The sequence below is a fragment of the Rhinatrema bivittatum genome, chromosome 19 (assembly GCF_901001135.1).
Source record: "Rhinatrema bivittatum chromosome 19, aRhiBiv1.1, whole genome shotgun sequence".
Classification (NCBI taxonomy): domain Eukaryota; kingdom Metazoa; phylum Chordata; class Amphibia; order Gymnophiona; family Rhinatrematidae; genus Rhinatrema; species Rhinatrema bivittatum.
The window spans coordinates 9,322,106-9,466,284 of record NC_042633.1 but is presented as its reverse complement, the minus strand read 5'-3'; the positions used below and the strand labels follow the sequence as shown (position 1 = coordinate 9,466,284).

Sequence of the window (144,179 nt, the reverse complement as noted above, 5' to 3'; positions counted from 1 at the left end):
TGTCCTAAAAAACCTAAACCACTACTATACACCCAAGACTTCCACACAGTGATCCAAGCCACTATCTCCTCTAAATTGGACTACTGTAACGCACTCTTCCTAGGGCTTCCCATTACTCCACAATAAAACCCCTACAAATGTTACAAAATGTGACTACTAGAATCATCTCAAATACCCGTAAATCTGAACACATCACCCCTATCTTTAAAGACTTACACTGGCTCCCTATCCCCTCCCAAATTCACTACAAAAGCCTGACCATTGTACATAAATCCATTCACGCTCACAATTCCAACTGGCTAGACATTCCTTTTAACACTCATCAGTCTACCCAGCCCACCAGAACTGCCAACAAAGGCACTCTACTAGTACCCTCCCTTAAAACAGCCCACCTCTCCTCCACACACGACCGTGTCTTCTCAATTGCTGGCCCTTCACTCTGGAACTCCCTCCCTCCAAACTTACGCCTTAAGAACATAAGAACATGCCATACTGGGTCAGACCAAGGGTCCATCAAGCCCAGCATTCTGTTTCCAACAGTGGCCAATCCAGGCCTTAAGAACCTGGCAAGTATCCAAAAACTAAATCTATTCCATGTTACCGTTGCTAGCAATAGCAGTGGCTATTTTCTAAGTCAACTTAATTAATAGTAGGTAATGGAATTCTCCGCCAAGAACTTATACAATTCTTTTTTAAACACAGCTACACTAACTGCCTTAACCACATCCTCTACCTTGAACCATGCACCATCAAATTTAAAAAGAAGTTAAAAACATGGTTATTTAAACAAGCCTATCCGGATTAGCCCTCACTCTCCCTCCTACAATGATATACTGTCTCCCATATAGACAATCCTATATTCCTTATATTAAGGAGCTCTATGTTTGTCTGTTCTTAAGCTTTTCTGTTCGCCTGTTGTTAAGCTACATTTCTACGCTGCTCTTGTGTTATCCCCCTCCCAGTTCTGTTAATATTAACTATCTGTTAATATGTACTTTCAAACCTGCTGTTCAAATGTGAACCGGTATGATGTCCCTACTAATACCGGTATATACAAGTCTCTAAATAAATAAATAAATACCTGGTTCCAGGGAACGCTCTAAGAGAGAGATGGTAACTCACTGGTGTAGTAGGCAGCGATGACTTCCAGGCAGAAGTAGTATTCAGTAGCAAGTCCGAGTACGTGGGCCCTCAAGGAGCGAGTACTGGTTCCAGACTGCGATCTGAAAGGCAAAGAGAAAGCGAGGCCCCCGAAGAACAGGTACCCCTGGTAAGTCCGTGGAGGCAGAGTAGCTTAGGAAACCCTTTCTATCCAATCCTGTGCTAACTTGATTAGTTAGCGATATCAGAGACCTTAAATATCCGGTGGAGATGATGTCACCTCAGGGGGACACCCCTGAGGTTCGCGCCACTACTGGTACTTGAGTCGGGGCCACGCCGTGCGCGCGCCCTTAGGCTGCTGGGAAATATGGTGGAGTGAGGCGTCTAGCCGGTCCGGGGACGCCGGAGGAGAACGGCACGATGACGCCACGGCAGCCAAACCTCCAACAGGCAAAGACGGAGTCGCCAAAGCGGTAAGGTGGGCGTAGTGGAGACTTCGGGCAGTGACGGTCGCAACAGGGAGCAGGAGGCTACATGTGAGAGCCTGTAAGTTTGTATGGAAATATGAAGCTGTGTCTGAGACAGCATGTAAGCATAAGAGCCTGTGTGTGTGTTTGTGAAGGGGGAATTTGAGATAGCATGTGAGAGCCAGTGTTATGGAGTCTCAATTAGTGGTCCCTTGGGCCGGCCTGCAAGAGATTGGGAACGATATTCAATGTCTCTGGTACACCACAGGCCGGGAGGCAGATGCTCAGGCAGGACGTAGAGGGGCTCTTCACCCTGGAAGCTGGTGCTCCCCTGGGAGGAGCCCGTAGGAGCCCGGCCGCTGGGACATAGGCGGGTTGATGATCTTGAGACTGGGGCTGATGAGCAGGACTGAGAACTGGAACCAGACTAGAACAGTAGACAGGAACTGTAGCAAGACTCGGATACTGGAACCAGGCTGGAACTGTAGCAAGACTTGGGAACTGGAACCAGGCAGGAACTGTAGCAAGACTCGGGTACTGGAACCAGGCAGGAACTGTAGCAAGGCTCGGGAACTGGAACCAGGCAAGTATTTATTTATTTATTTATTTATTTATTTAAGGTTTTTCTATACCGAATTTCTTGATGCAGATCAAATCAACTCGGTTTACATCGAACAAAAGATTTTAACAATAACGTAGCCAATAAACATATTACAAGAGGCAGATATTGGCAGAGTCAAAAGTTACATTATAACAAGGGCGAGCAACTGGGGATTAGGAAAAGAGAGGGGGGAAAAACAAGAGTATACAACAATCGGAAACTTTAGCTGGCAAGCAGGAACCAAACAGGTACTGTAGCTGGCAAGCAGGAACCAGGCAGGTACTGTAGCAGGCAAGCAGGTACCAAGCAAGTACTGTAGCAGGCAAGCAGGAATGGAGCGAGTTCCAAAGGCAGCTCACTCCGGGGCACAGAGCAACAGGGAACTGGTAGGTAAGTCTGTTGCAAGACAAAGACTGAATGTCCGTGGCCGGCTTATCAAGGCCGCTGCGTCTGACGTCAGGAACTGGGCGGAGTCACCACTGGCAGTAAACGGCCTAGAAAAGCGCCCAAGTGGCGCACGCACGCACCTAGAGGCAGGGCGTCCGTAGGAGGCTTCCCGGCGGCGCGGCCCTCACGGCGACGCTGCCAAACAGGCCGCGAACTAGGCCAACGGGAGCGGGAACAGGTCCAGGAACACGGAGGTAAGGGTCTGGTCGCAGCGCTCGCGGCCAGAACCGTAACAGCCAGTGTCTGTGAGCATGTGAGAATGAGAGCCTGTGTGGGGGAGGGAGTGGAACCTGTGTGTGTGTGAAAACGGTAACCTATGTGTATGTGAGCGAGAACATGGAAGATTGGGATCCTGATTGGGAGAAAGTGTGTATGTGTGTGAGTGAATACATGTTAGAATACATTTCTGGCATGGTCTAAGTTAATTGCTTTCTGGGATATTATACTGCTTTCTTTGGGCAAATGTGTAAGGGATACGATACCTAAGTAGGGAGATGTGGCATAGATCTTGATCTCTGGAAAGGAAAGCATCTATTTGTTTATTTGGCATTGCAGCTGACATACAAATGGATTTTACATACACGGATTGATGCATCACCCCCAGCTATCTCTTTGTGGCAGTCAAAAATGATTGGATTGATGTTGATAGAAAGAATTGATATTATATATCATAAATGGAAAGCTTCTGAAGATTAAATTCAAGTGTAGAAACATTTTCATAAGCTGTTATCTTTAGATGAAAACTTGTTAGAATTCATATTTATGTCTTCTTCTTTGTTTCCACAGCTCTCGCCCTGGAACCCACTGGACCATCCGTGAAGTCCCAGGGGCCAGCAGCACAGCCCCAGCTGTTAGCTTGCAACTTGATGCTCAGACCATATGGAGAGAGGAGGAGGAGCAACAGCAGCAGCGGCCACCAGAACAGCACCAGCTATGGCTTAACCATGGCTCATCCCCCAACTCAACAGCAGCCTAAACTTCTCCAGCTTGATGCCATGGGACAAAGGTGACCAGTCCCCACCTACCTCCAGCACCTCACATCACCAGTGGGATGCACCAGACACCCAGCCTGCTCAGCCCACCATTCATGTCATGCCAGCATTAGAGCCACAGACAGTGCATCAGCCACTACCAACCAGAGTACCTGTAGCACACACACCACCAGCAACAACAGATCGAGCAATCCAGTACACACTTGAATGCACTGAGAGGAGGCATGGGCTCCACCTGCACCATATGTGGGTAGAGGTGGTGCAGTTGAGGAGGGATCAGATCAGCCACACCCAGGCCATGCAGGCTCAGACAGCAGCCCTTACACAGGGCCTAAGCACAATCTCCATCTCCATCAACAATTTAACTGCAATAACCCAACTTATTTAACGCTTGCCAGGGCCTGCACCCATACCATTCCCATCAACGTATATAAAACGGAAAATGTCATAATGGCTCTGTATCGCTCCATGGTGAGACCACACCTTGAATACTGTGTACAATTCTGGTCGCCGCATCTCAAAAAAGATATAATTGTGATGGAGAAGGTACAGAGAAGGGCTACCAAAATGATAAGGGGAATGGAACAGCTCCCCTATGAGGAAAGACTAAAGAGGTTAGGACTTTTCAGCTTGGAGAAGAGACGGCTGAGGGGGGATATGATAGAGATGTTTAAAATTATGAGAGGTCTAGAACGGGTAGATGTGAATCGGTTATTTACTCTTTCGGATAGTAGAAAGACTAGGGGGCACTCCATGAAGTTAGCATGGGGCACATTTAAAACTATTCGGAGAAAGTTCTTTTTTACTCAACGCACAATTAAACTCTGGAATTTGTTGCCAGAGGATGTGGTTAGTGCAGTTAGTACAGCGGTGTTTAAAAAAGGATTGGATACGTTCTTGGAGGAGAACTATTAAGTTCACTTAGGGGCGGATTTTCAGAGCCCTGCTCGCGTAAATCCGCCCAAAACCAGGCGGATTTACGCGAGCAGGGCCCTGCGCGCCGGGAAGCCTATTTTACATAGGCCTCCCGGCGCGCGCAGAGCCCCGGGACTCGCGTAAGTCCCGGGGTTCTCCGAGGGGGGCGTGTCGGGGGCGTGTCGGGGGGCGGGCCCGGTCGTCGCGGCATTTCAGGGGCGTGTCGGCAGCGTTTTGGGGGCGGGTACGGGGGCGTGGCTACGGCCCGGGGCGGTCCGGGGGCGTGGCCGCGCCCTCCGTACCCGCCCCCAGATCGCGGCCTGGCGCGCAGGAGGCCCGCTGGCGCGCGGGGATTTACGTCTCCCTCCGGGAGGCGTAAATCCCCCGACAAAGGTAAGGGGGGGGTGTAGACAGGGCCGGGTGGGTGGGTTAGGTAGGGGAAGGGAGGGTAAGGTGAGGGGAGGGCAAAGGAAAGTTCCCTCCGAGGCCGCTCCGATTTCGGAGCGGCCTTGGAGGGAACGGGGGGAGGCAGCGCGGCTCGGCGCGCGCAGGCTATACAAAATCGATAGCCTTGCGCGCGCCGATCCAGGATTTTAGTGGATACGCGCGGCTCCGCGCGTATCTACTAAAATCCAGCGTACTTTTGCTTGAGTCTGATGCGCAAGCAAAAGTAGGCTGATCGCGCTTCTTTTAAAATCTACCCCTTAGAGAATAGCCACTGCCATTAGCAATGGTAACATGGAATAGACTTAGTTTTTTGCGTACTTGCCAGGTTCTTATGGCCTGGATTGGCCACTGTTGGAAATAGGATGCTGGGCTTGATGGACCCTTGGTCTGACCCAGTATGGCATTTTCTTATGTTCTTAAGTTCTTATCATCCTAGAAGTCCACTCCATGCAGCAGTCCCCAGCTCTTAGGATGGCCCAGGGGTAGAGCCCCAAATATATTCCACCCCCAACCAACCAAAAGCCCTTAAGAGGAAAAGGTCCATGAGTCCCCAAGTTGTAAAGGTTTCAAAATTTCACTCAAAGATGACTTGTCCAAACAAACAAGGCCAATCCTGTGCCAGTTAGATGGAAGTTGGTTGATTGGCCCATCCTGACTATAGATTTACTATGCAAGCAAGATAGAAGATGCCTACTGTGCCCATCATGACTACAGATTTCCTGTGCTGGCTAGATGGAAGATGCTTGCAGGGCCCATCCTGACTACAGAATTCCTGTGCCAGCTATCTGGAAGAAGCTTGCTGGGCCCATCATGACTACAGATTTCCTGTGCTGGTTAGATGGAACACATCTGCTGGGCCCATCCTGATTACAGAGTTCCTGTGCTGGCTTGCTGGATTGTCTACTATCTGCCTGTGTTGTCCTGCTGCTTACTTGTTATGTCCTCTATGAGCTGCTCATAGTCTTGACTCCTTGATGCGGTCTTCAGTCACGGTCCTACTGGTGTCTCTTCTCATTTCATCCTGCTGCTGGCTCCATGCTAGTGTCTAGGGATGTGCATTCATTTTGAACGAATGCGCAATCCACAACGTATAGGTCCCTATTTGTTGCATTCGTGGGGGTCCCGAAATGTAGGGCGGACCCCCACGAATGCAACATATAATGAAAGAATAAAACCCCCATCCTCCTGACCCCTCGAAGACTTGCCAAAAGTCCCTGGTGGTCCAGCGGGGGTCCTGGAGTGATCTCCTGCACTCGGGCCGTCGGCTGCCAGTATTCAAAATGGCGCGGATAGCCCTTGCCCTTACTATGTCACAGGGGCTACCGGTGCCATTGGTTGGCCCCTGTCACATGGTAGGAGCACAAGATGGTGCCGGCTGGCCATTGCTCCTACCATGTGACAGGGGCTGACCAATGGCACCGGTAGCCCCTGTGACATAGTAAGGGCAAAGGCTATTGGTGCCATTTTGAATACTGGCAGCCGACAGCCCGAGTGCAGGAGATTGCTCCAGGACCCCCGCTGGACCACCAGGGACTTTTGGCAAGTCTTAGGGGGGTCAGGAGGGTGGGGGGTTGTAGTTAATTAAATTTAAATGGTTGGGATGGGTTTTTTTTCAACTTTAACGGGAAACAAATGCCATATGTAACTAATGGACGAATCGGGGTCCCCCGAAAATGGATGCAACAGATTTGGGTCCCGACAAATACGAATCCCGACTCGTTCGAATCCGTCCCTGCTGCACATCCCTACTAGTGTCCCGTCTCATCTCATCCTGCTGCTGTCTCCATGCTGGTGTCACATATCCAGGGGCTGCTGCTTCCATGCTACTGTTTCTTCTCATCTCATCCTGAAGCTGGATCCATGCTAGTGTCTCTTCTCATTTCATCATGCTGCTGTCTCATCTTCTGGGGCTCCTGCCTCCATGCTGTTTTTTCCAGTTCTGGTCCTGCTTCCTCCATTCAGTCTTCTCCAGTCCTGATCCTGCTGCCTTCATGCTGTGCTGTCCGGTCCTCATCCTGATGCCTGCAACTTGAACTTTGCTGCTGTAGCCCTTAGGCTGTCCATTTTGAGTGCACTCTTTTAACACGCACTGTCTGGGCCTTCGCTTGCCATCACATAATTGTGCTGGCATCAGCTCAAACATTAGAGCTGTACTATAGCTATTGGGTTGCCACTTACATTTTCTAGGTTCTTTGCAATAATCATGATTTTGTGGCCAGTGGTTGGTGTTCCACCTTCACGGAGGGCTGCCATCTCCAAAAAAAAAAAAAAAACAACCCAAAAACAAGAAACAAACAAACAAAGCAGGGGTGGGTAAGAGTATGGGGCAGGGGTGTGGCCTGCTTGTTGCAGCAGTTGCTACCCCTGATTGAGCTGGATGTTCGCTGGGATGCGGATACGGCGCTGCTCTCTGCATGGTGGAGGGGTGGAAGGGAGTTGGGGCCGGAGAGTGCTGGAAGCCAAAAGTGATGGGTGGGAGGGAGAAAAAGGGTGGGAAAAAAATAAAATAAATGGATGAACTGCGTGGCTTGCTGGGCAGACTGGATGGGCCGTTTGGTCTTCTTCTGCCGTCATTTCTATGTTTCTATGTTTCTATGTATATATCATGTTGCCTATTTGTAGCAATGCATGAACATCTATCGACTAAATGTGCAGCTTATTTCATTTACAATATCAGTTGCTAATCGATACCTTATCTTTGCAGAATGAGATTACCAAAGATTTTGACTTGCTTTGATTCTGGTGACTACTAATATTCAGGCTGATACAATACAGATGCACTAAAAAAAGTGCATCTGCTTCAGTGCCTGCTTTTTGATTGCCCGCTCAGGCCCCTCTCCTGTGCGTGTGATACATAATGCAAAGAGGGGTCATGCTAAAAGGAGGCGCTAGGGGCATTTATGTGCTCCTAGTGCCTCCTTGGCCCAGGAGAGGTGGCTGTCAGCGGGTTTCAAAAATGGACGCTCAATTTTATGAGCTGACAGCCATGGGTTAGGAATATGGACGCTCGTAAAATTGTATGGGGGTAGTCAATGCACGTCAAAATCATGTAAAATGGCGAGCTAGCACAGGCGCACTTTACTGTATCGGCCTGATTGTTTAATAAAGTGTTCACGTAGTTTGAAACTTCACTTTCTGGTTGTGTCTTTTCATTGTGTGTTTTTTTGTCTGAAAGGTTCACTAGGTAAAAGATTTGGGACCCACATGACCTTGCATGCTAAACTGTCATTGGCTACTCCAACTAGGTGCATTTCTCACATGCAAGACGACATGGCCTAAGCCATAAAACAGAAAGCTCATTGTATGCTCCCAAGGAATGCAGCCACAGCAAAATAGGAACAATAGGAAATAATAGATTGGAAATCATGAGCGGTATACTAAGTGATAATAACCAAAAATAAAAGTGGTATAGCGCTAAACATTCATGGATCCTTATAATTAATATATCAATACAGCAGAAAGAAATGTGTGGCAAACAATATACACTGATCAATATATCTTAACAGCATAAAAATGTTTTAATTGTAAATACGGTCACCTAAGCGGTACATGTTTGTAAATACAGAATCAAATATGGTATGAAAACAAGGGACCCGACCCAGCCGTGTTTCACATCAGGGCTTTGTCAGGGGACCAAGACTTCTGTAAATCTATAATGCAAATTGTAAACAAAATATTGAGCAGGCAGGTGAACACATTAATACAAGAAAAGTTAAACCATTTTACAAGGGAGAGGCCAAGGAGAGAATACATGTATAGATGAAACATCAAAGCAGGTAAGTCTAGGGGGGTGGGGGAAAGCACATACCATAGAAGTAAATAAATATCAAAATTAACCTTATAAACTAGGACGTCATAATGCAGGACACCATGGGTTGATTGCATGTAGTCTAGGCAAAACAGACAAAAAGAAAAGATAAAACTAAAAGCTTAACAATAGTCTAAACCAAAAAGAACAGATTAAAACTTACTGAAGGGATCAACTGAAACTCTTAATGTCAGAGTCAGAATGTCCTGAAAGGTGAGAAAGAAAATACATGAGGCTGTAATAAGACCAGATCACAAAAGGCCGAAGAAGACATCTAATGATGAGTGGTTTCAAAAGAAATTTATTTATTTATTTATTTCGGATTTTTATATACCGGCATTCTCAATACAAGTATCGAATCAGGTCGGTTTACATAGAACAAAACTGTCGCAATAAAGGCGTTACATTAAACAGCGTTTCTTAACATATGAGTAACATATAACATATCATATAAAAATATAAATAAATAATACAAATTAAATATTACATAGACTATAATAATAATAATAACTCGTCAACAGGACGTGGATAAATACAAAGGATGTTTAAGGCATGAGTATATATCTTGAATAATTAGAGGGGTAGTCTAAATTGTGATATGTGGGTACATAGACCTTGTTGCTGTGCAAAGTCCGAGTTGTGCATGAGTAAAAGGAGACTGATGAATAAGAGAAGGAGTCTTAAACAGGTGTGTTGTTCAGATCTGACGTGGTTAGATCTGGAGGGGAGTATGGCTGATCGAGGATCTGATGTTGGACTATTTTTCTCTTTGACCGGTGTCGGAGTGATCTTGTGATTCTGTGTAGGCTTGCCTGAAAAGCCACGTTTTTAGGTTTTTCTTAAAAGTTGGATGAGAAGTCTCTTGGCGAAGATCCGGCGGTAATGAGTTCCAGAGGGTGGGCCCGGCTGTGGAGAGTGCTCGTTTTGTTCGTTTGGTTTTGATCAGGGGAGCATATAAGGAACCTTTGTAGTTGTGCCTGATGGGTCTTTGTGAAGTGTGAGGGCGGAGTTGTGAGTTTAGATTTATGTGGGCAATGCCCATGATATCCTTGTGGATCATTGATAAAGTCTTGTAGGTGATTCTATCTTTTATAGGAAGCCAATGAAGGCTGTGAAGAATAGGTGTTATGTGGGCTCTTTTATTTGTGTTAGTGAGTAGTCTTGCTGCGGCATTCTGCACCATCTGTAAAGGTCTTGTGGATAAGGCTGGAAGGCCTAGCAGTAGAGAGTTGCAGTAGTCCAGCTTAGACAGAATTATGGACTGGACTACTAGCCGGAAGTCACTGAAGTGAAGAAGAGGTTTAAGATTTTTTAGCACTTGGAGTTTGAAATAGCATTCTTTAGTTGTGTTGGTAATGAAGGATTTAAGGTTGAATTTGTTGTCGAGACGCACCCCCAGGTCTCTGACGGAGGTGGAGTGGTTAATAGTTAGTTTTGAGAATTGTGTAGCGCTTTGGGAGTTGGTAAGGGTATGGTTTCCGTCAGGTGAGATGATGAGGATTTCTGTTTTGTTTGGATTGAGTATGAGGTTCAAGCTGGATAGCAGGGTGTCGATAGCTTGTAAGCAGTTGTTCCAATGTGCCCAAGTTTTTTGCAGTGATTCTGTGATGGGCATGAGGATCTGGATGTCATCTGCGAAAATATAATGTTTTAGCTTGAGGTTAGAGAGTAAGTGGCAGAGTGGAAGCAGGTAAATATTAAAAAGCGTAGGGGAGAGAGATGATCCTTGAGGTACTCCTCGAGTTGATTTGATAGGATGCGATTCTTCATTATTGATTTTTACTTTGTAGAATCTGTTCTCCAGGAACGATTGGAACCAGTTATGCGCTTCTCCTTGAATTCCTATATCGGATAGCCGTTCGAGTAGGATGGAATGGTTGACTGTATCGAATGCGGCAGATAGGTCAAGAAGAGCAAGGAGGTATGGTTGTTTTTTTTCGAGATTAAGAAGGATGGTGTCGGATAACGATGTTAGAAGTGCTTCAGTGTTTTGTGATTTCCTGAAGCCGAACTGGAAAGGGGAGAGAATATTGTTATCCTCCAGGTATTCCGACAAGTGCTTGTTGACGAATCTTTCCATCACTCTTGAGATCAGGGGAAGGTTAGCGATAGGGCGGAAATTTGCATGGTCGTCCGTTGAAAGGTTTGGTTTTTTTAGTAAAGGTTTTAGAATGGCTATTTTGAGTTGATCTGGGACCTTTCCTTGGGTTAAGGAGCAGTTGATGATGTCTGCTATTGATTTAGAGATGGTGTTAGGAGTCGATAGGAGAAGATTGGAGGGTATGGTATCCAGAGGATGAGAAGATGGTTTGAGCTTCTTGAGAATAAGTTCGATTTCCAATGATGAAGGAGTTTCGAACGATGATAAGCTGTATTCTTTGTAATGTGCTGAGGTTGTCAGCTTTGGTACTGTTGTTTGTTGGTTGGAGATTGGCTTAAGGAGGTTGGTGATCTTTTTATCAAAGTAGATTGCTAGTTCCTCAGCTTTGTTGGCTGCTTGTTCATCTGGAATGATAGGTGGAGTGGGTTTTGTTAAGGAAGATACAAATGAGAATAGAGCTTTTGAGTCCAGTGCAAAGTTGTGGATTTTTTTTGCAAAGAAGTCTTTTTTGGCCTTTAGGATGGCTAATCTGTATGTGTTGAGATGGGATTTATAGTTTAGCATTGTGGTGGTGGAAGGAGACTTGCGTCAACTGTTTTCTTTTTTCCTTTTTCCGAAGTTCTTGTTTGAGGGTTTTGAGTGTTGGAGTGTACCACGGTTGTCTTTTTGCTTGGGGTGGTTTTAAGGATTTGGTGATAGAAGGACATGTGAGATCTGCGATCTCATTTGTAATGTTGAGCCAGGAGATGATAGCTGTGGAAGCGTCTGTTAAATCCAGTCGGTCGAGTTCTTTGGAAAGAATATTACTAAGATTGTCTATGGGGCAGGGTTTCCTGTAATGTATAGTGGTTGCTGGAAATATGGGACGAGGCTAGTCTTTAATTTGAAGTTCTGCAGAGATGACGTGATGGTCCGACCATGGGACTGGGACGCAAATAGGGTTCTTGGTTGGTGTTATGCCATAGTTGAGAAAGATCAGGTCGAGAAAGATCAGGTCGAGAAATGTTTGAAAAGATTACCAAAACTCCAATTCATATTGCAGGAAGCGTCTATAAGGGGTGGACATGCAGCAGTTAAGGATCCAAAGCCGCGGGTCAGCAATGCCATCCATGGTTTTTTACAGGAAAGAGAATTCTGAAACATAAAACCAAAAAAGGTCAAATAAATAAAAGAAAAGAAAATTTATCTGGAATGAACACCGGATCTTGGCCGCAAAAGCGTATTAAACAAAGTATATCAACTGTGATCCATCATTTTAAGCACAGTCCCGGGAGCGGTGTCAACAAAATGAGAACCCACTGTATATGATATCGTGAATGAATAAATCAATACATGAAGAGAAGAGAAGAATAATTTAACCGTTTCCACCTTTTATTTCCAAATCGTTGGAAGAAGGTTTCGGTCTCCCGACATGGATCACGTTTCACCACATGGGCTACGTGAGGAGGGACAGAGGCCCAGAAATTCAACTGTCAACGAAACAAGGCAAAGGTCAGAAAGGTGAACCAGGATTCACAAAAAACAAAAAAGTAACAAAAATAGGAAGAAACCAAGCAGCAGACAATGTTGCTTAGAACTGATGATGGTAGATCAGAATGCTTTCAATGAATGGAAGTGCAGTCAAATCCGTATACTCACAGGAGAAATGTGGTATCGAGCAAAGGAGCCTTGCTTATCCAAAAAGGAATTAGAAGAAGGGTAAACAGGCACAGTAAACAGCAGTCTGCAACCATTGATGAGATCACCATAGGCGGCTGACCAAAGCAGATCTTTTTATCAAGATATTAAAAAAAAGGGGGGTACAACGCGAACAATAACCAATGAGCGAATTCTGAAATACTAAGTAAACTCCGTCTCCACAAGGCATTCTGATATACCATGATCAGGTCTAAGCAGCATTGTGTGCTGGTGCGCCAACAAAAGTACGCGCTCGCGCTGTTTTATAAAATCTACCCCATAGTGTAGTTATAACAAACCATTGCCATGATTGATTATGAAGATTTATCACCTCTGATCAAACAATAGGCCCTCTCACTGGGGCCGATGCAATATTTTCCACGGAAAGCAGGCACTGACTTCTCAGTGCCAACTTTCTTAACACATACTCAAAGAAGGTTTCTTCAAGCTTCACATCCTGAAGAAACTCAGACCCCTCCTCCACTATCATGACTTCCGCACCGTCGTCCAAGCCACCCTTTCCTCAAAGCTGGACTACTGTAATGCCCTCTTCCTTGGCCTACCCTCCTCCACCACCAAGCCCTTACAAATGCTCCAGAATGCCATCGCCAGGGTCATCACCAACTCAAGGAAAGCTGATCACATTACCCCAATACTCAAAGAACTCCACTGGCTCCCCATCGCATCCCGAATTCTCTTCAAAATTCTAACCATAGTGCACAAGTCCATCCACTCGCACAATTCCAATTGGTTGGATGAACCCTTTCGTCCTATACGCACTGAACGACCCACTCGCACTGTCAACAAAGGCACCCTCTCCATTCCCCCTTTGAAAAAAGCCCACCTCTCCTCTACTAGGGACCGTGCACTATCCATTGCAGGCCCTAAACAATGGAACACCCTCCCTACCACTCTCAGGCTAGAGCCATGTTACGCCAAGTTCAGAAAAAAACTTAAAACATGGCTCTTCCGACAAGCCTACCCTGATTAAGTACACCGACTTCTGCAAGTATCTTGCCTACGCCTTGTATATTCCTGTAAATAGTCCGTTGCAGTTTTTATTTATTGCTTTAATTCCTCCACCTCCTGCTCTTTGTATACTCCTCCTTGTTCGCCCTCCCTGTTCATTGTAATTTCTACCTTTAAAGTTACATTGTAAACCGGTATGATGTATGCATACTAATACCGGTATATAAAAGTTTTTAAATAAATAAATAAATAAACATACATGGCGCTTGCAAGGGGGGCACCATGCAATACGCAAATTAGGGGGTCTTGCTAGCAAGAAGGCGCTAGGATTGCTTGCGTGACCTTAGCACCTCCTTGCTAATGTGACCCCGCTGCAGCTGCCGGTTATGAAGACCAACGCTGCCGATAAACTCGTCAGTCTTCATAACTCGACGGTCTGCCGAGTTTTTTTTTACTTAAAAAATGAAGTACAGAAAAGCTGTTTTTTCTGCTTTTCTGTACTTCTTTTACCTGCGCTCAGTTATTAATGACTGCTCCAGGCAGGTGTTAATAGCTAGGCCATAAATGTGCATCTGAGATGCACATTTATTTTTTTGCATGCGGAGTGAATGAGTAATAGGCTCATTCACATGCATTCACATGCATTTGCATCCTGTTCATTGTATTTTCCTCAGTTTTTATGTAAACCACTATGATGTTCATTCGAATAACGGTATAGAAAATCTATAAATAATAATAATAATAATAATGTGATGAGTGCTATTACATTCACTCCATGTCTGACACACGTTAAATAAACGCTAATTCCCCTATTGCATTAGGGGGTGGATTAGCGCCTATTTAACCCGCGTCTGAGTGCGGGATATACAGTGCACTCGGCTGAGCGCACTGTATTGCATCGGCCCCACTGGGTCTAGCACTGAATGCTATCATCACATAAGTCTTTAGTCAGAAACCTACTTGAAAAGTACTTAAAGCACTAGATCTTGTTTATCTCTAGGGAACAGAAATGTGTACCTGCAGGTTCTAGTTCCAGAGAGAACCAAGTGTATATGTAATTCTTGTGAGGTGTTAGGTAAAGTGTCACTAATCACATGTGCAAGAGATTACTTAGGGGTCCTTACTTGTATCCTCACTCCACTTAAAAGGCATTCAATTAAAAAGCTTCTTTAAGTATGACAGATTTTAAGAATGTCATCTACTTGCAGCCTGCTAGAACACCATGTCAGCTGCTGTGTGACAACTGAGGATGAGTCACAGAGGTGCAAAAGATAGAGATTCCCCAATGCCCAGGAGCAGAGAGTGATGAGGTCTGCTGTTGTTTGAGACCAGGCAAACTTCAATAGACTGTCTTCCAGCACTGCACTGCCTTGGGTTGTTAATCTATACATACCTAATACCTAAGGATAGTCTCATACAGAGATCACCTTAATAAGAGGTATGTACAGATCTTAGGCAGTGGGGAACCTCTATCCTCCACACCTCCATGTTGTCACACGGTTTTCTAGCATGCTGCAAGTAGACTGAGGTGCATAATCATTAGAACTGGTAGTGTACATGTGATGCAGCTGCAGTTAGCAGCATAACCTGTCCTGTATAATCATCAGGATTAAAGTGCCACTTAATCTATGCAATCAAAATGTATGCAGCTACATAAGGCTAATTATCTTTATGCCTAACCTGCCAGCATGTACCTATGGCAGAATAAGCTTGAAGTGATGTGATAGGGGTGTGCATCCATTTTCCACGTATTTGTAATCCGCAACTTATTTTGTCCTATCTGTTACATACGCGGGGAGGCGAAACACATCACGACTCCCCACGTATTTAACAGATTTCTGTTTTATTCGGCGCGCCCAGCGGCGCGCGCTTTTCTTCGCCCCCATTAGCTGCTTGCTACCTAGGATTACCACAAAATGGTTGCGCCCCTGTGGTAACCATGCCAACCTGTCTGACCCTTTCCTGTGAGTCGCAGTGACTCACAGGAAAGGGTCGGACAGGTCGGCATGGATACCGTAACACAGCCTATCCGTGCTGACATTTTCTGAGCAGCACTGAATGCAGCCAATAGCGCTGTCATTCAGTGCTCTCTGTGGATTTTACTGACGAGCCAGCAGTATATAAACATCAGCACGAGGAGCCATGCAGTTATTTCCAGCGATGCTGTGGGGAGGTGGGCTGCTGGGTGGAAGAGGGAGCAGGCAGAGCTGATAGAGAATAGATAGGCTAGCTAAGGAAAAAAAAATATTCTTTGTTTTGCTGTAGTGCCAGGGTCAGCTACCGCCACTACTATTCCTGTTTCTTTCAAGCTGTTTATTTTGGTCATCTCTGTCTGAGAAGAGAAGCTGTGCTAGGTCAGCTAGCACTGACCAGTGACCATCATTTACCATTTAGGGTGTTGGGCTGGCTTGGAGAGATATATTATTTTCAATTTCATCCATTTTTCTGGAGTGACAAAAATTCCTGCTTTTTTAAATTCCAATTACTTAGTCTGTCAGTGCACTGGGCTTCACTGGGAAGTTTAACAGGCTGGGTCTGTGCAGTCAAGTGCCCAGGGAGTCTGCCTCTTTTGTGCTTACAAGCCAGCAGCTTCTGTGTACATGCCACACACATTGGTGCACAGCCAGGCAGCGTGACAGTTGGCATTTTAAACAGACTGAACCTTATTATTGTGGGACAGTGGGCAGTGTTACTACTCAGTGACATAAAATCCATAATGTCAGGGAAATAGAGATGCATTTGAGTGATTGGGACTGGCAGAGGAGGCACCCCAAAAGACACTAGTAAAACACCACCAGTACAGCTAAAAAGGCAACTGTCACAATCTAAACTCTTTGTAGGGGATGGCAGTTCCATGCCAAAAAAAACCGAAATCTGACCATGATACATCGCCATCGCCAGCACTTGTTTCTGACCCTGTAGTTTTGGAGGAGAGGGAAGGGGAGGCAGAGTCATGCCCGACAAAATGTAGACACCCAAAAGCAGCAGGGGGACAGAAATCTCGACTAACACTTAGCATTCACAAGGTAGCGCAGTCACTGTTAGCTTCTGATTCAGATAAAGAATCTTCTTGTGTGGGATTTTCATCAGAAACGGAAGAAGTAATGGCTGACGAATCTTCAGTAGAATCATAGTCCTGTCTTAGCCTCCAGAAATGTGTAGCAGGGGAGAGATGACAGTGATATCGAGGAGGAGGAAGAGTAGTCATTACAGGCACAGAGGGTGACTGATGCCCCCTCTGGCATTGCTTCTCAGGGTGCACCCACTACCTCAACTCCAGTGCCAGCATCCACCCCCAGGAGAGGGGAGGATCACGAAAGACATCTCTGATCTGGAAACACTTTAAAGTGATGGAAGACCCGCATTATGCTCGGTGTAATTACTGTGCCAGGGATATTAGCAGAGGCAAGCAAATGGGACATCTATCTAATTTTGGCATGAACCATCATATGAAGAGGCAACACCCAACAAGATTACTGCCATCTGGGGATGGTGGCAGTTCCAGTCGGGGGACCCCTTCCAACCAGTGTGCAGTGGTAGGAAAGCAGCAGAGTCAGCCCACGCCCTCATACTCTTCTAGCAGTCAGGCGGCAGGCCAGCAACCCCCTGACATGTGGCAGAAGCAACAATCCACCATGGAGGAAATGGGGTGGAGTGCGATAACGCTATCCCGGGGTAGGAGGCAGGCAGCCTCAAAAGTTTGTAACCAGGAGCATTGGGGAAATGATTGCCCTTGATGACCAGCCCTTGTAGCTAGTGCAGAATGTGGGTTTCAAGCGTTTTTTGAAGGTTGTACTTCCAAATTACAAAATCCCGTGCAGAACCATATTTAGTAGAAAGGTCATCCCCTGCCTGTACAAGCAGTGTCGCAGTCGCATTCAAGCACTGCTAGCTAAGGCAGACGGAAGAGTGCATTTCACCAGCGATATCTGGATCACCATGAATGCTGCACACTCTTACCTCTCTCTGACAGCACACTGGTGGGACATGGCTGAGGCAGGGGCAGCCAGCAGCTCTATTACTGAAGAAGTATCAGGGTGGAGGTGGGCTTTACTGCACACCCACCTGACGGACCAGGCCCATACCACAGCCAATATTCTAGCATGCATCAGAAAGATGCTGGAGGGCTGGCAACTACACCAGCGAGACAGGAAAACGCAGGCAGGGTTCTTTGTCACAGACAATGGTGCAAACATGGTTAAGGCAATAACCGATGGGCTCTTTAAGAACATCCAATGTTTTGCACACACTCTGCACCTGGTAGTGAAGTCAGCTCTGGGCTTGGAGTCCAATGACAAGGAGAATGAATACCTGCATAGGTTAATACAGAAGTGCAGGAACATAGCAGCGCACTTCCACAGAAGTGTCAAGGCGGGGCAGGTTCTCCGACAAAAGCAGACTGATTTGGATATGCCTCACAAGCGTCTCATTCAAGACATTGCCACCCGGTGGAATTCCACCTTTATGATGCTGGAGAGGTTACTGGAGCTGCAGACGCCCCTTCATGAACTTTCTGGTAGAATGGACATAGGTGTGCAGAATCCCCTAGGGCATCATGATTGGTTAGTCATGAGTCAGCTGGTAAAAATCCTGCAGCCCTTCAAGGATATCACGGAAGAGCTGAGTTCCAAAAGTGCCACCTTGGCTGACATGATCCCTATAGTTAATTTCCTGGATGGACATTTGGAGGCCTTTAAACGGGAAGATGGAATGACTGCTGAGGTTCTGCAGTGTCTGGATGTTTTGCAGCAGCAGGTGAAAGACAGATTAAGGCCTTTAACAGACGACCGCACATACATGCTCGCCTCTGTCTGTGATCCCCGTGTGAAAGGTAAACTCGCCCTACAGACCAATTGTCTGTCATTTGTGAAGGAGCTGCTGTTAGCAAAGGTCCATGAACATGAGCGCCATAGGCGGAGACAGATTAGGCTTGAAGCAGAGGTAGAAACAGCAGGCACGTCAGAGAGTTGTGCTGCTAGCCCAAGCAAGGCATGCTGGCCATAAAGATTCATCAGTTGTGCAACGGGCGAGAGAGAAAGCAGCTGGATTGAGTGACTCTGAGCCCGCCCAAGCACAGGAGGAGACAGCAGCACAGCTGTCTGTGACACGGTATCTCTCAGAGCCGATAGAGAAAATGCAGACAGATCCGCTGGCATATTGGGCACACAAGTCCAATGTCTGGCCACACCTAGCCAAAGTGGCTCAGCGATATCTGTCATGTCCACCAACCAGTGTGCCCAGTGATCGTGTCTTTTCAATGACAGGGGATATTATGAGCCCTCACCGCTCAAGGCTGGCACCAGAGTTGATGGAAATGCTAGTGTTTTTGAAAGTAAACCTGCCTTTGCTTGGGTTTCCAAATTTTCACTGTGAATGGCAAGATGAATAAAAGCAACTCAAAGCCTTGCAGCAGCTCCAATTGCCTCCTATGCTCCAGATAATATAAGCACTGCAGCACATGTACCTGACATGAATTGCTGTGCCTGACCGTCAACTGTCCAGGCCTTGGGTTCCTACAAGTCTTTGACCTCAATTGCTGTGCCTGTTGATCCAGGCCTTTTGTTCCTACAAGTCTTTGACCTCGATTGCTGTGCCTGTTCATCCAGGCCTTGTGTTCCTTTTTAACCTCCATTGCTGTGCCTGTTCATCCAGGCCTTGGGTTCCTACAAGTCTTTGACCTCGATTGATGTGCCTGTTCATCCAGGCCTGGGAATGTAGAATAGTGAATTGCATATATCCTGCACATGTATCTTTAGCACTATGAAGCACTATGATAACCAAGCTTACCGGAGAATCATCCAGCACAGATGACATCATTCCTGAGATAACGGAACTAACTTGGTCTTATTCCCCTGTCCATAATGAGAGCACACGTACACATGCTAACATTTTATTGATTGGCTATTAAAGGTAATGGGTGTGGATTATGCAGATGTCTGGTATCAGCAAACCCAAAACCCTTATAAGGCTGAGCACACATGCTAGAGCACTGGGCAGATTCTGAATTATACACCATTTGTTTGTATTGTTTCTGCCCCATAGAGGAACCCCGCTTTCCTCTATTAATTTCCTCTATTAATAAATCTCTCACTCTATAACTGTCTGAAGCTGGTATTCAATAAGTTATTAGTCAGAGGTTGTCGCTTTTAACATCTGGAGGCACCGCTGGGATCCGCGGGAGAGATTTTGCGCCTCTCTTCCTGCGGGTCACCGGTTTCAGCAGCTGTGCGGAGGCTGCCTAAAGCTGTCGACCATCAACCAGTATACACTACGGGTGACCTGGGGTCGATTTGCCAGTACTTAAGTTCATGCAGGGTCGTGACAAGAGTCCGATGGCTGCTGAGCTACTGGATTCGTGATTAATAGTCCGGAGGCCAGTCTTGCTTTCACCGGTGAAGTTTTGCAACATGGCAGCCGGCGGAACAAACTCTAGCATACACCTTCGCCACCAGCTGGCAGTTTACACAGGTAGCTGGGGAGGAGCACGGTAGGGGACCGTTCTTATTTTCCGGCGCGCGTTTTTCACGGGGACAGGGGGGGCACTCATTCTCCACATCTCCCGAGAGGGGGGCTGTAGCGTGGGTTGCTCTATTTCGCCGGGTTGGGGGGGAGGGGGTCAGGAAGGTGTGCTTGCATATTTAAACTATTCTTTGCTGGTGCTGTTCATTTGGGGTAAAAAAAAACCACATACAAACTGTAACCTTTACTGCTCTGTTCTGTTTTTTCAACTTTACCAGGCTCTGCCACAGCTGAACCGATTTCTTTCAAATTTGGACACAAGCTTCACCTCACATACGGCAAGGTTCTTCTACACTTACGTTACATATATGTCACACCGAGGGCTGGTAAAAAAGTTTTAATATTTGGTTCCACAAAACAGCGACATCTGCTGGACGTAAGCGCAAGCTCTTACACCTTGCACAAATGCTCACACCCCACACACACGTGACCAATGTTTTAGATTCACACACCCTCCGACCAGACACAAATCCACCCTCCTCACACCCCCCCCCCCCGCACACATGCCAATTGTACTTACTTCACACACCCTCCCAAAACACACAAAAACCCACAAAATTCCAGCATGCTACACCGGGAGGCCACTCACATGCCACATGTTTGCAATTCCCACACCCTACGAACTCACACAAAAACACCCTCCTCACACCCCCCACGCACATGACTTTTCTACTTACTGCCCACACCCTCCGAACGCACGCAAAACGGCAGAATAGTTCGGGCTGCTCCAGCGGGGGGGGGGGGGGGCAATAGCGCTCCGTGACCCATCGCATACACTACGGCCGTCGGCTGCCAGCAATCAAAATGGTGCCGACGGCTCTGTCCCTTACTAGGACACTCAGGAACACCAATGGCGGCAGTATCCCATGTGACATAGTAAGGGCGACGCCATTTTCTGGACTGGCAACCGGCGCACCTTCGCCCTTACTATCTGAGCGAGACGACCGCTTCCATTGCTCCACCCTACTGACAGAGTAAGTTCTAACAGCCGTCGGAAACAGTTTCAGTGCTGGCTGCCGAGGGCCCGGCGCTAATACTTCCATGCCAGAACGAACGCACACTCCACCGACTACCATTTTTGACAGGTATCGGCGGGCCTGCGGGGGGGGGGGGGGGGGGCATGGGGATGTTCTTGCATCCATGTTTGGGGAGGGCAGGGGGCGGTTATCCCCATTCTCTTTTCTTTCTTTTCCACTTAACCTGGCTCTGCCACTGCAACGCGTGGCCAGGTACAGCTAGTTTGATATAATTCCATGATAGCCTGATAGCTTAGGCCGTACCTCATAACCACATTTTCCTCTGGCATCCCCAGCAATGCATTTCATGGATGAAAGATGCACTCCCTCTGCCACCTGTATGCCCTTCAGTGTGACAAGCCCTGTCGTGGACCAGGGTGCTCCACCGGAGGGGCTGACAGCTCTGGCTCTGGTGCCGGTATGTCCCTTGGAGGTTTTGGACCTCCTTTGCCTGATGATGTTGCTGTCACTATTGTTGCTGTTGTTGAGCAGCCTGAAGCATCCAAAATCCCACTACTAGTTCTCTTCCACCTAACATTGTAGCTTTAGGAAGATAGGGCAGATAAGAAAAGCTGCTTTTATTGGTGGCCATGGCAATTAAGTTCTTTTAAATATTCCAAATAGCAAATATTATAGCAAGATGGATACAGGGGATATCTGGGAAGGGGTGTTCTATACCCCTAAATTGGCCTCAGTTGGAGTTTTTGGAGTCTTTTAGTGCTAAAATTGGTGATGTTTTTGTACACCTAGATAAAGGCTTTAAAAATCATTACAAAAGGTGATGACAGAGCAGTGATCTTATTGAGGATGTCAGTATTAGTAATGGAGCTCTATTTATCTAATAGCTTAGTCTATCGGATAAAAAAATAAGTGAATCACTTCTGGGAGTTCCCCAGCTGCAAGACATACAAGATGCACATTGTTTGGACAGTATAAATGTTGAGAAGGGGGTGTTTAGTGTGCCCTTGGGCCTCAGCCCAACCCCAGATGGATCCAGGACTGAACCAAGGGGTTGGCAACATGTCCCAGGATGGCAGAGACACAGTCTTACCCTCTGCCGGGTCTGCAAGCTCCCAGTGCCAACAACAAGATGATGTTGGTAGGTGAACGATCCTCCAACCGTTCCGAGCCCTTTCGGACCTGCCGCTAGCATCGGCATGGAGCAGCAGGCCGGCCTGAGGATGAGGGCAGACGGAGGCCGTGACACGAAGACATGACACCAAGGTTGATGCGACGGCATCACAGATGAAGGTTGAAGCGAAGACATGACACCAGGGCTGTTGAAGACATGACACCAAGGCTGTTGAAGACATGACACCAAGGCTGATGCAATGGCATCAGAGGCAAGACGAGGAACTCGACGAAGTCCAGATGAGACGAGAAGCTGGGCAGGTAGACATTGGCACTGTCTCTCAGGGTACCCTACTAAGCCCACCTTCACGGGCGGACCCAATAGGCTGGTCGCGGACCACCCGGTCCCACTACACGCCCTACACAGCCCAAGGAGGCTAGTCACGGACCACGAGGAGAGTGGGACAAGCACAGGGAAGAATCCAACTGAGGCAGAACTTCGACAACGGAGCCAGATGTCATCTGAAGCACCACAAAGGCTGGGAGGACAAGAAGGCTCTGGAGCACAGGACACCAGTCCACTGCCGGCATCTCCCATGACGAAGCTGCGTCACCCGGAGATCCACAGCCGGCAGAACAGAAGGCTCCGGAGCAAGAACGAACACCAAGGAGGGGTAGAACACCAGAAGCGAGACATCAGGAGATGAGACACCAGGACACCTGGACGTGGACCTCAGGCAATGAAGACATGGCATGACACAGATGTGACGAGACGAGGAGCTCCACGAAGAAGACAGAAGACCTGACAGAGGTCTGGCAGGCAGGAGCCTCCAGACTGAAGTCACTCTGATGCAAGGCCACGAGGAAATGCAGGAACAGCCCTTTTATAGGGCTGAAGCAGGAAACAGTCACTAAGTGGGGCCCAGGGCATATCCGGCCATGGGCCCTTTAAATTCAGAAGAGAGGTGTGGCCGCACACCTAGGAAGAAGGAAGCAGGGCTGTGCAGGACCGTGGACAGCAGTCCTGCACCAATGTTGATGACGCAGACGTAGGGCTGGGCCAGGAGGCAAGCCCCAAAGATGTCTGCGGCTCCAGTCGCTGCAGGAGGCCCCAAGGGCGGCTCCAGCCACCAATTGAGCTCGGGGATGCGGCCTCCTGCCGCGAAGACGATGACGGCGGCTACCTCCAGCCATGAAGAAAGGCAGAGAAGTCCGCGGCTCCAGCCACGGCTAAGAAGGCAAAGCAAGCGGCCTCCGGGCCGCGCGATGAAGGCAAGTCCGCGGCTCCAGCCGCACGGGAAGGCCTGACCTAGGCGGCATCCGGCCGTGTCGGGAGCAGCATGGTGGGAAGGTTAGTGCCTGCTCACGGGGATTAGCTCCGCAGCAATGTTCATAACAATAAAGTAGAAGTGAAAGCACAACAAGGAACTTCCACCTAATTCTGTGAACTGATGAAATAATTTTCACCCAAGCAGAAGAGGGGGGAGGAAAGAGAGGGGGGGGGGGGGTATTGTTAGTTTCCTTAACTGTTACCTTGTCTACCAAATACTTCTGTACCTTTCTGGAATGTACATAGTGTTAGAAGATGTCTCAAAAGTGATCCAAGATCGCGATTTGGTGAGAAGGCTGTGAGCGTCTTTCATACCTGTCTGCTTTATTCCTCAAAATGCCACACTCAGCCTGCAAAAGGAGGGCTAGGGATCATTTTGCTTCGGAGCCTCACTGGGCCCTTCCTGTAGTGGGTCCTATGGACGCTCACGTCCGCCAGGATACAGGAACTCCAGCAGTGATTTTGCTGGCCGAGTCTCAGTGGGAAGAGGAGTCTGAGCAAGGATTTGAACTTTTAAGATCTTTGTCCCTGGAGGAGAGGTCTCCTCCTGTAAACCCAGCTGAGAGATGAGCTTGCCAGCCACGAGGAGAAACGGAGGTGCTGGAGACTAGCGCCTCGGAGGAATCTCAGCCGGAGCCGATGTTAGGGATGTGAATCGTGTGCCCGATCGTTTTAACGATCGGGTTCGGCTGGGGGGGGGGGGGGGGAATCTGCTCGTTACAAGATGTGAATGGGAATCGGGTCCGATTCCCATTCACACCACTAATGAGGCCCGCGCCGATAAAAAAAAAACACCACCCGACCCTTAAAATTACCCCCTTAGCCTCCCCCACTCTCCCAACCCCCCCCCCCCCCAAAAAACTTTTTACACATACCTGGTGGTCCAGTGGTCCAGGGGGGCCGTGGAGAGTGATCTCCCATTCCCACGCTATCAGCTGCGCTAAAAAAATGGCGCCGATGGCCCTTTGCCCTTACCATGTGACATGGCAAAGGTAGCGCCGGTGCCATTTTGAATATTGGCAATATGGCCGGAGGGAAGAAGATCGCTCCTGGACCCCCGCTGGACCCCCAGGGACTTTTGGCCAGCTTGGGGAGCCTCCTGACCCCCACAAGACTTGTGAAAAGTCCAGCGGGGGTCCAGGAGCAACCTCCTGCACTCTGGCCGTATTGCCAGTATTCAAAATGGCACCGGTGCTACCTTTGCCCTCACTATGTCATAGGGGCTGATGCTCCCCGCGGCCCCCCTGGACTACCAGGTATGTGTAAAAAGTTTTGGGGGGGGGGGGTCAGGAGAGTGGGGGAGGCTAAGGGGGTAATTTTAAAGGGTTGGGTGGGTTTTTTTTTATCGGGCCATCGGCGCCATTTATATTAGTGGCAGCCAAAATGGCGCTGATGGCCCGAGAGCGGGAGATCATGCCGGGACCCCCCCCCCCCCCCCCACTGGACCACCAGGTAATTTAAAACATTTTGGGGGGGTTCGGGAGGGTGGGGGATTTGTTTTAAAGGGTCTGGGTAGGTTTAGGGGATATTTTGGTGTGCTGGTTTTCCCGCCCTCCCCCCTCCCCCGATTTATGATTTTAAACAATAAATCGGGGGAATTTCTATTGTATCGCGACTCTAATGATTTTTGACGATGTAAAAAATATCTGACGATTTTTTTAAATCATCAAAAAATGATTCACATCCCTAGCACTCAACCGGTGTGTTGCGACACACCAGTGTGTCGCCAAGAACATACTAGAGTGTCCCCACAATTCCCGGTCCCCTGCTGACACAGCTGCTCCCTGGTCCTCCTCCACCCAGGCTTAAAATGCTGATAGCCGGGCAGAACATGGCAGGACTGCTGGAGACAGCAGAACCGGCATGCTCTTTTCTTCCTCCCCCCCCTCCCCCCGCGGCCCGGAAGAGAAAGTGGTGAGCAGCGGGTGCGTGTGTGGGAAGAAGAGACCTTGCTAATGTGGGCAGCATCGGCCCGAAGAAAAGCAGAGAGGCGCGGCCATGAAGGATGAGCAACGCTGCTCAGAGAAAACAAGGAACAGCGTCAACCCCCTCGACCAATGGGACTCCTTTCTCCGTAAGGGCTGAAAGTGAAGGAGTTTGTTGCTGCCGCTAGTTCGGGTGGGGGGAGGGGCGGGGGGAGTGAGTGAAATAGCAAGCATATGTGTTTGAAATCCTGTGTGTGTGAGATAGCATGTATGTGAATGATTAAGAGCCTGTATATGTGAAAGAGACTATGTGTGTGACTGACAGCTGGTTTAGGTGAGGGAGCATGTGAGTATGTGATTGAGAGCCTGTGTGTAAATGAGAGAACGAGAGAGAGCATGTGTGTTTGTTTGACTGAGAGCTGGTTTAGCTGAGGGAGCATGTGAGTAAGTGATTGAGAGCATGTGTGAAAGTGAGAGAATGAGATAGCATGAGTATCTGTGTGTGATTGAGAGCTGGTTTAGGTGAGGGAGCATTGAGTATGTGATTGAGATCCAGTGTTTAAATGAGAGAACGAGAGAGAACATGTGTGTTGGTTTGATTGAGAGCTGGTTTAGCTGAGGGAGCATGTGAGTATGTGATTGAGAGCATGTGTGAAAGTGAGAGAAAGAGAGAGCATGTGTGTTTGTGTGTGATTGAGAGCTGGTTTAGGTGAGGGAGCATTGAGTATGTGATTGAGATCCAGTGTTTAAATGAGAGAAAGAGAGAGAGAGAGCATGCTTGAAAGCATGTGAATGAGAGTCTGTGTGTGAGAGAAAAAGACAGCATGTATGTGGTGATTGAAAGTCTGTGGGTGTAAGCGTGAAAAGATAGAGTATGTGTGTAAATGTGTAATTAAGAGCCTATATAAGTGAGAGAGAAAAAGCATGTGTATATTAGGGATGTGAATCGTCTGATCGATCGTCTTAACGATTGATTTTGGCTGGGGGGGGGGGAAATCTGATCATCTTAGTTTTTTTTGGTTCAAAAATCGTTTTATCAAGGGAGGGGGGAGGGCGGGAAAACCGGCACACCAAAACAACCCTAAAACCCACCCCGACCCTTTAAAATAAATCCTCCACCCTCTCGAACCCCCCCAAAATGTTTTAAATTACCTGGGATCCAGTGGGGGGGGGGGGGGTCCCGGCGTGATCTCCCGCTCTCTGGCCACAGCTGCGTTAATAGAAATGGCGCCGGTGGCCCTTTGCCCTTATCATATGACAGGGCAAAGGTAGCGTCGGCGACATTTTGAAGATTGGCAATACGGTCCCGTATTGCCAATGGTGCCGGCGCTACATTTGCCCTCACTATGTCATACGGGTGACGTCGGCCCGTATGACATAGTGAGGGCAAAGGTAGCGCCGGCGCCATTTTGAATATTGGCAATACGGCCTGCATGCAGGAGGTCACTCCCGGACCCCCGCTGGATTTTGGCAAGTCTTGTGGGGGTCAGGAGGCCCCCCCAAGCTGGCCAAAAGTCCCTGGGGGTCCAGTGGGGGTCCGGGAGCGATCTCCTGCACTCGTGACGTCGGGAGCCAGGAACCAAAATGGCGCCGGCTCTACCTTTGCCCTGTCACATGATTTTCAGAAGGCATTTGACAAAGTTCCTCATGAGAGGCTTCTAGGAAAGGTAAAAAGTCATGGGATAGGTGCCGATGTCCTTTCGTGGATTGCAAACTGGCTAAAAGACAGGAAACAGAGAGAAGGATTAAATGGACAATTTTCTGAGTGGAAGGGAGTGGACAGTGGAGTACCTCAGGGATCTGTATCGGGACCCTTACTTTTCAATATATTTATAAATGATCTGGAAAGAAATACGATGAGTGAGATAATCAAATTTGAAGATGACACAAAATTGTTCAGAGTAGTTAAATCACAAGCAGATTGTGATAAATTGCAGGAAGACCTTGTGAGACTGGAAAATTGGGCATCCAAATGGCAGATGAAATTTAATGTGGATAAGTGCAAGGTGATGCATATAGGGAAAAATAACCCATGCTATAATTACACAATGTTGGGTTCCATATTAGGTGCTACAACCGAAGAAAGAGATCTAGGTGTCATAGTGGATAACACATTGAAATCGTCTGTTCAGTGTGCTGCGGCAGTCAAAAAAGCAAACAGAATGTTGGGAATTATTAGAAAGGGAATGGTGAATATAAAGGAAAATGTCATAATGCCTCTGTATCGCTCCATGGTGAGACCGCACCTTGAATACTATGTACAATTCTGGTCGCTGCATCTCAAAAAAGATATAATTGCGATGGAGAAGGTACAGAGAAGGGCTACCAAAATGATAAGGGGAATGGAACAGCTCCCCTATGAGGAAAGACTAAAGAGATTAAGACTTTTCAGCTTGGAGAAGAGACGGCTGAGGGGGGATATGATAGAGGTCTTTAAAATCATGAGAGGTCTAGAACGGGTAGATGTGAATCAGTTATTTACTCTTTCGGATAGTAGAAAGACTAGGGGGCACTCCATGAAGTTAGCATGGGGCACATTTAAAACTAATCTGAGAAAGTTCTTTTTTGCTCAACGTACAATTAAACTCTGGAATTTGTTGCCAGAGGATGTAGTTAGTGCAGTTAGTATAGCTGTGTTTAAAAAAGGATTGGATAAGTTCTTGGAGGAGAAGTCCATTACCTGCTATTAAGTTCACTTAGAGAATAGCCACTGCAATTAGCAATGGTAACATGGAATAGACTTAGTTTTTGGGTACTTGCCAGGTTCTTATGGCCTGGATTGGCCACTGTTGAAAACAGGATGCAGGGCTTGATGGACCCTGGTTCTGACCCAACATTGCATTTCTTATCTCCTAATTCCTTAACCTGAGAAGAAGGTGCAGGTCTCCTTTGCACCCCACTCATGCTGATTCTAGACTATGGACACTGGCAGGTCTCCTTTTAACACTGCACACCCATGAAACAGTAATGTCCCTTCAATCTACTTTTCAAAGTTTTGTTCCTTTGTTTATCAATCACATCTTCTCCCCCCAGGGCCTGCAACAATCATAAAGCAATTAGCTATTATCCCATCATAGAAATTGTTCATTATGATGGGGAATAAGTGAAAGTTATAAGAGGGTAGTCGGCAGCAGCTGCATCAGACCCTGTGTATGAGAGCTCCAGCTTTGCTCTGAAGGACGTCAGAAGGCAGTGAGTAAGATTTTAATATATTTCTTTAAGATAACGTATGAGAATCTGTCACTAAGCTGAAAGATCCACATATATATACTAACTGTTACTGGATTGTGGGTCACCAATATAATTCTCTGTTAAGAAATTATTAATCTTTATTCAAATTATCAATTCTAAAATACATCTCAGTTTATCATTTTACTATTTTTAATTAAATATTTTTGTATGGTTTTTTATAATGAAGAGACAGAGCCTCAGAACTGGAATCTTAGGATGTGACCTAAGATTGTTAAACCAGTAAGTTCAGTCACCGGCTCAATTTTGTAAGTCTCTTTTTCTACTTTAAAATAAAATGCCAATATTGCAAATTGTTTTAATTCTCAAAATTCTCAAAACTGCTGTGAGATCAATCTTTGCATTTTCAAATTCTCAAAACTGCTGTGAAATCAATTTTCTTTGTTGGAATTTTGTTTTTATAATGGGGATAATACAAATAATCCCTTCTGTATATCTTAACCAATGATAACATAAATATTTCACTGAATGAAAAACATCTGTCCATATTGGTAACTTATATCCCAAATTGTAAGCCCACAATTTTACAGCTTGCACAACTGTGTAGTGCAGAGCTTTCCAAACTGTGTGTTGGGACACGTTAGTGTGTCGCCTGCAGTGTGCAGGTGTGTCGCGCAAGCCCGGTCAACTCTGATGCGAGTTTGGGCTTTTTTTTTTCTAGAGATTCAATTTTTTTTTCAGTTTATGGGTTGCTTATTATTGGGTTATTTTTGCTGTCAATCGCCTTTTTTTGGGGGGCTTGGTGGGTGGAACAAGCCCAGCCATCCTTGCATTGGCTGCTGCTGCCGATGAGGCCTGGCCATGAGGAGTACTGACTGCAAGCAGCAGTGTCTGGTGATCATGGAAGGGAGTGAAGCACTTAACTGGCAACAATCAAAAAGACGAGGTACATGAGTGTGGGGGCCAGACATGTGCTGGGGGGAGAGAGATGAGTGAGTGGGGGGCAAACGTGCTGGGGGGACAGACATGTGCTTGAGGGGGAGAGATATGAGTGTGTGGGGGCCAGACATGTGCTGGGGGGGAGGAGAGAGATGAGTGTGTGGGGGACAGACAATTTGTTTTATTATTGTTTCTCATAAATTATAACAATAACATGAATCTTGGAATATATATTTTTAATATAAATTTAAGGTTTTCATGAGATAGGTTGTGTCGTGAAACATTTTATTTATGTATATATTTAAGGAAACATACATAAATTGTCGAAATATGTTTCGTTCGTTTAACCTTTAACCTCTGGTTTACTAGTAGACTGAATTACCGTGTCGTGAAATTATGTTTGTCTAAAAAGTGTGTCACCAACATGAAAAGTTTGGTAAGCTCTGGTGTAGTGGTTTCAGAATCTGACTGACTGAAACTTGCCCTATGTTGCAGGAGAGCCCTTTGTAATCTTGCTTTGATGTGGTTTCTTTTTTAGCGATCAGCTTGCTACACATTTGAATTGAAAATAGCAAGAAACGGCTACAAAGTATCAGGGAGGTATGTTACAAATTCTCAAAACTTATTGCTGATGTCTAGCCAAAGCACTGCGCTTATCTGAAACTTGTAGCGTCATTCTGATTTTCTTAGCTTAACAAGTCAGTTCCGTGGTCCACCGCACCACAAGTGTCAGATAAGTGCCTTTTGCTGTATTAAATCAGCAGATACAGCAGCCATTCAAGAGAGGCTGGACATCAGCAATAAGTTTTGAGAATTTGTAACATGCCTCCTTGATACTTTGTAGCCGTTTCTTGCTATTTTCAATTCAAATGTGTAGCAAGCTGATCGCTGAAAAAAAGAAACCACATCAAAGCAAGATTACAAAGGGCTCTCCTGCAACATCGGGCAAGTTTCAGTCAGTCAGATTCTGATACCACTACACAGTTGTGCAAGCTATAAGATTTTGGGCTTACAATTTGGGATATAAGTTACCAATATGGACAGATGTTTTTGCATTCAGTGAAATATTTCTGTTATCATTGGTTAAGATATACAGAAGGGATTATTTGCATTATCCCCATTATAAAAACAAAATTTCAACAAAGAAAATTGATCTCACAGCAGTTTTGAGAATTTTGAGAATTAAAACAATTTGCAATATTGGCATTTTATTTTAAAGTAGAAAAAGAGACTTACAAAATTGAGCCGGTGACTGAACTTACTGGTTTAACAATCTTAGGTCACAACCTAAGATACCAGTTCTGAGGCTCTGTCTCTTCATTATAAAAAAACATACAAAACAATTTAATTAAAAATAGTAAAATGAAAAACTGAGATTTATTTTAGAATTGCTAATTTGAATAAAGATTAATAATTTCTTAACAGAGAATTTTTATATTGGTGACCCACAATCCAGTAACAGTTAGTATATATATGTGGATTGAATTGGATTCTAACTGATCCCCTTTTATTTTGGTACTAAGCTGAAAGATAGCACAGAACAGCAAACTGCAGGATGGGATTTAAGTATCGGGTTTGCAAACAAAAGGCACCAGCAAAACACGGGTGGTAAAAGGAAAACACTGCAGGCAGAAGCACCAGAAAGTTTCTACAAACTTAGGGGCAGATTTTCATACTCCGCGAATAGGCCTACTTTTGTTTGCGCTCCAGGCGCAAACAAAAGTATGCTGGATTTTAGTAGATACGCGCGGAGCCGCGCGTATCTGCTAAAAACCTGGATCGGCGCGCACAAGGCTATCGATTTTGTATAGCCGGCGCGCGCCGAACCGCGCAGCCTACCCCCGTTCCCTCCGAGGCCACTCCGAAATCGGAGCGGCCTCGGAGGGAACTTCCTTTTGCCCTCCCCTCACCTTCCCCTCCCTTCCCCTACCTAACCCACCCACCCGGCCCTGTCTAAGCCCCCACCTTACCTTTGTCGGGGGATTTACGCCTCCCTCCGGGAGGCGTAAATCCCCGCGCGCCAGCGGGCCTCTTGCGCGCCGGGCCGCGATCTGGGGGCGGGTACGGAGGGCGCGGCCACGCCCCCGGACCGCCCCGGGGCCTTAGCCATGCCCCCGTACCCGCCCCCAAAACGCTGCTGACACGCCCCGAAAACGCCGTGACGACCGGGACCGCCCCCGACACGCCCCCCTCGGAGAACCCCGGGACTTACGCGAGTCCCGGGGCACTGCGCGCGCCGGTAGGCCTATGTAAAATAGGTGCACCGGCGCGCAGGGCCCTGCTCGCGTAAATCCGCCCGGATTTGGGCGGATTTAGGTGAGCAGGGCTCTGAAAATCCGCCCCTTAATGTTGTAGATTTGTTTTCCTTCAGACGCTGCAGTCAAGAGCAGATCAAATGTAACTGACAATTTCTTGGCTTTTTTTTTTGCCTGGCACTAAAATTTGCTCCATATGTTACGGCTGTGGCTGCTGTGCAACCGCCTCACCACCAGGGGTCCCTCTAGTGCTGGCTCTCCGGACAGGCCCAGTCCATCTCCCCTGTCCACTCTATGATCTGGGCTTTCCCTTATAACCCTGCCTGACAGTTCCCTCAGTGCTTCGGCATCGAGCTCGCCTGGGCTCCCTGCTCTAGCCTTCCTTGCATTTGGTCCCCGGACCTTCCCTTGCCTTGCGCGGCCTTCGGGCCTTATTCCTTGCCTTGTGCGGCCTTCGGGCCTTATTCCTTGCCTTGCCTTGCCTTGCCTTGCGCGGCCTTCGGGCCTTATTCCTTGCCTTGTCTTGCCTTGCCTTGTGTGGCCTACGGGCCTTCTCTGTGTGTGTGTGGCCTACGGGCCTTCTGACCTGCCTTGCCCTGCTTACGGTGTGTGGCCTACGGGCCTTCTGTGTGTGTGTGGCCTACGGGCCTTCTGACCTGCCTTGCCCTGCTTACGGTGTGTGGCGTACGGGCCTTCTGTATGTGTGTGTGGCCTACGGGCCTTCTCTGCCTTGCCCTGCTTACGGTGTGTGGCCCACGGGCCTTCTGTGTGTGTGTGGCCTACGGGCCTTCTGACCTGCCTTGCCCTGCTTACGGTGTGTGGCCTACGGGCCATCTGTGTGTGTGTGGCCTACGGGCCTTCTGACCTGCCTTGCCCTGCTTACGGTGTGTAGCCTACGGGCCTTCTGTGTGTCTGTGTGGCCTACGGGCCTTCTCTGCCTTGCCCTGCTTACGGTGTGTGGCCTACGGGCCTTCTGTGTGTGTGTGGCCTACGGGCCTTCTGACCTGCCTTGCCCTGACCCAGCCTGAACCCAGACACTGCTACTTGCCGCCTGCCCTGACCCAGCCTGGACCCAGACACTGTTACTTGCTGCCTGCCCTGACCCAGCCTGAACCCAGACACTGCTACTTGCCGCCTGCCCTGACCCAGCCTGAACCCAGACACTGCTACTTGCTGCCTGCCCTGACCCAGCCTGGAACCAGACATTGTTTCTAGCCAGTCCTGTCTCTCTCCACCTGGAGCCACCCCGCTGGGTGGTGTTCACGACTCCTGTCCGGAGCCCAAGCGTAACAGTATGCCGAAGCCATCAATTTTCCAGGGGAAGAGATAGGTCTTGGTACTACCGGTGAGCCAATTTTTCTTTTACCTCTACTCACATTATGCCTCAGCCTCCAAGTTTTTATGTCTGTGCTTGTTGCCAGACTTTGAACTATCTCAGTTACAAGAACTGTCTTGCATGTCAACTCTCAGACCAAGAGCACTGGGTTTGCAGCAATTGTCATAAGAAGAACGTCTCGGTCTATCAGGAATGTTTAAATTGTCTAACTCCAAAACCAGGGTGGTGGAAATGCTCCTGTCTTCCGTGTCTGTTACCACCAGGCAAACCCTGCCCCCGTTGTTCTGCTCTAGGACCAGCTGTTCCATTAGAAAAAACAATCAGCTTTCCTAACCGGTATTCTGCTTCTGGCTCAACTAAAACAGACATGTTAGTTGGCAGGTTGTGGAAAGAAAAACCCAGGACTTACCTGACCAAGAAGGCTTCTGTGACACCAGTGCTAGATCCTCGGGAACAGGTTTCTCTAAAACGGAGAGAGCTGATTAACTCTAGCAGGGCTCTGCTTCCCACAGCTGCTGTTGTGACACTAACGAGCACCTTCCCTAGACGTCCTAGAACTGCCTGTGCCTTCTCTAAACTGCTCCTCCAGAAACAAAATCAGGAGCTTCAGACTTTGGCTCCAGGATTCAAGCCCACAGCAGTGCAATCTGTGTCTTCCATGTGCACTGCTGCTAACCTTGCTGCTCTGCCACCTGAGCCTGCTGCATCACCCCAAGAGGGGTCCAAGCCTGCTGTTTCACCCCGCGAAGGATCCAAGCCTCCTGCATCACCCCGAGAAGGGTCCGAGTCTGCTGCATCACCCCAAGAGGGGTCCGAGCCTGCTTCATTGCTCCGAGTGGGGTCCGAGCCTGCTTCAACGCCTCGGGAGGAGTCCGAGCCTGCTTCATCGCCCCGAGAGGGGTCCGAGCCTGCTTCATCGCCTCGAGAGGGGTCGGAGCCTACTACAATGCCCCAAGAGAGGGCCGAGCCTGCTACCACTCTTCGAGAGGGATCCGAGCTTGCTACAATGCCCCGAGAGGGGTCCGAGCCTGTTACAATGCTCCGAGTGGGGTCCGAGCCTGCTTCAACGCCTCAGGAGGAGTCCGAGCCTGCTTCATCGCCCCGAGAGTGGTCCGAGCCTGCTTCATCGCCCCGAGAGGGGTCCGAGCCTGCTTCATCGCCTCGAGAGGGGTCGGAGCCTACTACAATGCCCCGAGAGAGGGCCGAGCCTGCTACCACTCTTCGAGAGGGATCCGAGCTTGCTACAATGCCCCGAGAGGGGTCCGAGCCTGTTACAATGCTCCGAGTGAGGTCCGAGCCTGCTTCAACGCCTCGGGAGGAGTCCGAGCCTGCTTCATCGCCCCGAGAGTGGTCCGAGCCTGCTTCATCGCCCTGAGTGGGGTCCGAGCCTGCTTCATCGCCTCGAGAGGGGTCTGAGCCTACTACAACGCCCCGAGAGAGGGCCGAGCCTGCTACCACGCCTCGAGAGGGATCCGAGCTTGCTACAATGCCCCGAGAGGGGTCCGAGCCTGTTACAATGCCCCAAGAGGGGTCCGAGCCTGTTACAATGCTCCGAGTGGGGTCCGAGCCTGCTTCAACGCCTCGGGAGGAGTCCGAGCCTGCTTCATCGCCCCAAGTGGGGTCCGAGCCTACTACAACGCCCCGACAGGGGGCCAAGTCTGCTTCATTGCCCCGAGAGGGGTCCGAGCCTGTTACACTGCCCCGAGAGGGGTCCGAGCCTGCTGCACTACCCCGAGAAGAATCTGTGTTGGCTGTGTCATCCCCGGAGGGGTCCGAACCGGTCCTGCTGCCGTCCTCGGAGGGGCTCGAACCGGTCCTGCTGATGCCGACCCTGGAGGGGTCCGGACCAGTCCTGCTGTCGTCTCAGGAGGGATTATGGACTATTTTGCTGCCTCAGGGGGGGTTTATGTTCCTCTTGTCACCCCAGGAGGGGTTATGGAGATCTGCACCGCCTCTGCTACCCCAGGAGGGGTCTAACTCTGCCGCCTTGTCCCAGGAGGGGTTATGGACTATGTTGCTGCTCCAGGTTGGGGTTTTGTCTGCCTTATTACTCCAGGAGGGGTTATGGACTGCCTTGTGGTTTCGGGAAGGAGTCGAACCTGCCGCATCGCCCCAGGAGGGGTCTGACTTCATTATTGAGTACCCCCTGCTTAGATGGGACCCAGGAGGAGGGGGAGGCCTTGAGGAGGGGGTACTGTTACGGCTGTGGCTGCTGTGCAACCGCCTCACCACCAGGGGTCCCTCTAGTGCTGGCTCTCCGGACAGGCCCAGTCCATGTCCCCTGTCCACTCTATGATCTGGGCATTCCCTTATAACCCTGCCTGACAGTTCCCTCGGTGCTTCGGCATCGAGCTCGCCTGGGCTCCCTGCTCTAGCCTTCCTTGCATGCGTTGCATTTGGTCCCCGGACCTTCCCTTGCCTTGCGCGGCCTTCGGGCCTTATTCCTTGCCTTGCCTTGCCTTGCCTTGCGCGGCCTTCGGGCCTTATTCCTTGCCTTGTCTTGCCTTGCCTTGTGTGGCCTACGGGCCTTCTCTGTGTGTGTGTGGCCTACGGGCCTTCTGACCTGCCTTGCCCTGCTTACGGTGTGTGGCCTACGGGCCTTCTGTGTGTGTGTGGCCTATGGGCCTTCTGACCTGCCTTGCCCTGCTTACGGTGTGTGGCCTACGGGCCTTCTGTATGTGTGTGTGGCCTACGGGCCTTCACTGCCTTGCCCTGCTTACGGTGTGTGGCCCACGGGCCTTCTGTGTGTGTGTGGCCTACGGGCCTTCTGACCTGCCTTGCCCTGCTCACGGTGTGTGGCCTACGGGCCTTCTGTGTGGCCTACGGGCCTTCTCTGCCTTGCCCTGCTTACGGTGTGTGGCCTACGGGCCTTCTGACCTGCCTTGCCCTGACCCAGCCTGAACCCAGACACTGCTACTTGCCGCCTGCCCTGACCCAGCCTGGACCCAGACACTGTTACTTGCTGCCTGCCCTGACACAGCCTGAACCCAGACACTGCTACTTGCCGCCTGCCCTGACCCAGCCTGAACCCAGACACTGCTACTTGCTGCCTGCCCTGACCCAGCCTGGAACCAGACATTGTTTCTAGCCAGTCCTGTCTCTCTCCACCTGGAGCCACCCCGCTGGGTGGTGTTCACGACTCCTGTCCGGAGCCCAAGCGTAACACCATAGGCTTTCAGGGGATGGGAAGAACATTCCTCTTTACAAAAGATTTGAATTGCATTAGAGGTTTTCGTGGAAAATCAGATTTCAGTGTCTATTCTATTGCTTCCCCTTCCCCTTCCCCTCTCTGCCCCAGCTTCAGCTCCGGTGTCTCCAGGTATTGCTCCTCCTTATCTCCTCCTGCCCCATCCATGTGTCTCTCTGCTCCTTTCTCGCTAGTTATTGCCCCTGCTATTCCCCTCCCTACCCCTGTATCTCTACATTTTACCCATGCTTTTCCCCCTCCTGCCCCTGTATTGCTGTGTTTTGCCCCTGCTTTAATCCTTCCTGCCCCTCAGTAGTTCCTGTATCTCTAGTTATTACCATAAGAACATAAGAACAAAAGAAAATGCCATACTGGGTCAGACCAAGGGTCCATCAAGCCCAGCATCCTGTTTCCAACAGTGGCCAATCCAGGCCACATGAACCTGGCAAGTACCCAAAAACTAAGTCTATTCCGTGTAACTATTGCTAATGGCAGTGGCTATTCTCTAAGTGAACTGAATAGCAGGTAATGGACTTCTCCTCCAAGAACTTATCCAATCCTTTTTTAAACACAGCTATACTAACTGCACGAACCACATTCTCTGGCAACAAATTCCAGAGTTTAATTGTGCGTTGAGTAAAAAAGAACTTTCTCCGATTAGTTTTAAATGTGCCCCATGCTAACTTCATGGAGTGTCCCCTAGTCTTTCTACTATCCGAAAGAGTAAATAACCGATTCACATCTACCCGTTCTAGACCTCTCATGATTTTAAACACCTCTATCATATCCCCCCTCAGTCGTCTCTTCTCCAAGCTGAAAAGTCCTAACCTCTTTAGTCTTTCCTCATAGGGGAGTTGTTCCATTCCCCTTATCATTTTGGTAGCCCTTCTCTGTACCTTCTCCATCACAATTATATCTTTTTTGAGATGCGGTGACCAGAATTGTACACAGTATTCAAGGTGCGGTCTCACCATGGAGCGATACAGAGGCATTATGACATTTTCTGTTTTATTCATCATTCCTTTTCTAATAATTCCCAACATTCTGTTTGCTTTTTTGACTGCCACAGCACACTGAACCGACAATTTCAATGTGTTATCCACTATGACACCTAGATCTCTTTCTTGGGTTGTAGCACCTAATATGGAACCCAACATCGTGTAATTATAGCATGGGTTATTTTTCCCTATATGCATCACCTTGCACTTATCCACATTAAATTTCATCTGCCATTTGGATGCCCAATTTTCCAGTCTCACAAGGTCTTCCTGCAATTTATCACAATCTGCTTGTGATTTAACTACTCCGAACAATTTTGTGTCATCTGCAAATTTGATTATCTCACTCGTCGTATTTCTTTCCAGATCATTTATAAATATATTGAACAGTAAGTGTCCCAATACAGATCCCTGAGGCACTCCACTGTCCACTCCCTTCCACTGAGAAAATTGCCCATTTAATCCTACTCTCTGTTTCCTGTCTTTTAGCCAGTTTGCAATCCACGAAAGGACATCGCCACCTATCCCATGACTTTTTACTTTTCCTAGAAGCCTCTCATGAGGAACTTTGTCAAACGCCTTCTGAAAATCCAAGTATACTATATCTACCGGTTCACCTTTATCCACATGTTTATTAACTCCTTCAAAAAAGTGAAGCAGATTTGTGAGGCAGGACTTGCCCTGGGTAAAGCCATGCTGACTTTGTTCCATTAAACCATGTCTTTCTATATGTTCTGTGATTTTGATGTTTAGAACACTTTCCACTATTTTTCCTGGCACTGAAGTCAGGCTAACCGGTCTGTAGTTTCCCGGATCGCCCCTGGAGCCCTTTTTAAATATTGGGGTTACATTTGCTATCCTCCAGTCTTCAGGTACAATGGATGATTTTAATGATAAGTTACAAATTTTTTACTAATAGGTCTGAAATTTCATTTTTTAGTTCCTTCAGAACTCTGGGGTGTATACCATCCGGTCCAGGTGATTTACTACTCTTCAGTTTGTCAATCAAAGCCCCTGCCTTTCCTCTCCCTGCCCCTCTCTCCCCCCTCAGCAGTTCCAGTATCTCAGGTTATTGCCCCTGCTTTTCCTCTCCCTCTCTCTCCCCTCTGTAGTTCCTGTATCTCTGGTTATTGCCCCTGCTTTCCCTCTCCCTCTCTCTCTCTCCCCTCAGTAGTTCCTGTATCTCTGGTTATTGCCCCTGCTTTCCCTCTCCCTCTCTCTCTCTCCCCTCAGTAGTTCCTGTATCTCTGGTTATTGCCCCTGCTTTCCCTCTCCCTCTCTCTCTCTCCCCTCAGTAGTTCCTGTATCTCTGGTTATTGCCCCTGCTTTTCCTCTCCCTGCCCCTCTCCCCCCTCAGTAGTTCCTGTATCTCTGGTTATTGCCCCTGTCTTTCCTCTCACTGCTCCTCTCTCCTTTGTTACCTGGCAATTCCCTTTGAAACCTCCTCTCTTGGTGAGGGGCAGATGTAAATCTCTCCACCTTAGCACAAAGTCCTTGCATTCTGTTCACCCATGGACTTTACCCCGGCTCTCAAAGAGGAAGGATGTGTGTGGGCTTTCATGCTGAACCTTGCCCTGGGTCACTGCTCCTGGGGACATTTGCACTGGCTTTTTGTGATTTATTTTCTAATCCTGCCTGAGATAAACCCCAGGATTACCTCCTGTAAATGCCAGCAGATGAACAGATTTACTTTTAGCTGGACTGAGGGAGGCCAGTTTACCTCGAAAAATCTCTAATTACCCATATAAATTGCTTTGAACCCTGACCTTCCCGTGTTTATAATTTTGGATGGATGGTTTTTGAAAAGCAGCTGTGGGAATGGAGTTTGTTCTTTTATTAGATTTTGCATGCAGCTTTTAAGAAATTTCACTCCTGATTTTTAATTGGAGAAAAGCTTTATAAATCAGACCCTTCAGTAAAAGAATTCTTCACAGTAACAATGAGAAATCCTAGCCCTGTCCCATACCCTGACCCTATCCCTTACACTGTTCCATATCTTAATCCTAATCCTGTTTAGCCTTCACTCTAACCCTAAATCTAAACCTAAACTTTTCTCAAACCACATCCCAAAATCTAACCCTAATGCTTATGCTGACCCTTAACTTATTCCAAACCTGGATCCTAACAGTAACTCTAACCCTAAAATTCTCTCTAACCCTATCCTAAAATCTAACTTTAACCCTAACCCGGATTATGATCCTAACCTATCCCTAGCCTAATGCTAACTTTAACCTCTACCCATAGCCCTTTACATTCACAAGTGATAATCTGGTTTATTTTTCACTCTATCCAAGGTAAAAGCTGAAGACCTGCACAGCTCGATGCAGGAAATTATGCTGATGTTACTAACTTATTTCCTGATACTGTCAGTCCCTGTTAATAAATCTGCTAAAGTCAACTGTGGATTGAGCAGTGTGAATGTGACAGGATACGTAAAGCATGGAGACATCATTATAGGGGGAATCATCCCTGTTCACAATGCTAAAACCTACCCCCCGATTCCTTACATTGAGGCCCCCAGCATTCAGCATTGCGACACGTAAGTGACAGATTATTTCCCCTGTGCTTTTTATTTCTCATTTCCATGCTGTTCTATATAATTTATTTATTTATTTAGAATTTTTATATACCGACATTCTTGAGAAACAATATCAAATCATATCGGTTTCCATATTAACTGAACAATCGCGGCTAAGGCGCTATATTGAAAACAAGTCGTCAGATAACAAATAGTGTGTAAAGGCGTTACATTTAAACAATTTGACAGATAACGAATAACATTGTATGTAGAACAGTTTCATTATAACATTGTAAGTAGAACAATTTCATTATAGCATCATTGCAAAGTTACCTCTCTATATTTCTACTCCCTTATTCATAAGAATATAAGACATGCCATGCAGTGGCAGACCAATGGTCCATCAAGCCCAGCATCCTGCCTTCAACAGTGGTCAGTCTAGGTCACCTGGAAAAACCCAACAGATCCTAATAGGAAGCGGCATTGTTGCTTATTCCCAGAAGAATAATGTGGAGACCCCCAAGTCTATCTGGCTAATACATTTTTTAAGGATCTGTCCTCTAGAAATTTGGTAAGAAATTCCACAGCCTAATTGTTCATCGAAAGTAAAACAAAATGCCTATTAAAATGTAATTTAAATCTTCTATTTGTTGATTTTGAGGAATGTCCTCTAGAACATAAGAACAGCCGTGCTAGTTCAGACCAAAGGTGCATCGAGCCCAGAATGGCTGTTCCCCAACAAAGGCCAATCCAGATCTCTAGGAAGTACCCAGCAGATCCCATAGAATAGAACCATTTCTTGTAGCTCACCCCTAAAGGTAACTACTGACTATTCTCAAGTCTACCTGGCTAATAATTGGTAATACTAGGAACTTTTGTAAACCCTTTTTAAAATCGGCTATGCTGAGCTCTGCTTAGACCAATCCCCTCACAACAACTGCCACAGCTTAATTGTGCAGGGGAAGTATCCTGGTGTGGTTGCACCATAGATCTATGTGGCGGCATTATGATGTTCTCATTTTATTCCTCATTCCTTTACAATAAATTTCTAACATTTGATTTGCTTTTTTGAATACCACCATGCAGTAGGGATGTGAATCGTGTCCTCGATCGTCTTAACGATCGATTTCGGCTGGGAGGGGGAGGGAATCGTATTGTTGCCGTTTGGGGGGGTAAAATATCGTGAAAAATCGTTAAAAATCGTGAAAAATCGAAAAATCGAAAAATCGAAAAACCGGCACATTAAAACCCCCTAAAACCCACCCCCGACCCTTTAAATTAAATCCCCCACCCTCCCGAACCCCCTCCAAATAACTTAAATAACCTGCGGGTCCAGCGGCGGTCCGGAACGGCAGCGGTCCGGAACGGGCTCCTGCTCTGAATCTTGTCGTCTTCAGCCGGCGCCATTTTCCAAAATGGCGCCGAAAAATGGCGGCGGCCATAGACGAAAAAGATTGGACGGCAGGAGGTCCTTCCGGACCCCCGCTGGACTTTTGGCAAGTCTCGTGGGGGTCAGGAGGCCCCCCACAAGCTGGCCAAAAGTTCCTGGAGGTCCAGCGGGGGTCAGGGAGCGATTTCCCGCCGCGAATCGTTTTCGTACGGAAAATGGCGCCGGCCATACGCGTATGGCCGGCGCCATTTTCCGTACGGAAAATGGTGCCGGCAGGAGATCGACTGCAGGAGGTCGTTCAGCGAGGCGCCGGAACCCTCGCTGAACGACCTCCTGCAGTCGATCTCCTGCCGGCGCCATTTTCCGTACGAAAACGATTTGCGGCGGGAAATCGCTCCCTGACCCCCGCTGGACCTCCAGGAACTTTTGGCCAGCTTGTGGGGGGCCTCCTGACCCCCACGAGACTTGCCAAAAGTCCAGCAGGGGTCCGGAAGGACCTCCTGCCGTCCAATCTTTTTCGTCTATGGCCGTCGCCATTTTTCGGCGCCATTTTCGAAAATGGCGCCGGCTGAAGACGACAAGATTCAGAGCAGGAGCCCGTTCCGGACCGCTGCCGTTCCGGACCGCCGCTGGACCCGCAGGTTATTTAAGTTATTTGGGGGGGGGTTCGGGAGGGTGGGGGATTTAATTTAAAGGGTCGGGGGTGGGTTTTAGGGGGTTTTAGTGTGCCGGCTCACGATTCTAACGATTTATAACGATAAATCGTTAGAATCTGTATTGTATTGTGTTCCATAACGGTTTAAGACGATATTAAAATTATCGGACGATAATTTTAATCGTCCTAAAACGATTCACATCCCTACGCAGTAAGCTGAGAATTTGAACATAATGTTGACAATGGTAGAGCAAGATCCTTTTCCTAGTGGTGATTCCTAACACAGAACCCAGCATTGTGTATCTGTAAGAATTATTTTTCCCTAAGTGCTTCATTTTCGCGTTCAATTTTATCTCCATTTAGATGCCCAGTTCTTGAGTCTGGCAATATCCTTCTGTACATCCTAACAGACTGCTTCTGTTTAACTACTCTGATTATTTTTGTCTCATTTGATCACCTCATTCATCGCTCCCTTTTCCAGATCATTACTGAGACGGCTGAGGGGGGATATGATAGAGGTCTTTAAGACCATGAGAGGTCTTGAATGAGTAGATGTGACTCGGTTATTTACACTTTCGAATAATAGAAGGACTAGGGGGCATTCCATGAAGTTAGCAAGAAGCACATTTAAGACAAATTGGAGAAAATTATTTTTCACTTAACGCACAGTAGAGCTCTGGAATTTGTTGCCAGAGAATATGGTTGGTACAGTTAGTGTAGCTGGGTTCAAAAAAGGTTTGGATAAGTTCTTGGAGGAAAAGTTCATTAACGGCTATTAATTAAGTTTACTTAGGGAATAGCCACTGCTATTAATTGCATCAGTAGCATGGGATCTTCTTACTGTTTGGGTAATTGCCAGGTTCTTGTGGCCTGGTTTGGCCTCTGTTAGAAACAGGATGCTGGGCTTGATGGACCCTTGGTCTGACCCAGCATGGCAATTTCTTATGTTCTTAATGTTGGTCCTAGTACAGATCCCTGCGGCGCTCCACTATTTTCCTCTTTTTATTGGGAAAACTGTCATTTAGTCCTGCTGTTTGTTTCCTATCTTAGAACATAAGAACATAAGAAATTCCGTACTGGGTCAGACCAAGGGTCCATCAAGCCCAGTAACCTGTTTCCATCAATGGCCAATCAAGTCACAAGTAACTGGCAAGCACCCAAACATTAGATGGATCATAAGCTAGTATTGCTTATTAATTACCATCATAGCAGTTTATGGATTTATCCTCTAGGAACATATCCAAACCTTTTTTAAACCCAGTTACACTTACTGCTGGAACCTCATCCTCTGGCAATGAATTCCAGAGCTTAACTATGCGCTGAGTGAAAAAGAATTTTCTTTGTTTTGTTTTAAATGAGCTACTTCCTTACTTAATGGAGTGCCATCTGGTCCTTCTATTATTTGAGAGAGTAAATAACTGATTTACATTAACTTGTTCAAGTCCTTTCATGATTTTGTAGACCTCTATCATTTCCTTCCTCAGCCGTCTCTTCTCCAAACTCAACAGCTCTAACTTCTTTAGCCTTTCCTCATAGGGCAGCCTTTCCCGACCTCTTGTCATTTTGATCGTACTTCTCGGCACTTTCTCCAGTGCAGCCATATCCTTTTTGAGATGTGGTGACCAGACTTGCACACAGTATTCAAGGTATGGTCTCACCATGGAGCGACACAGAGGAATTATGACATCCTCCATTTTATTTCCCATCCCCTTCTTAATAATTCCTAACATTCTGTTTGCTTTTTGATCGCTATAATCACACTGGGCTGACAATTTCAATATATTATCCACTATGACGCCTAGATCTGTTTCCTGGGTGGTAACTCCTAAGATAGAATCTAACATTGTGTAACTACAACAAGTGTTATTTTTCCCTAGATACATTCTTTGCACTTGTCCAATGTTAAATTTCATCAGTGATTTGAAGCCCAATCTTCCAGTCTCACAAGGTCCTCCTACAATTATCACATAACATAGACATGGTTTAATGGAACACAGACAGCATGGATTTTCCCAAAATAAGTCTTGCCTTACAAATCTGCTACATTTTCTTGAAGGAATTAATAAACATGTGGTTATGGTGAGCCAGTAGATGCAGTGTATTTGGATTTTCAGAAGGCATTTGACAAAGTCTCCCTTGAGAGGCTTCCAAGGAGGCTATGTACTTTTATGGATTGCAAACTGTTAGAGACATCACAATGGTTTCATGTAGGCACATATTTAATGTAGGTAAAAGTGGACAATAGTACATTCTAATCAGGTGCCGTCAAAGGTTCGGTTACAATGTATCATTAGACATAATCATTTTAGAGTAGTAGGTCATGACCGAGTGTACCAAGGTACTTTCACAGGTAAATTTATCATATATAGTGTTATAATTATGCTTATTTTGATGTGGAGTTCATAGATTACTGTACTGTACAGTCTTAAATACTGTGTGTCGGTGCTCTTCTGCCTATTCTGAATAATTCCTATTCACCCGTCTCTTTGTAAAATGCTTGTATAAAAAGCCATGTTTTTAAACTTTTCTTAAATGCTTTGAGATCACTTTGTAGTCTGATCTCTGGAGGCATTGTGTTCCAAATTATGGGTCCTGCTAATGATAAGGCCCTTTCTCTCACTTGGGTTAGTCTGGCTGTTTTTACTGATGGAATGGTTAAGTGTGCTTTTCTTGCTGATCGAAGGTTTCTGTGTGGGACGTGTACCGGTAATGCTGTGTTTAGCCAGTCTGATTTCTCATCATCAATTAGTTTGTGAATGGTACATAGGGTTTTGTATTTAATTCTGTGTTCAATTGGTAACCAATGTAGTTCCGCAAGGGTTTCAGTTATATGGTCCCTCCTCCTTTTTCCAGTTAGTATTCTAGCCGCTGTGTTTTGAAGTATTTGAAGTGGTCTTAATGTTGTATTTGGTAGTCCCGGCAGCAGGGCATTACAATAATCCGTGCTGGAGAAAATTAGTGCTTGTAGAAATGTTCGGAAGTCATTTTGAGTTAGTAGTGGTTTTAGTTTTCTGAGTACCATGAGTTTTGCGTAACCTACCTTTACTTTTAGTGATTTGTGCTGTTTTAGATTGATTTCAGGGTCCATTATTATTCCAAAGTAACGTACTTTTTCAGTTAGTTCAATTTTCTGGTTGTCTTTGAGGATTATTGAAGTTTGGCTGATTTCAGTATTTTTTCGTTCTAGGTGTAGAAATTCTGTTTTATCAAAATTAATTATAAGTTACATTTGGGTTAGTAGTTGTTTTATAATGCTTAGGTACATGTTAGCTAGATTTAATGTTTTCTCTAATGTGTCATCTATAGGTAGATTTAGCTGAATATCGTCAGCATAAATGTAATGTATGATTCCTAGTCCTGCAAGTAAGTGGCATAATGGCAGCATGTAAATGTTAAAAAGGGTTGCAGACAGGGCTGATCCCTGTGGAACTCCTGTTTTGAGATTGATTTTTTTCTGATAATGTGTTGTTGATCTGGATTTGGAAAAACCTGTTTTCTAGAAATGAACTGAACCAGTTTAATGTTTTGTCGTGTAATCCGATTTCTTCCAGTCTATTTAGTAGTATTTTATGGTTTACTGTGTCAAAAGCTGCCGATAGGTCGAGCATTATTAGAATATAGTGTTTACCGCTATCAAATCCTCTTAGAATATTATCTGTTAAAGAGAGGAGCAGTGTCTCATTGCTGTAGTATTTTCGAAATCTGTGTTGAGATGGATACAGTATGTTATTGTTATCCAGGTGTTCCGCTAGCTGTTTCTGTATTGTTTTTCAATTAGTTTAGCTATTAAAGGAAGATTTGAAACTTATGTTCTTATGGTCTGTAGTTATTTAGGATAAGGGGATCACTGTTTTTTTTCTAAATGATTGGTTTTATCATTGATTCTTTCAGTATATCTGGCATTGTTCCTTCTTCTAGGGATAGGTTTATGATTTTAGTTAGTGTATGGGTGACTGTGTTAGCTGATTTCCTAAGTTCAATTGTTGGTATTGTGTCAATTTTGTGTGGGGCGGGGTTGACATTTTTTTAGCATTTGTTCCACTTCCATTTCAGATATCTCAGTGAATGATGTCCATTGGTTGACATCTCTTTTTTGCATTTTAATTTCTTGGTTGGCAGTGTCTGGACGTTTGTCTCTTAATTTAGTAATTTTATCACTGAAAAATTTGGTGATTTTTCATTACATTTCATTACATTTTGCTTCTGGTAGGTTTTGTGGTGATTCTTGTTTGTCACTGGTTAGGTTTGAAACTATTGAGAATAGTGTTCTTGGATTGTTTGCAAACTTTTCTATTTTATTGCTGAAATATTCTCTCTTAACTTTGAATATTAGATGTTTGTAAAAAGCTAGATGTTTTCTGTATTTGGTTAGGTTATCGGTTGTTTTGTGTTTTCTCCATCTTTTTTCTATTGATCTGAGTATTTAAAGGTAGAAGATTGGAAACACATACCCTTAACTGTTTTTGCCATTTGCATTTTCTGTAACAAGGGCTCGAGCTGGAGAACAAACAATAGAGGAGAAAGAGGACAGCCCTGTCTCGTGGAGAAAGTTTCTGCATTAGAGCCATTCACATTGACAGTAGCTTCAGGAAGCTGATAAAGGAGCCGGACCACATTTAAGAACAAACCCTCAAATCCCATCTGTTGTAATACCCAAAAGAGATATCCCCATTCCACTCTATCAAACGCTTTTTCAGCGTCAAATCTCTCAGCGAGGAAGGGCACATTCATCTGTTAACACATTTTCATAGCTGCCAGCACCTTGCGAATGTTAGTCAAGGCATATCTCTTTTGGACAACACCCACCTGATCTTGGCCCACAAGGGACGGAAGTATATCATAGAAACATAGAAACATAGAAATGACGGCAGAAGAAGACCAAATGGCCCATCAAGTCTGCCCAGCAAGCTACGCAGTTTATCCATTTTTTTCCCTTTTTCTCTCTCCCACCTGTTACTATTGGCTTCCAGTACCCTCCAGCCCTAATTCCCCTCCACCCAATTTAGAGAGCAGCTTTGAATCTGCATCCAAGTGACATCCAGCTCAATTGGGGGTAGCAACCGCTGTAACAAGCAGGCCACCCCCTTGCCCCATACTCTTACCCACCCCTGTTTTTATTTTTTTCTTTATTTTTTTTTTGGAAATAGCAGCCCTCCATCCTTCCGCTCCGTGAAGGTGGAACACCAACTACTGGCCACTGGCATCCCACTCCGTGAATGCCTCTGTGGCAACTGCCGCTCCGTGCAGTGTTTGAATGCCTCCACTTTATTCATGCCCTCTAGACTTGATGGATCCACAGTGTTTATCCCATGCCCCTTTGAAGTCGTTCACAGTTTTAGACTTCACCACTTCCTCCGGAAGGGCATTCCAGGCATCCACCACCCTTTCCGTGAAGAAATACTTCCTGACATTGGTTCTTAGTCTTCCTCCCTGGAGCCTCAGCTCGTGACCTCTGGTTCTGCTGATTTTTTTCCGACGGAAAAGGTTTGTCGATGTCTTTGAATCATTAAAGTTTTTCAAGTATCTGAAAGTCTGAATCATATCACCCCTGCTCCTCCTTTCCTCCAGGGAGTACATATTTATCAGCTAAGTGATCCGCCATAATTTTGGCCAGCAATTTTTGATCAAAATTTAGCAAGAAACTAGGTCAATAGGATTCAGTTGCCAATGGATCTTTCCCCTGTTTATGAATAAGAGTAATATTGGCTCTGTTAATGTGGTCCAGAAAAGCTCCAGCGGTAGCAAAGCAGTAAGAACAGTCAACAATGGAGGCCCCACAAGCTCCAACATACACTTATAAAATTCTGCACCATACCCATCTGGCCCCGGAGTCTTTAGATGTTTGGCCTTCTGAATCACCGAGGTGACTTCATTCAACGTAATTGGCATATTAAGGGATGGTTGTTGTTCTTGAGTCAGGCGAGGGAGGGATAACTGCTCACAAAAATGGGTACATGCTGTAGGGTCCCAACCTTCAGAGGCATAGAGAGTGCTGTAAAAATCTTGAAAGTGGCACAAAATGTCAGCTGTATCGGTCAAAAGCTGACCAGATGCGGAGCGCACAGCTGGGATATATTGGGACCTGCGAGCTGCTCAAATCAAGTTCTCAAGCATCTTACCCGCTTTATTACTATGTTGATAGAGCTTGTATTGATAATACAAGAAACTCTTCCGGGCTCTCTGATGTAATAAGGTATTGAGCTCATCCTGGATTGTGAAATATCGTACCCTAGCGTTATAGGAGTTGGTATTGTTCAACTCGGTCTTGGCCCTGTTCAGTTGAGCAGTTATCGCTAGTATTCTATTATTAATGACTCGTTTCTGGTGGGTCACATAGGAGATAATATCCCCCCATAAAACAGTCTTAGCAGTGTACCAAAACAAAGTCAGTGATTCCGCATGTTGGGCATTTAAGGTGGTAAAATCCAACCAGTGAGCCCATAAGTATTCCTGAAATTTAACATAAGAACATAAGAAATTGCCATGTTAGGTCAGACCAAGGGTCCATCAAGCCCAGCATCCTGTTTCCAACAGAGGCCAAAAACCAGGCCACAAGAAACTGGCAATTACCCAAACACTAAGAAGAACCCATGCTACTGATGCAATTAATAGCAGTGGCTATTCCCTAAGTATAATTGTTTAATAGCCATTAATGGACTTCTCCTCCAAGAACTTATCCAAACCTTTTCTGAACCCAGCTACACTAACTGCACTAACTACCTTCTCTGGCAACAAATTCCAGAGCTTTATTGTGCGTTGAGTGAAAAAGAATTTTCTCCGATTAGTCTTAAATGTGTTACTTGCTAACTTTATGGAATGCCCCCTAGTCCTTCTATTATTCGAAAGTGTAAATAACCGAGTCACATCTACTCGTTCAAGACCTCTCATGATCTTAAAGACCTCTATCATAGAAGGGGAATCTCCAAGAAAGGGAGACAGTGAGGTGTCCACCAACTTGCAATTCCAAGCGTACCGGAGCATGATCAGAAATGATAAGTTCCTCAATTTTAATGGCCACTACCTGAGCAAGGCAACATGCACTAACAAGAAAATAATCAAGGCTTGATAAAGTGCCGTGTGCATGAGAAAGGGAGTAAAATCTTTCTCGCCCGGGTGCAGGAGACGCCAAACATCCTCCAAATGGAGAGATCGCTCCAGAAAGAAGGGGCCTTTCCCAAATCCCATCCTGGGTTCCGAGGAGGAGGATCTATCAAGTTGAGCATCCCGGATAGTATTGAAATCCCTCCCACCAATAGACATTCCTCCACATACGGTAACAACTGTTCATATATCTCTTGGAAAAACCCAGGACTATAATTATTGGGGGCATAGATATTACACAAAATCACCTTAGTTTGTTGTAAGTCGGCACCCAGAGGGGAACATGTTTCCAAATAACTACTCCAGCAGATTTAGAGGTACTAGACACATAATAAACCTCCCCATCCCAACATCTACTTAATTTATCATGCTCAACGTCAGTAAGGTGAGTCTCTTGTAAAAATGCAATATTTGCTTGCTTACGCTTAAGAAGTGCATGTATCTTGGACCTCTTAATAGGTGACTGGATCCTACATGCATTCCAAGTAATTAAACTAGTAATATTACTAGAGAGAAATCCAATAAAGACATCCCAACAAGGAATCAACTTCATTAGTAGATGAAAATTCTCAAAGTGGATCCAAAACATACCATCCCAACACCCCAACCTCCCCAGCTATACCACCCCCCCCCCCCCCAGAGCTTCCGAACCCCAATTGCGAAAGCATACCCCACATACATCCTTGAGATCACTGCCATGCTGGCATATCCCACCCCCACCCCCAACCCCATCTGCATCTGAGGTAATCAGGTAATGTCTATAGAATTGTTACAAAACAAGTCAACAGGTACATAACTTATCTGCAAAAACCCAGAAAGCACAAAAAAGGATGTGAGGATGTTAGAAAAAGACAACTTTTGCCCACAGGAGGTATATGAACAATCATAATCTCACAATTTAGGAGAAATATAAACAATTATAAACCTACATAGTCTCACCAGTGGGAGCACTTAAACAAACTGCATTACGGTGTAGGCCCACTATGATCAATAACGAAAGTGCCTTAGACCTGAAAAGAGTTGCAGCTATACATAATAAACCCTTTGGAAAAATCACGTGGGTCAGAGAAGAGAACAAAACATGAATAGTCCGCTGGACCGCTTGGTACTCAAATTATGTCTTCCTCAGGAATGTCACGCTGAATCCCCAAGAAGGGTAAGAAAAAATGTATTTATTTATTTAGTTAACAGCTTTTTTTATACCGACATTAAAATACACCTCATATCGATTTACATTTTAACAAAAAAGGTGGAAAGTACAATGAACAGGGGATGGGGAAAACGGGCAACTAGCAACTAAGATGTAGGAGGCTCGGAAACAGCGAGCCTAGCAAACTGAAACTAGTAAGGCGAGAAAAGGATAGAGAAAATGGAACTAAGTTTTACAAATATACAAAATTTACAAGGTTGTATGTTTCATGGCATTACATTGGGTTTATTGTTAAGAGCAATGAGAGAAAACCAAGAAAACAAAGGAAGGGGGAGGGAGGTGTGGAGGAGGGTCATAGAAATCTGGTTTGCCCAGCAGGCTTGTTCTTTGAGTATAGAAAAAAATGTAGGCCTGGGTTCTCCTCACTTCTTCCACACTGTTCATATTCAGTTTTGATCATTGCAATGAACTCAACAACCTCCCTCTCTATTGTAGCAATATGCTGTGTATTGTCCTGAGCCAAACCCTTTCCCATGATGCATCACCACAGCAAAGAGGTCGTAAACATAGGTTTCCTGGTCAGGAAAGGAGTCCCTGCAGCAGTATGGTTCCATGTTTAATACCTGGTCAAAGAAGAAATGATTACGTCCAGACCACCTGAATCGCGTAAGGTGAAGCCGAAGGACCTGAGGTAGTCTATAGAGCACTAACTGCTTTTTAGCTTCACTCAAACATTCCAGCCAGTAGAGATGTGAATCGTGTGCCCGATCGTCTTAACGATCGGGTTCGGCTAGAGGGGGGAAAAAATCTGGTCTGGGGTGATGTGAATCGGAATTGGTTCCAATTCACATCGTTATTTTTTTTTTTAGTGAGGCCCGACCCTTTAAAATTAACCCCTTACCTTCCCCCACCCTCCCGAACTCCCCCAAAACTTTTTACGATTACCTGGTGGTCCAGTGGGGGTGCTGGGACCGATCTCCCTCTCTCGGGCCATCGGTGCCATTTTGGCTGCCACTCAAAAATGGCGCCGATGGCCCGATAAAAACAAAAACCCACCCGACCCTTTAAAAACGACCCCTTAGCTTCCCCCACCCTCCCGAGCCCCCCAAAACATTTTAAAATTACCTGGTGGCCTAGTGGTGGTCCCGGGAGCGATCTCCCATTCTCGGGCCGTCGGCTGCCACTCATAAAGATGGCGCCGATGTCCCTTTGCCCTTACCATGTGACAGGGTATCCGTGCCATTGGCTGGCTCCTGTCACATGGTAGGAGCACTGGATGGCCGGCGCCATCTTTAAAGATGGCAGCGGCCATCTTTACGACAGTGGCGGCCATCTTTAAATACGGCGGTGGCCATCTTTACAATGGCGGTGGCCATGTTTAAAGATGGTGCCGGCCAGCCAGTGCTCCTACCATGTGACAGGGGCCGGCCAATGGCACGGATTCCCTGTCACATGGTAAGGGCAAAGGACCATCGGCGCCATCTGTATGAGTGGCAGCCGACGGCCCGAGGATGGGAGATCACTCCCGGGACCACCACTAGACCACCAGGTAATTTTAAAATGTTTTGGGTGGGATCGGGAGGGTGGGGGAAGCTAAGGGGTCATTTTTAAAGGGTCGGGTGGGTTTTTTTTTTATCGGGCCATCGGCGCCATTTTTGAGTGGCAGCCAAAATAGCGCCAATGGACTGAGAGCGGGAGATCGGTCCCTGCGCCCCCACTGGACCACCAGGTACTCATAAAATGTTTTTGGGGGGGGTTCGGGAGGGTGGGGGAAGGTAAGGGATTTGTTTTATAGGGTCGGGATGGGTTTAGGGGTTGTTTTGCTGTGCTAGTTTTCCCCTCCCTCCCCCTCCCAGATTTACGATTTTTCACGATAAATCGGGGGAATTTCTATTGTATCTCGTCTCTTAACGATTTTTGACGATTTAAAATATATCTGACTATTTTTTTAAATCGTCAAAAAACTATTCACATCCCTACCAGCCAGTATGAGTTCTGTAGCTATAGGAGCCCAAGCAAAGGAGGAAAAACAGGCCCTTCAAATCTTCTATCAGCAGGGCCAGTAAAAACAACAAAAAATCAGGTCTCTTCAGAAAGAGCAAGAATAAATAAATAAAGACTGCAAACTGCCTGGATTATGAGAAAAACTGTGGAAAGAGAGACATCCAAATCTGGGGTCCAGGTTAGCTCAGGGATACACGCAATGAAATCAGCTGCCAGGATGAAAGGCTAAGCCGGCTTTGTTCCCGTATCAGTTGGCCCCATCTCTTTCAAAAATGATTTGGCAGCTTGGGGCTAAGTATACCAGGTTACTCTTGCATCAGTCGCCACCCGCAAACGTGCCGGGTAAAGCAAGGAGGCACGGATGCCCTGCGCCAGCAATTGAGAACATATTGAGGCATTGGCCTTTCTTTGGGCCGCCACAGCAGCCAAGAAATCCTGAAATATGAGCACTCTGTGATTTTCATAGAGCAGGACACGTCCCTTCCGCATGGCTGTCAGGATTTCCTGCTTGTGCGCGTAATTAAATATTTTAGCTACCACGACCCGCGGCTTTGGGGCATCAGGCCTCCGGCTCCCAGCCTGTGCGCCCTTTCAATGCGCAGGTGGCCATGTGCTGAAGAAAGAGAAAGTTCCTGTATCAGCCAAGATTCAAGCAGGGCTGGAAGGGAACGATCGTCTAGGGACTCAGGCAGACCCACAAAACGTAAATTGGATCTTCTGGATCTGTTTTCCAGATCTTCTATTTTTGCAGAGTACTTGTCTACCTCTACCTTCAGGGCTGCGAGATCACGCTGCGCCGTATGGAGGCCATCTTGGGTCTCTGACACGTGGCTCTCCAGGTCAGTAAAATGGCCCTTGAATCTATTTAAATTCGCTGATATTTCGGGGGGAATCCAAGATGGCGCCCTGAGAGGGAGAGAATTCGCATCGCTCCGGACCCACGATTTAAATTAAGTTAATAACGCTATTTCCTCAAGCTTGATGCCGCACAAACGGAAAGGCAGGATTCGGGTCTTCCCACCCGACCCTGATAATGCTGCCGGTCAGCGGTTAATAACCGAATTCTCCCTCCAAATGCTGCAATCGAGGGCTGCAATCCCCGTTGGAGAGCAGGCGGGAGGAGAGCCGTACTCACCAGGGGAGCTATCATTGAGCCCTCCAGACCTCAGGACGCCGGTCAGAGCCTTGCCCCCGCCCGTCGGCAGAGGAGCTGAGTCGCAGGCTGATGAGGTCATCGGGCATGCTCAGCTGGGTGGTTCAGACGCCGACCGAACGGCTGGAGAGGCAGGAGAAACCCTGGAACCCCGCAGGACCGAGGAATTGAACAGAGGAGTGGAGGAGGCCGCTGAAGGACCCAGAACAACGGGAGAAGCGAGCGGTCCCGATAGAACCGGGGTAAGAACCCTCTCCCAGCAATTAAACAAACCGGCGGTTATTACCCTGGATAACATCTGGGAACTAATGGTGAAAATGTCTACCAAACTAGATAATCAGGCCTTGAAACTGGACGAGATTGCGGCTAAGGTTGGTGTACTCGAACAGGACACTAAGCAAAAGTTTTTGGAGCAAGATAATTCTATAAAGAAAATCAATTAGGGATGTGAATCGTTTTAGGACGATTAAAATTATCGTCCGATAATTTTAATATCGTCTTAAACCGTTATGGAACACAATACAATAGAGATTCTAACGATTTATCGTTATAAATCGTTAGAATCGTGAGCCGGCACACTAAAACCCCCTAAAACCCACCCCCGACCCTTTAAATTAAATCCCCCACCCTCCCAAACCCCCCCCCCAATGACTTAAATAACCTGCGGGTCCAGCGGCGGTCCGGAACGGCAGCGGTCCGGAACGGGCTCCTGCTACTGAATCTTGTTGTCTTCAGCCGGCGCCATTTTCCAAAATGGCGCCGAAAAATGGCGGCGGCCATAGACGAACACGATTGGACGGCAGGAGGTCCTTCCGGACCCCCGCTGGACTTTTGGCAAGTCTTGTGGGGGTCAGGAGGCCCCCCCCAAGCTGGCCAAAAGTTCCTGGAGGTCCAGCGGGGGTCAGGGAGCGATTTACCGCCGCGAATCGTTTTCGTACGGAAAATGGCGCCGGCAGGAGATCGACTGCAGGAGGTCGTTCAGCGAGGTTTCCGGCGCCTCGCTGAACGACCTCCTGCAGTCGATCTCCTGCCGGCGCCATTTTCCGTACGAAAACGATTCGCGGCGGGAAATCGCTCCCTGACCCCTGCTGGACCTCCAGGAACTTTTGGCCAGCTTGGGGGGGCCTCCTGACCCCCACAAGACTTGCCAAAAGTCCAGCGGGGGTCCGGAAGGACCTCCTGCCGTCCAATCGTGTTCGTCTATGGCCGCCGCCATTTTTCGGCGCCATTTTGGAAAATGGCGCCGGCTGAAGTCAACAAGATTCAGTAGCAGGAGCCCGTTCCGGACCGCTGCCGTTCCGGACCGCCGCTGGACCCGCAGGTTATTTAAGTCATTTGGGGGGGGTTCGGGAGGGTGGGGGATTTAATTTAAAGGGTCGGGGGTGGGTTTTAGGGGGTTTTAATGTGTCGGTTTTGCGATTTTTACGTTTTTTTGATTTTTCATGATTTTTCACGATTTTTCACGATATTTTACCCCCCCAAACGGCAACAATACGATTCCCTCCCCCTCCCAGCCGAAATCGATCGTTAAGACGATCGAGGACACGATTCACATCCCTAAAATCAATGATGATATAAAAAACCTCCAGTCTATTAATGTGACAATGGTCTCAGAAAGGATTTCATCTTTAAGAAGAATCGAATCAATAGAGAATTATATGAGACATTTAAATTTGAGACTGTTGAATTTCCCTATAATTGCAGGGGAAATACCCTTATTAACTTTTAAAAAATTTGCAATGAAGGTTTTGAAGATTCCTCAGAGTGAGATACCAGCAACTAAAAAGCTTTTTTTCCTTCCTAAGAGAAGTAGCACGCCGATAACTTTTCCCCCTCAAGAGTCGGAATTTCATAATCTGACTGATTACTTAGAAAACTCAAATGTTGAAATTATTGATCGTGCGGTGCTCTTTGTGACCTTTTTTGAAGAAACTGCTGTATCTTTGATAATGAGGAATTATTTTAAAAATATAAATGTTTCTTTTTGTGGAGGCCTTGTTCGGGTATATCCCGATTTAGCTAAATCTACGCAGCAGCGTAGAAAAGAATTTCTACTTATGAGATCTGAGACCATAGCAGCTGGGGGTAGTTTTAAACTACGCTACCCCTGTAAATGCATAATACAACTGGCCAGTAATACATATATTTTCTTCTTACCAGTCCAGCTGAAGGATTTCTTATCTGGTAGGAGACCACCTGAGGAGTTGTAATGAGGTCGATGTGTAAAGGCGGTAGTTACAGGGCTAGTAATTTGCAATTGTTTCTTTTGATTACTCCTCGTAAAAGTTTCCTTTCCCCCCCCCCCCCCTAAATTTCCTATGTAATAAGAAAACGATATTTGTTAATAAGAAATTTTGATTTTGTTTCTGATGTTAAGGGCAGGAAAGGCCCACTATTAATTATATAAATTCGCTGATATTTCAGCGACCGCCGTGGATATAGTTTTTAAATGGGGGCCCAGTGCTTCCAAAACCACCATTTTTATTATTGGCAGTTGACGGCCCGAGAGCAGGAGATCGCTCCCGGGACCCCCACTGGACCACCAGATAATTTTAAAATGTTTGGGGGGGGAGTGCTAAGGTAGCTGTTTTAAATGGTTGGGGTGGGTTTTTTGTTTATCGGCTCGGGCGCAGCCGATAAAAATAAAAACCCGATCTGGCCGCACGAAAAAAATTTCATGATGTGAATCTGAACCAGAATCGGAACCGATTCTGGTTCCGATTCACATCTCTAATATTTGCTTCTTTTACCCATTTAACTCCTTTAAATGGATAAAAGTAGCATATATATAGCATATAGACCCACCCGTAGCATATATATAGCATATAGCATATATATAGCATATAGACCCACCTGTTCACGCTACCAAACAACCTTAAACATTCCCTCACCCAGACTCACCCACTACAATGCCACCAGGGAACACGCCCTATCCACTGCTGGCCCCACACTCTGGAATTCTATGCCCGCTGACATACGCCAAGAACATTGCCTGAACAAATTTAAACAAAAACTAAAAACTTTGCTCTTCACATAAGCATACTCATGATCTCAAAGATACCACACTGCATCCTATCACACTACCCTGCATCCTATAACACCCCTACTCTCTGCCCTCTCAATAACCTACTCCCCCTTCACATACCTTAACACCTCACCACACAGTAGCTCTCCTCACGGAGAATACTAAACTCCACCTTACCCTAGTTTATCCTACTGAAAACGGTCCAGTCCACACTCCCAATGATATTATGACATTATTTAAACCAGTCATTTTAGATATATATGTTCATTATTATTATATTATTTAGCAAGCCCCATTTGTCAAATTATAAAACTGTTACTTCTGCACGAAACAAATATATTCCGCTTAGCTGTTTTTGTTAAACTGTTATTATAGTTACTCTGTAAAAGCTGTTATATGGGTTACACTGTAAAGCTATGTTGCTGACTCCATGTTGACTGTAAACCGATATGATGTCCAACAACGAATATCGGTATAGAAAAACCTTAAATAAATAAATAAATAAATAGATAAATAAGTAAAATTAAAAAATAAACTCCTTGCTGTTCATAAGCTTATCTTCCATGGATATTTTCTGTTATTTTTAGACTACAGTTAATTTTTTACCATCATGTGAATGCCATGGCCTTTGCCTTGAATGAAATTAACAAAAGCAGCTACCTACTGCCCAACATCACTTTGGGGCTCTGGATATATGACTCCTGCAATGCTCAGTCCAGGTCCCTGCAAGGTACAATGTGGCAACTCACCGGAAAAAAAGACCCCATTCCGAATTATGCCTGCAGGGGGTCATCTCCATTAGCAGCAGTGATTGGAGATAACCAGTCTAAGATGTCCATACCCATAGCTCAGCTACTGGGAGTCTATAAACAGGCACAGGTATGGATCAGTTATAACAAATTATGGAATATCCTGCTCTCTGGCAAGTTGTAATGAGAAATTCAATGCATTGTTTGCTACCCTTAAAAAGCCAGACTAAAAATTTGGTTGTATGGGAAGTCATTATAGTTGCTATAACTTATTGTTAAGAATGAGAATGGATGGGGGGAGCCTAAGGAGAAGTGAGAGAGGGACTCCCCAGTCAAAGCCAGCACTTGGAGAAATGAACCTGGGCAAGTCTTGGTGGTAAGAGACCCCAGAACAATGATGGAGCCCAGCTGAGAAGCCCGACAGAGAGTGGTGCCCGAGTGAGGTCATCAGGCTGCGTCTCCCATTATAAAATTGATTGGCAGACGCTGAGACGTGGGGAGCCTAAGGAGAAGTGAGAGAGGACCTCCCCAGTCGAAGCCAGCACTTGGAGAAACAAACCTGGGCAAGTCTTGGTGGTAAGAGACCCCGGAACAACGACGGAGCCCAGCTGAGAAGCCCGACAGAGAGCGGTGCCCGAGTGAGTTCATCAGGCTGCGTCTGCCATTATAAAATCAATCGGCTGATGGCGCACCATCGCCGTCGGTGCTACCTAAGCCGCGCGCTCCGTAAGGGGCGCACGGCAAGGTCCGGCTTAGGCCGGTGAAGGCTGGAGGGATGGACTCTCTAATTGTTGACTTCGGCATATTGAATCTGAGCTCTCTTATCTTCTCATAAATTTTTCTTGAAATATATGAAGTGAAATATATGAGAGGCCATCATTGTTGTTTTTGGTATCCATTTCCTTGATTTCGCATAATATGCCACATACTAAGAAAAAAGGTAGAGTCAGGCAAGAAACCTCGACCCCTGCAAGACTTTCTACAGTGCAAACAACAATGACTGGTTTTTACTCACCGGCAGATGTAATAACCCCGGAGTGTCCCATTAAGGGAGTAGATGAGGAGCAAACATCACTCCTTTAGGGCGAAGTCAGTCTAAGTCCCGGGGTTCCAACAACACCTATCCCACCCAAAAGTATTGTAACCACCAGTGTACTTGGCCCCACTCTGAGACGGAATGCGTCTAAATAATCGAGCCCGATCGAGGACGTTACTGGATTGGACGTATCAATACCTAAGGAGGTGGGAGATATATCGCTTTCTCCCCAATTGGTGGAAACTGGAGCAGCAACATCTTATATCAGAGGAAGAGACCCAGCCTCCCTCCTGGGGAGCCACGACATGCAGGAACTCTCTTTATCTCATTCTTTGCCTTATTATTTGAATTCTGCACCTACTGTATTACCAGGGAACCCACAAGATGTAACTATGGACATGATTTGGCAAGCTATAGTTGTATTGCAAAGTAATATCTCTAATTTAAATAGTAATATCAAGGATATGCAAACCGCTTTATTTAATTTGAATCCTATTGTGACTAACCATGTAGAAGCCTTAGCGAAGGTCGAGGGAGATATAAAAAATATGGAAAAGGTACAATCATCTATAGTTAAAGGAGAACTAATGTTATCTAGAAGAGTTGAAAGTATAGAAAACAGTATTAGACATAACAATTTGAGAATATTAAATTTCCAAAAATGTAAATTAGTATCACCTAAGGAACAATTGAAGAACTATTTTCTGGAGGTGTTATCTATACCTCCAAAGAGTTTTCCCTCAATTTTAAGGGGCGGATTTTAAGAGTCCTGCTCGCGTAAATCCGCCCGGATTTACGCGAGCAGGGCCTTGCATGCCGGCGCGCCTATTTTCCATAGGCCTGCCGGCGCGCACAGAGCCCCGGGACTCGCGTAAGTCCCGGGGTTTTTTTGAGGGGGCGTGTCAGGGGCGTGTCGGGGTGGGGCCGTTAGGCGCGGCGTTTCGGGGGCGGGCCCGGGGGCATGGTTTCGGCCCGGGGCGGTCCGGGGGCTTGGCCGTGCCCTCCGGAACCGCCCCCAGGTTGCGTCTCGGCGCGCTAGCGGCCCGCTGGCACGCGGGGATTTACTTCTCCCTCCGGGAGGCGTAAATCCCCGGACAAAGGTAGGGGGCGGGTTTAGATAGGGCCGGGGGGATGGGTTAGATAGAGGAAGGGAGGGGAAGGTGAGGGGAGGGCGAAAGCGAGTTCCCTCCGAGGCCGCTCCGATTTCGGAGCAGCTTTGGAGGGAACGTAGGCAGGCTGCGCGGCTCGGTGCGCGCCGGCTGCACAAAATCGGCAGCCTTGCGCGCGCCGATCCTGGATTTTAGCAGATATGCACGGCTACGCGCGTATCTACTAAAATCCAGCGTACGTTTGTTTGCGACTGGTGCGCCAACAAAAGTACGCGAACGCGCATTTTTTGTAAATCTACCACTTTATAAATTGGAAAAATGAAGAACTGTCTGATCAAGCTCAAGTTGGGGTTGAAACTTCATTAAATGTGACAGAGTTATTAGAGACATCCTTTAGTTCCCAGATTGAGAAAAGAGGAACTCTTTTGGTTAAGTTTAACCTTTCTTCTGATAGGGATAAAATGTTGAAACTTTTTCTGGTAAATTGAACCTCTTTGTATCTGGGACAAAAGGTATGGATCTACCCCGACCTAGAGAAGGAAATTCAATTAAGAAGGAAAAATTCTGAAGTTTAGCTAATCAATCAAGAACTTTTGGATTACAAATTGTGGTTAGATTCCCCTGCAAATGCATAATGCGTGCAGAAGGGATAAGATACCTATATTTTGAACCTGTGCATTTAGAGAGGTTCTTGGAAGCCCGCCGTGGCCAACAAGAGGTAGCTGTGACTCAAACCTAATAATTATTTGGATTTAGGATTTACTCTGCTAAATCTTCAATGTAATGGTATAATTTTCTGTTGTATTAATGATTGCTCATATGGAACCCCCTATTATAGTTTGGTAACAAGAAAACAAAGGAGAATTAATAATGAAGGTTAAAAATTGCCTATAAGGAATACATTTTTTATTTATTTTTTACTTTATTTAAACATTTTTATATACCGACCTTCCTCCCAAGATATCAAGTCGGTTTACAGTACAGAAAATAATTATCAGTACATCAAATACATATCCAATTAAATTACAATAAACATTATCAAAAACTATATAATCATAAATACAAAATAAAACCAATGTCAAATTAAAATCCTAATTTAAAAAACTATAAAATAATGTAAAACTAATACTGAAGCCCACATTAATCATTAATCCAGCATAGAATAATATCTAGAACACATTCTACTAATCACTAATTTGGCCCATTTCCCCAGGAGAGGAATTCTAACCTATCCTTCCTAGCTCCCCTCATTTTTCCAAAGATAACTAACCTATATTTTAATCGGAGAGAATAAAACCTAATGCAGGACAATCACTATACTTAAATACTAAATTCATTTGATTCATTAAAAGCCTGTTTAAATAATCAGGTCTTTAAAAGTTTTTTAAACTTCTGAATGTATGATTCTGATCTGATATCAAGCGGTAGTGTGTTCCAAATTTTAGGACCAGCCAGAGAGAGAGTCCTCTCCCTGACTGAACTCAAATGAGCTACTCTCGGTGAAGGAATTGTAAGCAAGGCTTTCCCAGAAGATCTCAAAGTACGTGCCGGTGTGTGTATGCGCAAAGATGCGTTCAACCATTCATTATTACAACCATACACAGTTTTATGTGTTAACATTAAGCATTTATAATGGATCCTAGCATTTATAGGCAGCCAGTGCAGCTCTCTCAAAACGGGGGAGATATGATCATATTTTCTCTTATTTGACAATACCCCCGCTGCTGCATTTTGCAATAGCTGTAAAGGTCGCAAAGTTGAAAGTGGCACTCCTAACAAAAGAGCATTACAGTAATCCAATTTCGGTGATATAATTGCATGTAACACTGTACGAAAATCTCCTGCATGTAATAAAGGTCTTAATTTTTTCAATATTTGCAATTTATAGAATCCGTCTCTATTTATGGCTTTTATGACAGCCTTCATATTCAGTTCTGCATCGAGGATAGGACCCAGGTCTCTTACCTCAAACTTAATCTCGTAAGATGGTGCTAGCGACTTGATTTCTGTTTCTATTTTCTCTGTTACTTTGTTACTTAAGTATAGTATTTCTGTCTTTGCACTATTTAGGACAATGACATGTGAGTCAACAATTGTTTTATGGAGGTAAAAGATATTTCCCATAATTTTAAAGTAGACTGGAGTGAATCATTAATAGGTAGTAAAATTTGGACATCATCAGCAAACAAAAAGTGGACCAGACCTAGTCCGGCTAAAAATCTACAGAGAGGGGCCATATATATATTAAAAAGAGTGGGAGACAATGAAAAGCCCTGGGGGACCCCTGTCTGTATCTCCACCAGCTCCGATTCTACTGTGCCCAATTTTACTTTGAAAGATCTATTAGATAGAAATGATCTCATCCAAGTGAGGGTAGTGTCTTTCAGCCCAATTTCTTGTAGTCTATCAGGGCTTCATGATTGATAGTATCAAATGCTGCCGATATATCCAATAGGATTAATAGGTATGATTTATGTTGATCAATACATATGTAGTCCTTTCTCTTCTGATTTGCATTTCAATTTGCGTTGGACTTTGTAACTTGAAAATTGAAAATAAATAAACTAAATAATAAAAAAAAAAAAGAATGAGAATGGATGGATGTACTTGAAGAGATTGATCACCTGTGTTCTTATGGACATGGTTAAGGCAAGAAAATATTTAGTGTGTCCTGAGATACCCTGTAAGAAAAGTAAAAAATTATTTATGTTTTCACTCTTATAAATGCTGATCAAGCATAACAAAAACAAAATAATGCTGTTGGTGAATTTCTCCTAGATCAGCTATGGCTCAACTGTAACTACTCTTAGTGATAAAAGGCAATTTCCCTCTTTCCTCCGCACTGTTCCAAGTGATGATTTGCAGTCTCTGGTCATTGCCAGGTTGATAAATTTCTTTGGTTGGACATGGGTTGGAATCCTCGCTGAGAACAATGATTATGGATTGATTGGGAGTCAGATGCTAAAAGAAGAGCTGGTCAAGGCTGGGGTCTGTGTTGCCTTCTATGAAATCATCCCCCTGTTTTACTCTCAAGAGAAGATTCAGCGCATTGTGGAGGTGGTGAAGAAGATGACAGCAAAGGTCATTGTGGTCTTTTCCTCTGCCGTGAATCTCTATCCGGTGATGCTGGCAATTGCAAAGAGTGACATATCTGGGAAAGTCTGGATTGCTTCAGATGGCTGGTCTCCTCTTCCATTATTTAAAGAAAAGGTTTTCTTTAAAGTTCTGAAAGCAACAATTGGAATGACTGTTCCTAGAAGCCCCATACCAATGTTCAAAGAGTACATCTATAGTCTTCATCCTTTAAGAGCTACAGAAGACATATTTGTTGGGCAATTTTGGGAAAAAGCATTTCACTGCAGGTGGGCTGACCCCAACATGGACCAGGCCACTCTTCAAGATCTAAGCAGAGAAAGGAAACTTTGCACAGGGAAGGAAGACTTGACGACCATTGATGATGATTTATTTGATAAGACAATCGGGGGGTCCAGTTTTAATAGCTATAATGCTGTGTACATTGTGGCCCGTGCCCTACATGCCATGTATACCTGTGAACCTGGAAAAGGACCTTTCTTCAATGGGACATGTGGGGACATCAAACACTTTGAGCCTTGGCAGGTATGGGCCAATTTTTGCTTGTGATATGTGATTATAAGTATGCATGACCTGTAGAGTTCACTAAAAATACGAAAACGTTTAATGGTTTATTGTTTCTGTTCAATGTTCCTTGTAAAAAGCCCCGGTCGGACCTCACAGACCAGGGCAACTTATCGTTTCATGTAAACCGGATTGATTTGTATTGTATACAGGAATTCCGGTATATAAAAATTATAAATAAATAAATAAATAAATAAATAAAATTTCAATTGCAGGCAGTATGAAGTAAATTTTTAAAAGGGCATTTAACTGCAGAAGAATGTGTACTATATTTATTTATTGGTTTTTATATACCGCCGCTCATCAGAGATATCACGTCGGTGTACAGAGAACGAAAAATACGCAATTGCGTTGTACATAAAACAGTGTGTTAACAATTGAGGAACAATACATTTAAAACAGTTAAATGCAGTAACAGAAAAGATTATATAGATAATAAAAATATGGAACAGCTATAATAGTACAACTTAATATAGTATGAAGAAATAACTGTAGGAAGGGATAAGGGGTATAAACTTAAATTGATGGAAAAAAGAGAGAGGGTCTGTTAAATACAGAAAATTCTTCAGTTGCATAAATTAGGAAATGAAGAATCTGGTGTTGACTGATGTAGAAAGAGGATAAAAGATTGGTCTGTACTATAGACTTTTCAGCCTAGACAGCCTTGACTTGTCTTAAATCACTAACTACTTGTATACATAAATGAATAATTATTTATTAAAATGTATTAATCACTTTACAGATCCATTCTCGACTGCCCAAGGAGATGTAAACAATTATAAATCATAAAACAATATAATACAATTCATAGCGATTAAAGAAAATATTTATAAAACATTTCTTTTTGATTTTCTAAGTGGCTAAAGTTGTGCGGATTCTTAAGTGGAATTCAAAAATTATTTGGATCGATTTTCAAAGACCCGCACTGTAAAAAGTGGGTTTTATGCGCATGGCCTGGCCTTGCACATTTTAAAACGGGCCCCGCTATGTGTGTAAACCCCAGTATGTGCACAAGTGCCAGGCCTCTTCATAGGGGTGGGCTGGAGGTGGGGTCTGGGTGGGGAGGGGCGGGTCAGGGGCCAGGCCAGCACAGCGCCATTCTATGCTGCCTTGGGGAAGCGCCCGCCGGCAGCCGGCCTGCGTGTACAGAATACTTCTGCACCAGAGGAGCAGTAAGTAATGAAACAAAAAAAGTAAGTACCGTATTTTTAGCTCCATAAGACACACTTTTTTCCCCCAAAAGTGGGGAGAAAATGTCTATGTATCTTATGGAGCAAATGTAGTGTCTCTCCCTCTCGCGCGCCGTCCCACTCCTCCTCTTCCCAACTCAGCTCACTCAGCATGGCGGCACAGGTCAAATGCACACCTCCCCCACGACCCTCTGGTGCATCTAGTGTTCCTAGGGGTCTTTGCCCCTTGATATTTATCAGCCTAGGTTCCCTTCCCGGTGACCTGTGTGGGTGATACCGGTGGTGCCAGTCCCTCTCCCCACTACTGCCGTGCCCCGAGTGGTCTATTCCTCGGATGTGCCTTTCAGGGATGATTTACATTCCCCTGACTCTGTAAGGAACTGAAACTTTTTTGTTACTTTTTTTCCACAGAGCTTTATTCATACAGTTCTTCTACAAAAAAAAAACAAAAAACGAATAAAGCATACATATAAAATTGAAAGGTTTTTAACTTTAAGGCAGCAGTTTTATTATTTGAGGAGAGAGCAGAGTTAAATCTCCCGCCTTACTTCTCTGGGGCTCCCGACTCAGCTGTTCTTGATTGTATCGCGGCTCCTGCCTCATGCCGTGGCCATTTTGCTGCATTGCTTGTGGAGAGTCGGCCTCCCGACTCTCCCGTGAAGGGGTTTGTTCTCGGTGCCTTTCGGAGAGTGAAGGTCCCTCTCTCGAACCGCCAGCAAATAAACCTCGGGGATGGACTCCCCACCATGCTGCCAAGTCTTTTTCGTCCCGGGATCGCGTGGCTGCAGCAGCCATGTTGGATTTTTCTCTTCCTGCTTCTCCGGGAGCAGGGGACTTGAATCTTTCACTTTTTCCGCCCGATTTGAGCCCGGTTTGCTCTCAGGGTGCTGGCTCTGACCCCCCCTCGCCTCCCCAAACCCCCCCCCCGCAAAACGTTCGGCCCGGGCCCGTTTTTCTTCGGATTTTGTACTTTTAATGCATGAATCATATCTGGCCAGTCTGCAAAGGGAGATGGTTTCCCCCCTCCAATTCCTCCTAGGCCTTCCTCTGAGGAGGTTTTGGACCCTCAGGGCCCTGTTAGGGTTTGCGTGGTTCCTGGGCCCCCCCCTCCCACCGTGGACCCACCTCCCCCGCCTCCTTTGGACCCTCACGATGTTGGGGATGATGATGATTCTACTCTCCCTCCCTTAGAGGGTGATGATCCGCGTGTTCTGCGTTTATTTAGGCGGGAAGAATTGGAGCCTCTTATTCCCTTCGTTCTTCAAGAACTGGGAATTGACCCCACCCCCCTCCCAGAGGATTCTGTGGCTGCAGCTATGACTCCAAACGCGGACCCGGTCCTGGCGGGACTTAGGGCCTTACCGCGTTCTTTCCCTTTTCATCCTATGCACCGCTTGCTCCTCCTCAAGGAATGGGAGTCCCCTGAGTCTGGACTTCGTTTTGGGAGAGCTATGGATAAGCTATATCCACTCCCTGAGGACTGCTAGGACATATTAAAAATTCCCAAGGTGGATTCGTCTGTCACCGCTGTGACAAAGTGCACTACCATCCCAGTGGTGGGCTCGACAGCTTTACGAGATATACACGACCGTAAGCTTGAATTTTATTTAAAGCGCATTTTTTAAGTCTTAGCTCTTGGTGTCCGGGCGACAATTTGCAGCAGTCTCATGCAGCGGGCAAGCCTTAGGTGGATGCAGCAGTTACTCAGCATCCAGGACCTCCCGTCTGCACAGGCTGAGCAAGCTGAACGTTTGGAGGGTGCTATTGCTTATGGGGCGGATGCTCTGTATGATTTGCTTTGGGCCCAAGCTAAAGCTATGGTTTCAGCGGTATCTGCCAGCACTTGGTCTGCTGATGCTTCCTCTAAGGCTCGGTTGGGCAGTCTTCCTTTTAAGGGCAAGTTGCTTTTTGGTGAGGACCTGGAACAGCTTATTAAGTCCTTGGGTGAAAACAAGGTCCATAAGCTGGCAGAGGACCGTCCCAAACAGTCAAAGTCTTTTGTCCCGACTCGTTCTCGCTTCAGGGGGAATCGCCTTTATGTCAACAGAGCCTGTGGTTCTTTCCCCAGGGGAGGAGTATCCAGGTCTCAGTCTTGGACACATTCCTTTCGTGGACGTCGTGGTTTCCGAGATGGCCATCAGCAGTCCACTTCCTCTAAGTCGACCCCACAATGAAATTCGGCCGGTCCATTCCTCCGCACGACACTTAGGTGGGCGTCTTTCCATGTTTCTCGAGGAGTGGGCCAAAATCACTTCCGACCTCTGGGTCCTCGATGTGATAGAGCACAGCTATGCATTAGATTTTGCCAGACACCTGCCAGATCTCTACATCGTTTCCCTTTGAGGCTGTTCCAAGAGGCCTGCGGTTTGCCACACCTTGTTCAATCTTCAGGAATTGCGGGCAATCGTTCCCATTCAGGTTCACGAAAGGGGCGCCGGCCAATATTCAATTTACTTCGTTGTTCCCAAAAAGGACAATTCGTTCCATCCCATTCTGGATCTCAAAAGGGTCAATCAAGCCCTCAAGGTTCCCCGTTTCAAGATGGAAACCCTACGGGCGGTGATAGCAGCGGTCCCTCCCGGGGAATTTCTCGCTTCTTTGGATCTAAAGGAGGCTTATTTTCACATCCCCATTCGTCAGGAACATCAGAAATTCCTTCGTTTTCAGATTCTAGGTCAGCACTTCCAGTTTTGGGCTCTCTGCTCTCTTGCGGTAGACAAGAGAGCAGAGAGCGCCTTCTCACGTCTCTCGGCTGGATAGTCAATTTCTCCAAAAGCACTCTTCAGCCCTCTCAACAACTAGAATTCCTGGGCGCCCTTTTCAACACTCGGGTCAGGAAAGTTTTTCTTTCAGACTCACGAACACTCAACTTGATCAATCAGTTGAACACTTTCATCACTCTCCCGCTTCTAGGAACCATGGCTTCCACGATCGATCTCGTTCCTTGGGCTTTTGCTCATATGCATCCTTTACAAACAGCTTTGTTGTCCCGTTGGAAGCCGATATCCGAGGAGTATCAGGAGATTCTCCCTCTTTCTGCCTCTACCATTGCCAGCATACAATGGTGGTTTTCCCCGGCTCACCTTCTCAAGGGAATGCCTCTTTTGACTCCCTCTTGGGTCATAGTAACGACGGATGCCAGCCTCTCCGGTTGGGGCACTGTCTGTCAATCTCAAATGACTCAAGGGTCCTGGTCCCTTTCCCAATCTTGATGGCACATCAGTCGCTTAGAAGCCCGAGCGGTTTGTCTGCCCTCAAGTTTTTTCTTCCTCTGATTCGTCACAAAGCTGTCCGAGTACTATCAGACAATTCCATCACCGTAACTTACATAAATCGACAGGGCGGAACTCGGAGTCGTCTAATGGCGTTAGTGACCAGCAAGCTTTTTCTTTGGGCAGAGAGACACTTGGATCGTCTGGTGGCTTCCTTCATAGCGGGGAGGGAGAATGTTCAAGCCGACTTCCTCAGTCGTCAGCATCTCGATCCCAGCGAGTGGGAGTTATCGGACGTAGCGATGGTTCTAATTGTGCGCAGGTGGGGTCCCCCTCACCTAGACCTCATGGCAACGCTAGCCAACGCAAAGGCTCCACGGTTCTTCAGCCGATGGAGGGAGCATTGTTTAGAGGGGGTGGACGTGCTGGTTCTTCGCTGGCCCTCCGATGTTCTTCTTCTGTACGTATTCCCTCCGTGGCCGTTGGTGGGGAAAGTCCTTCGAAGAATAGAGCTCCATTGCGGTCTGGTCATTCTCGTGGCTCCAGAATGGCCTCAAAGACCATGGTTCGTGGACCTGGTGAATCTCTCGGTGCCGGTCCTCTTCGTCTCGGTCATCTGCCCCATCTTCTGCGCCAGGGTCCCATATTTTCCAATCAGGCGGATCGCTTCTGTCTAGCGGCATGGCTTTTGAAAGGAGACATTTGAGACGCAGAGGATATAAAAATGAGGTTATTGCCACCCTTCTCAGGTCACGTAAGCAATCAACTTCCATTATTTATGTTAGAATGTGGAAGGTTTTTGAAAATGTATGTGAAGAGTTGGGTGTTTCGGCTCGCTCGCCCTCTGTGGTGGCTTTACTTTCTTTTCTTCAGCGTGGCCTCTCCAAAGGTCTCTCGGTGAGCTCTCTGCATGTTCAGGTTACTGCTCTTGGTTCTCTTTTGGGCACTATCGAAGGTTGTCTGGTTGCCTCTCATCCTGATGTTGTTCATTTTCTTAGAGGCGCTAAACATCTGAACCCACCTGTTCGGTCTATTTGTCCTTCGTGGAATTTAAATTTGGTGCTTCGTGCTCTTTCTTCGGCTCCGTTCGAACCTCTTCGTCGTGCCACTCTTAAGGATTTGACTCTTAAACTGTTTTTCTGGTTGCTATCTCTTCTGCCAGGAGAATTTCTGAGCTGCAAGCACTATCCTGTAGGGATCCTTTTCTGCGTTTTTCGGATTCGGGTGTTTCTCTAAAGACTGTTCCTTCCTTTTTACCTAAGGTTGTTTCATCTTTTCATATTAACCAGTGTGTTGAACTTCCCGCTTTTTCACCAGAAGAGATCTGTGCCTCTGGTGGTAGCGATCTCTGTCGTCTCGATCTCAAAAGGATCTTGTTGCACTATCTTGAAGTTACCAATGACTTTTGTCTTTCTGATCAATTGTTTGTCCTGTGGAGTGGACCCAAGAAAGGTAAGCAAGCTTCTAAAGCTACTATTGCTCGCTGGTTGAAGGAGGCAATTTCCTCAGCCTACATTTGCAAGGGCAGGCCAGTTCCTGAAGGTCTAAAAGCCCATTCTTTGCGTTCTCAGGCGACTTCTTGGTCGGAGTCTCAATCTGTGTCCTCTCAGGAAATTTGTAGGGTGGCTACTTGGAAATCTCTTCATACTTTTGCTCGTCATTACTGCCTCGACGTTCAGGCTCCAGTTTTTGGTTCCTTTGGTCAACAGGTTCTTCGAGCGGGATTGTCTGGATCCCACCCTTTGTAGGGAAGCTTTGGGACATCCCATGGTCTGCACTGATCCGGGTACGTACAGGGAAAGGAAAATTAGTTCTTACCTGATAATTTTCGTTCCTGTATTACCACGGATTAGTCCAAACACCTGCCCGTTCTTCTCTTATCCGCTCGATTTCCTTCCTGTTTCTTCTTTTCTAGTTTTTTCCTTCTTACAGGAATTTTTGTCTTTTTCTTGGTCTCCTGCATCATATATTTCTGAAATTTACTGTTAAGGCACCGGAAGCATCTTTAAGATGAGAGCGCTTAATTACACAGTTGTTTTCTCAATTGTTGGGTTATTTGGATATTTATATTATTTTTATTAGTTATTCTGGTACTTGCTTGATCTTATACCTTTCTGCTTTGACAATAGTTATACTGAGGGTTCCTGGGCAGGTTCTGTCCTTATATGGGCAGCCTCAGAATTCTGGTCTGTCTCCACCTGCTGGAACGGGGGCTTAACCCATGGTCTGGACTGATCCGTGGTACTACAGGAACGAAAATTATCAGGTAAGAACTAATTTTCCTTTGACCTGTGCTGCACCGGCCTTTGCAGCAAGATGCACTCCGGGAACAGCAGAGCGGCAGGGAGCTGTTTGAACTGGAGGTGCCTCCGTAGCGCACGCGGTTCTAACAGCTGATGTCTGACCTGCGCCATGCCGATCTTCGCAGTGAGATGCACTCAGGGAACAGCAGACCGGCAGGGAGCTTGGGCTCTGCGGTGGAAGACGATACATGGCATCGGGATTTGTGGTTGGGACAGGCCTTTTCCTTCTCATTTGCTTGGATGTATTTGGATGGTCATGGGGATGGTATACTGCCTGGGATGGAGAATACATGACAGTGACCTTTGCTTTTTTGGTTCTTTGTGTGGTTCAGTGATTTCTGATAAAATGTTTCTTGCATATGAAGCAATGTGGCTTTTCAGAACTGATTAGCAGTTTGACAGCTGAAATTAATGAAAAGCAAATAGAATTACTGCCTGTGCTGATTAAGTGGCTACCTGTTGAAATATTAGGAGCAAATTGCTCTCCTATCAATGTACTATAGCCCTGACTATTTATTATTGAACGTTGGAGCAGTCATGAAAGTTTAAAATAACTGGTGTGAGAGATCTGTGAGTATGAGGGAGAGAGTCTGAGTGTGTGATTGTCTGTGGGTATGTGAATATGTGAGGGAGAGCCAGTGAGCTGAGTGGGGGAGAGAGCTAGTGAGTGTGAAAGAGCCTATGTATGTATGTGAGGGAGAGAAAACCAGTGAGTGTGAGTACCTGTGTGGATGTTCTCTGCCTTACTATAAAAAACAAAACCAAAAAAATATCTCATGGGGACAGAATTTTTCTTATTTTCCACCTCTAAATCCTAGTTGCATCTTATGGTCAGGTGTGTCTTATAGTGCGAAAAATACATTAGATAGGGTTAGGGGTCAGGGAGGAGAGGGGAGTAGAGGGGAAGAGGGAGGAAGGTTAGGTAGGGAGGTAGGGAATTTCCCTCACAATCCGATCCTTAATAAATTAAAAATTATTCCCCCATTTCGAGCTGCCTGCGTATGCACGTGCTGATTATAAATCTGCCACACATGTGCGCACCAATATCGTATTTTATAACACGTGTGTGCTGATGCACATGTGTTATAAAATAGTCGCTCCCATGTTTAAGTGCCAGGAACTGCGCGCATATGGATACACGACCGCTACTTTGAAAATTTATACCATTATTAATAATATTTAATGTTTTTATATACTGCCATGTCAAATTGGTGCTCTGTGCAGTTTATAGTATAGATAAAATGATTTGTGTGCGCTCTGTGCAATTTGCTGCATCTATAAAATTCTATAAGAAATATATTTAAACTCCCCTATTCCCCCCGACTGCTGCAGCCTCTGGAAAAATGCATGAATTCATGCTGTGGGGAACAGGATTACCTTGGGGGCCCAAGTAATTTATAAATGTAGTCCACACAACTTGGTATTCCACAGAAAAAAAACGTATTGCAAAAGGACAAAATATTGAACATGTAAGCAATGCAGAGTTTGCAGTTCATGAGATAGTCCAAAAGCACAAAACAGTTACTCAGTTTCTGACGTCACTTGAGTACGGTACAAATGAAGAGTTTTCCCTCTCAGGTCCTCATTAAGGCTTTATCCATCCCTTAAGCCCCACTAAAGAACAGGAAACGTCTCCTCCTTCACCACACAACTCACTGAGATGGATGATGATGGATGATGTATTAGGGGTTTCTCTTCTTCCGATTGGTCCTTACTCTTTAGCTCTTACCAGGGAGAGACACTTGTACTCTAATATCTCATCTCCATACAATATCTCTAATCTCTTCAGAAGCAGATTCAGGTTCTAGAGGTGTGCATTTGTTTTTGACGTATTGGCAATCCGCAACATATATGTCCTTATTTGTTGTACTCGTGGGGAGGCGAAACATATCACGACTCCCCAAGAATTTAACGTATCATCCGTTTCATATGTTGCACGGTGTGCGGCATGCTTTTCTTCGCCGCCATTTGCAATCGGAGGACGCCATTTGGGTGTATCCAGAGCCAAAAACCAGCCCTTTCCTGTGAGTTATCAGTGACCTCACAGCCCTGTCAGAGTGGGTCAGACAGGTTGGCACGAATACCGGAATACAACGTATCAGCAATAGAGTTTTGTGAAATGCACTGAATGCAGCCAATCGCGCTGTCATTCAGTGCTCGGTGACAATTTTTCTGATGACTCTGCACTATATATAGTTAAGCACGTGGCGTGCCACGCACTTTCTTTGCAGGGGTGCTCTGGGGAAGTGGTCTCTGTGGTGGGTGGCTGCACTCAGAGCTAGTCTGAGTTCAGAAATCTCTATTCAATTGCTAGCTAGAGAGAAAAAGATATTTCTTTATTTTTCTGCAGTGCAAAATAGCCCTGTTTGTTTTTTAAGCAGTTTATTTAGGTGATCTAAGACAGTCTCTCTGTGCCAGGGAGAGAAGCTGCTAGCAGTGCCATTTTGTTTAATTCACCCTCTGGGCTAAGCAAGGCACTGTGTCTGTGGGCAGTGGGTAGTTTAGCAGACTGAACTTTATTATTGGGACAGTCTGTGCAGTGAAATCACCAGTCTGCCTCTTTTGTGCTTACAAGCAAGCTGTGTGTGTGTGGACACCACACACATTGCATTAGTGCATAGCAAGGCACTGTGTCAGTGGGCAGTGGGTAGTTTAGCAGACTGAACTTTATTATTGGGACAGTCTGTGTAGTGAAATCCTCAGTCTGCCTCTTTTGTGCTTACAAGCAAGCTGTCTGTGTCTGTGGACACCAAACACATTGCATTAGTGCATAGCAAGGCACTGTGACAGTGGGCAGCCAGTAGGCACTAGGCCGTGACATTAAATCCATAATGTCAGGGAAAACTAGATGTGGTCGAGTGATTGGGACTGGCAGAGGAGGCACTTCAAAAGGCACTAGTGCCAGTCCCCCATTAAAGTTAAAAAGGGACCTGTTGCAATCTAAACTCTTTGGAGGGGCAGGCAGTTCCAACCGGAAAAAAAATGAAATCTAAACATGATACATCGCCACCACCTGTTTCTGACCCTGTAGTTTTGGAGGTGAGGGAAGGGGAGGCTGAGTCATGGCAGACAAAATGGCAACACCCAAAAGCAGCAGTGGGCCAGAGTTCTCGACTAAGCGTTGACAATGTAGCACAGGCACTGTTTGCTTCTGATTCAGATGAAGAATCATTTTGGGTGGGATTCTCATCAGAAATGGAAGAAGTAATAGCTGATGAAGTTTTAGGAGGATCAGTTAGTCCTGTCTTAGCCTCCAGTTCAGTGCAGCAGGGGAGAGATGAAACTGATGAGGAGGAAGAGCAGTCAGCACAGGCAGAGAGGGGGGCTGTGGCCGCTGGCATTGCTTCTCAAGGTGCACCCACTACTAAAGCTCCAGTGCCAGCATCCATCCCCAAGGCTATACAGAAGAGAGGATCACGAAAGACATCTGCGATCTGGAGCCACTTTAAAGTGACGGATGACCTGCATTTTGCTCGGTGTAATTACTGTGTCAGGGCTATTAGCAGAGGCAAGCAAATGGGACATCTATCTAATTTTGGCATGAATCATCATATGAAGAAGCAACACCCAACAAGAGTACTACCATCTGGGGATGGTGGCAATACCAGTCAGGGGAGCCCTTCCAAGCAGCGTAAAGAGGCTGAAAAGCAGCAGAGTCAGCCCACGCCCTCATCCCCTTCTAGCAGTCAGATGGCTGGCCAGCAACCCCCTGACGTGTAGCAGATGCGACAACCCACCATGGAGTAAATGGGGTGGAGTGCGGTAACGCTATCGCGGGGTAGGTGGCAGGCAGCCTCAAAGTTGTAACCAGGAGCATTGAAGAAATGATTGCCCTTGATGACCAGCCCTTGCAGTTAGTGGAGAATGTGGGTTTCATGCGTTTTCTGAAGGTCGTAGTTCCAAATTACAAAGTCCCCTCTAGAAGTACATTTAGCAGAAATATCCTCCCCAGACTGTACAAGAAGTGTCACAGTCGCATCCAAGCGCTGCTAGCTAAGGCAGAGGGCAGTGTGCATTTCACCTGTGATATCTGGATTGCCATGAATGCTGCACACTCTTACCTCTCCCTGACAGCACCCTGGTGGGACCTGGCTGAGGCAGGGGCAGGCAGCAGCTCTATTAATGAACAAGTATCAGGGTAGAGGTGGGCTTTACTGCAGACCCACCTGACAGACCAGGCCCATACTGTAGCCAATATTCTAACACGCATCAGACAGATGCTGGAGGGCTGGCAACTACACCAGCAAGACAGGAATCCTCATGCAGGGTTCTTTGTCACAGACAATGGTACAAACATGGGTAAGGCAATAAACAGGCACTTTAAGAACATCCAATGTTTTGCACACACTCTGCAGCTGGTAGTGAAGTCAGCTCTGGGGTTGGATTCCACTGACCAAGAGAATGAATACCTGCGTAGGTTAATACAGAAGTGCAGGAACATAGTAGCGCACTTCCACAAAAGTGTGAAGGAGGGGCAGGTTATCCGAGAAATGCAGATTGATTTGGACATACCTCACAAGCATCTCATTCAAGACATTGCCACCCGGTGGAATTCCACCTTTATGATGCTTGAGATGTTAGTGGAGCTGCAGACACCCCTTCATGAACTTTCTGGTACAATGGACATAGGTGTGCAGAATCCCCTAGGGCATAAGAACATAAGAAATTGCATTTCTTGGTCAGACCAAGGGTCCATCAAGCCCAGCATCCTGTTTCCAACAGAGGCCAAAACCAGGCCACAAGAACCTGGCAATTACCCAAACACCAAGAAGAACCCATGCTACTGATGCAATCAATAGCAGTGGCTATTCCCTAAGTATAATTGATTAATAGCCATTAATGGATTTCTCCAAGAACTTCTCCAAACCTTTTTGAACCCAGCTACACTAACTGCACTAACCGCATCCTCTGGCAACAAATTCCAGAGCTTTATTGTGCGTTGAGTGAAAAAGAATTTTCTCCTATTAGTCTTAGCTCCAACCCTTTGAACCAGAATGTTCTTGTACTTCTCTAACCCACGCCTAGACTACACCACTGTGACCACTTGTATAAGGGCGTGAAATAGCATAACGGTTTAGTCCATTCACTACTCTTGCAACCTCAATATGTCCTCCACTTGGAGAAGCATAAACCAGTGTAGAGACCATAGGTCCATTTCACTTGCTTAGAGCTTTGCATGTGAAGTGAAAAGAAACAAATTGAATAAATAAATACACATATATACAGTAGATACTAACATAACTCTGTAACGGTCTCTGTTAGATTTCTTGCACATTTATTTACTTGTGTACATACACATTTAGACCCATCATGAAAATTCATATCAGAGCATGTTCATTTAAAATGTTGTCTGGGATTAGGATGCAGCTCCAAACGTTTGCCGGGTCTTTTCTAACCCAGAGACAGGATTTACATGTGAAGCTAAGGCAAATCTGCCAGCCTGGGCCATCACACATTTTGGTATTTTACTGAAAAATCCATGCACCATATATTGGACACATGGTAACCTGGGGGGGTGCATTACGCCTCACTGGTCCTGCAAACATTTAACTAATTCTAAACATATTATGGGATACACAAACTGTGATTCTTTGCTCTTCCGAAGGATGATCCACAGCCTTTTTTTTTTTTTGTTAGGAGAAGGACTGCTATTCTACCCTTCATTCTTGGGTCCTGTTCTGCCTAATTCAGAGTGGTTCTTAGGTCATCTCTATCACAGACAGGCATGGATCACCTTGCACCAAGAAACTCATTCACGTGGGTCGCAAACACAGACCACAATAGTTAAAGGATTTTCCAATCAGATATTGAAAATTGTTAAGTGGTGATATCTTCTCTGGCACCAGCCGTCTGTATAATTTTCATAATGGAGCAGGGAGAAATGTCAGTCAGCAGAATACTGAGGGCTCATAAAATCCTCCTTCACCAGTCCTAGAAAATAAGGCTCTTAATTGACAGCCGAGGGAGCCAAGCACATTTTTAAAATGGAATGGAAAAATAAAAGCCTATCATGTTCTACAGCGACAAACAGACAAATAAGTGTAAGAGATGCCTTCCTGAATACACAATGCATTGCTGTACATGCGCCACGCGTAAGGGCCTCACTGTAGATTTATGTAAAACGTTTTAGGATTGCCTTTTGACGCCATTTTATAGGATTAACTCCTTCCGTGGAAAAAGCTGGTAAGTTAACTCAGAGCCTTCAATATCACATGATAAAAATCAACTCCTTTAACATTTTTGACCCAGCGCATCCTCCTGCTCTGTGAATTCCAGCTTAGTCAGGGGCTAGGAACTGGTACCCTGAGCTTCCATTCTGGGACTTCTCCTGTTCTGAACCCCTCCCCCCTTATCTTAGCTCACTTGTCACAGTAACAGTCCTCGGTCGGGGACCGTGCACCAGGGCTCCCTCCAAAGCCACGCCGTCATGGACCCTACATGCGACTAGGAGGCGTCTCCGTTGCAGCATCCCCAGCCCCTGCCAAGCTGGGGAGGGGAAGACCTCGGGTGGGAACCGAAGCCAGGCACTCCCGGGTCAGATATTGAACTCTGCACAGCACCGTCACAAAGCCACCAGTCCAGCCACCATCTTCCCATTTTAACCACTAAGAAAGAGCCCAGTTCTTTCTACAGGTGTAAGAGACACCCCCAGGCAAGAGAGCAATGTGCACTGCAGAAATAGCACTAGGGGAGATTTATCTCTGCTGGATCTGGCCTGCAAGAGACCAGCAGAAGGCAAAAATTGGGTTTACTGAATATCAGCTGTTGTAAAATGGGATCTTCGGCCACCAGACAGTTGTTTTCAAATGCCCAAGAAGTTACTTGCAATGAGCCAAATAAAGAGGTTTGGAACCCACAGGAGGCAGCTCCCACCTGAATTCTCCATTATTGGGCTCCTCTCTCATCAGGTCTGGTCAGCAGTGCAATCTAGAAAGAGCCATTCAGTGAAATAAAATTACTTTTAGAAACATAGAAACATAGAAATGACGGCAGAAAAAGACCAAATGGCCCATCCAGTCTGCCCAGCAAGCTTCACACATTTTTTTCTCTCATACTTATCTGTTTCTCTTAGCTCTTGGTTCTATTTCCCTTGCACCCCCACCATTAATGCAGAGAGCGGTGATGGAGCTGCATCCAAGTGAAATATCTAGCTTGATTAGTTAGAGGTAGTAGGGGCAGTAACTGCCGCAATAAGCAAGCTACACCCATGCCCATTTGTTTTTACCCAGATTATGTTATACAGCCCTGATTGGTTGTTTATCTTCTCCCCTGCCGTTGAAGCAGGGAGCTATGCTGGATATGCATCGAAAGTGAAGTATCAGGCACATTTGGTTTGGGGTAGTAACCGCCGTAACAAGCCAGCTATTCCCCGCTTTGTAAGTGTGAATCCTTTTTCCTTCTCCCCTGCCGTTGAAGTTATGCTGGATATGCGTGAAGTATCAGTTTTTCTTTTCCCCTGCCGTTGAAGCAGAGAGCTATGCTGGAAATTCGTGATGTACCAGTCTTTCTCCCATGCCGTTAAAGCAGAGAGCCAAGCTGGATATGCGTCGAGAGTGAAGTATCAGGTACATTTGGTTTGGGGTAGTAACCGCCGTAACAAGCCAGCTACTCCCCGCTTTGTGAGTGCGAACCCTTTTTTCTTCTCCCCTGCCATTGAAGCAGAGAGCTCTGCTGGATGTGTGAAGTAGCAGTTTTTCTTCTCCCCTGCCGTTGAAGCAGAGAACTATGCTGGATATGCATTGAAAGTGAAATATAAGAATGGAGTGATCAAGCTAGTTGAAATGCATCAGGAATAGAGGAAGGTGGAGGTAGTAATTTGGTTATTTGGTTTGGGGTAGTAACCGCCGTAACAAGCCAGCTACTCCCGTCTTTGTGAGTGCAAATCCTTTTTTCCACGTTTCCTCTTGCTGTTGAAGCTTAGAGTGATGTTGGAGTCATAGTAACCATGTGTATGTTTATTGAATAAGGGTATTGTCTCCAGGCAGTAGCCATCATTCTGGCGAGTCACCTACTCTTCATTGGCGGCCTCTTGACTTTATGGATCCACAGTGTTTATCCCACGCCCCTTTGAAGTCCTTCACAGTTCTGGTCTTCACCACTTCCTCCGGAAGGGCATTCCAGGCATCCACCACCCTCTCCGTGAAGAAATACTTCCTGACATTGGTTCTGAATCTTCCTCCCTGGAGCTTCAAATCGTGACCCCTGGTTCTGCTGATTTTTTTCTTATGGTAAAGGTTTGTCGTTGCCTTTGGATCATTAAAACCTTTCAAGTATCTGAAAGTCTGTATCTTATCACCTCTGCTCCTCCTTTCCTCCAGGGTGTATATATTTAGATTCTTCAATCTCTCCTCGTACGTCATCCGATGGAGATCCTCCACCTTCCTGGTCGCCCTTCTCTGTACCGCTTCCATCTTGTCTTTGTCTTTTTGTAGATACGGTCTCCAGAACTGAACACAGTACTCCAGGTGAGGCCTCACCAAGGACCTGTACAAGGGAATAATCACTTCCCTTTTCTTACTCGATATTCCTCTCTCTATGCAGCCCATTCGTACCACTGAGCTGAAGAAAAACCACAAAGGACATGAAACAGCAATCCAGAAGAGCAATATGAATCAAAAATTTTAAAAAAATGCACCATTGTGTTTTGCCCCTTTCCAGAGTAAAGGTTGGGCCAAGGTGACAGGGGCAGGGGCGAGGGTCCTCTGTCCACCTTGGGGCAGAGAGGGGGCCTCCTCCTCCTGCTGCTTTTGGGGGCAGAGCATGAGCACGACTGGATGAGGCTGAAAAAGGAAAAAAAAGCCAAGGAGAGTCCCAGCAGAGAAATCAAAGTTTTGCGTGCAAAGGAGAAAAGACGGCAGCACATAGAACTGCACCTGCAAGGGGAGGGCGGGGGCTTTCTCTTGCCATCCGGGGCAAACATCAGGGAATGCACGCAGCACATCATGGGCCCTTCAATGTTGGGGGTCAATGTTCGGAAAATGCGCAGTTCCTATATTTTTCATGGATTTTTAGCCACATTTAGGGACCTAAGTTTACAGCCAAAATGTACACCTATGGGCCATTTGCCTAGATCCAGGTGCCCATATAACTTGCCTAGGGCTGCAAATCAGTGCATAACCCCTAACGTGTTTCCCTGTTTCTAATTCCGCCCCAAATGTAGAGAGCTAAAGCCTTGGCACACCCTTCACTTTTCACACAGGTGAGAAAAGGAGGCTCTAGGGCCAGTTTTCTTGTCCCCATCCTGGTTCTGGAGGAAGGTGGGTGTGTGAAGCCGATTTTATCATGGCGACCGAGCTGCAGCTGCTTGCCATGCTTAGCTCTCAGGTTCTGAACACCGGCACACAATGTACCCATTTGTACAATGCACCCAGAGCATTTCCCTTATGCTTCCTAAATGATTGTGGGCTTTTGAGAAGAAAAGTTGTTCTGACTAGGAAGGTGGAACCTTGGTCCAGTGATGAATGTAAGTCCAACCGTCGGAAGGCGAGGCCAATCACGAGGGTCACTGGAGGTGAACAATGAAGATCTGGATGCAGGCACCTCCTGCATCATGATTGGTTAGTCATGAGTCAGCTGGTAAAAATCCTGCAGCCCTTCAAGGATGTCACGGAGGAGCTGAGTTCCAGAAGTGCCACCATGGCTGACATCATCCCTATAGTTAATTTCCTTGATGAAAATTTGGTGCCTTTAAACAGGAAGAGGGAATGACAGTTGAGGTGCTGCATTGTCTGGACATTTTGCAGCATAAGCTGAAAGAGAGATTAAGGCATTTAACAGAACAGAACACATACATGCTCACCACAGTCTGTGATCCCCGTGTGAAAGGGAAACTCGCCCTACAGTACGATTGTCTCTTATTGGTGAAGGACCTGCTGTTATCAAAAGTCCGGGAACAAGAGCGCCATACGCAGAGACAGATTAGGCATGAAGCAGAGGTGGAAACAGCGGGCACTTCATAGAGTTGTGGTAGCCCAAGCTGGAGCAGTACTCTGACAGTGACAACAAGTACCTCCTCCTCCTCCTCCACTTCAGAACGCCAAAGGCATGTTGCCCATAAAGATTCATCTGTTGTATAACAGGCTAGAGAGAAAGCAGCTGGCATGAGTATCTCTCAGCCAAACCAAGGAAAGGACACACCAACACAGCAGTCAGTGACACAGTATCTCTCAGAGCCGACAGAGAACATGCAGACAGATCCGCTGGCATACTGGACACACAAGTCCATTTTGTGGCCACACCTAGCCAAAGTGGCTCAGCGATATCTGTCATGTCCACCAACCAGTGTGCCCAGTTAACGTGTCTTTTCAATGACAGGGGATATCATGAGCCCTCACCGCTCAAGGCTGGCACTAGAGTTGATGGAAATGCTATTGTTTTTGAAAGAAAACCTGCCTTTACTTGGGTTTCTAAATTTTCCCTGTGAGTGGCAAGATGAATAAAGCAATTGAAAGCCTTGCAGCAGCTCCAACTGCCTCCTGTGCTCCAGATAATATAAGCACTGCAGCACATGTACCTGACCTGAAATGCTGTGCCTGTCTGTCCACTGTCCAGGCCGTACACCCTTCAAGGGCCTGACCTGTTACGCTGTGCCTGTCCGTCCACTGTCCAGGCTGAACTTCCCTACAAGGGCTTGACCTCAAACGCTGTGCCTATCCATCCACATCTGGAATGTAAGAACATAAAAAGCTGACTTAAGATGTTTGGAGCTTTCATATTTCATATGCTCAATACTTTTCATGACCTTGCCAACAGTAATATTTCTAGTAATACTGAAAACTGGTGGTAGTTGCACTCTAGTTCATCCTCTATGTTCCCATTGTTTACAGAGGCACTGTGTAAACCACAAAGTCAACATAGGTTGATATTGTAGATTTTGACTTGAGTAGTGGTTTTCTTATTTCTGAGAGCTCTTCATGTTCCTTTGTCATCAGTTGAGGTGCATAAGTGTTGAATTGTTTTTCAGAAATGAAAAATATGCCATTTTCTTCTGGCAGTGAACCGGTTTAGGAAGAAGTGACAGGTCAAACCACAACATCCCTGAACAAAGTAAATCCTTGAATGATCTGCCGGTCTGTCCAGGCCTTATGTCCCTACCAGGTTTTGACCTTGATTGCTGTGCCTGTCCGTCCAGGCCTTATCTCCCTAAGAGTGTTTGACCTGTGTCCTCTACTGCTGTGCCTGTCCATCCAGGCTTTATGTCCCTATGTGGGCATGACCTCTGTCCTTGACTGCTGTGCCTGTCTGTCCAAGCCTTATGTCCCTACAAGGGTTTGACCTCGATTGCTTTGCCTGTCCATCCAGTCCTTATGTTGATACAAGGAGTTGACCTCGACTGCTTGGCCTGTCTATCCAGGCCTTATGTCCCTAGGTGGGATTGACCTCTGTCCTCGACCCCTGTGCCTGTTCGTCCAGACCTTATGTTCCTATGTGGGCTTGACCTCTGTCCTAGACTGCTGTGCCTGTTCATCCAGGCCTTATGTCCCTATGTGGACTTGACCTCTCTCCTCTACTGCTGTGCCTGTCCGTCCAGGATTTATGTTCCTAGGTGGGATTGACCTCAATTGCTGTGCCTGTTTGTTCAGGCCTTATGTCACTAGGTGGGCTTGACCTCTGTCCTCAACTGCTGTGCCTGTCCATCCAGGCCTTATGTCACTACAAGGGTTTGACCTCAACTGCTTTGCCTTTCCATCCCTACGTGGGCTTGAACTCTGTCCTCGACTGCTGTGCCGGTCCCAGCATACATCAGACACAGCTGTGGAATAGAGTCTTTATTAAAGAGATAGAGAGACACTGCCCGGGAAGCGGGGAATGTAGAAGAAAGTCTCAGAGTCTGAAGTTGGGTACACCCAGGGGGAATACCACAGTAGTGAAGATCTAGCAGTGGTCCGCTGAGTGGGGTACACAGATTTGGCTCCTCTGTAGAAATGATTCGGTAGTAGCCTGCAGCATGGGCTGATGAAGGGGTTCCTCACTTAGAGATGGTATGGTAGTGGCCCCCAGTATGGCGTGCATCGGTGAGGGTTTTCCGCTAGAGATGGTACTGTAGAAGCGTGCAGCTCGAGGAACACCGAAGAGGTATCCTACTAAAGATGGTACGGTAGTGGCCCGCAGCACGGGGTACGCCAAAGAGGATTCCACACTAGCGAAGGTACGGTAGTGGCTCGCAGAGCTGGGTACACTGGAGTGAATTCCACATTAGAGTTAGTACGGTAGTGATCCATAGAGCAAGGTACTCAGTGACGAAGATTCCTGCCGAGTCCCTGCGAAGCAGGGATAGACAGTAGTCCAAGGCAAGAAGGCCCTCCGAGGAGAGAAGAGGACGGCCCCCCGAGGAGTGAGTACCCAGAGCGTCTCACGCCAAGTGTGCAGTAATTGGAACGGAAAGTCCATAGTGAGCAAAGAGGATTCAGCAATGAAGAAATTTGTTACCAAGTCGTCCATAGGGCCTATTTTCAAAAGGCCCAGTGGCATGCGTAAACCCCTGGGATGCGTGTAAGCCCCAGGGCTTGAAAAAATGGGTGGTCCGAGGGTGGGGAGGGGGTAGAGCAGGGTGGTCTGGGGGCGGGGCAGGGGCATGGCCAGCGGCCTCTGCAAGACCATTGGGCCGGTATGCACAAGGTATAGGGGGGCTTCAGGCTGGGGTGCGGGACAGGTAGGGGAAGGGAAGGGAAGGTGGGGAAAGGAACGGGGAAAGCCAGCTGATCTACCAAAGGGCTCGGCGTGCACAAGGTGCACTAATGTGCACCCCCTTGCGCGCTCCAACCCCTGATTTTATAACATGAGTGCGGCTGCGCGCACATGTTATAAAATCGGGCGTACATTTGTGCGCACTGGGTTGTGCGCACAAAAGTATGCCGCGCGTGTACATTTTAAAATCTACCCCTATTGTTGTAACATACTTAGTTCTGCTTGAAAGTAATTGTGCCATGATGGGCAAGCATTGAGAAGAAATGTATTAGCACTCACGCCATAGGAGTGCACAGTCTGCAATTGAGCAGTATTTGGTGAATAAAATGAGAAGCTTAGGAGTGGGTGCTGAGGTGGTGGCCTGGATTACAAACTGATTGACGGACAGACTACAATGTGTGATGGTAAATGGAACCTACTCTGAAGAGAGAGCACTGTTATATGGAGTGCCACAAGGATCGGTGTTGGGACCGGTCTTGTTCAATATCTATGTGAGCGACATAGCGGACGAGATAGAAGGTAAGGTTTGTCTTTTTCAGATGACACTAAGATCTGCAACAGAGTGAACACGCCAGAAGGAGTGGAGAGAATGAGACAGGATTTAAGGAAGCTGGAAGAGTGGTCGAAGGTATGGCAGCTGAGATTTAATGCCAAGAAGTGCAGAGTCATGCTTATTTATTTATTTATTTATTTATAGGCTTTTCTTTGCCGACATTCGTAAGGCACATCATGCCGGCTTACATTGAACTGAAAAGGAGGAAATACAATGAACAGAATAACATATCATATGGGGAGTGGTAATCCGAAAGAACTGTATTCGATGGGGGCGGTGAAAGGCTGATCGGCACGGAGTAGGAGAGAGACCTTGGGGTGATTGTATCTAACGTTCTGAAGTCAGGGAAACAATGTGACAAGGTGATAGCTAAAGCCAGAAGAATGCTGGGATGCATAGAGAGAGGAATATCGAGTAAGGAAAGGGACGTGATTATCCCCTTGTACTTGTCCCTGGTGAGGCCTCACCTGGAGTACTGTGCTTAGTTCTGGAGACCGTATCTCTGAAGGGACCTGGACAGGATGGAGGCAGTCCAGAGAAGGGCGTCCAAAAATGTGGATGGTCTTCATCGAATGACTTATGAGGAGAGATTGAAGAATCTAAATATGTACAACCTGGAGGAAAGGAGGAGCAGAGGTGATATGATACAGACTTTCAGATACTTGAAGGGTTTTAATGATCCAAAGACGACAAATCTTTTCCGATGGAAAAAAATCAGCAGAACCAGGGGTCTCAACTTGAAGCTCCAGGGAGGAAGACTCAGAACCAATGTCAGGAAGTACTTCTTCACGGAGAGGGTGGTGGATGCCTAGAACGCCCTTCCAGAGGAAGTGGTGAAGACTAAAACTGTGAAGGACTTCAAAGGGGTATGGGATAAATACTGGATCCATAAAGTCTAGAGGATATGAATGAGGAGCGGGTGGTTTGCGGGAATGACGGCTACTACCTGGAGATAATACTCTTATTCAATAAACATACACATGGTTAATGCGAGTCCAACATTGCTCTATGCTTCAACGGCAAGAGGAAATGTGGAAAAAAAATTGATTTGTATTCACAAAAAAGCGGGGAGTAGCTTGCTAGTTTCCGCGGTTACTACCCCAAACCAAATAAGCCTGATACTTCACTTTCAATGCATATCCAACATAGCTCTCTGCTTATCCAGCATAGCTCTCTGCTTCAACAGTAGGGGGGGATGAATGAAAAGATGATTTATATTCAGACAACAACAAACAAGGACTGAATTACATAGTCTGGGTAAACAAATAAGCATGGGTGTAGCTTGCTTGTTACGGTGGTTACTACCCCGAATCATTTAAGCTTGATACTTCACTTCAATGCATATTCAGCGTAGCTCTCTGCTTTAATGGTGGGGTGTGTGTGTGAAGAAAATAGGATTTATATTCAGACAATAACCATCAATGACTGAATTGCACAGGCTGGGTAAACAAATAAGCGTGGGAGTAGCATGCTTATGGAGGCAGTTACTACCCCTAATCAATCAAGCTAGATACTTCACTTAGATGCAACTCCAACACTGCTCTCTACATTAATGGTGGGGGTGGAAGGGAATTGGAACCAAAAGGTTACTAAGGGCCAAAGAGTAACAGTTAAGTATGAGAAAAAAACAAGTGTGAAAGCTTGCTAAGCAGACTGGAAGGGCCGTTTGGTCGTCTTTTGCCGTTATTTCTATGTTTCTATGTTTATTTGTATAAGGATCACATGATTGTTTGTTCCTGCCACTTTTGTTAACATTAAGGTGTTCATTTATTTTAATTTTATTTTTCTGTGAATGATTAATAAAGATTTCTGTTTAATTAATACCATATCAACAACACTCGTGCTCTTTTATCTTGGGTATATTTCAACTATGCATTTAGCCTATCAAGAAGATCAGCAGCCTGAGTCAACAGCCTGGTTAGCTCAGAATGAAGTGGGATAAATGTAATCAGTGTTACTTAAGAGATATTATAAGCCACATTCTAGGTGTGTGGACTTCATTCAGTGATTATCAGGGTACTCTATATTGAGTAATATGCCTGTTTCTCAGCTAGAAATGCATTACAAATTCTGGATATAGCTGTCAAGGCTGAGAACAGCTGTACACCCATGAAATCAGGCTGTCACTGTATAAAATCAATGCGAGCATGTCTCCTTTTCTCCGCACAGCTCCTGCATTATGTATGGAAGGTGCGATTCAAGAACACCATGGGACTGGAGATTTTCTTTGACAAAAATGGAAACCCTCCGACTGCTTATTACATTCATAACTGTTACCTGAATTCACGTGGTTCCTTTGACAGTGTAAAAATTGGCCAGTATGACTCTGGAGCTGCCAGCGGCTGGGACATCAAAATCAACACCAGTGCCATTACATGGAGTGAAGACTATGCACAGGTTAGATGATCCCCCTGCCTTCATAAGAACTGATTAACAAGGTGCTCAGAAGTAGTGATGGGAGGAATCTTCTTTGATCTGATTGAAGTCCAATTTCAGAAACATTAATATTTGACTTGGTTCTTTTCAATCAATCAAATTCAGCTTCAGATTCCCTTGTATCGGACTCTGCTTCTAATTAATGAAGAATAAATCAGACTGGGACCTTTAGCTCAGTAGTAGAGTCACCACCCCAGAATCCAGGGTTCACTAGTCTGTATCTTGGGAAGGCTTCTATGGGAGAAACATTGCAATAATCTGAACTAATTTTTATGTATTTTTTTTCATCCTTGCATTATACTTCAGAGTGGATTACTTTTAGGTATTGTAGATATTTCTTTAGCCCCATAGGGCTTATAATTTATGGAAGTCATTTACTAAGCAACTTCCTGCTGCTTTGTAATCCTGCAGTATTTTCCCCGGCAGTAAAATACTGTTGGGAAAAATACTTTTCCATTACTTGACCCCAAAATGTCACACAAAGGTGGCCCCAAGAATTTGGGAGCTGACATCTCTGAAAGGGACAGATCAGCTCATACTAACACCCTCCCAGATGTGTAAATATCTCTGGGATCTCTATACACCTCCTGTTGCCCATGAAGGCAGCCAATAAGTAATTAAAAACATATTTAAAGGTTTAATCCTCTGGGCACAGGCCCTGCCACAACCCTACCACTTTGACTTAAAAATAATCCCCTCTCCTCCCCCTTGGATGCCGGCTCTCCATCCAAGCCCATCATCTGGATCTTTCCTGGACTATGATAGAAGTACTGATGGTGTATTAGGTGTCCAGAGTGCCTCCTAAGCTCTGGGCCCGGCAGTAGACAATTTTCATAATATTCCAGGCTGCCCCTATCAAGTGCATTTCATAATACCGCTTATGAAGACTGAACAGGGTTGCGAACCGGCTCCGTATTTTCAGGACAGGTTCATCCAGTCCTGGTTTTATTCCCCTGCATGCAGGAATTTATAGTCTTGATTTTCTGAGGGCGTGTAATAGGAAAATCAGAATAAGTCCCAGCATCAATGAGTAAAGCCAGGACTGGAACAACTTGTCCTGAAAATCTGGAGCTGGTTGGCAACCCTAACACTGATGCAGATAAAGTAAATTCAGTCCCAGGCTTTGAAACGAATCGTGAGACAATATTTTAATTTTTCATTAAGACGGCAACTCCATTGCTCAAGACAGCATAATTCTCAAATGGGTCCCCCGACACGGACCCGTGTTTCGCCGAACCCAGCTACGTCGGGAGGGACAATACATTTCAACTAAAAGACAAAAGAAAATGTAACTATTATAATTAAAGCGACCGTAAAGATACAGATGGAATACCATGGAACATAATTAAATATATAAAACATACCTTAGATACACTGTACATTTACACAGTCAAATCGCAAGGAGAGCAAGCAGTAAAAACAGACATCAGCATTTAAAGAGTCTAGAATTTGGCGCCAAAAGAATGGCCAATCAGCGCGCAGCAACACGGAGCAGTATTGACCAATTAAAATGCAAGACAGGTTATACAGTGAAAAGATACACAGAAATAGAATTTTAAAGAATATGTTTTCACTGTATAACCTGTCTTGCATTTTGATTGATCAATACTGATCTGATGGTAAGCCGGGTAGAGCCATGAAGTGTGCCATTTTTGAGAATCGGTCCACAGTAACCCAGATGGTATCATTACCCCTAAGAGAGGCAGATCCACCACAAAATCAGTTGCGATGTGGGTCCAGGGCTCGTCTGAAGCTTGTCCTTGGAGTCTTGAAGAAGACCCCAAGGATGTCCAGATGGTGGTTTTTGTCTGGCGCAGGCTGCGCAGGATGACACTTAGGCTTGTGTGTCCTCTTTCATTGTGGGCCACCAGTAATATCTCTGAAGCATGGCGAGAGTTCGCCGTTGTCCAGGATGACTAGCTAGTTTGGAATCATGAGCCCATCTCAGCAACTTCTTCCTCATGTTCCGGGCTACTACCATCTTGCTAATGGGTACAGAATGTGTGGCTGCAAGGACCACTCTCTTTGGGTCGATTATATGTTGAGGCTTATCAGGCACGTCTTCCGGGAGGAAAGACTGTGATAGTGCATCTGCCCGGACTTTTTTGTCTCCCGGGGAGTATTTCAGCACGAAGTTGAACCTGTTAAAAAAACAGTGACCATCTGGCCTATCCTTGGTTGAGTCATTGAGCATGGCGGAGGTACTCCAGATTCTTATGATCGGTAAAGACTACGATCTTATATTGGGCACCTTCTAGCCATGGTCACCACTCTTTGAAAGCCAATTTTATTTCAAGCAACTCTTTATCCCCTATTCCATAGTTTCTTTCTGTGGGCAAAAATCTTCTAGAAAAGAATGAGCAGGGATGTATGGTCTTGGAGTCACTGGTCTGGCTTAACACTGCCCCTAAACTGACACTAGAGGCGTCAACTTTGACAATGAAGGGTCACATAGGGTCCATATGATGAAAGCAAGGTTCTTTCAGAAAGGCGTCTTTGAGGGTCTGGAATGCAATCACAGCTTCCACAGACCAGTTGGCAGGGTTAGCTCCCTTCTTGGTCATGGCTGTTAATGGAACAGTGAGAGAGGGGTAGTTCTTTATGAAGGAACAGTAGTAATTGGTAAAACCCAAGAAACTTTGTAAAGCTTTCAGGCCTGTAGGGCGAGGCCATTTCTGTATGCTCTCAAGCTTTTGAGAGTCCATCTGAAACCCGTTGTTGGATACAATGTACCCCAAGAAAGGTACTGAGTTCTTGTTGAATTTGCACGTCTCCAGCTTGGCGTATAAGTGATTCTCACGTAACCTCCATACGACTTCCTTGACGTCCTCTTGATGAGACTGTAAGTTCTGAGAGAATATCAGGATATCATCTAGATAGATGACACATTGGTAGAGGAGGTCTCATAGAATGTCGTTCATCATGTTTTAGAAGACTGCCGTGGTGTTACACAAGCCAAAGGACATCACTAAATACTCGAAGTGTCCGTCGCGGGTATTAAAAGCAGTCTTTCATTCATCACCGGAGCAGATTCGGACTAGGTTATATGCCCCCTTGAGGTCCAGCTTGGAGAAAATATTTGCTCCTTCTAGTCTGTCAGATAGTTCGGAAATAAGAGGCAAAGGATAACGGTTCTTTATGGTAACCTCGTTCAGGCCTCTGTAATCAATACATGGTTGTAGCATCCGATCTTTCTTTTTCACAAAGAAGAAACCGGCACCAGCCGGGGACATGGAGGGTCTTATGAATCCTTTCTGGAGATTCTCTTGAGTGTATTCTGACATAGCTTTATTCTCAGTAATAGAGAGAGTGTAAACCTTCCATTTGGTGGTTCCATATTCGGCTTTAAATTAATGGCACATTCAATAGTTCTGTGTGGTGGTAGGACATCTGCTGCTTTCTTTGAAAATACATCCTGGAATGATGCATATTGAGGCAGTAAACCAGGCAGTGAAGGAGTGGTTGGCATGCAGGGTAACAGAGGGTACCCTGCATGCCCAAAATGATAAGGGGAATGGAACAGCTCCCCTATGAGGAAAGACTAAAGAGGTTAGGACTTTTCAGCTTGGAGAAGAGACGGCTAAGGGGGGATATGATAGAGATGTTTAAAATCATGAGAGGTCTAGAACAGGTAGATGTGAATTGGTTATTTACTCTTTCAGATATTAGAAAGACTAGGGGGCACTCCATGAAGTTAGCATGGGGTACATTTAAAACTAATCGGAGAAAGTTATTTTTTACTCAGCGCACAATTAAACTCTGGAATTTGCTGCTAGAGGATGTGGTTAGTGCAGTTAGTATAGCTGAGTTTAAAAAAGGATTGGTTAAGTTCTTGGAGGAGAAGTCCATTACCTGCTATTAAGTTCACTTAGAGAATAGCCACTGCCATTAGCAATGGTAACATGGAATAGACTTAGTTTCTGGGTACTTGCCAGGTTCTTATGGCCTGGATTGGCCACTGTTGGAAACAGGATGCTGGGCTTGATGGACCCATGATCTGACCCAGTATGGCATTTTCTTATGTTCTTATGTTCTTTTGTCATTTTTGGCCACAAAGATAAAGCAGGTTCCTGCAGCTGAAGTTGACGGGTGAATGAACTCCCTCTCCAAGTTCTCCTGAATGTATTTGGCCATGGCCTTGGTCTCGGGAAGGGATATGTGTTACACCCTTCCCCTCAGAGGGATGGTCCCAGGGAGCAAGTTGATAGCGCAGTCAAACTGGCGATGTTCTGGCAGGATTTCCGCATTCTTCTTGGAGAATTCATCGGCATAGCTGGCATTCTGTGAAGGTAAACACACGGAAGCGGAAGCAAGAGGCAACGAGGAAGAGCGTGTAACTGGGAGAAGGCATTGTTTGCGGCATCGAGGGCCCCATTTGGTCAGCTGAAGCATTTCCCAATCTATCGTGGGAGATAGCCATTGAAGCCATGGCAACCCGAGGACAATTGGATGGGCGGCCCTTTCAATCACATGAAACGTTGGTTCTTCGACATGCAACATGCCAGTCTGGAGGCGCACGGGAAGAGTGGTGCTGGTGATCCGCCCTGGAAGGGGGTCCCCCGAGATCGAGGAAACCACTAACGGGATATCCCACAGTACAGTGGGCAGGTCGAGATGATTAACCAGTCTTTTCATAATGAAATTCCCCCCTGCGCCTGAGTCCAGAAGGGTCAGGTTGGTTCGTGAGTAGGGCCACTGGAAGGATTAGTTGGGGAGCAGACCTGGTGAAACCTAGAACCACCTCCCAGGTTGGTCCTAGGTCCGGAGGTTTCCCAACCTTTCAGGACATCGGGCCAAGAAATGCCTCTTCCCCGCCCAGTACAGGCATAGGCCAGGGTCCGTCAAAGTTGCCTCTCTTTGGATGTCAGGGGACTTCTTCCCAACTGCAAGCACTCTTCTTGCCTGGTTGTTACCGGTGTTGGAGGGGTCTTGAGAAATTCGGTGCAAGAGGGACCAATCTGCGAGGTCCCCACAACTCCCAGGCACGCTGCTGAAGGCATTGATCTATCCTACCGGCAAGATCGATGAGCGCGACCATGGATTCTGGAAGGTCCCGGGCTGCCAAGTCGTCTTTAATGCAGGAGGATAGCCCTTCCAAGAAGATGTGTCTCAGACTATCTTCTCGCCAATTTAGCTCCGTGGCCATGGTCCAGAACTCGATGACATAGTCGGATAGAGGTCGTGCCCCTTGCCGGAGGTGGAGGATATTGGAGCCGGTGGCAGCCAAGCAACCAGGATCATCAAAGGTCCACTTGAACATCTGGACAAAGCATTGGAGGTCCTGGAAGAGCAGATCCCCTCATTCTCATAGGGGGGATGCCCAGGCCAAGGCCTTGCTGTCCAGTAGGGAGAGGATGAAGGAGGTCTTCATGGTATCAGAAGAAAATTGTGCAGGCTGCAAAGAGAAGTGCATGAAGCACTGATTGAGAAATCCCCAGCATTGCCCTGTGTCACCGGCATACCAGGGATGAGCCGGTAACCAGAGAGAAGAGACGGCGGGTGCTGGTGTAGCAGGATACTCACTCAGGGATGCAGAGGTGTCTAGGTGGGCGTCCAAGCGATGTAAGGAGGCCGCCAATGTCTCCAAGAATTGCTGCTGAATTTTCAATGCTAGGCCTGGGATGGCCTGAAGGCCTGAAAGGTCTGCCGTGTCCATGGCCTCTGCAAACTGTTACGTTACTGTGCAGTCGATGCATCCTTGGGCCGAGACAATGTCGGTGTTTCCTGTAGGAGGGCTTCCTACAGGCCTTTGATGTCGGGAGGTGGACACTGGAGATGGAAACCCAACCGGACCTTCACCTATGCCAGCCCATGTTCAACACAGTTTGAGCCCTTGTGTGCCGAGACCAGCAGGACTTAGGAGCGGGTCTGCAGACGAAGATGAGTCTGAAGACAGAAGGCGAAAGCAGAGTCGAGTGTGCCAGAGGTTGGGGCTGGTGACGGGGAGGAGGATCCAAAGAAGGGCCAGAGGTCAGGTCAGGCAGTAGCTGAGGCAGAATCCAGGAATGAGCCAAGCCAAAACCAGAGGAGCAAGCCGAAGGTATGAGGAAGCAAGAACACATGGAGGCAGGAGCTGGAAAACATGGAGGCAGGAACTGCAAGACACGGAGGCAGGAGCTTGAACGCAGAGCAACCAGTAACTCAAGGTGAGTGGGACCTGTTGCTCAGGCAAAGGTTGAGCAGCAGGAGCTGACTTATGTAGTGCTGGGATTGGTGATTGCATCCGGGACCTCGGGAGGTCTTTCCTGCTGCGGCTCCTTTAAATAGGGAGCAGAGCCATGCGCGTGTGCCTAGCACAAGCTGGGACCGGTGGCGCGGCGGCGGCAAGATCTGCTCCTCGTCGCGTTGGGAGAGGGCAATGGTTGCAGCCTGGGGAGCCGTGTCAAGGACCCGGACAGGCTTGGGGGAAGAGTGTGGCCGGCTGCAGCCGGTTACCGTAACATGGGTGACAATTTAAAAAGGTTCACCAATGCCATGGTGCTTTGTTAAAATATATATTCCTCCTTGGAGACATCCATTCTCTTTATAGTCTGGCATTTATGATTCTGAGATATGATGTCCTCGTGCTTCTATCATTTACAGGGTTTGGGAGGTCTCTGAAGAAGCGTCTGTCAATTGGTTCTTTTTCTTTTTGAGGCGCTTTGAATTACAGCCAACCCTGACCCTGTTTGGTCGGTATCATTATTCATCTTTTTCAGAATAGATGTGGTCACATGCCCCATTATATCTCAGGCTATGTTTTTGGCCATGCTTTTCACGTGCGGCTTAACAATCTCAGATCCCCTTCTCAAAAGGATTTTAGCATTGCTTTTCTAAAGAGACAATGAAATACACCACCTATCCCCCCACCATACATGATATGCGCTATTGCGCTCCTTGATGCCCCTGAAGCCCACATTCTGCCTGTGCAGCATGGTACTTTCTGTAGTCCTCAGGGTCTCTCTAGTCTCTCTAGGATTTACATTGACAACAACCAACAAGGACTGACTTGCATAGTCTGGGTAAACAAAGAAGCGTGGGAGTAACTTGCTTATTGCGGTGCTTACTGCCCCGAATCAATTAAGCCTGATACTTCACTTGGAATACATATCCAGTGCAGCTCACTGCTTCAACGGCAGGGGGGAATGAAGAAAAGAGGATTTGTACTCAGACAACAATCAACAAGGACTGAATTGCACAGGCTGGGTAAACAAATAAGAGTGGAAGTAGCTTGCTTATTGCTGCAGTTACTACCCCTAACCAATTAAGCTGGATACTTTACTTTTCTTTGATGCAGCTCCAGCACTGCTCTCTGCATCAATGGCATGGGGGAAGGAAATTAGAACTAAAAAAGTTATGAAAAAGGACCAAGAGTAACAGATGAGTATGAGAAAAATAAGCGTGAAAGCTTGCTGGGCAGACTGGATGGGCCATTTGGTCTTCTTCTGCTGTCATTTCTATGTAGTCTTTAAAGGCAACCATGTTAAAAAACCTTAGCTTTCTGGGGTCGCAGATGAAGTTTAAGGATCACCTTTCCATAATGAAATGAGACATGCATATTCTGATCCATCTTTATTTCAAAGGTGATGGTACTACAGTTTTGTTTGTTTACGGAATGTATTGAGGCTTATCATAATTGAGGCTGATAAACTCATCCCTGTGACCCTTGACAGGGATGCCGTAACATACGTTTCTGCTCATGGTTTCTGTTAAGAAAGACAAAGTATGTTTTGTTTAATGTTATGCCACGTGTGTTATGGATATTGTATTTCCACAAGCCCTACTTCCCATGGTCCCTGCAGATCCAGAGGTCTAGCCAGTTGTATCATAAAATGAGAGCTGGTATTATCCAGAAAAACTTTCGCAGAGGCTTTGTTAAGCAAAGTAATGTAAACACCTGCTTCATTCATTTTTTCATCATGAACCTTTAAATGTCTTTCATCTCTGAGGCTTTGACTAAACGGTTGATTTTATTGGGCCACCCCTGCCATTTCACTAAGCACCGCTTGTTCATACCCCTTCCTTTTGCTTCCAAAATCTTATTGATGCAGTACATCCTTTCTTGATCGTGACTGACTTTAAATACTTTTTTCTGGGTAAAAGGATCCTTGCATGCTTTCTCTGTCATAATATTGAATCTTGTACACCATGAGCTGACACCTGTTCTAAACATCCATTATTATAAATATCTCATCGGCTCATTTTTGCTCATACCCCTTTTCAAAATGTGCTTACATTTTGGACAGTCTTACATGGGCTCCCTTTTTAAAATGGTTATTATTGGGTTCAGCCTTCAGTTTGGCTCCAAAGAAGGTTTTCCAGGTCCGATAGAGAGTTCAAAGGCATCATATCAACTGGCCTGCCCCACATACTTCTGTGCTAACTAGAGATGTGAATCGTGTGCCAGATCGTCTTAACGATCAGATTCGGCTGGGGGTGGGGGGGGGGGAATTTCCGATTCCAATTCACATCACTAATTTTTTTTTTAGGGAGGCCCGCGCCGCTAAAAAAAACCCCCACCTGACCCTTTAAATTGATCCCACCCTCCCGACCCCCCCCCCCCAAATCCTTTTAAAATTACCTGGTGGTCCAGGGAGGCCTCGGGGAGAGATTTCCCGTTCCCAGGCATCAGCTGTGCTAAACATAAATGGCGCCGATGCCCCTTTGCCCTTGCCATGTGACAGGGTATCCGTGCCATTGGCCGGCCCCCGTCACATGGTAGGAGCACTGGATGGCCGGCGCCATCTTTAAAGAAAAATGTGTTTAAAATATGGCCGGCGCCATCTTTAAAGATGGCGCCGGCCATCCAGTGCTCCTACCATGTGACAGGGGCCGGCCAATGGCACGGATACCCTCTCACATGGTAAGGGCAAAGGGGCATCGGCGCCATTTTTTTTTAGCACAGCTGATGCCTGGGAATGGGAAATCTCTCCCCGAGGCCCCCCGGACCACCAGGTAATTTTAAAAGGTTTTGGGGGGGTCGGGAGGGTGGGGTCGATTTAAAGGGTCAGGTGGGGTTTTTTTTAGCGGCGTGGGCCTCCCTAAAAAAAAAGGGTCGGGAGGGTGGAGAAGGCTAAGGGGGGGTCAATTTAATGGTTCGGGTGGGGGTTTTTTTTTATCGGGCCATCGGTGCCATTTTAATTAGTGGCAGCCAAAATGGCGCCAATGGCCTGAGAGCGGTTGATCGCGCCGGGACACCCCCCCCCCCCACTGGACCACCAGGTAATTTAACATTTTGGGGGGGTTCGGGAGGGTGGGGGAGGGTAAGGAATTGGTTTTAAAGGGTCGGGGTGGGTTTAGGGGTTGCTTTGGTGTACCGGTTTGCCCGCCCTCCCCCAAATAATTCCGTGCCCTATTTAACGATTTAGGACGATTTATGATGATAAATCGGGGGCATTTTTATTGTATCGTGCACTCTAACGATTTAGGACGATTTTAAAATTATCTGACGATAATTTTAATCGTTCAAAAACGATTCACATCCCTAGTGGTAACTATGGTTATAGTCGCTCACAAATGTTTCCAGTACATCCCTATAGCAAAAAGTATTGTGTGCTAAAGTATTTCCACATTTTAGTCTTTAAAGTTCTGCTAAACCTCTCCATCGCAGAGGCATTAACATTGCTGTTGGTCACAAAATGATACACCCTGGGGGGTTACCTTGGAAAAAAGGGGAGTTACCTTGGAGGAGAGACGCGCTGAGAGAGCTGCAGCGTGTTTTGGAGCCGCACGGCAGAGAGGGATGCCGGACGGAGAAGCGCCGACCAGACCCCGCCTATCTGACGTCATCAAGGCCCGCTGCCTCTATTTAAACCTGAGGATAGTGGCGCACAGCCGCCAGCGCGCCGAAGCCGCGTGCCAAAGGGGCGCGCCCCTGGGAGAAACTTTCCTTTTTCCATTAATTGAGTGCTAATCGTTTTGCTTATTGGAGGATGAAAATTGTGGATGGGAAAGAAGCGGAAGGCCAGGATAAGAACATAAGAACATAAGAAAATGCCATACTGGGTCAGACCTAGGGTCCATCAAGCCCAGAATCCTGTTTCCAACAGTGGCCAATCCAGGCCATAAGAACCTGGCAAGTACCCAAAAACTAAGTCTATTCCATGTAACCATTGCTAATGGCAGTGGCTATTCTCTAAGTGAACTTAATAGCAGGTAATGGACTTCTCCTTCAAGAACTTATCCAATCCTTTTTTAAACACAGCTATACTAACTGCACGAACCACATTCTCTGGCAACAAATTCCAGAGTTTAATTGTGCGTTGAGTAAAAAAGAACTTTCTCCGATTAGTTTTAAATGTGCCCCATGCTAACTTCATGGAGTGCCCCCTAGTCTTTCTACTATCCGAAAGAGTAAATAACCGATTCACATCTACCCGTTCTAGACCTCTCATGATTTTAAACACCTCTATCATATCCCCCCCTCAGTCGTCTCTTCTCCAAGCTGAAAAGTCCTAACCTCTTTAGTCTTTCCTCATAGTGGAGTTGTTCCATTCCCCTTATCATTTTGGTAGCCCTTCTCTGTACCTTCTCCATCGCAATTATATCTTTTTTGAGATGTGGCGACCAGAATTGTACACATTATTCAAGGTGCGGTCTCACCATGGAGCGATACAGAGGCATTATGACATTTTCCGTTTTATTCATCATTCCTTTTCTAATAATTCCCAACATTCTGTTTGCTTTTTTGACTGCCGCAGCACACTGATCCGACGATTTCAATGTGTTATCCACTATGACACCTAGATCTCTTTCTTGGTTTGTAGCACCTAATATGGAACCCAACATCGTGTAATTATAGCTTGGGTTATTTTTCCCTATATGCATCAGCTTGCACTTATCCACATTAAATTTCATCTGCCATTTGGATGCCCAATTTTCCAGTCTCACAAGGTCTTCCTGCAATTTATCACAATCTGCTTGTGATTTAACTACTCTGAACAATTTTGTGTCATCTGCAAATTTGATTATCTCACTCGTCGTATTTCTTTCCAGATCATTTATAAATATATTGAACAGTAAGGGTCCCAATACAGATCGCTGAGGCACTCCACTGTCCACTCCCTTCCACTGAGAAAATTGCCCATTTAATCCTACTCTCTGTTTCCTGTCTTTTAGCCAGTTTGCAATCCACGAAAGGACATCACCACCTATCCCATGACTTTTTACTTTTCCTAGAAGCCTCTCATGAGGAACTTTGTCAAACGCCTTCTGAAAATCCAAGTATACTATATCTACCGGTTCACCTTTATCCACATGTTTATTAACTCCTTCAAAAAAGTGAAGCAGATTTGTGAGGCAAGACTTGCCCTGGGTAAAGCCATGCTGACTTTGTTCCATTAAACCATGTCTTTCTATATGTTCTGTGATTTTGATGTTTAGAACACTTTCCACTATTTTTCCTGGCACTGAAGTCAGGCTAACTGGTCTGTAGTTTCCCGGATCGCCCCTGGAGCCCTTTTTAAATATTGGGGTTACATTTGCTATCCTCTAGTCTTCAGGTACAATGGATGATTTTAATGATAAGTTACAAATTTTTACTAATAGGTCTGAAATTTCATTTTTTAGTTCCTTCAGAACTCTGGGGTGTATACCATCCGGTCCAGTTGATTTACTACTCTTCAGTTTGTCAATCAGGCCTACCACATCTTCTAGGTTCACCGTGATTTGATTCAGTCCATCTGAATCATTACCCATGAAAACCTTCTCCATTACGGGTACCTCCCCAACATCCTCTTCAGTAAACACCGAAGCAAAGAAATCATTTAATCTTTCCGCGATGGCGATGGCGATCTCGAGGAGATATTATTAGACCAATGGACCAGCACCTCATAAGGAGGGTAAGTCAGTCCATTAGAGAAGTCATCCCAGATATCTCTTTCTCCTCAGGGGCATCCGTTAGTCCCGCCACAGACCAGTCCCCCAATATATCTTCTGGTAAAGAGGGAATCAGTAAAATTTCTGATACCCTAAATACGGAACTAACATCGCCAGAATCCAGAGGGCAGATACCAGGAAGGCAGGAGGGGACTTCTGTAATTACTGTGAGGGGAAGTATGCTGGAAGGTAATTTGCTTCAAATAAATGATGAAGCAATCCCTCCCGATAACATCACCCTGGTAGATGTATGGAGGGTAGTCACCAAAATGGAAATAATGCTTTCTCTTTCATGGCTCAATCCACCAACCTGGCAGTGGAAACTAGGAAAACCTTGGAGGACCATAATGAAAGAATTGTACATTTGGAAACTTTGAGTGATTCAAGTAACTCTCAAATGGCTACATTACAAGTTGCAAGTACCGTGTTTATGAAAGACTCCTTAATAATTTTCAAAAAACTGGAGAGTTTTGAAAATATATTGAAAAAGAAAAACCTAAGGTTCTTGAACTTTCCTTGTATTAGGTTGATATCTGCTCAAGAACTTTTTAATAAATATGTAAAAGAAATTTTGGGAATAACAAAGGAGTTGGTGGTGTCAAAAATGTATTATCTACCTGTAAAAAAAGAGATGTATTGAACCCTGAAGGAGGGATCGATACTTTGGTACCTATTAGCCCTAATTTGACAGCTTTCTTGAATCATCAAATGATGATATTCAAACAAGAGCTACTTTGTTAGTAATGTTTAGTTTGGAGAGCGAGAAAAATCTGGTTCTCCAAAATTATTTTAGAAATAAAGAAACTATGTTTTATGGTCAGAAAATCCAAGTATTTCCGGACGTTTCCAAAGATACCCAACTGAGGTGGAAACAGTTTTTGAATTTGAGACAGAGAGTGATATTCCTTGGGGCATCTTTTCATCTTAAATTCCCATGTAAGTGCTTAATTATTTTTCAAAAAAATAAGTTTGTGTTTTTGGAACCACCTCACTTGGAATCCTTTCTTTTAGATAAAGGTGGTTAAGCATGGTAGCCCACCCTCCTAAAAGGTGGGAATAACTGGTAGTATAATAGGCTTTCTCCTAGAATTTCATGTTAGATATGAAAATTTTCCTTTTAATTTTCTTTTTTGTAACTCCCCGTTAAGTGGGCTGGATATTGTTTTCGCATGATATTTGGAGGTAATGTATTTATGGTTATGTTCTTGATGATGTGAATCAATATTTTCTTTTTTCTTTTTGCATTGTAAAATGATGAAGAAATTTCAATAAACTATAAATAAAAAAAAAAAGATACACCCTTTAGATTTTTAACACATTTTTCAGCAAGCTGTTTAAAAACTCTTTGCCCCTGTCAGTCTGTATGTTTTGCGGTATACGTCAGAGGCTAAATATCTTTTTAAATTAATTTGTCACTTCACGCCCAGTCTTTTATTTTAGACTCATAACCCTCGTGTAATTCAACAGGAATTCTATGACCAGTAATATATATTTGGAGCCATCATTGTGAATGCCTAAAGATTATATATCCACTAAATCCACCTGCCATTGCTTGTCTATGACTAAGATGATTGTTTTGTTTCATTTAAAATGCACTCTGGCTGGTTTGTGTAAAGTGTAAATGTCTTGTTCCCTGAGCCATTCTTGACTTGCTTTCTATTCACGCCTTTACAGCACTTCCTAATGGTCTGATAAAGTCCTGTCACAACCCCCAAACTTCCTACAGCCCCAGGATTATAATAAAGAGTTTTAACAACTTCTTGTACATCTCTACTTTTCAAAAAATTGGCTAAAATGTGCTGTAATGTCACATATTCCCCCCCTCCCTTATTTTCACAAGTTTGCCCATGTTCATATTTAAACCAAAAATAAAACAAAATAAGCAATAAATAAAAAGGAAGGAGTGGTGGTGTGTGGCTGGGGGTGCAGTACTACTTCTGGCCACTGGATGGCAAAAAGCAGGGGGGCCATGTGGTGGGCTTCCGGGTAACTACTCAGGATGCATCTTGTTTTCCTAAGATTCCTCATACATTCCATGATGGCTGCCTGTGGAGGTCCCTGTGTACGGTCTCTGATTTTCTTTTCCTTTTTTGACAGCTAATAAAATGTTTCACTAACTTTGAAAATCAGTGCTGCTTTTAAAAAAAACATCTTTTCTGTATATCCTTGTGCACAGTGTGCTGTGCTCCAGCCATCAAAACAATACTCTGACCCTGAATAAAAGCAATGGTGCTCTAGTGGAAGACGGAGAAAGGTTGCAAGGAGGAGGGGATTCTGGAATGTCTAAGATAAAAAATTAAATTAATTTAGAACTTACTGATAAAAACAGCCTCTTTGCTTTTTACAAATAAAACAGGCTCTTTTCTGACTTGCTTCTCACAAAATAATAGTATGGTCTGGAATCTACTTATTTATAGAATTATAGATTTTAAACATTTTAAAAATAAATAAGGGAGAGTGATGAAATGCATTTTCCTTTCTCTCTGTTCTGTGCTAACTGCAGGTAGTACAGGGGGAGGCAGGGTGAGGGGCAGGTGAGGGGTGGGTGGGAGTAGTCGCTTTTCTCTCTGCTACAGAAATTTTCTGCTGAGATGAAATTATAACCTTAGATGAGATGTTTTATTTTTTTTTAAATGGTTTCTTCTCTTTTCTCAAGCAGTCTGAGTTCAAAGGAAGGAGAGGAAATTAGTAAAAACAAAAAGAAAACACTGGCATAAAAATGTATGGCTTGTGGCAAAAAGAAAAAAAAAGGATTTTCTTTTTTATTATTTTAATGACAGAAAACAGAAGGAAATTGATTATTGATATAGACTCAATGAGCATGCTCATTCCTTCCATCATGGCTGTCCTCCGTGCTCTCACCTACTAAACAAAAACGTCTGAGCATGTGCAGGGATGATGTCATAGCCTGTGATGTAATTCCAAGATGGCTGCCTGCAGCATGGTTCACAGCGTTATGATTGAAATGCACTTTGTTTTGTTTTTACTGTGCATGCACAGTCAAGATGTCAATTCTGGTCCCTCCTCAACAGCTGCCATTTGAAGGCACATTATTTACTATCTACAAGCACTCTCTGCCAACTTGAAAAATGTATAACTGGTTCCAATCTGTGTCATCCACAAATGCCAGACATAGGGTGAATAAGGGAGCAAAAGGGGAAGAGTGTGGCCAGGGATAAGATGAATGTCAACAAAGGACTGGGACCAGGGAGAAGAAAGGGGTGAGCTTAACCCAGAAGTAAACATTGATTGGCTGAGATGGGAGTCCAAAAAGGAAAAATAAAGTTATGTGTTTACATACCAGCCTAAAAAAAAAGACAGGCCTGTTTATTAGAGACAAGAAAGAGAACACATCAGAATGAACAGAAAAAGAAAATACCTAATGAGAAAATATATTCACCAAGGAAGGCTTCTTGTTGTGGAAGGTGACACTTAGGCTGAGGCGGGGTTGGCACAACCTGCAGAGAGGAGACTTGCAGGTCCCCACCATGGCAGGTGGACCTGGTCAGAGCAGAAGACCAACTGGAGCTTCACCTCATTCCCCTTAGGTTGAGCCCTTGGTAGCTGAGGCAGCCTGGACTTAGGCACGGGCATTGGGGAGATGAAGATGCAAAGCTTGGTAGATGAGGCAGGCTAGCACAGCAGGCCTTGCAGTCAGGTCAAGCCACATTCAGGACTGGTGATAGGCAGCGGAGACTGGACAAGGCATAGGTCGGGGTCAGGCAGAGTTCAATTGAAGATGAGGTACAGGCTGCGGTCAGTGGCAGGTGGAGGTCAAGTATTGTTGGGGTCCAGTCCAAAGTCAAAGCCAGAAGATCAAACTGAGGGAGATGATGAAGAGGAGGAAGGCGAGGGGGCCACAGGAACAGGAGGAGATGCTGAAGATAGACAGAAGGAAGAATGTCCACAGAAGAGGAGATCAAGAGACAAACCAGACTGCAGGAACAAGGATGGAGTCACAGGCACAGGAACAACAGCAGAGACAGGAGCAGGATCAGGATTCAGGAACGCTGGCAAAGAACTTCTCCAGGAGGAGTCAACCTATTGCCAAGCACTGAAGGAGTGTCTGAAGCAAACTTATATATGGTCCAGCCTGTGATGCCATCAGAGTGCGCCTCCTGCCCATTCCCACCACTGCCATTTAAATGTGGGGGAATCGGCCACGCGTGTGCCTAGGGAGGCAGGAGAGGAGGGTTCCCTTAAAGGCGATCCAGGGCCCAATGTTCCAGCGGTGTCGTGCTGCAGCAAAGAGAGGCCAGCTGGAGTGGTGCGGCTTGGCTTTCTGCCACACTCAGAAGAGGACGCTGTGCAGGGACTGCGGGGACAGCAGGGAGATGTGGTGTCGGGAGGCCATGCAGCCGGGCCCAGCTATCAGATAAGGGTGGAGGGCTGCGGGATGGGCCTGTGGTCCTCTGAACGCAACACTTCTGAAGGAGGAGTACATTCTCACACGTGATCTAGGGAAGCATAAAATGAAAGAAAGATACATAGAATCAATTTTTATGGTTTCATTTATGAAACTTACCTAAAAGAATCAATAGTTACAATTGGACAGACAAATACTTATCTGACTGTGTTACTTTTTAGAATAACTCCGGATTTCTTTGCTCTATGTTCTTGGAATAGTAGGATCTAGGAAAAAAAGGAGAAAGTGATAGAATTTATTGTAATGTAGGCATTGAATATGATTAGAAAAAATTATCGTTTGCTGAAAAAAGGTAAAACAGAAGTACTTGTTTAAAACACATGATTTATATGATAAATTAATTAATAATTGACTCTAACACATTCAATTTTAAATGTTATTCAGAAAAGGCCAAATTTTAATAACCCAGTGCACGCAAATACCGGGAGGTTCTTCCGTGGCCGGGCCGTGTGGGCGCACAGAGTGCATTTTCGCAACAGTCCAGCCACGAGTGTATCTCCCAATACGCAGAGACGTGTCGGGCTTTGTGATAGGGGTGGGGCGGAGACCACCTGGGACCGGGGCCATGAGGCCCTGTCCGGAGAAGCACACTCCGTCTGGCATGCGGAACTTACTGCTGCTTGAAAGAGCAGGTAAGTTCACAAATAAAAAGAGGTTAGTTAGGGTGGGTTTAGAGATTGAGGAGGTGAGGGGAAAAGAGAGGAAGGTAAGGTAGGGGGTTAGGAAAGGTGTAGGCCTGATCTTGTCACCATGTGTTTATAACTAAAATCCCTCCTTGGACATGTGAGTCAGATCCCGCCTGCACATGTGCGTGCATATTATAAAATCGCCGCATCCATGTGCCGGGAACCACACGCAGATAAGATACACGCGCTCGTCTTTGAAAATCTACCCTACAATACTTGTGTTATCTTATGATTACTTCTTATTAAACCTCTGCCTTCCCCCTCTACCCCTGAGGGATGTTCGGGTGGGTTTTAATCCCTTTTAGTCCTGCTTAGGTGCCCCAACTGGAAGGAGGGTGTTCCTCTTTACTGCCCCCCCCCCTTGGGTGAAACATTCTATGGTACCCGAGTATAAACATCCTAAAACATCAGATTGCAATACTCAGCCAATGAAAGCGGGAGGGTTGCCACACACAAAGGAGGGAGATTAATCTTGAAGCTCTTTTTCTATGCAACATTTCACCATCCTGTACTATTGAAGCCTGACAAATATTTCATGTTTCTAGCATAAGCCCTCTTTCCTCCAGCTTATTCATTTTGCCTGTCTTAAGCCCCTCTTTGTAGAGTTTATCATTTTAGTCGTCCTTTTCTCTGCTGCTTCCATCCCCTCAGATCTCTTTTCCAGTCTTTTTATTTTCACCCTTTCTAGTGTGTGTCTTACCTTATACACCACTCTTATCTGAAATAAAGAGCCTCTTGGTACATTATTAATAGACATATTTGCTGTGTATCCCTCCTCATTTCTCTCTGTTAAGGTTCCTGTCTCTGTCTGTAGTGAGAGCTGTGGTCCTGGGTTCAGGAAGGCCATTGTGGAAGGGCAACCTGGCTGCTGCTTTGACTGCATCCCCTGCTCCAAAGACGAGTTTAGTAACCAAACCGGTGAGTGCTATGAAGGCCACTCAGTAGTGAGCATATTTAGAAGGATGGAAGATTGGTATTAGAGGATACAATGGTTCTGTCTAGGTCAGTTTAATGGACAAAAGCATTACAGGGTACGCAGTTAGTTCTGAGCAAATGTTTATAGACAAACATGTTCCGGCATATATATTAAAATCTTAAAAAGTAGATTTCCTAGTGAAGAATTGCCTTCTGTTTTATTTATTTGAAAAAAAAATTACATTTGCAAACCAACATTTATGGCCGGGTACAAGAAACATACATAATAAAAACAAATATATCTTCCAATTGATATCAATAAGTCAAAGGTTTGTATCACATACAAACTTTGGCCTTACTCAAACTTAGTTGAAGCACCAACTTAGTAGAAGCATAGACAACATTATCAAAAGACTTCATGTATAAAAACCCTGATGTTAAATGGAAGACTGAAGGAAGGTGTTATTCCTTAATTACTAACTGGAAATTAATCCCTCTTCATCACCAAAAGCTTGCCTGAAGAATAAGGTTTACACTATCTTTCTGTAATTTGAAAGCATTAAAACATACTTATATCCCCTGTGATGTTTTCCTGAGTTGAAGTCCCTCAGTGGTTTGTAGATCTTATGTAATTCATGGTGTGACATCTTCAAGAAGAGACCTATGATGACCTGGAAGCTAACAATCGATATCTAACATATGCATGGGGTTATCTGTCTGTTGGAGGGGGGCTGACTGGTGTGCATGGATACACTGGTAGACACCACGGAGCAATGTCCATCATCTGACGCACATACGATGCAAAACAGCACATCCCTAGGAAACACAGTGACATTGACCAATAGAGTAAAGGGGCCAGGAATGGTACATGAGAGAGTACGTCAGCAGACTTGCAAATATGTGCTGGGTTCAATCTAATTATTACCTGTTGAATTTTCAATGGGTGTCAGCAGGTAACTATAACAGTTTTTTTAAATGGTTGAACAGAAGATAACACAACCTTGAAAGTATTCTGCCTTTCATGAGACTGGTGAAGGAAGAAATATTGCAAGCAGAATAATTCCCTGCTATAATAATATGGTTTGCCTTTGTAGAGTCCTTTAGTTTACTAATGTAAATTATTCTGTTTGTTTGTAGTGGTTGAAATAATACACTGTACTCAGTCCCTCCCGACGCAGCTCTAAGCGAAACACGGTCCGTGTCGGGGGACCTGGTAGAAAACCTTTTATATTCTACTTGAGCTCTGGGAGTAGCCACTCTGAAGTAATGGACAAATTACAATAAAACAAGGAAGTTTGTTTACCATTTCATGAAGTATTGGACTGTTTCAATTTTCTGCTCTTTATATATTTTCTGGTGTGTTGATATCAATTGGAGAGCAGATTCCCTCCTACTTTTGTGTTGGATTTCTCCTTAGTTTTGGAGTACTAAATGGGCACTGCTGCCGACGACCTGACGTTTAGCTACTCGGAAGAGGCCTTTCGAGCAGTGCTTACAGACACCCCGTTCTTTTCTCATGATGGTGTTGTAACTGAGAGTCCTTCTTGGACAGAAGCCATTAATTTGCAAAAACGTATAACTCGAACTGAATTACATGCTCTGACATTGTTTGAATATTGACTATAACTAGAAACTGTAAAACATATGGAGGTAGATCTTTAAAAAGTACACCGGATTTTATAAGGTACGTGCGTAGCCACGCGTATCTTATAAAATCTGGGGTTGGCACACGCAAGTCTGCGCAAAATCGGCAGCCTGCGCGCTCCGAGCCACTCAGCCTGCCTCCGTTCCCTCCGAGACCGCTCCGAAATCGGAGCGGCCTCGGAGGGAACTTTCCCTCCGCGTTCCCCCATCTTCCCCTCCCTTCCCCTACCTAACCCAACCCCCGGCCCTACCTAAACCACCCCCCCCCACCTTTGTTGGGAAGTTACGCCTGCTTGAAGCAGGCGTAAATTGTGCGCGCTGCCTCGCATCCACGGCACAAGCAGCATTGCCGGGGGACTCGGGACCGCCCTCCCAGCCCACCCCCGAACCGTTGCCACGTCCCCAGACCCGCCCAGACCCGCCCCCATACACGCCCCCTGGACACACCCCCTCTCGCCCCTGTTACGAAGCCCCGGGACTTACGCGTGACCCGGGGCTTTGCGCGCGCTGGCGGCCTATGCAAAATAGGTGCGCCGGCACGCGAGTTCCCTGCGCGCGTAAATCTAGGAGGATTTACGCGCGCAGGGCTTTTAAAATCTAGCCCATGATGTATTAGTTAACTATATTTCATTACACATCATGTATACAAGCTGATGAATATTTTTTTGGTGTATATTTTTTTAAAGGAAGAATGTGGTACCTCATATAACAGTTGAGCTTCTCAATTTTTTGAGAGTCCTCACAATTGAATATGCATCGCTTGCACAAGTGCTATTCACCAGTCTGTTTGTTGACTGTCCGACTGGATCAACCTTTATTTTAATCATTGGTATCCACATTCCATAGTTTACATTTTTTTCTTTTTCGTATTTTAATTTTATGTCAGAGACAAGACACTTATCGTTTATGTAGCGTGGTTGTGACAGCTTTTAACAACACTGGCCTGACCCAACACGGTACGTGTTTCGTAGGCTTCTTCAGGGGTAAGATATTTTTGCGGTGTCTACAATATAAATCAAACAAAAGTTATACTTAACTCATATGATAGTTGGGTATCAGTAAAAAATCACAAACTCCTAGATCATACGTTTGCAAAGTCTGTCCCGTTGTGTTCCGCTATTGCACGATCTCAGCTTTACTAGAAGCAGGATCCGCCATTATTCAAACTGGACTATTTTAAAGATCATTAGATTCACAGCAGAGCAATGGAAACACAGAGGGTAGCTACGTGTACCAATAGGAACCTAGAGTAATGATGACCATTCGACGCTGTCATTGAGGCCAGCTGGGGCTTCGGACGCAAGAGTAAAAATCCACCATTGTTCGTGATAGTTGAGATGGCAGCCAATGTCTCCACCTCATTCACTTGCAACAACTTGCTCCAGTATAATCCATTAGAGTTGATCGAATGTATGGGAAAACTGGAGACAATGTTTGACAATGGGAGCCTCAGTGTTGCCTGTGTTGACACGGCTTCTATGTTTGCGTAGACGGATTTTAATTTGTTTGCTTGTCCGTCCCACATAAAGGAATGGGCAAGGGCATTGGATTAAATATATTACTTGTGCAGATTCACACGTTGTGTTAGCATTTTTTTTGTATTTCTTCTTCGTGTTGGGATGCTGCCATTCATTACCTTCTATAGTGGAACTGCACATGTCACAAGTGCCGCATTTATGATGTACCCTATTATAGGACAATGATCTGAGACCTGGTAATGATGCATGTACCACGTGATCCTTAATATTTTTACTTCTTTGGTATGAAATTAGAGGCAATTCCGAAAAGGAGGGATGAAGCTGCAAAACATGCCAATGTTTTTTAATACTTTGTACTATCAGATAAGCTTTGTCAGTGTGTTGGAGAACACAGATGTTATCTGTAATCGGTGTTTTTGACCGATACTGAAGTAATGCATTGCGCAGTGAATAATAAGCTTGTTTGTAGGCTTTGAAAACTATTGGATGAGGGTACCCACAATCAAAAAACCTCTTTGCTAGAACTTGGGCTTATGTTTTAAATTCACGATCCGATGAGCACAGGCAATGTATTCTGAAAAATTGGCTCACTGGGAGGCCATTTTTAAAGGCCCGAGGGTGGAAACTATTATATTGTAATAGATTGTTTCTGTCAATTGCTTTACGGTAAACTGTAGTGTGAAGCGTGGTTGACTGTTTTCTGATTGATATATCCAGAAAGGTTAATTGTGAGTCACTAGATTGAAGAGTAAATTTAAGATCGGGATCCAAATTGTTAACTCATGTCAGAAATAATTGCAACATTGCTGGTTCAGCTGTCCAAAAAAATAATAAATCATCTATGTAGCGGATGATTGAATATTGCTGAGTGAAAAGGATCCCACGTGGTCTTCGTGTACAAAAGGAACCGTGTGTAGAAAAGGAACCGCGTTTAAATACTGAAAATAAGGACTTTATTACCAGGTGGAACCAGATTCTGAACAAATGTTCATTTGATTTGATGGTCCTGATTATAGAAACAACAAAGAATCTTACTCCAGTGCTTAAGGATGAACTCACAGTACAGCTTGACTTGATCAAACAGCAGTCCTCTCTTGAAACCTTTGATCAGCAGTTGGCAGACTTCAATGCTAATTTGGAAAAGTTTAAAAGCGATTTAAAAGCTGTGAAGTACAAAAAATTTCAGAGAGACGCTGCTGACCACTCTAAAGGTTTCATCTATACATGGATGTCTACTATTCGCCCTGCACGCAGGAAGGTCACCTTTGCCAACTCCTCCTCCGACGACTCTTCAGGAGACGATGTACCGAGTTCAAGATATCAAGGGACAGTATCTACCGAATCTGCTGGTTCTGGCTCTTCCTTGGCTATTTCTAAACAGCATCAACCGCTTTTATTAGACCCTCCAAAGCCAATACAGCCGTTTCCTCCACCTCAACCACAATTGATCAGAGCTACAAGCAGCACCCGATGTCAAGGCAAAGCTTAATACTCGGCAGCTACCCGCAGCACTCGGAACACTCGTCAACAGTAACCACTCGTCAAGCAGTAACCACTCAGCATCTTAGTGCTGTATACAATTTATCTTCTCGTTTGTCTCCTTCAGAACCTTTCAGTTTTGGAAAAGGGTTTATCATTTGTTCCCACTGTTCATTATGATCTATTTGATGTGCATGTACATTTATATCGTTTTTTTAGATCATTACATATTAAATGCTTTTTTGCAGATACTCCACCTGTTCAGAAAAATTCTGTCATACGGAAGAAATCCCGTTGGAATCCCCCTGGTCCTCCGGACCCTATTCTCCAGACATTTGAAAAATTAATTCTATCAGACATTGATCAGTTACCCGCTCACCCCCATGTGGCATATTATAACATGTCTAAGGCTGAAAGAACTGCTATAGCTTCTCTTGCCAATGATATGTCTATAATTATTAAACCAGCGGATAAAGGGGGAGGGGTGGTGAATTTAGACCGTCAATGTTATGTTAATGAAGTTGAACGTCAGCTTAGGGATTTGGATTTCTATTTGTCTTTAACAACAGACCTCACGGCCGAATTACAGGCATTAATCAAAGACATTGTAAAACCAGCACTTGATTCCCACCAGATCACTTCCCGCAAAGCTGATTTTTTACAAACCGATTTTCCTTGTATTCCTTTCTTTTATGTCCTTCCCAAAAAACACAAATCATTACAGGATCCCCCCAGGTCGACCAATTGTGTCTGGAATAGGTTCAGTTTTAGAACCCTTATCACAGTTCGTAGATCTATTTTTACAACCCTTTATACCCCTTAGCAGGTCATACATTAGGGATTCAAGTCATTTGATCACCCTATTACAGGATTTTTCTACCATCCCTGACCATTGTTTTTTGGTTAACTTAGATATAGTCTCTCTTTATTCTAATATTCCTCAGGATGAAGCACTAATTGTGATTGAAGAAACTTTGAACCTTCGCGCTGCCCCTGTCCGCATTTCTACAGCCTTTTTACTTACATTAACACAGATTGCGTTGACAAGGAATTATTTTCAATTTGACACAGCTTTTTATAAGCAAATCAAAGGCACAGCCATGGGGGCCACCATGGCCCCCAGTCTGGCATGCCTTTACGTTAATAAATTTGAGGAGTCTTTCATTTACCCTTCATCGTGGTTTCCTTTCATTTATCTGTGGAAACGAAACATTGACAATGTTCTTTTGATTTAGACGGGTACTGATGTCAATTTTATGTTTTTTTGGACTGGTTAAATTCATGTAACAAAAATTTGCAATTCAACTTTAATATTAGTTCTGACAGTATACCTTTTTTGGACATTTCTATTACAATTTGTTCTGGACAAATCTCCATTTCAATTTTTAGGAAACCCACTGACCGCAACACCCTACTTAAATTTGATAGCCATCACCCCTCACTTCTTAGAAGGAACATACCCACTGGACAATTGTTACAACTCCAGCGGCAGAGTTCATAAAACAAGCTAAGCAGATGATTCTCTGGTTCCAGGAGAGGAGCTACCCTCGAAGTGTGTTAAAAAAGGCATTTAAGTGTCCATGTTTTGTGAACAGCAATTTTTTATTCTTACCGCAAACCGGTTCCTCGGATGGCTATATTAATGGCATTTTCCCTTTTTCTACTCACACACGCAACCTTACTAATATTATTAGACGTCATTGGAATATATTATCATTAAATGAATTTCTGAATTTCCCTCTGAGGTTTTCTATCCGACGTGGCCGAAACCTGAGGGATCAATTGGTACATACCCACTTCACTAACACAACCTTAGTTAACTCCTCTACTTCCGGTTTTAATTCCTGTGGACACTGTTCGGTGTGCCCCCATGCACTTTCTGGTAACACTTTTCAACATCCTGTCACCCAGCATATATATGAATTCAAATTTTCAACTACATGTTCTTCACGGGGGGGGGGGGGTCATCTACATGGTTATATGTCCTTGTCCAAAGCTATATGTGGGCAAAACTATAAGATCGATCCGTACTCGGATTATTGAACATCGATCTAATATACACACTAATTGAGATATGGCCCTTTGGTCTCCCATTGGACTTCATTTGGACATTCGGAAATGGATCTAAAATTTCTGGTTATTGATACTTTGGTTCCCCCGTCTTGTGGTAGAAACTTTGCTGAAATTCTCACACAAAGGGAACAGAAATGAATTTTTCAATTGGATTGTTTAGCTCCAAACGGGTTGAATAATGAAATTGAATGGTTCCAATTCCTCTGACTGTATCCTTGGGTTAGTGTCTCCTGATTGGATGGAGTCATTCTTGTTGCTATCTCCTGATTGGTTGCTTGATTTGCGCCATTTTTACAGTTCTTTAAATGAGCGTCTCTGTAAGCCTTGCCCACTCTCCCTTAATACTAAACTGGACCTGAGTGAAGATATGTGTCCCGGCTATAATAATATGGTTTGCCTTTGTAGAGTCCTTTAGTTTACTAATGTAAATTATTCTATTTGTTTGTAGTGGTTTAAATAATACACTGTACTCAGTCCCTCCCGACACAGCTCTAAGTGAAACACGGTCCGTGTCGCGGGACCTGGTAGAAAACCTTTTATATTCTACTTGAGCTCTGGGAGTAGCCACTCTGATGTAATGGACAAATTACAATAAAACAAGGAACTTGGTTTACCATTTCAAGAAGTATTGGACTGTTTCAATTTTCTGCTCTTTATATATTTTCTGGTGTGTTGAAGCGATATTTATATGAAACGCTATGTTAAAAAGTCTCATATTCAGGCTGGAAAATAAGTCTTTTTTATTTGCCAAGGTTTAATTTAATGTTTTGATTTACCAACTCTTTTCAATTTTGAAATGACTACTGAAGGCAGGATTCAAAATAGCAAAGCCTCCACAAGCAACTTATATTGAAAACACTACAGCATCAATACAATCATAAACAATTATACAGAAAACAATGACTCTAAAATCTTGCATTTCAACAAGATGATAGATATATAGAAAATGGGAGAAGTTAAATAATCTCTAAAGGTGAATGATACTCCCATTCTGATTTCCCTCATCAAAGCCACATCTGGCATTTCTTCTTCCTGCAGATGCCACAGAGTGTATGAAGTGCCCTGATGACCAATGGCCCACTAAGAGACAAGATGGATGCCAGAAGAAGTCCATCGAATTTCTGTCCTATCAAGAACCCTTGGGTATGGTTCTGGCTGTTATCTCTGTGCTTGGTACTCTGTTACCATCTGCTATCCTTGTTGTTTTCATTCAGAACCGCCACACCCCAGTTGTGAAAGCAAACAATCGTGAACTCAGCTACCTCCTGTTATTAGCCCTCATTCTGTCCTTTGGGTGCTCATTAGTGTTCATAGGCCATCCCACAACTCTGACCTGCATGGTGCGACACATGACATTTGGCATTGTATTCGCCATCTGCATCTCTTGCCTGCTGGCCAAAACCATCATGGTGGTCATAGCCTTCAAGGCTACCAAGCCAACCAGCAACCTAAAGTTATTGGTGGGGCCACGACTGCCCAATGTCCTAGTATTAGCCTGCAGTCTGGTCCAGGTCCTCATCTGTGTTTCTTGGCAGGTCGTAGCTCCCCCATTTTACCACATGAGCATGAAATCCCAAATGGGAAAGATAGTCCTTGAATGCAATGAAGGGTCATTGGTTGCATTCTGCCTCATGATGGGATACATGGGCTTGTTGTCTACTATCAGCTTCATTGTAGCGTTTTTAGCTAGAAAGTTGCCCGACAGCTTTAATGAGGCTAAGTTCATCACCTTCAGCATGCTTATATTTATTGCTGTCTGGATCTCTTTCATTCCTGCTTATCTTAGCACAACAGGGAAATACACAGTGGCTGTGGAAATATTTGCAATTTTGTCCTCCAGTGCTGGGTTGCTGGTTTGTATATTCTTCCCCAAATGTTATATCATCCTAATCAGACCAGACATGAACACCAAGGAATTCCTAATGGGGAAAGCCACAGGGAGCCTCAAGAAAATAAAGTAATTGCCTTGTAACATATTGGTTAATAAATATCAGAATTTAAATGATGTAATCCTGTTTTCTGAAAATAATTTTGCTTGAACAGTAGCCCTAGAAAATAAGAAAAGAACTTGGTTGACAGGTGATCTAAAAATATCACCCCTCGTAAAGTTGAACATTAGAACTAAATTAATATCATCTCTTCCAATCTAGTGCTGCCAGAGATTGCAAACACTTCACTAAAAATGTATAAAGCTTGGTGGCATCTCTGAAAGATAAATCTTATCCAAACTCTGTGTGTGCTGGATTACATCCTGACGTTCATTTGATCCATCTTCACAGCCAGTTCTCTCTCTGATCCTGTAAACCAGAGTTTACCAAACTTGTCATGGTGACCCTACAGCCTGTTGGGGTTTCAAAATATCCACAATGAATATGCATGAGACAAATTTGTATATCCTGGGTCTGCAAAGTATGTAAATTTACATTCCTTGTGAGTATTGTACACAGGTCAGCCAACATATCTGTTCTGATAATGCATTATTCTTCTTCCAAACAGGGTTTAAGACAATTTTCACCTACAGAGATTTGTTTAGAGACCACTCACAAACCACTTTTAGTCATCAAGCATCACTGTTGTATAACTCACTTGCCTTTGACTTTAATCTTGAGTTAGATTATTTAAAAGTCAGGAAGAATGTTAGGTCTTGTCTTTTCTATCATTATTGAAATCATTAGGTAATTTGGACCTGTGTTTCTCAATAATAAGAAGGTAACTTTCAAACTGACATGTGGGCTCTCCTTGGGGTGTGTGCATCATCATGCACTAGATATGCCTCCATTTTATATCTTGTACATGTTGTGAAGGTTCTCTACTCCCAGGAAGATCCACAGCTGCTCTGGACCACCAATGCTTCTTTTCCCGGTGGATCCCTTCTGAAAACTCAGCAGCAATTATCTCCTCCGACCCCGATGTGGGCCAGCGGTACCTTTAGAGGGCTTGCAGGAGTGCTCCAAAGTCCCCTGCCGCAGGTCCATGCCAGCTCTCAGCAAAGAAAAACACAAAGCACAGTTTGTATCACCAAACAGTCCTTTTTATTACTCCAACTGGAACTCCTCCATAAGTTCCCAACTCGCAGTTCATAGGGGAAAACACCTCTGCCTGGCTTCCTCAGCCAGCAAAACACCGCCCTGGCCTGCAGTAGCACAACTCTCCCCAACTCCCCTCTGCTGTGCTGCAGGTCATGGTCTTCCCAGTCCTTAAACACAAAACCACCACCTGAGCATGGCTTAAACAAAAAACAGTCAGAAACTCCAGAGTAATCCTTCACTTGCTCTGTCTCCATGTCTGTGTCCCGAGCTTCCTCTGCAGAGACCTCCAACTCCATGGCCTCCTCCTCGTCTGAAGAGCTGAGCTTCTCTTCCAGCTCCCCCTCATCCGTAATCATTGGGACAGGTGTGTGCCTTTCCCTGGTGCCCTGCTCAGCTGCGTAATCAAGCTCCTCCTGTCCCCATTGGTTCAGCTGCTGCTCAAAGAACCTGGGAAGGGAGGTCTTTGTTTGGCTTCTGGAGGCTGCAGGCTCGCTCTCTCTCGGAGGAGAAAGCTCCTTCTTTTGCCTTCCTTCAGGGGTACTTTCCCCTGGTTCCTTCTCCCCAGGGTAGGGGGAGAATCAACCTCTTTTCCCCCCAGGGAGTTTGAACTTGCTGCGACTGCTTCTGCCTCACCCCAGGTAAGCCACTTTTTACTTCTTTGCTGAGGTTCCTCGGCAAGGCACCTGGGTGTGGCAGGGGTTGCCGCAGTTTGTTCCTTCTCCCTTCCCCATTTTCTTTTTGTTCCTATTTTTTTTTAGTTTTTCTTTTGATAGTTTTGTTCTGGTTTGTTCCTCTGTTTGTACCTGGTTTGTCTGTTTGTAGGTTTGTGGGTTTTGTTTGTAAGTCTGTTTGTTCCTTTATTTCTTTTTTTTTTTTTTTATTATCTCTTTATTAAATTTTCAAAATTTACATCAAGAAACCATCTCGACGTATTATTATGTATACAACCATTTCAACATCTTTTTTATCAAAAACATATTTCAGGAAAACACTATAATGGCATACATTTTTAAGTCCACTAATGACTCCAAGAATAACCTTTACTCATAATAAACTGTTGCAGCCCCTGTCGCTAGCGTAGCGACCGGGTCCTTACCTCCTCCGCAGTGACCGGGTCCTTACCTCCTCCGCAGTTCCCATTGTCGTGCCGCGAGCCGCAGGATCCGGGGCCGGCCTGGCCGCATGGCAGCGGCGTCTCCACGAGGGCGATTCCGCCGAGGCCCGAAGATGACTCCTCCCCCTGCAGGGGAACGCACGCGCGCTGGCTTTTTAGAGGTCCAGCACCCGGAAGTTCTGAACCGCCCTCTCCCTGACGTCAGCGCCGGCGGGGGATTTAAACCTGCAGCACTCCCTCCTGCTTTGCCTTGCAACGCGGTCGCTCTTGGAGTGTTAGTTGCTGTTCCTGTGTTCCTGATCCTGCCTATCAGTTCCTATTCCCGTCTTCCTTGCTTGATTACCTGCCTTGACCTCGGTTCGTCTCCACGCTTCTGACTTCTGCTGCCTGCCTTGACCTCGGTTCGTCTCCACGCTTCTGACTTCTGCTGCCGGCCTTGACCTCGGTCCGTCTCCTCGCATCTGTCTCCTGGCCAGTCCAGTTCCAGGTCCGCTTCGGGTCTTCCTTCCACGCCAGCGTCTCTCCTAAGTCCCAGCGGTCCGGGTCCCTACGGGCTCCTCCTGGGGGACCTCGGACTTCCAGGGCGAAGCCACCTAAGCCCTAGCGACCCGGGCCTCAACAGCTCCTCTGGAGGGGTCACGGGTTTCCAGGTGAAGATTCATCTTCGGCTGTGCGTGTCTGCCTCCCGACCGTCTCTCTTCGCCGGTCGGCCTAAGGATCCACTTCCGGACCTCAACAGTTTGCAAGGCCATGGATCCGGCAGACCTCGCCGGCCTGCAGGCCATCACCGGACTTGCCCAGCGCCTGGTGCAACAACAGCAGGTATTGGATTCGCTGGCTGCCACCGTGGAACGGTTGGCTGCTCGCATGGACGCCGAACCCCTCACACCAGCTCCTGCACCCGCACCTGCACCAGTGGTGACGATCCACGCTCCCACTCAGCTTCCGGCTCCATCACGATTCGCCGGGGATTCCAAGGCCTGTTGCGGCTTCCTGAATCAATGCTTTGTACGATTCGCTTTTTTGCCCAATCAGTTCCCATCGGATGCCGTCAAGGTGGCCTACATCTTTTCGCTGCTAGACGGTCGGGCATTGAATTGGGCGTCCCCTATGTGGGAGAAGAATGACCCCGCCCTGAGTGACTTGAACAGATTCGTAGAGGATTTCAAGTCGGCCTTTGATGAGCCTGCACGCCAGACCTCGGCGACCTCGTAGTTGCTCCAGCTCCGACAGGGAACGCGGACCCTAGCCGATTACGCATTGGAGTTCCGCACGCTTGCCCTAGAGGTTGGTTGGCGAGACGATGCCCTCCGAGGCGTTTTCCTGGAGGGTCTGGCAGCTAGGATTAAGGACGAGCTGGCTGCTCGCGACCTCCCGGAGGACCTCAACTCCCTCACTGAGGTGGCAGGGCGCATTGATTGACGCCTTCAACAAAGAGCAAAAGAGGGGCGTTCTCCTCGACGAATGGCTCCCCTGTCTTCAGCCTTCTCCAGACCATCGAATCCGGAGCCTCGTAGCACCAGCACGCCTGCTGAAACCTCCACGGAGGAACCCATTCAACTGGGAAGGTCCTCTTTTTCGCCTGAGGAGAAGCAACGCCGCCGCGATCTGAGGCTATGCCTTTACTGCGGTGGTAAAGGTCATTTCCTCTCTCAGTGCAAGGAACGGGCGGAAAACTCCCGCACCTAGGAGTAAGAGAGGAGTGTCCCCTAGGCTGCCTCAACGCAGCTCCTCAATGTACAGTACCTGTAACCTTGAGATACCCGGGTGGTTCTTTCAAGATGCAAGCCCTCATCGATTCTGTGGCTGGAGGGAACTTTATCACTAAGGAATTGGTGCAACAGCTTCAGCTCTCCACGCAACTTTGGGAACCACCCTTACGGGTCACTTCAATCCAGGGTACACCACTGTCCAGCAACATTTCTACTATTACCGCGCCACTCACACTCCAGACTGGCTTGCACCATACGGAGAAGATCTCGTTCCTGATTTTGTAGAAGCCCATACACCCAGTGGTCCTCGGGTTACCCTGGCTCCAGCAACACTCCTCCGAGATCCGGTGGGACGACTTACAAATCACCCGATGGAGTCCCCAATGTTTCCGCTCTTGCATCCAACCCAAGAGGGGGCAACAAATTCCGCTGGCACATACCGGACCTCTACTGCAGTTTCCGTACGCAGATTTCGCCGATGTATTTTCTAAAGAAAAGGCGGAACTCTTACCGCAACATCGCCCCTTTGATTGTGCGATTGAACTGCTTCCCGTTTCCACTCCACCTCTGGGAAGAGTGTATCTCTTGTCTCAACCCGAGACTCGGGCCATGTCGGATTACATCGCCGAGAACCTCGCCAAGGGTTTCATCCGTCCCTCGAAGTGTCCCGCAGGGGCAGGCTTCTTTTTTGTCGCCAAGAAGGATGGGTCCTTGAGGCCGTGTATAGATTATCGCGGACTCAATGCCATTACTAGGAAGAATCGCTACCCGCTACCTTTAGTTCCTGAGCTACTAGACAAACTCCAAGGAGCACAAGTATTCACTAAGTTGGACCTACGGGGTGCCTACAATCTGGTCCGTATCCGTCCCGGGGATGAATGGAAAACCGCTTTCAACACCCGGGACGGGCACTACGAGTACTTAGTAATGCCATTCGGACTATGTAACGCCCCCGCCATGTTCCAACACTTAATGAACGAAATCCTTCGGGAATTACTGCACTCATGCGTGATTGTGTACCTGGATGACGTCCTCATTTACTCTCCAGATTTGACCTCTCACCGGCGACACGTTCGGCAGGTACTCCAGATTCTTCGGGATCACCACTTATATGCAAAATTTGAGAAATGTCTCTTTGAACAAGAGTCACTGCCCTTCTTAGGGTATATTGTTTCAGCAACAGGGTTTCGTATGGACCCCAGCAAAGTATCCGCCATCAGGAATTGGCCCCGGCCGGTGGGCCTGAAGGCTTTGCAACGCTTTTTAGGATTTGCAAATTTCTACCGGCACTTCATCCCACAGTATTCCCGGTTGGTGGCACCGCTAACCACCCTGACCAGGAAGGGCGCGGACGCTCGAGTCTGGCCTATCGAGGCCTGTAAAGCCTTTGAGGACTTAAAGGAGGCCTTCCTCCGGGACACCTGTTTACGACACCCGGACCCGACACGGCCCTTCTTCGTGGAGGTGGACGCCTCCAACATAGCCGTCGGGGCGGTCCTTTCTCAGAACTCTAGTTCTGGACACCTACTACCTTGCTCCTATTTTTCCAAGAAGTTTACCCCAGCCGAAGGCAACTACGAATAGGAGACAAGGAGTTGCTTGCGATCAAATTAGCTTTTGAGGAGTAGAGACAATGGCTGGAGGGGTCTCTTCACCCTGTTACGGTCTACACAGACCATAAAAATTTGGAATTCCTGAATCAAGCCCAATGACTCAACCCCAGACAAGCGCGATGGTCGCTTTTCTTCAGTCGGTTCGACTTCATCCTCAAGTATCGCCCAGCCTCAAAAAACGTCCGGGCAGATGCCTTGTCTCGTAACGACATACAGGAGGAAAAAGAAGACTCGCCTCAATACATCATTGATCCCGCCAAGATCCAGTTAGCCAGCACCACCATGTCCTCTCAAGGGAGAGTGGTTGTTCCTCGCAGAGATCGCAGGAGGGTCCTCGGGTGGGCTCATGACTCCCTCTCTGGGGGCCACGCCGGCAGAGAGAGGACGCTCGATCTTCTAAACTACTATTACTGGTGGCCCAAGGTGCGGCAGGATGTACGCCAATACGTAGATTCATGTCCGGTCTGTGCTAGACAGAAGCCCCTCTGCGGCCGACCTTGGGGCCTCTTACAGCCGCTACCCATACCCACCGAACCATTTACTCACATCGCCACAGATTTTGTGGTGGACCTACCGCCATCTGAGGGCAACACGGTGATATGGGTAACAGTGGATCGTTTCTCTAAAATGGTTCATCTGGTACCCCTACCCAAGCTTCCTTCGGCGCCTGAACTGGCGCTCCTGTTCACGCAACACATCTTCCGGGCCCACAGCCTCTCGCAAACCATAGTATCCGACAGGGGGCCCCAATTCACCGCTCGATTCTGGCGCGCCCTCTACAAGAAGTTCGGAGTACAGCTAAATCTGTCCACCGCATTTCATCCTCAGAGTAATGGACAGACTGAGCGGATGAACCGGTCGCTGAAGACTTTCCTCCGAAGCTTCATCTCCAAGAAAGGGAACAACTGGGTTTCTCTTCTCCCCTGAGCCGAGTTCGCCTATAATAATCATACCCACTCAGTTACTGGGCAGTCACCTTTTCAGACAGTATTTGGACGCCACCCGAGGCCGCCAGTTCCTATTCCGGTTACCGTTCCTTCACCAGCGGTACTGACGGTAGCCCATCAGATTCACCGCCTTTGGAAGACAATACAGCAACGACTTACCACATCCACAGAGAAGGCACAAAGATGCGCCAATCGCCACCGACGTCCGGCGCCAGTATTCTTACCTGGTACCGAGGTCTGGTTGAGTACTAGAAATCTCCACCTGCCAGCCCGATCTCGAAAGTTGGCATCCAGATACTGTGGTCCTTTCCAAGCAGCGGAGCGAATAGGTTTGGTATCCTATAGGCTTCGGCTCCCTTCGTCTCTCCGCATACACAACGTGTTCCACGTATCACTGTTGAAACCTGTGGTGCTCTCATGCTTCCATCGACCAACAACAGATGCAGTATCATCCTCCTCTACCGAGGAACCCACTTATCAGGTACGGGAAGTGTTGGACGTGCGTTTCCACGCCCGTCGCTGGGAGTATCTTCTGGCTTGGGAGGGATGCGGACCCGAGGAGAATTCTTGGGAGCCTGCCCGGAATATCTTGGACAAGTCGCTGCTATTTCAATTTCATCAGGACAACCCCGGGAAACTAGGACCTCTGCGGAGGGGGCGTAAGAGAGGGGGTACTGTTGCAGCCCCGGTCGCTAGCGTAGCGACCGGGTCCTTACCTCCTCCGCAGTTCCCATTGTCGTGCCGCGAGCCGCAGGATCCGGGGCCGGCCTGGCCGCATGGCAGCGGAGTGTCCACGAGGGAGACGCCGCCGAGGCCCGACGATGACTCCTCCCCCTGCAGGGGAACGCGCGCACGCGAGGGCCGGCTTTTTAGAGGTCCAGCACCCGGAAGTGCTGAACCGCCCTCTCCCTGATGTCAGTGCCGGCGGGGGATTTAAACCTGCAGCACTCCTTCCTGCTTTGCCATGCAACGCGGTAGCTCCTGGAGTGTTAGTTGCTGTTCCTGATCCTGCCTACCAGTTCCAGCGTTCCTGTTCCCGTCTTCCTTGCTTGATTACCTGCCTTGACCTCGGTTCGTCTCCACGCTTCTGACTTCTGCTGCCGGCCTTGACCTCGGTCCGTCTCCTCACATCTGTCTCCTGGCCTGTCCAGTTCCAGGTCCGCTTCGGGTCTTATTTATTTATTTATTTATTTATTTATTTATTTATTGTTTTTGTTATACCGAGTTTCATGACTGGCATCACATCAACCCGGTTTACAATTAACAATGTGTGAACAGCATAAGGTAACGTGATAACAATATTCCCATTAGAACTGTGAACTTTAAATACAGAGAATCAATTGAAGGGTGTGAGAAAGTTACAATAAAACAATAAAACAGGGAAAATTAACTTGGAGCTGGAAGAGGGGAGAGATTGAACAATGCAATATTTACATTTCAGCCAATTAGTATAGTAGTATAGCAGGGTGAATAAATGAGACGGTACATAAATATGAAACGGTAAAATAAGTAACCAAGAGAATAAATATGACACAGTAGTGAATGATAATGATATGATAAAACTCAGCAGGTAATGATGTGCGTAAGTTTATGGTAGTTGGATTCTTATTTAGATCCAGTTATTGCATGCGAGTTAGTGTTGAAGAGTGGGGGTTTTATTCAAGGCTTGGAAATGCTTTTTTGAAAAGCCAAGTTTTTAGTCTTTTTCTAAATGTTAGAGAGCATGGTTCCTGTCTCAAATCCGGTGGGATAGAGTTCCAAAGAGATGGACCTGCTGAAGAGAAGGCTCTGAGACTCAAGGATTTATGTTGGAAGGTTTTGGCATTTGGAATTTGGAGTGACTCTTTGTAGTATTCCCTGATGGGTCTGGCGGAAGTGTATTTTTTAAGTGGTATTTGTAGATCGAGTTGTGTGTGTTGGTTAATGGTCTTGTATATGATGTTGATGGATTTGTACATGATTCTATAGTGGATCGGTAACCAATGGAGGTTTTTGAGGATGGGGGAGATGTGGTCAATTTTCCTGGAATTTGTAAGCACTCTGGCTGCAGAGTTCTGAACCATTTGAAGGGGTTTGGTATAAGAAGCTGGGAGGCCTAGTAGTAATGAGTTGCAATAATCTAGTTTAGAAAAGATTATTGCTTGCAAGATTGTTCTAAAGTCTTGAGCATGGAAAAGTGGTTTAATTCTTTTCAGAATATGTAATTTGTAGAAGCAATCTTTGGTGGTTTGGTTAATGAATGTTTTGAGGTTGAGACGAATGTCTAAGATAGCTCCTAGATCTCTTACGTGGGTTGTTTGAAGGAGTGTGGGTGGTTTTGGAAGTGAGTTATTGTTTTCCGGTGATATGAGCAGGAATTCTGTTTTCGAAGCATTGAGTACGAGGTTTAGGCTGGTGAGGAGAAGTTTAATTTCTAATAAGCAACTGTCCCAGAATTCCATTGTTTTTGAGATTGTTTCTTTTATGGGAATCACGATCTGTACATCATCTGCGAACAGGAAGTGTTTCAGGCTTAATTTTGTAAGAAGTTGACATAGTGGTAACAGGTAGACATTAAAGAGCGTGGGTGAAAGTGATGAACCTTGCGGCACTCCTCTGTTAGAAGGGTGGTATTGGGATTCTTTATTGTGGATTTTGACTCTATATCTTCTGTTTTCTAGGAATGTTTTGAACCAGTTTAGTGTAGCACCTGTCAATCCAATGTTTGCCAGTTGTTTTAGAAGGAGGGCGTGATTGATGGTGTCGAATGCCGCCGAGAAGTCAAGGAGGATTAGTAAAAATGTTTGGCCTTTATCAATTCCAGAAATGAGGTAGTCCGTGAGAGAGAGTAGTAGTGTTTCGGTGCTTGCGGCTTTGCGAAAATCATATTGGTTTGGGGACAGAATACTGTGGTCCTCTAGGTAGTTGGATAGTTGGGTGTTTACCAATTTTTCCATGATTTTAGCTATAAATGGGAGGTTGGAAATAGGGCGGAAGTTGTTGGGATCACATGCGTTTAGATTTGGTTTTTTTAGCAGAGGCTTGATTGAGGCAGTTTTTAGGTCATCTGGGTAGATACCGTGTGATAGGGAGCAGTTTATGATTTCTGCCAGGGTTTTTGCTATAGTGTCAGGGATGAGAAGAAGCATTTTAGAAGGGATTTGATCAAATGGGTGTGATGACGGTTTCATTCTCTTTAACACCGAATATATCTCTGTGATTGTAATGGGTTCGAAGGCGTTAAGCTGTATGTCTTTGTTTTGGGGGAGATATGAGTTGTCTGGAGCAGTAGTGTTTGTAATCAGCTGATTAAGGAGATCAGATATTTTTTTGTTGAAATGAAGAGCCAGTTCATCTGCTTTAGTCTGGGCTAACTCGGGTGGGATATCTGGAATGACAGGTTTAGTGAGGCTGGAAACGAAGGCGAATAAAGCTTTTGAGTCAAAGATGAGATGATGAACCTTCCGGGCATAATAGTCTCTTTTGGTTTTCAGCGAGCTACTTTTGTATAGATGGAGTGAGCGTTTGTAGTCAGATAGTGAGGCCGGTGAAGGGGCTTTGCGCCATTTTCTTTCTTTCTGCCGAAGTAATTGTTTGAGCTTTCGCAGTTCATCATTACACCAGGGTTGTCTTTTGGATGCATTAGACGACCTTATTTTGGTTGTCAGTGGGCAGAGAGTGTTTGCTATAGATTTTGTTATTTTGGACCAGGATTGAAGGGCAGAGTTGGGCGTAGAGACATCGATGAGTGGTAGATCTGAGGTTAGGAGGTTGCTGAGGTGTTCCGAGGTGCAAGGTTTTCTGTATAGGAAAGAGGGTCTTGAGTTAAGATTGGAGTCTGATCTTGGTAAAGAAAAGCTGGTGGAGATTAGCGAATGGTCAGACCATGGGACTTTTTTGCAATTTGGTTGTTTTGTAAGGGAAATACCGGAGTTTGTAAAGAAGAGATCGAGCGTGTGGCCTGCTTTGTGAGTGGGTTTGTTGATTTGTTGTTTGAAACCCATCGCTGACATTGCGGTGAGGAAAGCTTCACAGTTTGTTGAAAGGGGGACTTTGTCAACATGTAAGTTGAAGTCGCCCAGGATTATAGCAGGGGAGTCAAGATTGAGATGTAAAGTTATGGTTTCGATAATAGGTGAGGCATCTGACTCTAGTAATCCTGGAGATGCATAGACTAGAAGGATCTAGTCTATGCCTAGAAGGATCTAGTCTATGGGTCTTCTAGTCTATGGAAGACCCATAGACTAAAAGGATCTAGTCTATGGGTCTTCCTTCCACGCCAGCGTCTCTCCTAAGTCCCAGTGGTCCGGGTCCCTACGGGCTCCTCCTGGGGGGACCTCGGACTTCCAGGGCGAAGCCACCTAAGCCCTAGCGACCCGGGCCTCAACAGCTCCTCTGGAGGGGTCATGGGTTTCCAGGTGAAGATTCATCTTCGGCTGTGCGTGTCTGCCTCCCGACCGTCTCTCTTCGCCGGTCGGCCTAAGGATCCACTACCGGACCTCAACAATAAACTTCACAATAAAGGAGGAAAAAACTAGATTTAACTAGCTTAAGAGGTAATCTATATTAATTTGAGGGAATACATTCTCAGACATTTGAGTTATCGAGTACCGAGTACAATAGTACCTCCATTAGGAACACTCAACCAACTTATCACTCAGGAACTGTGTTAATTGTGAGGGAGTGTAAAACAAATAAGATTTTTCTTTAAATTTAACAAAGCACTTGCATGGAAATTTTAACATAAACGTAGCTCCTATTTGTAACACTTGAGGTCTTAATATCAGGAATTGCCTTCGTTTCTTTTGAGTGTTTTTTGAAACGTCAGGGAACACTCTGACTTGCATTCCCAAGAATTTTTCAAGGCGATTTTTAAAGAATAGTTTTACTTCACTATGCATTTGCTGGGATATCTTAATACAAAAGAAAAGCCAAGATTCTTAACCTGTGCTCTCAGCAACAAAAATTCCCTTCTCCTTTGCTGCGTTAATCGCGCAAGGTCCGGGTAAATTCTCACCCCTGCTCCATAAAAAGGAATAGAGATGTTTTTAAAGAAATTTTTCATAACAATGCCCATTTCCCGCACATTAGAAAAGGTAACAAGAAGAGTTGCTCTATCACATAATTCTATTGAGGAATCCTCCAGATATCCCGTTAAATTTTCCATAATCTCAACTTGATTTTGAGCTGGGATATTAATTTTTTGTGGGGATTTGAAAAAACTATGTTTTATGATACAAGGTAAACCTTGTTCATCAAACTTTAGATTTTCAATAAAGTATTTTTTAAGAGTCATTTCTGTTGTTTGACCCACTACCCTTGGGAAATTTATAAATCTAAGATTGAGATGTTTGGAATAATTTTCCAGGTATTCAATTCTTCGTGAGGCTGCTGTAACATCTTTAACTAATTTTAATTGTATTAAGATATCCCAGCAAATGCATAGTGAAGCGAAAAGAGGAGTGTTTTGTGTTTTTATATCCAGAGCAACTCAAGTCATTTGTTAATGCTAGGGTGATATCAGTTATATCCCCTAGTGAGCACTAAGAGAGATCTAGAATATAGATATCAGTCTCTATAGATACCAGCTGAAAATTGTTAGATGTTAGAAATTCCTGTTTAAATTACTCCTAGAAATTTATCTCCTCAGTTTCTTTATTAAGATTAAGCCAAAAGAATGTTTGATGTACATGTATATGTATCTGATTACTAATGGCTGTATCTCTTTTCCATATGTAAGGTTTATCTTACTAAAATAAGTGAAAATCACAATAAAGATATAATAAAAAAAAAAAATAGTTTTAACACCCATTCCTTATCCATCTTCATGGCAAACGTTACTATCAATGTTGCAGGGACAGCCAAGTCCTGGTCAGAGGTTTCCAGGAAATCTGTGAGATTAAGTCCAGTTCCTGTTTCCTTTCCTCCTCCAGTAGCTCCCAAATTCTCCAAATTTTCCCTCTTAGTTGTTCTATCATCTTCACTTTTTCTCATTTCTTTCGCAGTTATATAAAACATATGTACTGCTGGTGGAATCTGTTCTTGTCTTACTTTTAATATTTCTTGAAGATATCTGTTAAACATGTCTCTAGGTAATATATGTGGGACTTTTGGAAAATTCACCAGGCGCAGATTTTTATTTTTTAAAGAATTTTCCAAGTTTTCAATTTTATTCAGCAGCGCCAAATTATCTTTAACCATCAGGTCATGCTTGCTTTTAATAGATTCTAGCAATGGTGTTCTCTCCATATGATGCTGGTGTAAAACTTTAACCGTGTTCTCTAACATTTTAACACGAGTCTCATGATCCTGTACTGTTGATACAATAGATTCTGTTCGCTCGATTACCAAGTTTCCAAGTTTCTCCATAGCTTCCCAGATTGTTTCTAACGATATGATATCAGGTTTTGGTAGAGAAAAAGGAGGAATTTTTAAACGTATCTGTCGCGGAGTTGATGAGGTTCCCGGCGTGCTAGTACTCGGACTCGCCAAACCTCCTTCTGAAATGCCGATATCCGCGCCATACCCCTCAGGGTGTTCTTCGCTGCCTGTTTCATCCAGATTGAGACTCCCTGCCCAAACATATCCTCCAGCTACTTCGGCTTGGGGGTCTGCCGGTTCTCTCTCCGGATCACGCAGTGACGCTGGATTCCTCGGAGCTTCCCTCACCATCGGGGACAAGGTAGTTTCTGAGTCCGGCGGGGAACACGTATCCTCCAACTCGGTCCCTAGCACCTGTTGCTCGATCCCCGATGTCATAATACCTCTTAGAACGTGGGCATCCATGGGGCCAGTTTTTGGCGTCTCGGGGGTTCCCCAGGGATGGCTCTCTCCTTCGCCCGCCGTTTTCTGGCCGAATGGGGCATTGTAAACGAGAAAAGTCAGGAAAATTGACTGAAGGAAAACAGCCCACGCTCACCCAGCTAGTACTCCGACGCCATCTTGGACTGTTCCTTTATTTCTTTTGTTGAATTGTTTGTCTGTGGTTCTTTGAGTGTCGTGTTTGTCTTTTGTGTGTTCCTCAGTTATCAGTTTTGTTCCCCGCCCTCCCCTATGTTTTCCTTTTTGTTTAAGCTTTCCTTCCCTCATACTAGCTTCACCATGGTGCACAGCACCGCTTAGGCCTGTGCACAGCTTTTTTCTATTAAAGCCTTAATTGGCCCCTCAGAAGTCCCGGCTCTCCTGAGCTTCTTTCCCTTCCTTGTCTGACCCCCCCTCCCCCCACACACACTGCCAGGGCCTTCCCCCTTCCCATCCTTTTGTTGTTTTAGTTTTTCCCACATAGTTCAACTCAGGAAGGCTGCGGGTACCAGCAGAGGCTCATTCACCAGCACCATTAAGGCTATCATAGTGAAGAGATGCCCCCCCTCTTGTCACCACCGGCGGCACCACTAGCGCTTGGGGACCACCTGGAAAGTAGTCATACCCTGGAAGGGTCCAGCTAGGTGGCGGCACAAGAATTCCACCAAGCCCAAGCTCCGGAAAGTAGAGGAGCCCGGGAAGCCAGCTGTAGGACCCTGTGATGCGCTAAGGCCCGGGAATCCAGGTGAGGGGCCCTCAACGACCTTTCATAGATCAGCAGAGACTGTTGTTGCACAACTAGTCAAAAAAGTACAGTGGGCCCCTCGCCTGGGGCAGCTTGCAGCGGAAGGACCTCCATCTGCTCCACCCACAAGCAGGGCACTCACTGTGGAGGAGCCCCTCCCATGCAGGAGGGCTTCACAGGCACCGACACATCCCAAACAAAGCTCTAGGCTGAAGCAGCAACACCTGCATGCAATGCCCAGGCTGCGGTAAACACTATTAACCTTGGCACTACCAGCGAGAGCGGGTCAGCCGTTAGACTCCCCTCAGCCAATGACACTCATCACCACAAGGGGCCTTTCCATCCACCGACCCCTGAACAAGTTCCTGTACCTTCCTTACCACTGGCCTCCGCAACCCTGCCGAGAGGCACAAAGGCTGGAGGTGGGCCGCTCACTCCCACCACTGCATCCCACAGTACTAGTAGCAGGAACACCAAAGGTAACGGGGACCAAGCCCAAGGTGGGAGAAAGAGGAAGGAGAAGAGGAAGTGGGTGGAACCAGACCAAGGTACGCCTCCTGCAGCTACCCGGTCGTATGCGACTGTCGCAGCTGTTCCCCTCCCCACCCCTCCTGTTGGAATTAGGACGTATAGGCCACGCCCCCCACCCTCAAGTGTTATCACAGGGGGATGGTGTGGCCTCAGCTGGCAACACACCATCCGGTGTGAGATGCTGGCTGCAACCTGCATCCAGGACTATGCACTGGCAGCAGCACAGGTCGTGGGGGCTGAGAATTGTACATAATTTTTTGTACTCAGGGCCAGGGCAACAAGAACACTTAGACTCAGTAAAAGGTATAAAGTAAATTTTATTTGTCATTATAAGTGTTCCTGGGAGATGCTTAATACTGGGTGCCCTTTGTCTTTCAAAACAACCAGAATCTCCTTGAATTCAGGGAGTAACCCTTCTTTTATAGTTAAACATACAGTATTGCCGAAGTTTCTAGAATCACGTGACTGCCCAAAGACTCATTTACAGAGACACATCATGCTGTTCACATGACAACCTATCCCTGAACTGCCCTGACAGGTTTTTCAGGTGTAGCTCATTTGCCATCACTTTCCAGATACTCCTTCTGTCCTGTAGATGATCTTGTCCAGTGAGGGTTCAACAGAATAGTACCTGAAGCTACCGCTGTTGGTTTCTTCTGATCTTCCTTTGATCTTCTGTGTTGTGTAAACAGGTAGTAGGTCTGTGTTCTGAATAGTCAGTAGGCCTGAATTCTGTTGCTGGTGCAAGAACTTTAATTAAAGCTGTCTTCGTTCACCTGGCTCCTGCAGTTGAGATAGTCATCTATGAGACACAAGCTTGTCGTGAGAACCAAGCTTCCTTGTAGTATGAGTTAAACATTGCCATTGAATAGGCCTCCCTTGTTGGTGCCAGTATGTCTACCTGCTCAGAGACATTTTGCAAGTCATGCTCAAGTCACTCAGAGTTCATTCAGCTCTGACAGGCCACAGAACAGCAGAGGCGTCTGGGTATTTTCCTTCTCAATATTGGTTGTCTGATCAAGCATATTCTTCATTTCCCTCTTGTGACACTGTCAATGGTAAGGTGGCACACCCAAGTACCAGAGGTGAAGACAGAACAGTGAGAAGTGACTATGGCAAATGAGCTAAATATGTAAGCTAACAACTAACCTTGTGTATGTGTTATCCCTCTAGATTCCCCCTTAAAGTAAATGAGACTCATAGGCAGACATGCACTCATGAATTGACAAATAATAACAGCATAACTAATTTTCACTAGGTAGCTATTAGCTCTATAATGGAGCTATACAGATACCTGCGTTATAAAAAGGACCTACATCATAATAGCAAGATCACATATGTTATCTTTCAGAGTTAAGTAATTACATAATAGTGGTATAACATGTAAAGATAAGAACAAAGAGAGACCAGTATGAAAGTACTATGTTTCTCATATAATACTAGGTATACTGGGCAAGTCTTTTCAATGAATACTGCTATTGTGAACAACTACCCAGGATAATATGCATTAAAATGACAAGCAGGGATATAATCAATGCACCTTACCAGTAAAGTAAAGGAAACCAATAGAATAGAAGAAACAAGAATCAGCAGAAGAACTCATACTGTGTTGTGCATACATCATGTAGGATGAATTATAAAGGTGTTGCAAAGCATAAGACATATTCTAGTCATATGCTGCAGTGATGGAAGATCAAATGCAGAGGCATATGCATGACAGGCAAAGGCATAGCAAAAGTCCAAAACATCATGCTAGTTCTGTAGGGTATTAATGGTGCTATACAGTATTATGACAACAACCTGTAGCAGTGAAAGCAATCACTGTATGGACAGGCCTAATTCAATTGTGGCAGTCACCTGTCCAAGAGATGATACAGCTGTGGATGGCAAGGTTTCTAAACCAATTTCAGTCAAGGGGTATTAGTTATTAAGGTAGATGAGGGCTAGTAATACTGCTTCGTCTTCAGGTACTTCTAGAGAAGTGGGGCTAATACCCTTCTTAGATGAGTCTAAGTGTATTTTGGGATAATCATTAAACAAATGAAAGCTGACTCTGTGAGAAAGTCTTTAGCATCTAAAACAAAATAATGTACTTTGCAGGATTGATAAACCATCAGTGTGAGTCTTTGCACAGGAAAAGGAAGGAATGTAATACAAATAAAAGACAGAAATAAGGAAAATTATATCTTCCCCTTTGGAATCCTAAATGGAAACAAACTAGCTTATAAACAGAATAGTTTAAATCACAGATAGGGTTTATAGTGAAAGGGCCAAGATAAGAAGAAAAGAACAATGAGCAATTAATATACCAAAAGATATAGTAATAGAATGTTGCAGACCCCTATGACAGTGCTCCTCATATGTAAGGTATATATTTGTTTCAAGGAGAACAATCTCATAATAAATATCACAGGCTACACTAGTAAGAAATCTTTGTGAAAGAGAGTGAAACAGTCATTAGGTAAAATCTAATAGATAGTGTCATAGGAAAAAGATATTCAAAAAAGGTTCAGCGAAGAAATTAGAATAAAAAATAGAATATTGAGATATTAAAGATCAGCAAAGTGATTACCATAAGTGTAAGCTGCAAAACAAAAGAATAGGAATAGCTTATAACTTATGCTGGTGTGGAAGAGAAACATATATAGATCTCCCTCTTGAACCCTGAATTATCATATTTGAATCACACTGAGACACATCACCCTCTATGTGATCAAAGCAGCTTCCATAGATAACGATACAGAAAAACCTAGTACATATGCATTTAGCTGATTCAGCATATAAGTATTATAAATTCTAAGACTGGAAAATACTACTAAACTTGGAACATACAAACTAATAAAAATAGCATCACTTCAGATGATATCATTAACTTGAACACCTAAGTTCTGGCAGAGAATGAAAGAACCTAGACTCTGCATAAAATCACTCCCATAGAACGAAGAGAAAAGCAAAGATCAGGTATAAATTGTAAGCATTGCAGTCCATATAGTATGTAATAACTTCTGTGACCAAGGATAATTTCTGCAGTCAGTGCGTATATAGTTCTTAGTAGGATTCAGTGATGGCAGAGCAGAATCTCTTAGCTCATTAGATTAGATGCATGTGTATGGATTCAAACCTAAATAAAAGTACAGCAAATCCTATTAAGTATTAAGAAAATACTATTATGTCACATACTCCCTATATTTAATTTGCAAAATAATCCCCACATTATTTCAAAACATCATGCAATGGTCCAGACCACAAACATAAATACTCAGACATTACATTAAAACATATATGTCACAGAACTGACTACATAATGCATGCATTCATTCCTCATTTCACACATTTAACATATAACAGACAACATGACAAACTTTTGAGCTCAAAAAATTAAAAAGTACTTTAAAAATATAAAAGAATTGGATCGATCCACAAAAGAAAACAAAAACTCAGGATTAAAATTAAAATAGATCTATAAAAAAATGGAAAAGGAATCAAACTGGAAAAAAAAACTGTAATCTTCATCTCCCATGAACAGAGACAGATGTGCTTTGTGCTTTGGTACCCTGAAAAAAATCTAGCATATGACAGTTAATATAATGATTAAAATTAAAATTAAAAATGACATTACAGGTTCCTTAAAAGTCAAACTGCTGTTATACCTTAATTCAGCAAAAAGCAGTCATAAAGCTACTTTCCTTTCTATGATGGTCCACCTCTAGGAGGCGCTGTCCCCTGTGATAAGAGCTACTTCCTTTTACAAATCTAAAACCCTTTTTTTTTTTTTTTCTTCTATGCTATAAACTCCTAACTCGCTTTCTAAAAGAGAAACTTAAAACAGACAACTTTGCACTTAATTAGAATTCATTTTATTTCCATCCTATACGCATATGCTCCATAGAGTTCATACTACCAAATCCTGTAAATACCCTAAATAAAAATACAGATCATTTCCAAAAGCACAGACATATCAGCTAGGAGTCTGGAAGTCTGCAAAATAAAAGGAGGGCACATACTAATATGTATTAACCAAACGTGTTTCTTGCTGGCACATAAATAGAAAATAGGCATTAGAGATGTGAATCGTGTCCTCGATCGTCTTAACGATCGATTTCGGCTGGGAGGGGGAGGGAATCGTATTGCTGCTGTTTGGGTGTGTAAACTATTGTGAAAAATCGTTAAAATCGTGAGCCGGCACACTAAACCCCCCAAAAACCCACCCCGACCCTTTAAATTAAATCCCCCACCCCTCCCGAACCCCCCCCCCCAAATGCTTTAAATTACCTGGGGATCTGGCGGTGGTCCAGAACGGCGGCGGTCCGGAACGGCCCCCTCAATAGAATCGTGTTGTCTTCAGCCGGCGCCATTTTTCAAAATGGCCGCCGCAAAATGGCGGCAGCCATAGACAAAAACGATTCAACGGAGGAGGTCGTTCCGGACCCCCGCTGGACTTTTGGCAAGTCTTGTGGGGGTCAGGAGGCCCCCCCAAGCTGGCCAAAAGTTTCCTGGGAGTCCAGCGGGGTTCCGGGAGCGATTTCTTGCCGCGAATCGTTTTCGTACGGAAAATGGCGCCGGCAGGAGATCGAGTGCAGGAGGTCGTTCAGCGGGGGTTCCGGACCGCTGCTGAACGACCTCCTGCACTCGATCTCCTGCTGGCGCCATTTTCCGTACGAAAACGATTCGCGGCAAGAAATCGCTCCCAGAACCCCGCTGGACTCCCAGGAAACTTTTGGCCAGCTTGGGGGGGCCTCCTGACCCCCACAAGACTTGCCAAAAGTCCAGCGGGGGTCCGGAACGACCTCCTCTGTCGAATCGTATTTGTCTATGGCCGCCACCATTTTGCGGCGGCCATTTTGAAAAATGGCGCCGGCTGAAGACAACACGATTCTATTGAGGGGGCCGTTCCGGACCGCCGCCGTTCTGGACCACCGCCGGATCCCCAGGTAATTTAAAGCATTGGGGGGGGGGGTTCGGGAGGGTGGGGGATTTAATTTAAAGGGTCGGGGGTGGGTTTTAGGGGGTTTTAGTGTGCCGGTTTTCCTGCCCTCCCCCTTCCCCCGATTTACGATTTTTTAACGATAAATCGGGGGAATTGGTATTGTATCGTGGCCCTAACGATTTTTTGACGATTTAAAATATATCGGACGATATTTTAAATCGTCAAAAAACGATTCACATCCCTATTAGGCATTGCTGCTTAACTCTCTGCTGTTCACCGTCTCACAATCTTTCTCCTTTACATATCGTCTAAACAGTCCACAATACAAACGTTCAATACCTGAACTCCCATCAAAATAAACCACCTAATTCATTCCCTTTCTTCTAAAAGTTAGCATCTAGTGAGGTATAATCACAACTGAGAAATATCTATCATCATTAGAATATAACATCAATACTGTAATTAACGCATACTACCACATAGAGTTCATGCATATTAGTGCCTTCTGTTTGTTTCTGACCTGTGTTTAATTTAAAATAAATCATATCTTCACACAATTGTTTAAAAGCAAACCCATGATAAGAAGTTTAAATGCAACTGACTCACATTTTTTTTCTCTACTTCGACCAAAACATTCTAAATGTCCCACCACACAGCCTTCTGCATATTCATTCTGACACTGTGACGCACAGTTAACTTACTGACAAAGCACTTTACCTACCTGCATCAGCATAAAAATAAATCTCTTCCCTCTAACATTACTATGTCCCTGCGAATGGCATCAAATTCACTTCCGCCTACTTTCAAACAACCCAAAATTCCCATTTTCAAACTGAACAGTTCAATCCATTAGTCCCTCTTCTATCACAGTCTCACTCTATCCGCTAACATATGCAACCAAACACTAATATCAAACAAAAACCTCAAAACTCTTACATCAGCAGAACTGTGCAATTCATTTTAAAAGTGACTGGCTCCCAGGGGTTTTTTTTTTATCTTTCTTCTCAAACACATTCCTAAGGGGGGGGGGGTCACCTCCTCTCCCGCCAAACAACTGTTACTCTCAATGAAGAGGTTAGTTACGTGATAAAGCACTTTACATTGTGCTAAAATCTCTTCACAAGAAACTCTCATTAATAACACAAGTCTAAAAACTTAGATGCAAATATGAGCAGCCCTACATTCATGGTAAGAAAATATGTATTAAAACTGGCTGGCCAAACCGGACGAGCCACTTGTTCTCCCTCTGCCGGTCATTTCTATGTTTCTATGTTTACTATAAACATAAGAGTCCTTTTAGCCAGCAAGGGCTGTACTATCTTGAGAGGGAAGGGGGAGAAGAAAAACAGCATAGAACTGAAAGATTCCTTTCTCTGTTTAATAAACTGCAACAATTAAGTCAAAATGTCTCCGTTTACAACACTGCCAGCATTTCACAACTGTCCAGATTTAAGTTTAACTACAATCACTAAACTTTTTTGACAAGGAAACATTTTACACAAAATCTTAACTTATATAAATAGATTCACACAGACAAAAAAATAGGCTTCCTTGTTAAAGCTAATCAAAGGAGGAAAAGAAAGAAATTAACCACATGTAGCCTGCTTTAAAAGATTAACGCCATTGGCACCTTCCTGTACAAAAACAAACAACCAAACTTTGGTAAACAATCCACTAAATAACAACTCCTTATCATACTAATTATAACTTTCAAACTTACCCAATTTAACTTCAAACAGTTCATAAGTCCCTCTCCCTCCTTCTGAAGCTACTGTACTGCAGTGAAAAATCACTCCCGTACTCTCCCAGGTGTAACTTGAAACTGCTGCCGAGCCAGAAGCCATGCGGTCTGAGGACAAAAGACCCCTGTTGCTACCTAACCCTCTGTTTTTTCAACTGTTCAATCTGAAGAGAGCATAACATAATTTGGATTTTAATCAAATCAGCAACTCATTTCCTGTCTCCCAAACATATATTAAAGAACATTTTGCAAAAAGTATTCTGAACCTGATGTAACACACAATCTATATACACTGTACAACAAATAGAATAAAAACATTGATACCTACAGATTTTTTTTTCTTCTTCGGTACATACTTACAAAATGGATCCTGCAGCTTAAAAACTTCATTAAACATCTTCTCTGAACTCAAATATCCTCCGGGATAACCTCCAGTCTAACCTGGGCATCACTATCTTTGGACGTAAAACCAAATTATATGTCCAAGAACCTAGTGTACTTTTGTCCACCAAAAGTAACACTACAGCAAAGAATAATAATAATAATAGCAAACAGCTATCGGGCCCCACATTGGGCGCCAAAAATGTACATAATTTTTTGTACTCAGGGCCAGGGCAACAAGAACACTTAGACTCAGTAAAAGGTATAAAGTAAATTTTATTTGTCATTATAAGTGTTCCTGGGAGATGCTGAATACTGGGTGCCCTTTGTCTTTCAAAACAACCAGCATCTCCTTGAATTCAGGAAGTAGCCCTTCTTTTATAGTTAAACATACAGTTTTGCCGAAGTTTCTAGAATCACGTGACTGCCCAAAGACTCATTTACAGAGACACATCATGCTGTTCACATGACAACCTATCCCTGAACTGCCCTGACAGGTTTTTCAGGTGTAGCTCATTTGCCATCACTTTCCAGATACTCCTTCTGTCCTGTAGATGATCTTGTCCAGTGAGGGTTCAACAGAATAGTACCTGAAGCTACCGCTGTTGGTTTCTTCTGATCTTCCTTTGATCTTCTGTGTTGTGTAAACAGGTAGTAGGTCTGTGTTCTGAATAGTCAGTAGGCCTGAATTCTGTTGCTGGTGCAAGAACTTTAATTAAAGCTGTCTTCGTTCACCTGGCTCCTGCAGTTGAGATAGTCATCTAGGAGACACAAGCTTGTCGTGAGAACCAAGCTTCCTTGTAGTATGAGTTAAACATTGCCATTGAATAGGTCTCCCTTGTTGGTGCCAGTATGTCTACCTGCTCAGAGACATTTTGCAAGTCATGCTCAAGTCACTCAGAGTTCATTCAGCTCTGACAGGCCACAGAACAGCAGAGGCGTCTGGGTATATTACTTCTCAATATTGGTTGTCTGATCAAGCATATTCTTCAGAATGTCCACTCGGCAAGTAAGGAGAGCGGCAGGGCGGTAATTTTTTTCCGCTCCCTGGCCGTCACCCATAAGGCCCTGGTCACCGGGCTTGAGGTAGATGGACCTTTTCACTCTCCGGAACCATTAGATGCACAGGGGGTACAAGTTGTACTGTCTAATGTCCCGCCCTTCTTGACAGAGGCCGGGCTGAGGCAGCAGCTCAGCACCCTGGGGAATGTGCGTTCTTCAATTGCGGCCCTGCCCCTAGGGTTCAGGACAAAGGCAATGAAGCATGTGGAGTCCCATAGATGGCAAGCATGGCTAGTGCTTCCCAGGGGGACAGATGGCATCGAGGGCTGGTTTCCTGTGTGGGATGGGGGCCGCTCATATAAAATCTTCTACACCACTCTGGAGGACCGGTGTTATCTCTGTAAAGAGGCGGGGCACATTTGGAGGGACTGTCCTCGGAAGCGAGGACAGGCCCTGAATGGGAGTGAGAGCGCCACCTCCGCAGCTGGTACTCCTGGAGCTGCAGTGCTCCAGAGCGGTACCCCAGACGCCAGGACCCCCTCACCCCTGGGAAAGCAGTCCGTCACCTCTGCTCCACATGCTGAGCCTCAGGCACAGCGAGCTGCATTTTCTCAGCCGGTCTCAGGGGACTCCCCTCCATTAACAGCGATGGTTAGCCCCCAATGTGCGTTGTCTGTTGCCGGAGAGTTGACAGGCAAACTCATTACCACTCACGGCGGCCTGGAGAAGAGGACTAAGCCGCCCCATGCTTGCGGAGTGGGCATTACTCCTCCCCCATCTGGTGGCGAGTCCAAGGCTGCTGGGCCCCCACCAAAGAGGGGGAGCGGTACTCATGCCCCTCAGAGAGGTGACACCAGAAAGGCTGTGAGTCAGTACCCTCCTTGTCCTAAGGAGGCGTCCAGGGACTTGGAGCAGGGGAGGGACGAGAAGGCAACACTAAAGTGTGAGGTGGGTGAGAAGAGTATAGTGTCTGATAACCTGCCTTCATCGGATCCAGCGGGGCAGGATGCTTCTCTGCCTGCTCCCTTTCCACCCATTGGTTCACTTAGGAAGAGGGGACTCTCGGTAGACGAGCCAGGCCGCAGGGTTACCGCGGCAGAGACAACTTGGTCCTTTCATCCTGAGGCCCTCCCTTCCGGCCCAAAGAGGAGAGCCTCACCGCAGATCTCAGGCCTGCCTGCCCTAGATGCATCAGGGGCTCCCAAGCAGGTCTGGGATGCTGATAGCTTTCTTGAACCTGTCTGCGGTGGGCCTCTGGAGTCCCCCTTCCCTTTTACGCCCATTATGGACCTACCCCTGTACAGGCCGCTCCCTGCTGATGGCTCCGATAAGGCGCATACTGCGGCATCTACCTCTCCTCACCTGAAGCATGAGGTTTCCATGCCCTCCGGGGATGTGCTGGTGGGGAGAGGAAGGCCTCCGGAGTCAGAGGCAGGGATTGGAGGAGACATAGAGCCCCTAGAGTCTCTAGTTAAGAATCAGCAGGCAGGAGAAGACGCAGGTGGAGGAGCAGCGCCCCCCTCCTCTCCAGAGCGCTCAGTGGTTCCCTCTGCCATTGAGGTTTCCATCCAGGACGTGATGGACACAGGGACCCCTCCTCCTTGCTCACTTCTGCCTGCTGATCTGTTGTATACTGCCCCGGACCTCAGGGGGAGGTCCAGTTCCCTTCGAAGGGAGGTAGGGAATGAGGGGCACTTCCAGATGGGAGGGCTGGCTGATTCCGCTGAGTCCTACGGGCTCCCAGGACCTCTCATTCTCTTGGCTGAGCTGACCCTCCTCCTGTCATCCGAGGAGGTGCTCGGCCAGCCTGACGGGCTGGAGAAACAGGACCGACATGGGGCAGGCGACCCTTGCAAGTTGCCACCCCATGCAATCGATTGCATTGCTGATGGAGAATGGCTCTGACATTCGGCACATTGAATGTCCGCGGCTGCAGTAGAGGTCTCCGGAGTCACTGTGTGCTCTCCTTCCTTAAGGCGGGGGGGTTCTCGTTGTCCTTCCTTCAGGAGAACCTTTCCACCCCAGAGACCGAGGCAGCTTGGCTCCTGGGGTGGCACGGCAGGGTGGAGCTCAACCACTACGTCGGGCAATCCGGTGGGGTGGCCATCCTGCTGGTGGATTCCCTGTAGGCCGAAGTGCTGGATGTCTGACCTGTCATGCCTGGTCGCATGCTTCACCTCCGGGCCCTGATCGAGGGCTGCACGATTAACTTAGTTAACGTGTATGCCCTGGCCGCCGGACCCGAACGTGAAGTATTCTTTCGCCAGATGTCAGCCCATTTAGACACCCTGTACGCTGACTAGGAGGTAGTGCTCAGGGGGTGATTTCAATTGTACCCTCGAGCGCGTCGACCGTACAGGGAGCGATTGGTACCCCGCCTCGTCGGCTGTCCTGAGGGAGGTGGTCTGTCGCCTGTCCCTGGCTGACATCTGGCGAACACAACACCCCGGGGCATCTGACGGCCACACATTTATCAGGGTGCGGTTCGGAGAGGTGTCTCGCTCTCGGATCGACCGTTTTTATTTCTCCTTTGGGTTGATGTCACGAGCCTTTTCTAGTGCCAATGAGGTGGCGGTCTTCACGGACCACCACGCGGTGACCGTGAAGGTGAGGTACGACCCAGTCAGGCCTCGTGCTGCCTATTGGCACTTTAACAACTCGCTTTTAGAGGAGAAACGGCTCGTGATGGTGGTCCGGGAGTTTTGGGGAGACTGGCGTGAGCTCGAGTCAGACTTCCCCTCGCTCGCTGAATGGTGGGATGTGGGGAAGATCTGCCTCGGGCTTCTTTGTCGGCAATATGCTAGAGACGTTAACGGGGAGCGGCTTCACGAGACGGAGCGGCTCAAGGGAGTGCTGCTCACTCAAGGGAGAGCTGCTCACTCTCGAGGCTGGGCTCTCTGACGCCGAGCACCAGCTGCAGGCAGAGTATGAGGAGAAGAAGCACACCCTTCAAGCCCTCGAGGAGCGGTGAGGCCGAGGGGTTTTTGTGCATTCGTGAGTCCAGTTCCTTCGTGAAATGGACTGCAGCTCGTGCTTCTTCTATGCACTTGAGAAGTAGAGGGGGAAGAAGGGGAGGATGACGTGTTTACTCTCCGCTGACGGAACGCCCTTCACGGAGCTGGAAAGGATCAGGGCGAGGGCACGGGAATTTTACTCTGCCCTCTTCTCTCCGGACTCTGTCGATACAGCGGGGGTCCGGGAGTGATCTCCTGCACGTGTGACGTCGGGAGCCAGGAACCAAAATGGCGGCGGCGCTACTTTTGCCCTGTCACATGATAAGGGCAAAGGGCCACGGCGCCATTTCTCTTAATTTCTCTTAATGCAGCGGTGGCCAGAGAGAGGGAGATCGCGCCGGGACCCCCCATTGGACCACAGGTAATTTAAAACATTTGGGGGGGGGGGTGCTTTCGGGAGGGTGGGGGATTTGTTTTAAAGGTTCGTGGTGGGTTTTTAGGGTTTTTTTTGGTGTGCTGGTTTTCCTGCCCTCCCCCAATTTACGATTTTTTTTTTAATTTTTTATTTCTGAATTTTCAATAAGGATCATTCATTAATTATTCATCACAGGCATACAGATCATGATATTCCTCATAATTATACAGTAAATATTTACTAAAGTAATAATTTTACTCATTCGCTGTTTTTTCCTCAAGGCATTTCCAAGGATAAGGAATTTAACATTAGCGATTTCAAAGAATAACAACTCAAAAGAGAAAGTTTACACTTTCACTACAAATTCAGAGATTAACAACTTAACCCTTAATTATTGCCCTATTAACCATTTCCCATCTTTGGGGGATGGGCTTCCAGGAAAGATTGCAATTGAGATATATCATGAAACACATATTTCTGTTCCTGATATTTTAACTCGCATCTGCAAGGATATTTCAATATAAATGTAGCCCCCCTTAGTATGATTTCTGATTTCAGCTTTAGAAATACTTTCCTTTTTAACTGAGTAGTCCTGGACAAATCTGGATAAATCCAGACTTGTTGTCCGTGAAATCTCTCGAGACGACGCCTGAGAAATAACCGAAATACAGTATCTCTCTCTGTTGAAAACAGAAAAGATACAAGGAGGTTCCACCTAGTAGATATATCAGTATCAATTGAAGTTTATAATACTCCTGTTAAATTTATTGACTCCTCTGATTGTAGATTACCCTCTTGATCTTTCTTATTTCTTAGGGGTATATAGTATGCTTTTGCTAAAGCTGGTAAAGATTGTTGAGGAATTTATAACACAAATTGCATATATTCCTTGAACATTTCAGTAGCTGTAATTAATTTTTGAAAGGGAAAATTCAATACCCTCAAATTAGAGTATTTTAATGAGTTTTCAAGAAATTCTAATTTTTTCCCATTAACTATTTCAGCTTGAAGATAGGGTGGGGAAAATGGAAAAGATACAAAACACTATTGTAAAAGCGATTTACGATTTTTAACGATTTAAAAAAAACAAAAAAACCACGACGATCAGATTTCCCTCCCCCCCCCCCAGCCAAAATCGATCGTTAAGATGATCGATCACACGATTCACACCCCTAGTAGACAGGGTATGCTGTGTTCATAGCCAGAACTAGATAACAAAACTCACATAAGGTCTTAAGCAGTGGTCCCCAAACCTGTCCTGGAGGGCCACCAGCCTGTTGGGTTTTTGGGATATCCTCCATGAATATGCATGAGAGAAAATGTACATGTTATGGAGGTAGTGCATGCGAATTTTCTCTCATGCATATTCATGGAGGATATCCCAAAAACCCGACTGGCTGGTGGCCCACCAGGACAGGTTTGGGGACCACTGGTCTTAAGGAAGCTCATAGCTGGAAAGGGTTAGGCCCTCGAGGAGTGAGTACCTGGCTCCAGGGAAAGCTCTGAGAGAGCGATGGTAACTCACAAATGTCTGTATCTGCGATAGCTTCCAGGCAGTAGAGAATCTTCAGAGTGTCCAGGAACATGGACCGTCAAGGAGTGAGTACCGGTTCCTATCTGCAATCTGAAATAAAGAAAAGAGAGCGAGGCCTCCGAGGAGCAGGTACCCCTGGTAAGTCCAAGGAGGCAGAGTAGCATAGAGAGAAGCGAGTCCAAATGAATCCCCGCTATCAATCCTTGCTAACTCGATTCGTTGGCAAATACTGAGACCTTTTATATTGGAAGTGGATGATGTCAACTCAGGGGAACGCCCCCGAGGTTTGCGCCCTTGCTGGTACATCAATCGGAGTGCGCGCGCACGCCCTATGCCATCAGACAACATGGCAGATCCGCAGCGTGAAGCCGGAACGGGGACGCCGGAGGGGAGACGGCAAGAAGACACTGTGGCAGCTAACTGTCCATCAGACCCGGAGGGAGTCGCAACAGAGGTAAAGAGGGCGGAGTGAGGGCGTCGAGCAGCGATGGACGCAACACTCTCTTATACTTCACTGAGACTGTTAGTGTTCCCTGCTCCTCGGGGTCATGCCTACACTACTGCCGGTATTCCGCTGTTCTCCAGGATACCGCTTACGTCACCAGCAGATCTCTGGCTTGGGCTTCCTCACTTTGCGGGTTAGCCTACATCCCTACATCCCTTCATCTACACTCTCTACACTGCATAGCTCCGACCCACGGGGATTTCCTCCAGAAAATCTCCTGGCTCTTGGGAACCTTCCATCACTGTGCCCAGAGCTCCCCGCTGTGACAGTACCTTGCCTCCCAATGGTGAAGATCTGTTGGGCTCCTCCCCTCATGCGGCAACAAATCGCATCTCGGGCCAAGGGTTCACACACCCACAATTCATTACAGTTAAGATGGTATGGTAATATGGAAATGATCATTTATTTATCTATGTATTTATTTATTTATTTATTTAACTCTTTTCTATACCGACATTCATGACACATATCATATCATATTGATTTACAAGGAACAAGGGGTTATAACATTAACTTTTACCATTGAACAGGAAGCAAAGTTACAATAAAACAAGGTAGAGTGAACTTGGGAGCTGAAGTAGCAAGAGGCTATGGTTAGGCAAGGTAAACTTAACAAACGGTAAATAGGAGATGCCTAGATATATATAGAGAGAAGTCAGTCTAAGTGGCATTTATCCAAGGTTCAGAACATTTAAGGGAAGGCTTGTAGGAACAGCCAGGTCTTGAGTTTTTTTCCGAAATGTTAATAGGCAAAGTTCCAGTTTGAGATCTGGAGGCATGGTATTCCAGATGGCAGCACCCGCTGTCGAGAATGCCCATTCTCTAGTTGCTGTACGAAGGGTGGCTTTAGTTGTGGGGATGTGCAGGGTTCCTTTGTACGCTTCTCTGATGAGTCTTGTAGAGGTGTGGAGTCTGAATGGGATCTGAAGGTCGAGCTGATCTGTTTGTGTATGGTTTTGTGGATGATGGTGAGGGACTTCTGTAAGATTTTGTAACTTATTGGGAGCCAATGTAGGTTTCTGAAAATGGGTGTAATGTGATCTCCATGGTTGGTGTTTGTTAAGATTCTAGCAGTCCGCGTTCTGGATCATCTGAAGAGGTTTGGTGGTGGAGGTGGGGAGACCCAGGAGGAGGACATTACAGTAGTCTATCTTGGCAAAAAGCATGGATTGGAGGACTTTCCTGAAATCAAGGAAATGTAGGAGTGGTTTGAGTCTTTTTAGAACTTGTAGTTTGTAGAAGCAATTCTTGGTTGTGTTGTTGATGGATTTCTCTAGGTTCAGACGGTTGTCAAGGATTACTCCGAGGTCTCTTACTTGCGTGATCATGGTATTGGGAGGGGGTCTGTGGAGGCGGGTCGGTGTGATGGGATGGGAGGAGGTGAGGAGGAGGTGAGGAGGAGTTCGGTCTTGTATGCGTTAAGGACCAGGTTTAGACTGGTGAGGAGGAGGTTGATGGATTGGAGGCAGTTTTCCCAGAATATAAGTGTTTTCATAAGAGATTCTGTTATGGGGATCAGAATCTGTATGTCGTCAGCGTAGAGATAATGTTTTAATTTTAGGTTTGTTAGCAACTGGCAAAGGGGAAGGAGGTAAATATTGAAGAGGGTGGGAGACAGTGAGAGCCTTGGGGTACACCTAATGATGATTTGATGCTGGGGGATTCTTTGTTGTTGATTTTAACTTTGTAGCCTCTATTAGTGAGGAAGGAATTGAACCATCTGAGGACCGTTCCTGATAAACCTATGTCGGAAAGGCGGTTTAGAAGTATAGAGTGGTTCACTGTATCGAACGCAGCTGAGATGTCTGGGAGTACTAGCAGGAATGAGTGCCCTTTGTCTAGGCCCATAATGATGTGGTCTGATATAATTCATGATTCTGGGTCAGAATTATGGCTTATTCAGCCATTCCCAGAGGGCTGATTCACACTGACACTGCGGAAATATAGTGAATTTCTAACTATCAGATTCAAAGGATGTGGAAGATTTAGGAAACTTGTAAGCTCTGCAAAGCATATAATTAAAGGCCAGGAAGGCATCAATGACAATATCTGCACCACAATACAGGGAAACTTGTTACGCATGAAACCAGGATGCAGGCTTTTGTCTTGCAGATGCCTATCTCAACGGACAGGAGCCAGGTGAATGAAGATGCACCCAGGATGCAGGCTTTTGTCTTGCAGATGCCTATCTCAATGGACAGGAGCCAGGTGAATGAAGATGCACCTGAGGGTACAGATTTAATTAAGTCCTGGCTCCAGAAAACGGAATTCATGCCGAGCTTCCTATTCAGGCCACAGACTTGCTATCTGTTTACACAACAAAGAATATCAAGAGAAGAACAGAAGAACAAAGTGCATCAAAGCCATGTTGATAAAGGAACTTGTTATGGTGGGAGGGTGTGTCAGGGAAGACAAGTAAATAGTATGATTTTTACAAATGAATGCAGGATGTCCTCACAAGCATTTTCTATGCATACTAGGTTATCATGACAACAGCATCATGTGTTTTTTGTAAATGAGTTTGTGGGCGGTCACGCCATTCTGGAAGTTTCGGCAATACTGTATGTTTTAACTATAAAAGTCAGGGCATGTCCTATCTTCATTGAGATGCTGGTAATTTTGAAAGATAGAGGGCATTTAGCATACCTCATCTCCCAGGAACACTTGGTAAAGCCAAATAAATTTTACTTGTACCATTGTACTGAGTCTGAGTGTTCTTGTTGCCCTGGCCCTAAGTACAGAAATTATAAACAGGTCTGTGAGGGAGATAAGGAGGGTTTCTGTGCTAAGCGACTTACGGAAGCCGTATTGAGATGGGTAGAGAATTTGTCGTCTTCTAGGTAATCTGAAAGTTGAGTATTGACTAGGGGTGTGCATTCGGATTTGACCGCATTAGTGAAACGCAACTCATTTTTTTTTTTTTTTTTTTACTTAAAAATTGATTCGACATAAACGATCGGATTTCCCACATATCGAACATAGATATGTTCGATATGTGGGAAATCGCGATTGTTGAGCCAAAATAAAAATATAAACCCCCTCACCCTCCTTAATCCCCCCCCCCCCCCCGACTTACCACAACTCCATGGTGATGGAGCGGAGTGAGGACGCCATTTCTGCAATCCTTGGCGAGAAGCATGTGACGTCGGCGGCACGTCGAGTGACGCCGGCGTCACGTGATTCCCGGCTCGTTCGCGCCGGACGGCTCGTTCGGCCCAAAAGAACTTTTGGCCAGCTTGCGGGGTCAGGAGGCCCCCCCAAGCTGGCCAAAAGTTCTTTTTGGGCCGAACGAGCCGTCCGGCGCGAACTCGCCGGGAATCACGTGACGCCGCGTCACTCGACGTGCCACCGACGTCACATGCTTCTCGCCAAGGATTGCAGAAATGACGTCCTCACTCCTCGCTCGATCACCAGGGAGTTGTGTAAGTCTGGGGGGGGGGAATTAAGGAGGGTGAGGGGGTTTAAATTTTTTTTTTGCACATATGTACATATACCCAACTCATTGGATTTTTTTTATGTCCATATTGGCCGCAAGTGGGACCCCCTTTCGGACATAAAAAATATGAACATAAAATTTTGCTCTGCACATCCCTAGTATTGACTAGGGATGTGAATCATTTTTTGACGATTTAAAAAAATCATCCAATATTTTTTAAATCGTCAAAAATCTTTAGAGTGCGCGATACAATAGAAATTCCCTCGATTTATTGTGAAAAATCGTTAATGGGTTAGTATCCACTAACGGGAGTTATTTGGGGGAGGGCGGGAAAACCGGCACACCAAAACAACCCCTAAACACTCCCTGACCCTTTGAAACTAAACTCTTACCTTCCCCCTCCCTCCCGAACCCCCCCAAAACTGTTTTAAAATTATCTGGTGGTCCAGTGGGGGCGCGGGGAGCGATCTTCCGCTCTCGGGCCGTTGGCTGCCACTAATAAAAATGGCGCTGATGGTCCTTTGCCCTTACCATGTGACAGGGGATCCATGCATTGGCCGGCCCCTGTCCACATGGTTGGAGCACTGGATGGCCGGCGCCATCTTTAAAATGGCCGGCGCCATTTTAAAGACACAAGGAATGCAAATGGCGCAAGTTTCAGGGCTGGGTTGATTATTTTGACTGCTGGAGGGCCATAGTTTATTGGCTATTGATTCTGTGATATTGTGCCAGGTGAGTAGGATTGAGTTAGGGTTAGAAGCATCCAAATTAGGGAGATCTTTGGATAGGTGTTCGCTGAGCACGTCTGACGTGCAAGTTTTCCTGAATTGGATGTTAGAATGGGGGTGGGGAGAGGTCGGGCATTCTTTCATCATGAGGGTGGTGGATATCAGTGAGTGGTCCGACCAAGGGACTGGGATGCAGTCCGGACCGATAGGATGCGATAGGCTGTAGTTTAGGAAGATGAGGTCTAGGGTATGTCCCGCTTTGTGGCTGGGTTTGTCGATGATTTGTTTAAAGCCCATGGCCCTGAGAGTG

The 144,179-nt window shown here is 45.7% G+C and overlaps 1 protein-coding gene across 1 annotated transcript; it reads left to right on the top strand.

The window, feature by feature from the left end:
• Positions 1-53,089: 53,089 nt before the first annotated feature.
• Positions 53,090-111,736, top strand: LOC115081124 (extracellular calcium-sensing receptor-like). The gene is made up of 5 exons (XM_029585634.1): positions 53,090-53,632; positions 61,959-62,798; positions 84,952-85,179; positions 102,981-103,104; positions 110,814-111,736. The coding sequence occupies exons 1-5, from the start codon at positions 53,090-53,092 to the stop codon at positions 111,734-111,736; spliced, it is 2,658 nt and encodes an 885-aa protein (XP_029441494.1).
• The last annotated feature ends 32,443 nt before the right edge of the window (positions 111,737-144,179 follow it).

What these genes read in the sequence shown, in the direction of transcription:
- LOC115081124 (XM_029585634.1), top strand. Translation starts at nt 53,090, where the DNA reads ATGCCGCACAAACGGAAAGGCAGGATTCGGGTCTTCCCACCCGACCCT. An exon ending in GGAGTGAAGACTATGCACAG is followed by an intron (nt 85,180 to 102,980) that starts GTTAGATGATCC and finishes CTCTCTGTTAAG; the next exon opens with GTTCCTGTCTCTGTCTGTAG. An exon ending in CGAGTTTAGTAACCAAACCG is followed by an intron (nt 103,105 to 110,813) that starts GTGAGTGCTATG and finishes TTCTTCCTGCAG; the next exon opens with ATGCCACAGAGTGTATGAAG.